A 144,179-nucleotide genomic window follows, 5' to 3' on the forward strand; every position below is an offset into this window, starting at 1 on the left:
ACAAAACATTCCACCCTTGTTTTTTTCTCAACGATAGCCGGCAGACTTAAATCAAACGAAGAGGTGGTACTCGAAAGTAGATATATAATAAATTCAGTTTGTAAATTAATCGTACATATAAAACAATTCCTCGTGGTGAAACAAATCGCCTGCCGCCCGAGAGAAAGAAAAAAACCCATTTTCCTATTCTCTACGCCACATGATCGCCGAGGTATGGAAAATGTACAAGAATGGGTCTCTTTTTTTATTGGCTGCCGGAAAACTTCTATCGAATACAAGCTGCATGCTGTTCCCTTTTATCTCAACGTGAGCCGAATCAAAGCGGGGTATTATTTTGTGTAAGCGAACCCAAACAAGCTATCGAACGCATTCCATAGTGCGTACCAATGAATATCAAAAAAGATTGATCTAGCTATGCTTCTATTCTTGCTTAGGGGGAAAAGTTATCGCTTTATCAAAAACCCCCCATTCGGCTGACAAGAAACAAACATTGATCTTCGTTCACCTGTCCAGGTAATCGAATGAAGAAAAAAAAACCGGCCGGCGAATGACAAGGCAACTATTTGCCAAAGCAAAGTGAACAAGTAAACATTAGGAAAACGAAGAGGCGAGGGGAAACGAGAGAAACGCACATAAATTCCATCGCACGCATGATCACGGCTAATTTCCGCGATCCGCTTTCTTTGATAACGCCACATCACATCGCCATTGCGGGGAAGGAGAAAAAGGCATCGTTGTTTTTTTCTTCCAACTCATTTCCATACAAGACCATCCCGAACAGGCGACCAGTTTTCACTCTCCCGGTCACTTGACCCATCGGTGTAGGTTTCGTTCGCTGATGAGCCATGAAATTGACAGCTGATGGACAAGTTGCGTACGATCAGATGGGTCGAGGAGTCGAGTTCCGTTACGAGGACGATATAAAGGGAGGCATTATTTACACTTCACTTAGGCCTTGAAGGTGACTTCCGAGCGGGAAAGGAAAGCTTGGGCCGGGTTATCAACGGCATCTCGAAGAAAGTTGTCCGTTGCCTTCGAACGGGTTCTTGAACCAGTCACCTCTCCTCTGCTTGGACGGCGCCGGATGAGCTATCAGAATGTGTGCGCTTACGATGCTGTTACATCATCCGAACGTTGTGTATTGTGTTCGGTGGAATGTAACGTTAATAACCACTCCAAAAATGGGAGCCTAATTAAGTACCGATTAGGGGCAATGGTCAATGTTTGACCTGCAGTGTAATGAGTGTGTGAATTGTAACGGAAAATATCCCGTAACGAATCTTTCCTCGATCAATCCTCCACATTAAGCTTATAACCTTCCAGCGAGTGCCTTCTGTTACCAACACCATAAGGTTTTTGTATGCCATGCGAAAAATTTACAAGAATTCGAAGATCGTTTGTGTTTCGATACCTTTTGATGTCCGTAAGATTAAGTCATTAAAATATAATTAGGACACTGCATGTAATTGAGCAATCAAGACAGTGTTTTTCGAATAAAATTTCAAACAAAAATGAAAACCACGAAAAACCAAAGAAATAAAAAGAAAATCGACGGCAAAAATTTCAAACGTGTTTGATTAGAATTGATATAAGGAAATACTTTTCTAATCGTTTTAAAGCTTTTCAGGGCACCGGTTAAAATTTGAAGTCACTTCCAAGATTACATTATTACAAGAATATTTTTTACAATTATACTAAAGTATTGCATTTTATAAATCAGCATTTGAATCCACTAATTTTTTTCTTCTATTAAACGATCCTTGGGGTCAATAAATAAAATGAAGATGAATTCTAATCTGTTTTTCGCAACGCAGTATCTCGGTTTCGACGACATTTCCAAACAAGAAACATATTTATATGAACACTGTAAAACCCAAAAAGTGGGCTCTAAAGAGAAAAACGTAATGAAATTTTAATGAAAATTTCTCAAAATAATAGACCAACAGTAAAATGCCGGAGCAAAGAAATCCCTTAACTTGCTTGACTTATGTTATAAACTAGTGCCCCGGACTTAAATAAAGGATCATTATTTTTCAACACTTGTTCGCCAAGCAGGACGCCTGTGTCAACGTACACCTTCTTTTCCGTGGAGAGAAAACTCAACTTCTCGCATTGCTTATCAACTTTTCCATCTTGCGTTGAAGTGTGGAAAGAAAAATTGCCCCTAAATAAACACAAGCGAATCGTGCACGTGAAGCTGGCAGTGCACTATTTGTTTTGCTCTCGCCGTGTCGTGTGACCAAAAGGGATTAGGGCGAAGTGGGAAAGGGGTGGGGTGAGGGGGGGTTGGGGGTCTTAGGGAAGGCTCAAAAACACTCCAAAGTCGGAGTGGACCAGGCAAGCGATCAAACAACACGATGGTGGTTCCTTTCGCGCGCACACACCAGGCAAGTACCAGACTTCCCGAACAGTGCCGCTCCACACGTGCACCACCACCACCGGGGCAACACACAATAGCGGTAAATGCATAATTTGTCCATCATTTATGAATTCATCTCGGGTCCCACCTCTCCCAGCCCTTTGAGGGCACCCTCCGTTAGGTTTCCTCTTTTTTCCAAGCCGCCCCGAAAAGAAGTCGACTCAGTATCTTTCTTTCTTTCTTTTCGTCTTAAACGATATGAAATGGGATTTCATAAAACGTTCACTTCAATCACACACACCTCTCCCGTGGTACAGTTTGTTTGCCCCCCTTTCTTTCCCCGCAGTTATGGTTTAATGTTTCTTTTCTTTTTCGTTAAAAAGTGTCTGCTAGAAAACTCATCTCGTTTCACCGCCATTGGCCTTGAGTTAAACCGGGAAGACATGCGATGAAAATCGTCACCATTATGGCACACCATTGGGCCAGATTTGGTCGCGTGCGCCCGTGAGACACCGACTCAGCCAAGAATCGTGTGGCCAACGTACGGAGGAGGCCCAGTTTTTGCCGGTGCAAATCGACCCCGTTTACTTGGCGCATTCCGACGAGGCAAAATCGAGTGTCGAACACGACTTGCAACATAATACAAACTCCCACCGCTCTTTCGCTCTCTCTCTCCCTTCTCAAACGGAAGATTAAGGAGCGAACGGCGCATAATCCATGGTTGGGTTGAAAACTGAAATCCGAGTCTCGGAACGTCCCGGAACATGGGAGACCGTGTGGAGCCGGCCGGGATACGGAGCGCCGGGTGTCAATTCTGCTGCAATGCAACTGGTTTTCCCTTCGTCCACCCTTATCCTCTTCACAGTCTCCAACTAATCTGTACAATTCGATGCACCAGAAAGCTAGCGATGCGATCCGTTAGACCGATTTCACGTCATGTATGACGTTCTTCCACCAACTCACACACAAGTTGATGCACATCTTCGGCCCGGTGGCGGATTATGATTACGAAAACGTCTTTGAAACGGATGGAACGCAACGCATAACGGCGGGAGTAGAATTGTGACCGTTCGACAAAAGGGTGTAAAAAATGTGCTGGAAAATTACACCGATGCTGATGAGCTTGTTTCATCAATTCCAGAAGCGAATTGGGCTGAGTTAAATAATCTTCGGTTGTTTATTCGCTATTATCCGTGGATGGTTAACGGCGTGTAACATTAGAAGCAATAAATTTGAATCACCATTATCAATTTTCTATCCTTAATCAAATCTTGGGTTCGAAGGGTTCAAAGAGAAGAAGAATTACCATTAAATGAAGGGATTAAATTAAGCAGAATCGAAACCATTTCTTGAACGAGCAAAAGATATTTAATATTCATGGCCACAAGCAGTAGTGGTGGGACTTTACTGCAACGCACTACAATTAATGAAATTACTGTCAAATTTATGTTCTTTCGTCAGACGGCCCCTCGTTTGTGTACGTGAGGCCAATGCATTTTTTCATGCAGTAGAGTCAGAATTAAAAATATTGATATTACCGAAGCACCGACACGCAACGAAAAAGAAGGAACGTGTGTAGAATTTAAACGAAAGGAATTTCCCCCTGCCGGCGTTCGAATGACGCTGACCTAAAAATACAAACATACACAAATCCGTTACAGTCACCCTCTGTTCGGTTCTCCTTACCTCCCACCTCAAGGCATCAAAAGGCCAGTATCCCCAGTGGTATTACTGTGCAGAAGTGGTAGTATTACGGCATTACCGTATTACCGCGCACCCGAAGAAAAACAAGTCCGCACCGCAAGGTCAAGGCGAGAAGGATGGGCGAAAGAAATGCGGGAGCAAAAACAAAAGTAGACCGCGACATGGGATTATTGCAGGACGCGAAACGCAACCAACAGAAAAGCTAAGAAATATCGATTCGAAGGGATCTTAGGAAATGGTAGACTAATGTGGTAGCTGTCAAGCATCGGTTCCTCCGCTCATGTATCTTTTTCCGGTTTTTGGCCTGTTGAAAAACTGGATCCCCCACCGCACGGGAACCTGAGAACAAGCCGGCCCGGACCGGTTTCGAGATGGTTGCATGTACCGGGCGTTGCCACACCGGCCTTTGGCTTGGTTCTTGAATTTCAAAGAAAGCAGACATACGTCAATTTTAAATAACACTAGCAATGAGCAAAGCAACCCAACCCCGCGCGTTGAGTTGGAACGTTTTGGAATATCCCGTGTGTCAATTCATTTCGAATATTGGAGCCTTTTGCGGGACCGATTTGACATTCAAAACACATTTCGTTTGTGGCTCGCGGAATAACAATGCGTTGCCAACGACCGATCGAACACGGAAGAAAGTTTCACCAAATCGAATGAAACTGTCGAAGAAAGGCGAAGACGATTTCCATTATCTTTGCACCACCACCCCGATTACTCCAACCTACCTTTTTCTTCCCGGAGCTCCTGGAGTGACTGCGAGAGCTAGAAGCGAATCCGATTACGTCGTCCTATTGTTTCCGGTGATCGATTTGCTCGAAGATGAACAGCTGACAGACGATGGTTACTGGATTAGAAACACTTTTCACGCACAGACACACACACACTGTCGATGACTACTTTGCATTGGAAATTTGCAAACTCTGTGCAAGTTAGAAAACCGGTCAACACTTCTTTTTTAGGTTTTTTAACATGAAATCATTTCTCTTTGCACGATGAAGATACAAAAAAAGGGAAAGCAATTAGATGCAACGCAGCAAGTAAGGGCGAAAAGGAAGAAAAACGACCCTCGATCAGCAGCCGGCAATCGTTTATCCATCGATAATTATCTTCGGAAGGTGTGGTGTGGGTAATGAAAGGAAAAATAGGGAAAAGGGGAAAAGTGAGCTGATTTTGTTATTGCAGCGGTTGTCTCGAGCCCCAGAAAACGAAACAGTTAGAGAAGGGGATGACGAGGGGTGAAGAAACAACACACTCGCGAATGCATCAAATTTGCATACGATTTACGAAATCAGCTCCACCGCCACTCTGCTGCCGGCCTGAGACGATCTGCGAATCGTTTTCCCTTTTTCCTCCGTTTTCTGCCACACAAAACGTGTTGCAGATGAATGGATTTCATTCGATTGGAGCTGTTATGTTTTCTTCTCTTAGCGCCGCACCTTATGCTGTCCAAAGTTGGGGTTTTATTCTTGAAGGAAAGTAAACGTATTTTAGCTAAAAGAAGAAAAAAAACCTTGCAATCAGTAACATTTTCCTCAGTTTGTAAATGACATCACCACACGTTTGGGAATGGATGCCGATTTTCTATCCGTTTTTCAGTGACATTTATCTCGCCCACTTGGATTGCAACAGCTGCAGTGGAAATGAGCGATGATTCGATATGGCTTATCGAAAACGATGGCCATCGCATGAATCATGCCTGGAAATCTCTGGAATACCCAGGAGGGAAGGACACGGAAACACTTTCTTTCCACATTTTTCGTTTCGGTTCTTCCACAGGATACCGGCGCACGCATGACACTAGCACGAAACCGTGGATTGCCCTTCGTTTTATATTGTATCGTCACAACAAAGAACAAGCACCACTATTGCACCGCACTAGAAGGGTCACACTCCATGACCAGATACAATTTTCTTTACGACAAACTCTCCCGATAAAGCAGACTACACGCCTCTAACTTTCTACTAAGGGGTTTTCCGTAGTAGGAATTTTCTTGCTGGAAAAATGTGATCACACCCAAAACAACCACACAGCTCTAAACAATATGGACATGCCGGTTTTCCAAAGGTAAAACACCAGGTTTTCTTCTTTTTGTTGCGTGTTCGTTCAACATTTACTTGTCGCCTTGGTGTCCATTGTTTTATGCAAGGACCTTTATGATAGCACACTTGTTTTTTTTTTTGCTTTATGCTTAATTGCGTGGGGAGCGACTCCCTTTCTTTTCTCGCCATCGATAAACGGGGTAAACCAAACAAATTGCGCACCTTGGAGAAATACTCCCGACATTCACATAAACACGGACACGGGTAAATATTTTATCGAGAGGCTTTGGAAGGGTTGCAATCTTTTTATCGATTACGCGCCCTTGTGCGTATGCACTTGGGAATGCAGAAAGAATCAATGTTCCACCCGAATGACAGCTGGAAGCTGGAACAAACGATCCTCCTTCTTCGAGCTGCAGTTTGTGACTAAATGAACTGGCTGTCGAATGAAGCACTGCGAGGTACGAGCTGTCATTTGTGCTGACAACAAAATATTTACCCTTTGACCAAGGTTATTAACAAAACGCCTCAAATACCTTGGAGATAAATTCAAATTTTTGTTGATTTTACTAGTTTGTTGAAAAGTTTTAGGTGACTGAATCGAATTTTACAAGTCAACCCACACATAAACAGTTCTTTGAATTCAAAGAATATTGTACGGATGAGATTTCTTCACTCCTCTTATTTTTTGAACAAAATGGTAGTGTGGGAAAGATGTAAAGTAAAACCCCAAAAAAATAGGTTTAAACACCATTTCGTAAATTAATTCGCTACCATATTGAACCGTCGTCCGTGCTATGATTTCCGTCGTTTGCTACGGAGAACCGCATTCGATTCACCATAGCAAACAACGGATGTCATGGCACAGACGACGTTACAAGGTGGTAGCGGCTGTATTTATAAAATTCTTATTACACCGATATTTGGTTCTTGAAACTGATTTGCAGAATTAACCTCTTGCTTTGGAAAAAAAGGTTACTTGAACAAAGCTAATTCGAGCCAATTTTAAACTTGATAATTTTGACCGATTGAGGGAACCGTACCTATCCATTGTCCCAATTGTCAAATGGTAAATAAACACAAACAACAACAAACTGGAAAAAGTCGTAACAAATAAAGGAACATAATTTGCGGTGTTAGATTCAAAATGTTAACAAGTCTTTTGCAAGGAAGATGTGTGCGATTGAACTGGAAGTCGGTCGTGTTTTTGATGATGTCGCTCATATTATCGCATATACGAATTACACAATCATGTAAGTTTGGTAACCTTTGTAAGCGAGGAGTAGTCGTCGAATTCGGCTAATGATTACACATTTTACTTTTCCAGCCGTAAATTCCAATAATCCAGAAGTAACTGTAAGCAGAAAGAAACACCCTATACTGTGCAATGCGTTCTAGTCTCACATGTTATGCTCTTTCTTTTAGCCTACAAAACTGGAGAAAATAAGTTCCGACATTGACCGGTCGGCTGTCACCATCAATTCGAATGTAACGAACCGTAACCTTTCTGCTCGTAGAAACCACTACTTAATCACATCAATTTACCATCATCCACCTTTTCCAGACCAAATCATCTTCTGATACAAGCCACTGCCCCAACGAAACTCTCTGCACGGACCTGCCGAACTCCTGCCTACAGTGTACCTACATTCCCCAGTGCAGATACGGGGCCGAAATCAACGTTTCCTGCCTCCCGAAAACGAATGTTGTCTGCCACGGAGATATGCTAAAGACGACGGCTAACCCAACCGAAGTCAAGCGACCCATGATCTGTCGTTACTGCTATCAGACCGAACGATGGGAACACAACTGCGAGCAGAAGGGTGGATGCAATTCGATCGACTCGCAGTACAAGACCAACTGCACCGTGCACCCGGAAATACTGTGCATGGGCAATCGGACGTTCATGAAAAAGATCCCGTGCAATTGGACGCAGGGCTACCGTTGGTCGACGACGCTTATTGTGAGCATTACCCTCGGCGGGTTTGGGGCCGATCGGTTTTTCTTGGGCCACTGGCAGGAAGGCATCGGCAAGCTGTTCAGTTTCGGTGGATTGGGCGTATGGACGTTGATCGATGTACTGCTCATCTCGCTGCACTATCTGGGACCGGCGGATGGGTCGCTGTACATCTAAGGTACACATTTTCTGAAAACATCTTACTAGTAAGGCTAAATTGTGATACGACGTGTTAGTAGAAATAAACTCAACCATACACATTGTCATTCAGGAATAGTCATCACCCCTGCATTTACGAAAAGGCTTGAAAGAATTTAACCATTGGAAAATTATCGCTCATAGAAAATGAAAACTCAATTTAAATTTTGCTATTTTTTTATTGGTTTTCTTTTTTTTATATGTTTCACAAGTGTCGACATTAAACCGTTTTAGATTTGTCATTTTCTTGCGGATAGAAATCGCACTTCGGTGCCTCCGTCTACTTGGATATTAGTTTAAGACGAAAACCCGAAATACGCCCTCTTCCGAAGAAAGATGAAAACGTCATCTTGCCTCTGTTGTATTCAGCCGGTTGTTGTTGCTGGGTACTCTTGATGTTGATGTTGCTAAATTTCCCATCGCCTACTTTCGCGTTTCCTTGATGTTGGTTTTTCATCTCTCGAATCAACTCGAATCTCTCGAACTGGTGAAGTTGTTCCTTGTTTGTGTCCACGTTTTTCACGATGGGCTGCTTCCCATTCACTCCGGCACGATCGAACGCTGTCCACCACCGCGTGTTGCGTTTTGTTCTTACTTAAACATTAATAAATGGGTCTCCTTCGATGGTTCCCTTTTCTTCCCTATGTGTGTTTTACTTCCCTTTGCTTATTGGATATTCTTTTTTTGTTTATGCTTCTTAGAACCACTGCATTTATTTGTGGTAATTGCTGTTACTAGGTGGCGTTCACACTACATTGCATATTATTGTTATTACATTTATTCATAGTATGTTTTGCATCCTCTTCCGCTCTACCCACTGCCTCACACCTCTCACACGTTCTTCGCACAGGCAAACTGTCCCCATTTCTAAGTGCTCCACACTGTTTTGCTTGGCGTCTCCTCTTTCTCTCATCTTCTTGTTGCATTCTCACGCATCTTTATTACTAGTACATAGTGTGTGTTTGCTTTTTTTTGTTGTTGCATGGTTTCCTTATTTAAGATGATTTTTACGATAGTAGTTTTGCTTACCTTTGCTTTGCTCTTAAAATTTTCCACCTTTGTTTGCTATTGTTATGTTCGTTAATCTTTAATTGATCCTTCTTCTGCAGCAACTTAATTTCCGCACCTTCTGCGTATTTAATCGTTTTAAACTATGGAGTTGCATTCTTAGTTTTTCTTTTTTAATGTTAATCATGCGATCTATATTAACCGGGAATAAAGGATTAATTGTTATTTCATTTCAATGTTTCTCATGCTGTTACTATGGTTGTATGTTTTTTTAAATGTATTTTGTTTTTTTTTTGTAGCTCCTCTTCTCCGGATATTGACGGTGGAGAATTGCGTTTTCTACTGTTGCCTTCCAACCAGACATTCCCTTCTTTTTGTAGCTTACCGGCAACTATCGTGTATCGTATCGTGTATTAATAAATTTCAAATTTTATTACTTAATTTCATTGTATCTTGTTAATTATACCGCGAGAGTTTGTATCTCCACTTTCAACAAACAAAGGAAAAAAGCTGGACGTGTGTAATAAAATAAAAACAAGGAACACAAAGCCTTACAAGAATCTAAAACAACGCCTAAACCTTCTGCTAGATACTGTGGATATATCGGCGAATTTCGGACCGTCCGAGCATACACTGCCGGCTTCTGCACAAGATTTACCTCCTTCTTCCTCATCTATTCATGGTGGTTCTCCTTCGATGACGGTGGATTCGGTTCAGTGATTCTCAAGGCAACCAAACACTCCAAACACACACACACACACACAAGCGGCAACTAACGGTGCTGGGCCGGTTTCAAATTTGAGCGCTTCCACAGAGAAATTGCTAAAAATATAATTCTTGTGCCTTCACACCGGTGCGTTCGCCGTTCGTGCACGGCCAGTGTTGTTGTCTATTTTGAAACGCGTTTTCCTTCACGTTAATGGAGCACACCGCAACACCATTAGACAAAAATGCATGATGAGAAAAATGCCCACCCGGGGGGTGGTGGTTTGCCGGCAGAAAGTGGTAGTTTCGGCTTCCCGAAAACGCTCTCACACGAATATCTACCGATGGATTCTTTTGGCGAGAGAACAACATAAAAACGTTGTCTTTTTAATAAAAGCACAAAACAAAACCAATCATTTGTACGCTGTTCTTATGCTAAGGACTTGCTTTGTAAAGGTAAGGTAGCGCAGGTTTAAATTATACAAGCCAAGGGGTGTTTAAAAGACAGAAAAAAAATAAAATAAAATACAATGGACCACAAATCGTTACACAAACGGTCGTCGTGGTCGTGTGCTGTGTTCCAATCGGAGGATTAAAAAACTAAAACGAGACACTAAAACAAAAGGTAAAATGAAATCATCAAAGGGTGTGTTTTATCAGATAAAATCAAAATGCGACAACGCAACTACACACACACACACACATTTTAAAAGGGGATTAAAAGGAAAAGAAAGCATGAACGTGACTCATCTTCGATAGAGTAAATTAGCAGCAGTCAACTAAACTTCGATCCTAAGAATAGGCCGAAAAATTAGGGGACAATGGCGATCATCACGTGGTGCATGTGATCGAAATCGCTCGCTGCCGACCACGTGATCTGCGAGGTGTGTAAGGTTAGAAAGATGGAGAGAACCTAACCACAAATCGCGAGCGATCCCTTTCCCAATAGTTTCACGCTTTTGCAGCAATTTTTCAATTGCAATTATCGTTCTCTTTTCTTTTCCCTTTGCACCGCCGGTGTTGTTGATAAGATGCTCGCTAACCTTCCCCAGCATATGTCCGCTCTGTCTCTCACTCGCACTCGGTTTGCCTTCTAAATCAACTACAGTAATTATAGACACGGAAAATCTTGGGGACTGCGCGACTGACTTCATCCACAACTTGACCCCTGGGGCTCTGGTAGCTTATTTCGTTTAAACTTTTCGCGTGTTAATTTCTAGTAAAAACCTTCACGAGGCTGCAAGTCCGCGCGGAACCACTCCTACTGGCCTAACGTTCCTTTCGCTTCCGACACCAAGACCAACGGGGGAGGGTAGTACAGCCTCGTTCCGGTTGATAAGACTGTTAGAGCTTATTGTTGCTGGTTGCAAGTAGTGTATAATAATTCCTTTTACATTCGCTACTCTTAGCGTTGCTTGTCTCTTGTTGCACGTAACTCCAAAAAACTTGCGGTTATATTACTCAATGAAACTCAAACGCACACTCAAATATTCTCCCGGGTTCCTTTTTGCTTAGTTTATTTCATGTTTTGTGTGGTTTTGCTTTCCATCTTGATCGTAAAATTCCAACATCATTGTTTTGTATTGTGTTCTCCCTGGATAAAAGTTCAAGATTTTACATTGGACATCTTGCTCCTGTGGCAACATGCGAACAGCCACTTAGAAGTCATGTATTCTTTTACGTAAATGTTTGCAAGATGGTGTAAAACGTCTCCAACGGAAGCCATCGTAAATGATTAAAGAAAAAGTTAAACCTGCTAAACTATTGTTGAAAGGTTAAAAAATGGGTTTTCCCACAACGGCCCAACCTTTCGTGTGACATTCGATCATCCCTTCTCGGTTTCAAGGGGAGAAATGATTTACATTTCAAAGTTACGAACGCGTTACGAAAGAAATAACTAATTTTGTTTGATAGTAGTGTAATGTCGTAGTTGCAGAAGTACTAGCATCATTTTATGGGGTTGATTTTCTCTTTGTTCATTTCCACCACTAAGTTCTTCTTTGTAGTGGTTTCTATCCGAAACCTTCAAACCGAGCGTCTCGGCCACACACATCGGCTCTAGACAGTTCTCCCTTTTCTAACAGGGGGAGGAGGAACACCCTGCGGTTTCATAATACCAACCGATCAAAACACCATCGGAGCACTTCAGTTCCTTTGGTCCTGTCGAATGCATCTTTGCATGGTTTCAGCAGGTGCATCATTGTTCGTCCTTTCCACAAACACAAATGGGGTCCTGTTTCTTGTTGCTGTGTTGTTTGATGCAAGCGATGTTAGCATACCCATACGCCTGGCCTGTGCGCTACTGGACTGACACTGCTGTGTCCCCTGGTGTTACTATACTTGCATTCCCTTTGGCGACTCTTTGCCCTCCAAACCCTTCACAACCCAACCTCTGCTTCTGTGTCTCTTCCCTTTCTTTGGCGTCCCCTTTTCGGGCGCGTCGAATGGCGAGATCTTTCAGGGACGCGCGCCAGCGGCAGCAGCGGCAAATCAAGTTCTTGGGGATCTCGTGCGTTCTTGATGGATGTTTACTCTCGAAATTTCAACACATGATATAGTTGTTTTCCATCTTTTCGCGTTCGCGCAAGGATTCATCATTTGCTTTCCATATAGCTATATATCTGTGTGCTGTTCCCTTTCCTACGAGTTTCTACGAATTTTTAATATTTTGTTTTCTGATCTTTACCCATACTTCTTCATAACGCCCGTTTTCACACGCTTGTTTCATTTCATTTTGTTTTATTTAATATATGAAAATGCTTCACACTTCTTCCGTTTTCCTGCATGATAGGTTTTTTTTTATAAAGGATATCGGTTCATTTCATCATATTCTTGTCGTAATCAATGCAATGTGTATTATGCTTTTGTTTTGTTTTAATCATTAGTAAATGGTATACTATCTTTCTTTTGCTATCGGTCTTCTTCTTCTTTACGCTCTCCGGGTATTCGGGTATTGATCCCGTATCCGATTTCTGTTGTTCGAGGCCTTTTGAACACACGCACCGAGCAAGGACGAACGTCGAAAACGGACGGCGTCGATATAGGATCGTTCTTAGAGCAATTGATGATGACAACGGGATCGCGATTGTGTTCCTCACTCTTTCTCTGTATCTCTAATCTAGGACACCTCTTCCTTTATCGCGCCTTTTTGACGATCTTTTCGTACGTTTAAATCTTTTAGCTGTATGTTATATGTTTCTGTCAACCACGCGGTAGTGGATCAGCTGGAAATCAACTCATTCGGAAAGAAGGATATAGTAGGCTGTACTTACACACTTCGTTTCCTCGACTTTCGCAGGGTTGAAAGGGGAACCCAATGGTGTTGAGCGGTTCCGTTGGCGCCAGTTCGATGTGCCTTGCATTCCTCGGAGTGACGGTCAGCCTGCTTTTCTTGATGTTTCCATTGTGGGAGTTCCGATTCGAGAGGGCTCGGTGCATGTTGTGCCGCGCGAAGATGATGCTGTTAGCGCGCGCTCGTTTTTCTTCTATGATGATCTTCTTCCGGTCGTGGTGATGATGATGGTGGTGGTGGTGGTCAAGAACCCACCATCTCGTGGTCGTCGTCGTCGGAACCGTTGACTTACGCCGAGCTCTCAGTGGTTGTGTTCTGGACGGCATTGTTGTTGCCGCCAACACCACCGTCGTTACGCTGGCGCGGAGCGTTGCGACCACGGCGTGGGAAGCGACCACGACCACCGACACCACGTCCCTGCATGCCACCGCCGCGACGCGGAACCATCTGCTCCTGTCCACCGCCGTTCTGCTGGTAGTCGTTCTGATAGTCCGGTCGGTATCCGCCACGGCGTGGTCCCGGTGGGCCTCCCATGCCACCACCGCGTCCTCCGCTGCGGTAGTTGCGACGGAAGAACCGGCGCGGACCGCCACCGCCACGTCCACCCTGACCACGCATGCCACCGTTGTCGTCCATCATCTGGCCCTGGTCCATGGGGCCATTATCGTTCATCACCATGTCGCGACGAGGACCGCGTGGTGGAGGGCGCGAGTAGTACGACGAGTAACCACCGCGGCCACGGGGGCGATAGCGGCGGGGTGGTTGCTGCTGCTGCTGCTGCTGTTGATGTTGCTGCTGTTGCTGCTTGACGGACTGCTGCTGATGCTGCGGTTGCTGCTGATGTTGTTGCTGCACCTGCCCATCCTGGTGCTGCTGCTGCTGCTGCTGTCCATCACCCTGACCACCGTCCTGCTGCTGGCCGTCTTTCGGAGGGCGCGATTGTCCAGGGCGGCGACCGCCGCGCTTCTGCCACCAGTGCCGGTAGCCGCGACGCTTTTCCGCTGCGTACTGGCTGCCCTTCACCGGTTCACCCTGCGGGCCAGTAACGTTGGCTGCTTCGTTGCCCTTCTCGCCGATTACCACATCAAACTCCACCTGCTCGCCGTCGCCCACCGATCGGACCGCCTTCTTCGGGTTGTTCTTCGCGATCGCCGACTGGTGGACGAAGACGTCCTCCTGCGTGTCGCCGCGGTTGATGAAGCCATATCCGCTCTTTACGTTGAACCATTTTACCACTCCCGTCACCTTGATGGCAATGATTTCTTTTTGGGGTTGGGCAGGTTGGGCGGCAGCGGCCGGTTTCTGGGATGCATCCGGGGCTGGTGGTTGTTGCACTTGCTGCTGCTGTTGGGGTGGTTGCTGCTGCTGCTGCTGCTCCGAAGTTTCCGTCTGCTGCGGCTGTTGCTGTTGTTGTTGTTGCGGAGCCGGGGCCGGAACTTGCTGTTGCTGCTGCTGTTGCGGTTGTTCGACAGCGCTCGCTGCTTGTTGGTCAGCCATTTTGCAATGTACTGTTTGCTACGCGATGCACCAACAATTAACCAACTGCGGCTGTGCTGGAGAAATCAGGGAGGGTTGGTTTTTCTTTGGCTCTGGATTTTCTGAGCGGTACACACCCGGTGGACAGTTAGAGCCCGTGCGCTCGTCGCTGGTTTGTCGAGTTTCTAGCGAACGATGGTTGCTGCGATCTGCGGTGCGGTGTGGTTAGGTTTTCCTTGCTGCTCCGGTGGTTTACTCTTTTAATGCGGAAGGTGTGTAGTAAAGGCAGACACACACGCACACAGCACCCCGTGCCTAGCTCGCGATGGACTTTTGCAGAAAGAAAAACTCGGATGTTCGTGCGCGTTTCGCGGGCCGATTTTTAAGGCTTTTGCTTACTGCTGCTGCTGCTACGATGTAGCGTTGAACGCGATAGTCATACTATTCGGGAGCGTATATTGATGGTGAAATTTTCAACGTTTTATCAGATCGCCATCTAAGAAGCACACATCACATTTTTCTCTTTTCACACCGGGTACCGCATGTCGGAAAATGTCATGATGGGGTTGCGATGAAAGTTCCGATCCGCACCCCCTTGTCGGTGGGTTCGTTCCTGACAGCGGAACGGTGGACCCATTTCCGAGAAGCCGCAATTGCCTTCCGGTTATATTCAAAAATTAATCGAATCGCGGCGCCGTTGTAAAGCATTTGATGTAGATTTAGTAAAGATTATGTACAAAATGATATCAGACGAATCAGAGGTTAGTTTTGAGGTTAAAAAACGGACTGGGGAAATATTTTGCATGTTCAATTGAAACACCACGCTTGAGCCGCCATTAGTTGCTACGCCCGACGAAGCTGTGGTTACAATCACCCCTTTTTATTTTTGTTTGGAAATACTCAACACAGATTTAAATTGATATCCGTGTTGTTAAATTATCCTTTTCTCTGAAACATCAAAGTCAAATAACTTCATTCCTTTTTTTTTGTTTATTGCCACTTGAGGTTGCACAAGTTTCCTTTATGTTGTAACAAAAAGTTAATGATTGTCCTTTCCAAACAAATTTCTAAACGATTCAAAGTAATAAGCGATAAAAAAAGGAAAATGTATAATTATAAAGTTTATGCAAATATTTTAACCATTTTATTTTAATTAAAAATTTCGGAGTGAATCAGTTTCGGACAAATCAAAAATAATTCAGATAGCGTATTTTTTATTTATCGCACAGCTTATGTATCTTCCATGCTTTGCGGGTAGTTTCAGCTTTTATTCATATTATTTTCCCGTATCATTATATCATCGTTCTCCCACTCTGTTCATCCATGTCACATTTTTTGTTTTGCTATCTCCTCTGGATTTTTCAATCTCATTTTTTCCTGTGAGCTGTGAGGATCAGTAATTACTTCTAGTCGATTTGTTGTGTATTGTTTTTCTTTTCTTCAACTTTTGCTGCTGTTATTTTGATTTGAACGCAATATACAACGATTACAAGTGCATTTATTCTCACTTTTTGATCGATTTTCCTCCTTCTTCCCGTTCCTCTCTTTATTGTGATGCAGTATAGTTATCCTATTCAATAATGCTGCCATCGATCACCGACAGTGTGTGGTCGCACTCTTTTCTAGCGCACGTGTCCTTTGAGCGCGTGTTATTTTTACATGACATACTTCTATCCATTTTCATTTGACTCCAGGGGGATCATCTCTGCTAAGGAGAGATCGAGCTCTGGTCAATCGATAGAACAGAAGGAAACAAACGAAAAAAAAAAACAACAATGCCAGCAGCAGCAAGTGTTGGAACTTTTCTTACGCCATTAAATTTAGGGTACGGTTATAAATTAAACATTATAACATATTACTATTATGTATTATCACACAAATGTTTGCTTATCCATTCTTAATTCTTGCTCGCTGCTAAAGTTGCCTACCGCGCACACACACACGGGCGCTTTCGTTTTCCTTTCATATATTTAGTTTTGATTTCGAATCGTATCGAACGTTTTGTGTGTCCGGCCATACTAGCACGGTAGTATTTGCGTACCCCAGAACTATGACACATTCTGTCCTTAGTGTGTTGCGGGCCATTTAGAATTTCAATAACATAACCACATTAAATCCGTAAAGCTGGAACGAATGCACAAGTCACGCTTCGCGTTCGGTTTCTCGTCATGAATAGCAATTGAGGGGAAAAAGGGAGATATCCCGCCGAACATATGAATACGTTCAATCTCTGGAGTCAAAGATCAAGTATAGTAGCGTGCGTACGAAACGTACGCACCAATTCGATCAGATGGCCGGATAAATGGCCGTTTAAAAGCTTAAGCACTCGCACAAAGACCGGCGTGTTAAAAATGGTTGATTGCAAACAACATCCAATGGTGGGATACATTTTTGTATGTTGGTTTAAGTATTTCCTGCACTACATGTGCGTGGATTTTGAATGTTTTCTTAGAAGAAGATACTGGACTCTCTGCTGTGCCTACCGAACGGGAGCATTACATTAAGATGTGTGCAAAATAGAAGCTAAACTAACGACCATTTATCCATAATGATAATGGAAATATTATTATGTTTTTACAACGGTAAACCTAGATAAAAAAGAAGCCGTATTCATTTTAAAACATAGAGCATAGTGATGCTAGTCGTTTCCCTTACGTTAACACGGTTAAAAGCATTGAAAATAAAGCTCGAGTTTTTTTTCTATACATAACCTACAGTCATAAAGTTAAGAGGAACCGAATCGCAAAATATTTGTTTCTTTCCCGTCCTGCTGTAATCGACCGGTTGTGTGTGGGCTATCAGCGGATTTCCTGCTTGTGGTGTTTGCTTATTCCTGATTCCAGGTTATCTTGGTTAGGCTTTGTCGATAAGAACGATTCAATTGCTCTAACTAGCTGCACTTAGGAAAGGGGACACACGGGAAGCGAAGGAACGAAAGCTTGTACTCGTTTCGTCTAGTAGAAGAAAATATCGAATTCGACAAAAGTTCGTCACTTCGATCTTGATTTGCCAATACGTCAGACACGAAAAAAAAACTATTTGTATACAAAAGCAAATGCCCACTCCCTTTCTAAAGGAGTGTCTTTTCAAGAATGCTAGCAAAACTATTCGAACTCTACCACCCGATTATGGTGCAAGATAAATCGCACGATCGATCAGGGTTGTTTTCACAATAATACGTGAATTTCTTTTCTTTGCGTACGAAACCTGAGGTGCACCAAGCCAATAATGCTGCCCCCTTCCCTGTCCCTGCCCCTGTTGTGTCGGCATCAAATTTGAGCTACTCGTGCGAATGTATACGTGCACATGTCCTGCGCTCCTACTACTGCTGTGCAATTACTAAGGGGGGGTGGAGGTGGAGAAAAAACTTCAAAATATCAAAAATATTTTGCGGTCTGCACATCTTGTTTACTTGTGTTTGTTTGTGTCTCTCAGTTCTCGTGTGACTCTTGGCTTTTGTTACGCAATTTGTCTAAGTTTTTAATTTTTCCATTATTCATCCGTGTTTCCGTTTCACTGCAACCCTAGCCGGCCTTTGAGATGGTCGATGGGCCAATGTGACGTGGCGGGGTGTTTTTTTGTATCTACTACACCGACTGGCGTCTCACTACTTCTTATGTTATAGCTGTTTTCACTTGATATCCGTCTTGTTAATAATCATATTAATAAAATATATACTTTGTTTTGTTTTGTTTTGTTTGTTTGTTTCGCTTGCTTGTTATTCGCAATCTATTCTAATATTACTGTTTGCTGTTCACCACCATCTTTCGCCCTCTCTTTCAAAAAACGTCCTGTCCTGGTTGATTCATGAGTTACGTTTCTTTGATCGTTTTAAGTAGTGTTAGTTTGTCGAAGGACGATCACTGCTTCCCGCCAGTCACTTTTGTGTTGTTGTGCGTCCCTACCCAATATTATCTACGTTTTATCGAATCTTTGCTCAAGTAGATTCTAAAGAGTAAGTTTGGTATGGTTTACTTATATCTTGTTGTTCGTTAACATAGCATATTAGCTGTCCTCTCTGCGACCGATGCTGTGTGTGTGTTTTTTGTGTTAGCAAGCGTGAAAGATGAACGTGCACGTCTTACAACTATGTGTGCTGCATTATTATTCATCCTCCTTACGCCTGGATGCTGAGTTGCCCCTCCCGGCTGATCTGATCACATTCGTCTGTATCGTGATTTGCCATAGGGTTTTCCGACCGCTGTTCATCGTCATGGACTTTATTTTGTTTATCCTTCCAATAGTTTGTGAACCGCCCGTCGTGCTCTGTTGGAGAAAGTACGCAACCACTTTCGGCTATTGGAAACAACTACGGCGAAAGGATCGTGAAGTCATATTCAACACTACTAAGGAAAGTTTCAATTTGTCGGATTGAGCCCCTCAACCCTCCTCCATCATCATCTGCTTGACTAACTGGTTTGACTATGTTATCTGCTGCATCCTTTGAATAGCTTTTGTGAATAGCTGCGCCACCTTTTCCGTTGAGGTGTAATGTTTGACACCGTTGTCTTTGTGAAGTGGATGAATGGTTGAAAACCAACCGGGTGGATTTCCAGTAAAATAAATAATACTAGTTCAACCGATAGTTCAATGGTTGGGGAAAGAGAAACAAACAAACTCCCGATTGTGTACACACCACACACACACACATTACGAATCCTTCGTTAGCTCCTTTTGATAGGCGATCGGACTGACGAGGGCCTTGAGGAAGTCGTTCTGCGTCTTCAGTATTTCGTGTATCGTGTTGAGCCAATCGTTGTGCAGCTCGACGGTCGGAGCGGTGCAAACGAAGCTCAGACTGGAACGTTGCGGATCGATTGAGCAAAGTGAGAACCGGTGGCTGGCCTGATCGGATAGATCCTGCAGCGTCATTTTGTTCACCTGAAGGACAAACGTTGTAGAGAAGGAAAGTAAATTAGGTTAAAAAAACGAACAAACGCACACAGCTAAACAGAGTCAATGTCTTTTAACCGACTCACCTGAATATGTGCCTTGTAGATGTAGTTTGGACTGGTGAACTGCGTTTTCTTTCCTACTATCTCCGCAAAGATGATGTTCTGCTCGAAGAGAAACACGTGCAGCTCCTTAGGTTTTTGTGAGTTGTACGAGTTTTTATCACTACTAGAGGCACCTTCCACACAGTACAGTGGACCGTGCAGCAGTAGCTTGCCTTGTGCTGTTATTTTACCCTGAAATAAAACAAAAAATAAGATTTCGTACTCTTGATGGGTGGTAACAGTGGAATTAAAATATTATACAAGCTATTGAAGCTTTTCACATGGCTACTATGACCATTTATAATGGCTGCTTTGACCAGTTCAATATCTTTACAATTTATCGACCACATACAATGCAGAAATGCCCTGTTCCATTTGAACCTACCTCAAACTTCTGTAACCGACCGACGTCCATCATGTCGTTGGCAGCCTTAGGAACTACTTGCATTATATGCATCGCTTCCTTCAATACTGGTAGTTCCTTGGTGAGACCGGCCCGCTGAGTATGCTTCAGGATATCTTTCAACAGCAACTCGTACTTCATTATTCTTTGGACTGGTTTGATGAGCATATCTCCTAACTGTGAGACAATATAAAATATGGAAATTGGTGATTAACTAGTACTTCCTCAAACCGCCTTATCGATGTTAATACTTACACATAGTTTATACTTTAATTTTAAGCGTAATTCATCGAAGTAACTCATATGCTCCTGCACGATGTGCTCCGAGACCGGCTTGTTCTGACAGTAGACGACGTACAAGTGGAGCTTCCGTTCGCTTCGTTTTATCAGCTCTCCGAGCTCTAATGGGTCGTGTTGACACTTTTGTAGCGACTTGAGGAAGTAACTGTTGTAGGGAAAGTTTATGCATAAGGGTTAGTAACCAAACGCGAGTTGATCCAAGTGGAAGGGAGTGCTTGGTACTTACTCTCGGTGCCACTCGTATATTGCTTCAACGTTACCGAATACCATCCGTTCCTTGCCCCCCTTGAGATCCTCCGGGATCGGTACCGTACTGGCGGGGTTGCGAATTTCCGCAATGTACCTACAATCGAGCGGGAAAGTGAAGATCAGTTGTTGATCTCTCTCTATCTGCTTTGTCCCATCACATCATGCACTCACCCGTTCACTATTTGCGAGAGATCGTTCACATACGCTTCTTCCGTCGTGATCAGTTCACGCAGTGCGTACGTTCGCTTTCGCAGAATATCCTCGATGCCCTGCTCCTCGGGTTGATTCTCGTCCGTAGCTTCCGTCTCGGAGAACTGCGGCGAAATGGCAGGTTTGGCGATCGTATGCCCACCAGCTCTACCGTTCATGGCCGACGTGCCAACCGAGATGTTGCTGCTGGTTCCATCACCCACACTCAGGCCCGCGGCCGTCATGGCACCACTTCCATTGCTTCCATCATTATCGAGATACTTAAGGCTTTCCACCTTTTGCTTGACAAACTGCTCGATCTCGGCCAGATCCGCCGTCGGCTGTGCGCCGGCTGGTTCCTCGAGTGACTTCAGCGAGAGCGCTTTCGTGATCTTATTTGCCGCACCGGTGGCATCCTCGGAGGACGACGGTACGACGGTAGCAGCGGCGGTGAGCGCGGTGGCCGTGTCCTGTATCGGTTTCATCGGTGGCGGAAGTTCGATTGCGGTCGCCTCCTCGTCCTCCGCTTCTTGCTGTACGGCGGCAGCAGCAGCGGCGGCGGCGGCAGCGGCCGCTGCAGTGGCATTCGATTGTTCCAGCTCGCTCGAAGATTTTTCCTGCTGATTGGACTGTGGTGAGAGAAAAAAAACCGGTACTTGTAAAATCTCCCCTTGACGTCAGGTTCAATGTCACACCCCTTACCTTAACCTTCTTATCGGAGCCCTTCTTGTTGACGAGTGATTTCTCCACCGGGGGTAGCTTATCCGATTTGCCGTGCGACAGTTTCCGGAACTGCGTCGGAAGCCATTTTTTCCTGCAAGAACACGAGGAAAATCGGTTAACGGTTAACCGTTTTGTTGGGAATACTTTTCAAACATATTATTTTCAAAAATTAACTTCAGACGTATGTCAAAGATCACTGGCTTTTGTTTCGTTCCATAGATTTCATTAAACAAGTCATCGATGCATATGTCACTTAATCAACTGCTAGAAGATTTTCTCCTTTTTGCTTCGTTTTTCTGTGTTCTATATGTATACATTACTATCATCGATGATAATATTAATTGTTTTATCAACCACACTGTTTCGGCAACACTTATCAAACCAATCTTTCGCTTGGAACTGCGGTTTACCCCCATGAAGCGATTATCTGACGACACAATAAATTGTTTAGTGTGGATGATTTCAAACCCACCGCGAGTTGCGCAAACGTTTGTATCTTGTTTATCTTGTTTATATGTTAATCGTATTTTTTCATAGCCTCTAACCGGTGTTATGTTTTGCAGGAAAGTTAGAAGCCCCACGTTTGTCACCCTAAGGACTTGTTTGACTGGTTGAAAGGAATGTTCGAGAAATGAAAATGAGCATTGTCCGGTTGTTTCCCATTCATCACATCATCCCCAAGCCCCGGTTATTGGCGTATTGACACGCTCGATAACACTGATAACACGTCTAGTACACAGCAATACTATATGGTCCAACCTGCGGAGTATTCCATGCATTACGAACGGGACCAATCTCCATCGGGACGTCTTCGGACGAAGTTCACTTGAACTTGGCATGACTCACGCTCACCGGATGCTTTACTTCAACGCGACCGAACGATGCCACAAAACTTACTGAAGCAAGTTCACCAAAAAATTTCCCAATAGGTTACGCGCCCAACAAACTTGCCGGCCCGTGATCACCAACACCACAAGGTTGCTTATCTTTACAAAAATTCTTCTAAATCAAATTGCTTATCAGCTTATCCACCAGCAGCAGCACTCGTGTGTTTGTGGCTCACAATCGTTCCCCGTTAAAACTTCCTTGCGCGCGAAGGAAATGACCACACTGCGTTCCTACCTGCCACCACCATCGGCAAGGTCCAGCGACCCGGGTTGGTGTAGGATTGGTTTTTCCTCCACTTCATGGTACTCCACCGAGGCGTAACTTAGCCGCTGGTCAGCACTTCCGGCGGCGCAACAGTTGAGGCAGCACGCCCGGACCTCATTCCACCACTGTAGGCAAAGCGCGGGACACGACATGACACGCTAAAGGCAACGGTATAATACCGGTCGCATGCACCAAGAGGAGTTCTCCAAGCGAGATGTCTGGCGATTCACTAACTCTTCCACCTCGCGCGTATCAGTTGAAAGATTGATACCGGAGTGGTTTGGAGATTCGATGCAACAACCACACGGTCCACGATTTGTCTCAACCACCACAAAACACCCTTCTGTCTCCTCGACGCCCCTGGGAGGGAACGGGGGGAGGGGGAAGGCGCGAAGATTCCACCCCGAATTCACACGCCAAATGATTTATTTTATTTGACGTTTGGTGAGCCGTTTGGTGTCTACCTTCGCGGAACGCACCTTAATTACTGGAGGAAGAATAAATACAGAAGAAAAAAGCAGCCCCACAAGCCTCTTCACACCGAACTGATAAAAAGCACGTAACCTTCCTTTGCCGGTGGCAAGCGGAGCGCGCTGGTCGGGTTGTGTGCGTGCCGGGTGCCAACGTCAGGGCACCTCAAACGGCGGCGATGTTTTGCTGGCGCGACTCATTCTAGTTTTCGGTAGGTTCGCGGCGCGTTCCGTCCGTCATCGATATAGGTTTTTCTAACGACGATGACGACGCCGACTAACTATTCCATTCCCACCCTCTCTTGGCAAGGGGTGCGCCTACGTCTGTCGATGCCTTGGCCAAGGCACACACTCACAAACACCGAGGGAACGGTGTGACCGCTACGGTGGCGTGCATGTTGCGGCTGTTATCTGTACGTTCGGTCGTTCGGGTCGCGCCGTATATGGAAGCGGGATAGGGTTTCTCTTGGCCGTCCGTGCGGGAGGGTGGTGGTGGTTTTGGTATGGTCGCATATTTTTCCCCTTCAATGCACGCGAAACGGCCACCCTTTTGCGCTCTGTCCTGTCCGTTCAGGACTTCAAGCAACAGCAGGGACTGTCACTCTCTCTCTCCCTCTCTCTCTTCCCTTTTTCCTAGCTGGGAACAAGCACACTTTGTTGGGTGAGGTTCATCAGAGGAAGTTTATTTTGGAGAACGTGTCTTATCAGGGTGCGTCTTGGGGTAGGAGAAGAAAAAAAACCCACCCGACACCCCTTCTTGTCGTGACAAAAAAGCGGTTCCAGTCGCTTCGTAGTTAGCGGTCGCGCGCACGCAACGCGTATTATTACTATTATTTCGCGAACATCGTTTTCTTTTCACCACCCGGGCACCACCCCCACCTACGCAAGAGCTAACAACGGATTGGCGAGGAAAATGCCATCCAGAAAGAGGACACAGTGTGGTCGTGGAAATGGTGTGTCGTGGTTGCCGTTTGCTGGCTGCTATCAAACACTCAACATCGCGTGCGGCGTCATATTGATTTGGCCACGCCATGCTGACCAACTTCTTTCTAAGCTCGGTCCGTCGTCGTCGTCGTGTATGGTTGGTGGTTCCATCCGCGTGTATACCATCCAACCCGCCCCCCATGTCATCCGCCGCATAAAGTGTGTGTGTAAATATTTATAAAATCAAAATATTTACCACAACGGTACAATCTATCCCTTCTTTCCATACCTATGCTCTTCGCGGCACGCGTACGCGTTTCCGTACGGTGAAAGCGAAATACAAAAGCGATCGTACCCGCTTCCATTCTTGAGAGCACACAACCGCATCATCCTCCGGACCGGGATGGAAAAATGGCAATGGGCGCTCGATTCCACTCCCGGATGCCAGCTGCTCGGTGCTGGTAGCTAGACGTTCCCGGTGGACCGTCGATTTGAGCCTGATGGAAACTTCCCCATTCTTCTTCTAGCTTCATTTTCCGATGGAATTCTTGTGTGTTTGTGTGTATTTTTTTTTTCGCGTCGACGTTGGAGTGGCGTCGATGGTTTGTTTACCGGTTACCACTTTATCACCGAGTGTTGACATGTGTACGTCGAACTTCGATCAACAGTTGGAGGACGCAACGTTCATGAAGAAGTTGAAGATGGTGGTGAGCGGCCAGGTGGTTTCGTCGTTCAAGGGAAAAGATTCTCTACTCTACTGCTTGGTGGTAAGATAGCAAATGCGAAAAAAAAGCTGTTAGAAGATATGTAGCACTGACACGTTTGTGCAGCTGGTGGACTCTTTTAGCCGATGCGCAAGACGACTGATAAGGATTCTCCCAGAGCATTTTGCAACTTTGTGATGGAGTGTACTTTTTTATTTCTTGCTGTTTTAGATTGCAATTTGCCAATGTTTTCTCCGTGCTATACCGGAAGTAGCGACTTATACATATTTCAGTGATCGTGTGTTTGTGCAACACTCAATTCTTTGCATATTGACCTGAAAATACACCTAAAAAGAATCATACCAAAGTAGGAAACAGTTTTTTAAATTTCAAAACATATTTACCAGTACCAGTAATGAACAGTTTTGGAAAAAAGGAAATAAAAAAGGAAAGAATATGCATTTTTTCAGTTTTACTGCAAAAGCAAAAACAAGTAAAACGATAAAGAAAACTAAACTTGCTATCAAATAACGAGAGAATCCTTATTTATACAAGAAATGATAATTTATTTTTAAAGTTTCAAAACTGGTTTATTAATTATTTGACATTTCGTTTACGAAATTCATCGATTTCATTAAACTTAATAAGAAGGATGCTGTCTTTAATTACTATTGAAGATGCTTGTTTTAAATTTTTTATATTTTTCAGAAATTTTTTCGAAATTCACATTCAATAATATTCAAAATGTTGAACGTGGCATTTCAAACTTGTCGTTATACAAGGTCAACGTATCACATTTCTCCCTTAAAATAAGCTTGCTAATTACAACTTGAAGTCTGCAGTAACACTTTTCATTGCAACTTGTTTACATCTCTTGGAATGGTTTTAATTATTTATGCTATTTTATACGGGCGTCCTTCTAAGGTTCTTCTAGGTTAATAAATCACGCGACAGAACATCCAGATTGGCTCGTCCTTCGTAGGCCACTTGGAAATCGGGGACGATTTCCACCGATAATTAAATGCGTTCTGCGCAGCAGAATGGTTTAAATATACGCGCCTTCAGCTAGAATTCATCGGAATGCTCGTTCGCTCCTATTTACCATACGGAGAAAGGTCGTGCGTAGGCGCATTCATAAGTAAATCATAAGAGACATTGGATGGAAAAATGAATCCTAAACGTTTCATCGTTGCATAAAGTTGTGCAATAGATTACCCCCGCTTTACTTGGTTCGCGCCCCATTCGGAGATTGGAAGAATTGGAAACCGGTTGCTTAAGAAGTTTTTAATTTCCTCACTCCTTTCCGCCGAGGGTATATTAAGTTGCAATATTTCATCTGCCAATGGACGGTATTAGATTCAACACGTCCGTTTCGAGGTCGTGGCCGCGTACGTCATCGTATCTGGGTGTGGATAGCAAATGAAAAATTGCTCTATTGGCATTCCAACGCAATTCCGCACTACAACTCTCATTCAACAAGTGTAATCAATTTTGTCACCATTCATTTTAAATTGGGTTAACATTTCGATGAGCTTCAGTAGCAAAAACCAAAACAAAAAAAAAAGGCTAGCAAGATATATGAGAGCGCTTACCCGGACCCAAACATTCGGGGACATTTTAGTCGGGGTGAAACTAAACACGCCATCAGACGACGTCCGTAAATAATACACCAGAGAAGCAGTACAACATTAGCTATCCTTGGCCGGTGGCCAAGGCAGTTTTGTCACCAAAAAATGATTTTTTCCGTTCTGCCTTGGGATGAGTCGCAGCAGCAATATTGGCATCGAATGTATGCGACTTGTCCTTTTTGTTGTTGCTGCTGTGCGTCCTGGTGATCATTCGAGCAAATTATTCGGACGGTTACCCATCCTCGTGACCGGGGTGGGAGGGGGACATCCATCTCTTAATTAACGTAAATCGACAAGGTTGTCGTTCGAAAGTGCATCTGACATTGCGCTGAAAGTGCAGTTGAAAGAACGCCCAAGCGGAAAAACGGCCAGTATTTTGAGCGGTTGCAACATGAGGGGGGGATGGTTGCCGATCGAACGGTTACATCGGTCGATGGTAACCACCATAGGAGGACACAGATGATGCCTTCGGAGCCACCGTATGGAAAGTGATAATTGGCAGCTTACGTTACGTAAGGAAATCTAGCTGAAATCACACTGTTATGTCAATTATTTTTATCTTCAATTGTTGAGTACTTCCCGTCCCGACCGGGTGGTGGGGTTTCCCCGACACCGTCCAGCTGCATGGAGATAAAACTATCGTTAGAACGGTTTAGAACCTACGGTCGGGGGATTTACTTCCATCCCGGATAGGACAATTACTCTATCAATTGGGAGTACACGGCGGATAAACCCGGTTTGGATATGATCGTGTTTATGCAACAAACAAACGAACGCAGAGGGCATATCAATTCGATCTCACGTGTTTCACCACCCCACCTTTCACGTGTACTCACTCCCTCTTGTGGTTTGACTTCCAACCGACCTGATCCGGAGGAATTGATAAGTCGATGATGATTTACATAAAAGCGGGATACAATACTTTTGTTTCACTCTCTCCATGTGTTCTTATGCCCCGGGGGGTGGGGAGGGGAAAAACGATCACGCTGTAACCTACCTGACGCACACGTTTCCCGCGCACAGTTTATCTTTGTACTGATAAAGTAACGCCATTTTCACCGCTGCACCACCCCACATGGCGAATGTCGTCACACCGCAGGCTTGTGTCACCGAAAAAAGGGGCGATAAAAACGCGTCGAGAGTTTGGAGGCTTTGGCTGTTTTCCCTCCGCGGGATTAACGGGCACGAATATCACAACACCGTAACACGCTGGGTGACCGCAATAATCCGTAGTCGACGTTCGGCGCAGTTTGGAGTACACGTAACCAACTTAGTCAAGGGCAGCAAGCGTCACTGGCAGGAAAACGGGTTTGGTGTAATAAACCACAAACACACAATCACCGCCCTCGCTTGAGGACAAAATAAATGTCACTTTTTTTTTTTTTGTGTGTCTCCCAAAGTCCCTCTATCACTCGAAGTGCACGTCGCGAATGTTTATTAAATTGTCTGCGGGTTTATCAGGCCTGTGTTCGGTCGGGTCCCGATTGGTGACCTCAGCTTATCGGACATGACTGGCGCGCGCTTCACTGCTGGTGTTTGATGATGAACCAACCAATTATGGCACTCATTAATGCGCGCCCGATCACTGAATGCTTTTATTTTGAGGGGGGGCGAATCAAGAAAAATAACACAATAACAGTTTTCCGAAAGTAATTTTTAAATCATCGAATCACGAGTAGAAACGGTGAAAAACGCCCGATGCACTTGCGATCAAAACTACCCCCAAAGAGGAAACAATGTGACGATACTCTTCCTGGCGAGCGGTAGAACAGGCGTGTGTGTTTGCACTCGTTCGAATCCGTGCCCGAACTGAACCGTGCTGGTGGCCGAACGGTCGCGCCAACCCGACCCCGGACACGTTCGGAGAGAAGATCTGTGCTATACACATCCGACACCGCCGACGATCGAGCGGGTGGTAGGCGACTTTTGAGGTGTGAGACACAGACATAGCGCGGCCGCGGACCTTTACGAGCTTGTTTCCGTGCCGGTGCTTGTTGTTGTTGTTGTTTTAGTTGCGCGCGAGAGACCGCGATCCCAAAGGATCGTGTGTGAGTGTGTAAGTGGGGGGGAGTGGGGATTGCCAAGTCAATCCACCCAACACAGGGTGTTTCAATCCATGTGTTGTTTCCAAGTGATGGTAGATTTGTTTCTACCAACCGGGTGGAAAGTCAATCAAAGACAGGACAAAGTTTTCTTTGGAGGAAAAATGCACCGACCCGGAAGTAGGAGGGCGACAAAGAAAATTAAAAATTACCCTCATAAAGGAGCGCGGTATGCAAAGTAAAAAAAAGCAAGCGAAACATATCTCGCTGTTCATTTTTATAACCTACAAATGCGAAGAGAAAAACCAACGACAAATCTCTGTTTCGCCCTATAAATAGTGGATTAAAAATTTAAATTAGAACGCTCGGCAAATACTAAATACGTACGCGATGGCATCCGACGAACAGATGGGAGGAAAATAGAAATACAAAAAAAAAACAATATTGTATCATTTTTCCCAACCTCCCCCCCCCCTTCCGAAGCAACGTGGCCTTTTCTCGCACTCTTTTCGATTAACGCTTCCTTCCACCACAATTAACCCCAAAAAGGGGGTGATATAACGGTGGGAGGAGGACACTCTCAACGAGCGATTTAATTACCCTACCACCTCGGGTTGGCAGTGGCGTCTATGCTAATGGGCCTCTCGAAAGACCGTCCCGGTTAATATGGTGCTGATAAGGCGAGCAAGCCAATTTGCTATCGCACGTTCAGCAACGTGGAAAACTGGGTTTAAACCACGTGATTCACTTTATTGAATGGCAAAGGGGTACCGAAGAAAACTTCCAGCTCAGAGACGGTGAACTCATCTCGCGCCTGAAAACTCACTCCGTTCCACTCGAAATGGACAGTGTTAATGTTGACCGCTTCGGGGGAAAATGATTTTAACAAACAACCAATCTTCGGGGTTCTGTTTTCCGGGAAACAAACAAAAACTATGCCGATGGCGACCGTATTTTCCCCACCACCTCCCTCCGACGACGACGCACGGAGACCGATGATGATAATTGAATGCTAATTGTTGTGCTTCGGGGAGGTTGGCCGTCACTTCCACACCCCCGAAGTACTCCCCCCCCCCCCCCCCCCCCCACACCAAAGCGCCGAAAGGACTCCGTACCGTTCCATTGATGATGCAGCTTTCGATATGCTAATAGCAACACGCTGTTTCGCAAAATAATGCCAACGTCGGTTCCATGACGCACGCTTTTGCAGGAATCGTCGAAGTGGTGGTGTCTCGCGGTGTGTTTTTTCCTGCCCTCTCCGCCGCTTATTAGCGGCGGGAAAAACGGAAGGTTTTTGAATGGGGTGCTATAATTAGGCCCACCTTGACACCGAGCTGCCGTTGCCCGTTTGGTGCATCGAGATGCAGGAGGAGAGAGCGTAGACACTGCGACAGTGAGGGAGCAATCGGCCGGTTTTTCAGTGCAAAGGTTGGCAAAGGGAATCGGTAAGTGAGTAAATAGCAACGGTTTAACGAGAATTTCGTTTGCAGTTTTCCCGATGCAATAATGGCATTACTCAGCGAAGGTAAGCGTACGCACCTTGCCCACCTTTCGTAGAGGGGGGGGATGTGTTTTCATCCAGGGGAAAATGGGGCAATACGCGCATCAGTAATGGAGGGTAATTTATTTCTTTATGATATAAATTTAACTAATGGATTTTCCGTAATGAAGAATTAAAATTTTTCCTATGAAATAATATGACAACACCAGAAAGACACAGTAGAATACATGCTTGATAATGTATTTAATGTAGCAAATGTATTGGGTAATTTAAGGCTGCTCATCGAATATGAATTGCGTTTGATTTTTGGAACATTTGTGTTTTGAAAAAAAAATAAGTATTGACATTTAAATTGTTCAACGTTAACTGGAGATCATTTTACAAAATACGCCGATACGATATTAGTGTTCTTTCTAAATCAACAAAACGATTAAACCTTTATTTGAATTGTCTGATCATTTTAACTTCAACAGATTTGTAACACATCATTATGAAACGACCAACATGCTAACAGTAATTGATATTTAACCCTTTCAGGACCATAAGCTATTCAAGACTAAAATTGGCAATACAACACAATATTTTGGCTATTTGTGGTGTAAAATAAAAGAATATCACCAGAAAAACCTAGCAGCCAGTGTAGGTTTTTTTTTATAATTTCACGGGAAATATTTTTCCCTATGGACCATAACAGTAAATAAAAGACGAGTATAGTTAAGATCAGAATTTATTTTATTTGCTTTCCAATACAAATTGAATATTAAAAGTTCTCAAAAAAAAAAAATCTTAGCCATTTCTGTAAAAAAAATAATAAATTCATCAAGTCTAATAAACTTTCCAAATATTGTTAGTTGAACGAATGGTTTGGTTTTGGAGCAATTAATTTTGACAGTTCTTTTTTGTTTATTCTTTATACTTTTGTTTTGTTATTTTGTATTTGACAAAATGTTTTCATTGATGTTTCGTTTCAAAAATATCGTTTTGATAATAGTTGAACAAACAGTAACGAGTTTTGTAGGTGGGAAAAAAATTTCCCTTGGTCGTGAAAGGGTTAAAGCATCAATAGACGAATACGACAACTCTTATTGCAGCAATTTTGGTGGGTTTTTGTATTTATCTATTTTAGTAAAAGGATTTTTTCAAAACAGCAGCTAGACAGTTAGTGCTTTGACTTTCGAAAAATTTGTCACCCTTCATATAACTAGCACATTTATAAATGTTTCCATTTCTCCACACTCTCTCTTACGTTGCTCTAAGCAAACGTGTAGAAAACGGCACATGCCAGCAAAGAGAGAGCATGCCCTTTCGCATAACGGTCACACATAGGGCGACGATGGACGTTAGGTTAGAGCAACCCTGATCGGGTCAGAAGGCTACATCCGGTCGGAAAATTATCCCGCCTCATTTACCACCCCTCCTCTTCCCCCCGGACACCAGAGCTTGTCGTCGTGTGTAATTGTGGGATAAAGAGAAAATTCCCGGCATCAGTTTCCTCTACCGAGAGACACGACGAGCTCGTGGTTCATCAGGCAAGAATTCCCCGTTTGCCTTGCCTGAGAAGGTAATCGGTCGCTACCATGGTCAGATGATGTAGTGGAAAATTGCTGATTTATTAGTGTGTACACACCAGCGCACCTACCACCACCGGTCGGTGATGAGGGGTTTTTTTTTCACGTGACGAGCCGACACAGATTAACGTCGGTCAATATGGAAAGCCACAGATTTTTATAAATTAAACCTTCAAGGAGGCTTTTACACAACGCGTTCAACTGGAGGAAGGACTGGGAACTGGTTCACTTACCATGGTCTCATATCGGTCGTTTCCGGTGAGGATAACAGGTTTAATATTTGCATCTCAAAAATGAATGAGAACAACAAAGGACTTTCATCCTCCCCTGTGCTGCGGAAGCCACAAAAGGCCAACGACCTTAGTGCTTGTGGGGGTTGTGGGGAGTTTTGCCAAATTCTAATTATCCTTTTTTATATTTCGTCTGGCAGCCTTTCGTTGGGTCTACCGGTCAGTTTTTACACCCGAGCACACAAACAGAATGAAGAAACTTTCGGTAGAAAATATTACCGGCGTTCAAAAGCGGTCCATCACCGCCCTTTCTCTCTCTCTCTCTGTTTTTCCTGCTGGTCCCCGTACGTGGAAATGTGAAATCTCATCTCACCCGACATTATATGCCTACGACCCGGGGAGGAAGAGCTTCTACTTCTCTGCACGAAAGGTTAAACGTCTACTGCTACTTAAGAGAACCTATCCCAACCATGAAATCTCTTCCTTTTAGGCATCCGTTAATTCTACCCCGGGCGCTGGTTTATTAAATTTTATCGAATAGGGCCTGGTTTCCCTTTTTTTCCCACCGTTTCCTCCCCACCGTTTGTTAGGATGCTACTCTTGACCTTTGGGCAGGCACTGGGCCGCCTTCGGGGTGAGATATGAAAAACACTGGAGCATCATAACGATCACCATCACCATCATCACCGTCATCAGGTTCACGTTTCCAGGCCGGCCATCGTAAGCCATCGGAAGAGCTGGTTCGTCGTCATTAGCACCATTCGAAAAGGGTGGCAACAATAAGAGGGTTTTTGGTGCCCATGAGGCTGTGGCCTCGTAATAAATAGGATTGCCCCGCGGGATGGACCGATGTTGTCGACACATATTGCTTCCGGAATTCATTTGGTTTTTTCCCCTTTTCCCTCTCTTTTGTAAACGAGAGAGGATAAAAAAAAACCCCGTTCGCAGGCTTCAGCAAAACGTTGATTTCCAGTCCAGTTCGGATGGTTTGTTGTCCTGGTTGTTGGCTCCACCAGGATGGAATTTGAAATCAGCAGGGAGTGTGAGTGTGTATTTGCAGCAGGAAGAAAAAAAACAAGCAGATTATGAGCCGCCTCTTTTCCCGAACCGGACGACTACCAAAGGCCGCACGGTGGGATGCTGGACAAGTGGACAAATCATGCTCATTCCTTGGATGGTTCCATAAAGTGTCCCCCAATGGTGTGACGATGCCGATGCCGACCACCAGCGAAAGATCGCTTGCTTTTGGTGGCACGAGTACGGACGACCACGCAAAAGGTGTCAATGGCGAGCTGGGCTTTCATCACATTTTTATGACACACTCAACGCTTAGCAAATGGGCCACAAAGGAGCTGCCCTTCGGCCGGCCGAGTCCGTGGGACCCTCCGGCTGTGGAGTGGCGGCAGGGGATTTGTGTACGGGGAAGGGGAATATATAGAATGTTTGCACCTCCCGGGCTAATGGTGCGCGCGCGCCTTGCTTCGGTATCCACCGGTGGAAGGTGGAAAAAGGAAAAACAAACCCCATCCGGTCGGGCTTGTCTTCTGAGAACACCTTGCCCAGGAACGGGCAACCCGAGGTGGATGGATTGCGGCGAGGGGAAAGTGAAGACGAAAACTACGGAGCCGCACTTAACCGTTCGTCATAAACAAGGACATCGGCAATTGTGGTTTGACTATTACGAGCGATGTTATTCCTTCCCAGAAGAAGGAGGACAGCTTTCTGACAAGCTTCTGAGCCTCTGCTGTACGTACGGGCGCGTACATGTTTACATCAATATTCCGGCAGCGTTTTGGGCGACTTTTTCCTGCTGTTCCGAAGGAATGTTTTGATGGCGAGCCAGAGCGGCCGGCGTTACTGCCATCGAGGGAGCTTTGGAGGTGGCGCCATGCACGCTCAACATAAACTATTCATAAGGAATGTTTGTCTATGTGTGTGTATGTGTGTTGTGTTATGGGCCTTCGTCACTCTTCAAAAGGGGGAAAAAAGGCAAGCCAGGCTGCCATTAATTTCTATCACGCTTGCCCGAGGCGCCTTGACAATGTCGTTGCTGTCGTACCGACGGGACCATCAAACGAGTGAAAGGAGAAACTGGGAAAACGCTACGGAACCGGAACGGTCGTCGGTTGCGGTTTTTGGAATCTATCATAATGGTGATCCGTCTCGCACCATATGAATTGGTGGATGCTCGAAATAAACCACTCACAATATGCTATTAACGTGTGCCGAAATGAGAGAAGTTCAAATTGGTTTATTATTGAACACCAAATCAACTCAAGTTTGAGAAATTTTGGCTTCAAAAGGTTAGTCTAATGGAAAAGTTAGAGAATAATAATATAATAAATCTCTACCGTAAACAAGCTAAGGAAAAATAGGTGGAGTAACTTCGTGTTTATAGAAAAAAAATTGAAAATTATGTTCTGCATTTCTTGGTATAACACGTTGACTACCAACCGTTTTTGGCACACTTTTTTAGTTCATTCTATTTTCATAAAAAAAATTTAACACGTTGAGTACCACGTCGCCCAAAAGTGGGTGACAGCAGCAGCTAGTTCTAAAAAGTTTGTGACCCATAAATAAATGAAAATCCAACATAAAAACGGTAGTAATATTAAAAATAATTTATTTGGGAAGCTAAGTTTTTGCTTGGCCTTGGAAAACTATCGGTTTGACAAATGTTATAAACAAATTCTAATTAAAAAGATTGAGCTAAAAACGCTTGGTACTCAACGCGTAAAACATTTATCAAACCGACGGTTTTCGAAGGCAAAGCAAAGACTTAGCTTCCCAAAGAATTAGTTTTTAATATTACTACAATTTTTATGTTGCATTTTTATTTCAAACTTTTTAGTACTAATGACAGCTGGCTATCAAAAATGATATCCATGGCAGTCAACGTGATATTTTGAACTTGATGCAAACAATTCACAAACTGCATGAGATATCTTTTGTTTGCCTAGAAAGAAAGCTTGTTTGCCTTTATAAGAAAGCACACAAACAAAGCAACTTTGGTCAACATTTTTGGCAAACAGGACGACAAAAACGGGAACAATCCTTCCGTTTATACTTTATCCTTACCCTAGGACCTTATGCCGAGACTCTGCGTTTGACTTGGAGGTACAGGGACGAATTAGTCAACCAAGTGCAAACCTTTGCTATTTAAGAACCCTTTTCTGTAACCCATCTCACTTACCCGCTGAAGCCTTTCCGTTTGTTGACGGGCGATGTGTGCTGGTTCGGTAGTATGCAATCATTTTCCTGCGGTACTTCTGCAAATAAACGCGAGAAAAAAGCAATGAGAGTGTGTTAGGATTAATAAAAAGGGGGGAGAAAAACGAACACGGTGGATGGTTAAATGATACGGAAGTTAGAAGGGTCTGTCGGAGGCAATAAAGGAGAAACATCCTCCCCAACAAGTATCTACTGTAGAGCAGGTTGAAACAATTCACTTTGCAACCTGCAAAACTCGCATCCTATATCTCGTTTGCCTACCATACATATTGCTTCTCCGGTGCCAACAGGTTCCGCGAAATAAGGATCTCATCGCTAGCACGAACGGTTGGATTCTGCCCAAAATATCAACCCTTAAATAGCACAATTTCCTTCACGTTACTCCCAAGCAGAGGGCGAGCCGTTCAACAAATATTCACTTTACGGCCGGAAGAATAAAACTGTTCCTTGGAACTTCACTGTACAATCTTTCCTGATCGAGCCTACGATTTACACTGATGTCTTTCTTCGCAGAGCGGGTTCCTTTACCATACCTTGCAGCTATGGCGTAGGTAAAAGATACCCGGAAAGGTATACCCTATGATCTTCAGCTAATTGCTTACGACCGATTGCTATCCACTACCCGTTTTGTGACCTCCTATAAATAAACCGTTTTGGTTAGACTAATCATAATGTGTCCTATGTCTATTTTTTGAACATAAGGTAAAGGACCCTACCTATATTCACTGCGACCGTTCGAATGTCTACTATGAGGGCTAGAGAAACATTACAATTAATATCGCACGGTAGCACGTGGCAAGTGCTGATAATACTTTGGATTGACAGTCTCTATTATTTTTTCTTGGTTACTAACATCTACTTATCACATTCTATACTACAAGAAGTCTTATGCCGGCTTGAGTGGAGAACTCGCCGTACTACATCTCATGTACCAAGGTACCGTCGTCATGGTTTACCTTTATTAAAATTCATACTTTGGCATGGATTGACACTGGTTTGCATCGAAAAGCTGCACGAGATCAGGTTGATTTAAGTGGCGTGAGGGTTACCCCCGAGCAAGCAGACCTTGAGCAGATGTAGGTGTTTCTTCGCTTACAGATCGAACATCCATGTGCACGGTTGGTTTCAATAATAACTCTTGTTTGTGTTTACCTTAGCAGTTAACTGCGTGTGACAAAAGATTACCTTTGTTCCTCCAACTGATGTGTATGGTTAATTGATTGAATAAGGAAACCTACGCGTAGTGCTGCTTGTTGCTCTATTAAATAATTTGCTAGATAATTATTTTTTTATCTTTGCGACGTTGTTGTTCAGGCAACATATTTTAATCTTTTTTATTGAGTGAACTCGATAAGCTCGGTAAGTTCGTTGAAAACCAGTTTCTTGTTCACAGTAGAACCTACTGCAATGTAGTGCTCTGTATCACATTCCGCTCGTGGTCGGCTGGCTTTAGTTTCTTTGAACCTGACCCTGGTTTACCAATTCAATGACAAATGCCTCGTTCTGATGAATTCATATTACATAGCATAACTATTACGAAAACATATATGACACGCGTCGTCTGTGTTTCGCACCGTGATAGCGTGGTGGTCAAGGCTCTGTCATGATGATGATTATTTCATCTGTACGTTCGCTTCCAACTTTCTCCGTAGGAGCTCTTATCGCAGGCCAACAATTGTGCCGCCGGTGGTGGGATTTTAAGCAAAATTTTTGTTCGTGTAGTAGTTCAACGTTGCTCCAACCAAAAACACAGTAGCGTTCTACAAGCTAGTGCGTGTGATATCCTGGATACTTCAAAATAAATCCCTATCTGCTGGTTCTAATCGCATACATCCGCCAACCACTTGATGGTTAATGCTATAAAGTGGAAAATTGTTTATCGTACGTACATTCTGACCATGAATCATCTTCTTCTATACATATAAAATTCTTGTGTTACGGTGTTAGTAGTTAAACTCCTCCTAAACAGCTGAACCATTTTAAATCAAACTTTGCACACATGTTTCTTAGGCTTGAGAATAGGGTTTTAACTATATCTCACGTCTGGAAACTACATACTTTTTTAATTAATTACGATTTTCTATCGTCATATATTTTTTTTGTTTGTTTACATTCAGTAATGACATAAGCATAAAAACAGTATGCCTTTTCATACAGCGTGGTGAGTTGATTTCGAACAAATCGTTTCTTGTCAATAACCAGAAAAATAAACTTTTTTATTGGTCGGTGATGATAACAAATTTTGTCTAGTTTTGGTATCTATGACATATGAGTGAATGTAAACGTCGATCGAAAAACATGCAAACGGCGAAGAGTTAAATTTAAACAACAAAACTTAGGCTAGATTTGATATCATATATTTTCATCGATCCAGTTTGCAATTCCTACGAAGCTGTAAGTTATCCGCCATAATTTTTGAACTCTTTTTATAGAACATGGCAGCTATAGAGTGAACAATCAAAATGTGTAGTAATAAATAAAATATTTTCAACAGCTGTATGTCGTTTAAATGTTTTACCAAGCCAGCTAGTACAGCTATATCATGCTAAGCTAATTACGTTTTGGATTTGCTTTTTGTCCTAGAACTCATCGAAATGATAGCTTCACTGACATTGACAATGTTATTGGCACTGGTCACTATTTCATAATGATTTATGCCATCATTTGAATGGCAAATGCACCAGCAACCAATAAAAAAATGTCTATATTTCACACACCCTCTATTCGCTTCCATTTCCAGCGGAGAAGTGCATCAGAAATGAGAAACAGGCGTTTGCTGGCAGCTCTATTTTTAAAAAAGTCATTAAATATTTATTGCCTCACCATCGAGGGCTTCCCTAGGACACGCAATGCGGCCGAGTGAACAAAATTAAAGCCTCCACATCGGGCCCACTTCAGCCAAAGCGAACTGTCACGACGACGCTCATCGGTTGCGGGTGCATTTCGCTAGGCCAGGCCCCACTCGGCCAATTCGCTGTCATTCGGAATTATTACAAGGCTAAAGCTGGCCGTTCACACAGGCCACAACTGAGGCGAGGGAGGAAGGGGACCGTTTGAAATCAAATGCAATTTATCATTTCTATTCCGGGCGGGAAAGTGGAGAAGAAGCTGGAGCAGATTGTTTAGTCTGCCCTTTCCCCCCCTTTTTTCCGGCGCCTTTGAAACCGCATAAACACAACACACCACCGATTGCGCCGGCGACGTCGTCGTCGTCATCGTCGTCGTCGTCGTCGACAATCTCTAGCGCCGGCTCTGTTGACTCGGGTTGCTCTGGGATTAGAGCATTGCAGCCCGCCGGGGGAATATCACGAGGGCACTGGAGCACTGTTTAATGGCCGGTAGTCACTATCCGGGGATAGCTCCCGGTCCACACCAGTCACACACACACATATAGCGTGTTGTTTTCTTCTCCTCTTTCGCATGACTCCAAAGCTGCATTTTATGACTGGACCACCTTGGTCAATTGCCTGGTATAATAGCAACTGACACCTATTGGAAACCGCACACACCGGTCGGCGGTTTGGCTCGCCGTGGTGCGGGCCATGTATGGAGAAGATTCAATTTAGAATGCCTATTTTTGGATTAAATCTGCCAAGTGGCCCGCTTGACGCCTAACGCGATGCGAATGAGCAGGAAGATCGAGGGTAAATGGATGAAGTATGTAGTCATGTCGGTTGGAGCGATTTTTATGTGCCTTTCGTAAGGAGTTAGTCGGGAAAAAGTGATGCAGAAAGCTTTTCGATTAATTAGCTTATTTAACAAAATGGAAAACATGATTGGTCATGAGGCAAAATAAACTAAAACATTAGAACATTTTAAAAGCACATTCTCAAAATGGTTTGTAAATCAGAAAAATTAACTAATTTCAGTAACTTTGAGATTGTTTTTCCTGTTCCGTCTCTTTGGACAACGTTGCTTACATTGAATTGTCAACTCGTCGGAGCTACTCAAAGCCTACTTTCAAAGGTGAAAACAAATAAAGGAGCGTTTTTTCAAGCTTCTTTTTTGATTGAAAACTTCTGTCAAACAAACCGAATAAACGATTACCACAGCAACGAGGAAACAGATTACAAATTTAAGTAAAAAGTGTCTAAACATTGAATTGACTTCAAACACACAAAAAAAGCATTTCCCGCATCATCTGGCGTTTTAAAATCCGTCCATGAGTCAACCATGTGCCGACGTGAGCTCATCTATAAAGTGCTTCTGGGCCACCGGGAGAACCATCGACTTCGAACTTGGTCCACACATGCTGAAACCATTCGGCTGAGGATAATTAGAATTAATCACAACTGACCTAGTTAATACGCCTCCGCTTGTGTTTTAAAGTATAAAGCATCGGTTACAGCGCAAATAAAAAAGAAAATAATGCCATAACACTGAACGACGGGAACGAACAGATCAATATCTGTTCTCCGTGACGTCCCTTTTGGTCGGTCGAACTGCTGAAGTGTATTCTAGAGCAAACCGAAGTATGAAATTGACTTTCGAGAAACGGTTGGAATTTATCGCCAACATGCGCTGGGGGCGCATCATGATGATGGCATCAAAGTGTTGTAGAGATGTTCACAGCCGTGATCGGTATCTTCTCCAACACGACAAACCCCTTTGTGTTCTACAAAGATGGTGACGATAGTGTCCACCTTAAGCAGTAAAAAAAAACAAGCAAAATGAGAAAGAAGAATTTATTTTTGGAAATAAAGATCATTCTACGTTTCATTTTTGCATGCGCCCCGCACGGGACGGGTTGTTATGGTCTTTGGTTTCGCGTTGTTTTCATGGCGTGACTCAAGTAGCAGAGAAGATGCGTACGTCCCACCGACTGCTGCTGACCACGTGCAGAAGTATGCAAGATGTCAAACTATCGATGATTTATTCTCCTCCGGTGGCAAGAGAAGCTAAAATAAAATAAAGCGACCAGTTGAGAACGAGTTACACAAATACTGTGCTAGCCGTTTTTTTTGGAGTGCAATGAAATATTTTCCTCGACAGAACTTCTATCCCGCAACCCCGTGCGGTGGGCCAAGGTTACTAGTCTCTGGTGATTTTCCTTTGAAAGCGACTGGATTTGACATCGAAAACATGTTGTTTTCCCTCCCAACAAATGGGTCGTGCTGAATGACGTCGTCTGTCTCGAAGAAGACCGCGTGTCGAGTATTGATATTGCACAATGTGATGCATTCATGGAGCCGAACCTTCGGGCAGGGCTTGCCCTCGCACTCCGTCGTGAACGAGCGGCATTGTAGTGTTTAATCTTTTGCGTGGTTTTTTGTTTTCCAGCATCGCAGGGTTGCATGGTGCAGTCTCAAACGTAAAAAAAACTAAAGTACTAACGACCTGAAGTGGCCTAGTGCGAGATAGAAAACGGAATTCAATAGAACGCGGTTTTTGCCGTTTAAATTGCGTGGATACTGGAGGCAAGATTAGCAACAGTGTCCTCCCAAAGGGGTGTCCTTCGTTTGCGTCGCACCGGTTTCATATCGCTTGCTTCGGGGGGGATGCGAATGTTGCCTTTTTTAGACACAATCTCCAGCCGGCTTGGGGGCGCTGTAATGGCACAGACTTGTAGATATAAAGTGGTAAATTAAATTGACAAAAAAAAAAGAAAACAAACAAACTCGCCTCGTGGCGCGGCACCTTTGACAAACGGCGAACGGCAAAACGCGGTGCTCGTCGAGCAAGCGAAACATAACCTCCAAACAATCAACCCCATGGCCCGGCCACTAACGACCTTTTGCCCGGGGGTCGCTCCGAACGAGTATTGTGGCGCCACTCAAAGAGAGATAGAGACCGCCTCGTGCCCAGCGGCCAATTGCAAATTGGCATGTAATCGCGTTAATAAAGACCCGGGGCCTAAGGAGCGACGACGCCAGATTCAATGCCCACGTTTAACTCGATTTGCGTCGGGTCTTGTCTTGCGGCGGCGAGGAGAGTCCGATCTTCGATCAATCAGCCAACCAAGAACTCCCACATTCTGGAGTTTTCCGACAAGTGACTTCAACTCGCAATGCGGTTCGTTTGCTTTCGACAATTAACGCAACGAACGCCAATTGGTTGGGGCATGGTTCGGCGTGTGATTGAATGCGAAATAAATTATAGTTGTGTAATTCAGATTCAGATTCAGGAATCTGAATGACTCTTTGCGTTTTAGAGATTCATGAATCTCAAAGATTTAGCAACCGATGAAAAGTGATGAGCCAAACATGGGTAGACAGACCCAATTTTTTTGGTCGCATGATCCACGCTAATGAAAGAATCTTGGATTGGAGATTCGTGAAAGATCCATGAAAGATTCATGAAGATTCATTAGGTTTCGAAAGATTAATCAATATTTGATGATTCGAATTCCAAAAGATTAATTGATGTATGTGAATGAATCTTAGGTAAAAAATTCATATGATTGAATCCTGCCAAAAGATTCATATGAATGAATCCCGCCAAAAGATTCATAAGACACATCACTAAAATAAATGGTTCAAGGGACTTCCATGACGTACCCTTCGGAAAATGGTTTATTTTAACAGCGGATGGAGGTGGATAAAAACTAACCACAATCCCGTAAAGCCTGGTAATCTTATGCGTGCCCGGTCGATTCGTTTCGATTGAAGGTAATTCAATTAAGGCAAAACCACCACCAGCCGTTTCGGGTAACCCCCTTTCGCCCGCCATCCATTTCCCCTCCACCCCCGTACTGGTGGGTGGATGGGAATAAATATTCACCAGCCGAGAAGGGGAAAGCAAAAGTAAAAAACCACCCCGAAGGAAAACTAAATGCCGCGGGTTGGATGGATTGAAGTGTAACAAATTTGCGGCCCAGAACTATAACATCCTACCCCGGCCCGGCAGGCATTCATTGCGGGCAGGTTTTTTTTTTCGTTGCGACTCTCGGAAAAGCCATTTATCCATCAACCCCACGCAAGGATTGCTCTTGTTTTCTTTTTTTTCTGACGCGAGGAGTAAATTGCGCCCGATCCGGCCACCAGGGAGCACGGATCCGGGAGCGGCCACGGTCATCAATCTCTCTTTGGCTGGGCCATGCAAGAGGTAATTTGCACCGCTCTGGTGGCGGGGGGGTTTGGCGCGGAGATCGATCCCAAAACGTTTTCCCTCATCGTATACGTGCGTGGGTGTGTGGGTGTGTGTGTGTGTGTGTGTTTGTGTGGGAGGACGCAATATGAGCAAAGTGTTGATTCAACGTCGACCACAAACGTCATCCTTCTTCGTTGCGCTTTCAGGCGCTTCGGGCGGAACTCCTCCCCATGGTGGAGTCAATTTCCGGTTGATCCGGGGGTTCTCCACAATCCATTGCACACACACGCACACACATGATGCTCCGGGGAGACCGGGCTGCGATCGCGATAGGAGGTGGATGAAAGCGAATGGATTGATTGCACGCTCTCCAGGCACGAGAATCGATGACGTCGAATGTCCGGGCAAATAGAAAGCCAAACAAAATGGGCAATGAAAGCGAACGAAAAAGGACGAAAATGAACAAACACGTATCATAATGGGAAGAAGGGGAGGGAAAGGGGGGAAAAGGAAACCCCGAGCGTAATGAAATTGTGGTTCCAACGTGGTAAAACATTAACCATTATGGGCACCGTTTGGTATCGGGATCAATTAATCGTAAGTGTGCTTCCGATAGAAATAGATTGTGGGCCTCTGTCTATGTGTGTGTGTGTGTGTGAATTTGTGGGAAATGGAGAGGCATACTAGTCAAACGGGGCTGAAGGTTGACGTTCCCGGAAGAGCGGAGCAATGGAGCGTGAAATGCTACCGGAAGTTCGTACTCCGGCGTAATCGGTTCAGGATGCGCCCATCGGGGGGAGAGGAACGGAACGAGGGGATGGGCTGCAACGGGGGGAGGTCAGAGGTAGACACTTACCTCCCAGGGTGTCCGTGTCGCGCTGTTTGTTGTTCAATTTGCTGTGGGAGGACGGTAGCGGTTTCAGGACGGCGACGGGTACCAACCCTTCCTGCGCGTCCGACGCGTTGACCGCCAGCCGGACGAGGCAGAAGTCGGGCGCACCGGAGCAGTTCATGTCCACCACCTCCACCTGCTGGCCCTTGCTGACGCTCAGCTCCGACGAGCCCGGGGCCGCCGTATGGTCCGCGATGACCCATGTCATCTCCGACAGACCGCCCTGCGAATGAAAAGAGGAAAAAACCGAACGCTTTTAGTACTACACTTATCGACAGCGGTTACACGAGGAAGCGCCAGTGGCAGATGGCTACGCCGAGGTCCTGCGAGGACCCTTTTTTCAGGCTCGTGACACGAACCGGGTGGCAAACGCTGCCATCGAAATAATCGATAACTGATGCCGTGGAGTTATCGATTTGCCTGGTTAAATTATGCGAGTGTTGCGAGCACCAGGTACGCGGTTACTGGCCCTCTTTCGGGTGAGCACACAAGCCTTCAGGTCGTTGGCATTTCCAGGGAAGGCCATTCTGAGCGGATCGCAGTTACAAGCATCAAATTAAATGAGCATCATACATAGAACCTGTTTGTTGGAACGGTTAGAGCGCAGAATATTGATTTACAATTCTTTTTATAAATAATTCCAATCTTACGCAAGCAAAGCATTAGGAATTGTATTTATTAGGCATAGAAAAACCCAAAAAATTGAAAATATCGGTGATAAAACAACAGGAATCGTGATTTACTTTTATCACGTTTATTTATGTATTAAGGTATCATTCTTAGACATGCTTCAAACACTCGCAGATTCGACGAACTAAATATAAATAAGCATCGAGATATTAGTTCACGAAACACGGGTTTGCGTTGAGGAGATCTTATTTTAGAAATTCTATCAATGAATATAATAACTAAATATAGATTGTAATAAACATGGTGTCGTAATAATACAGTAAGGCAGATCAGGACATTCGTCATTACATAGCCTGTGACATTGATGCCTTCCTTTTCTCAGAATTATGAGGGGCGTTTCTCCTACTTCCCGATACTGTTGATAAGGTTTCAGGTGAAAGTTATAATTCTATCAATAACTTAAAAGGACTCCCCCAACACTCGCTCGACTAGTCCCGCTCTCCCGCCCCCTCCAATGTTCTTCCATTGCCGGATGTCAGCCATTAAAGACACAATCTTTATCACACATTTACATATACATGCATACTAACATTCGTACATTTGCGTGTCATGTTCCGGCCGGCGCGGTGTTGCCGGCCTCCATGGAAAGGCGTTGTTTATTTTTGGAACTTTATTAATTCGATTAAACAACGATTGTTCTGGCCGGTGGCCGTTTAAAGAGCGTAATGATGCCAACCAATTGCCCCTCGGGGTCACCGGGTGGCGGCTTGTGTGTGTTTTTGTTCGGAGGTTCCCAGAAATCGATGGAGGATCGTAACGAGAGGAACAGGGCGCGTGAAGGATTAATCCGATGTGAAATATTAAGTGGAAGATCGTCCTTTACACCTCTATGCAATCAATCAATTTAATGATGAAATAGTAATAAACGCGTGGTAATTCACTTTGGTTACACGAACCAAGTGCGACATGAAAAGACCGATTTGGTTCAGGTAACAAATGAACAAATAGTTTACAGGATATTTGGTAAAGAAATGCAAAAAAACTTTCGTACCCAAAACAACAAAAAATAAATTAAATCATGCATACCCAAAAGCGAACAGCGCAAGGGAGGCATGTTTCAAGGAAAGCAGCTTACAACGTGGTGTGCAGTAAAGAATGCCGCATGAATTCACCAGCAATGCACGAAAAGAACTCGTGCACGGAACGGATGCCAGATTGCAAGACAAGACGGCGGACAGGTGGGCTGGCGCACATACGACTTCGTGTACAGGCACAAAAAGTTGCCCACGGCAGTTGCCCATGCTTGGATAACGGAGCGAAAGGATAAATCTTGCACGAGCATTACACCGGCGGAACGCTGGAAGCCGCCCATCGCACGGCGCGAGCAGGAAACGAACGAAATTGAGGTCCTTGGGTCGGCGTCGCCGTCGTTTCATCTCGAAAGAATCCGATGGAAAGCCGTAGGCAGCAGCAGGTATAGGAAGAAGCGAAAGAAAATCACCATTTCTCGTAAGAGAAGTTGCCCCCATTCGAGCATCTGCCTGCTTTTCACGAACAACACACACACACACACCGAAGTTCCGGAGCCCGGAGAGCTGCGTTGCGAGGAAGGCGGCGGCGTTCGGGTGGGATGGAATAACATGAGAGATTAGAGGGTTTTGGATGCATCGTACAGATTGCACAGCTTTTTTGCACACAAACATTACGTAAGCGAGCATTACAAGGCACGGGCGTACGTCGGGAGCCAAATGAAGGCCGAAAAGGCTCCGAACCCAGGGAAACCAGACCCTTCCGGGGACGCTTGGGACAGGCGGGACGACGCAGAACACACAATCTGCGCTCATCCAAAACGTCAGAATGCTGATAACGTGATTTCTGCTGCAATGCAGCATGTTGTGAGAGGCAAGTTTGTAGTCGAGTCGAGCTCATCTCCCAAAGTTAGGCGGAGACTTTGACACACACACACACACACATACAAATACGAGGTAAACACAGTACTCCCTTGACTGCCTTCTAAGAGGCTGTACTGCAATTACCGGTCGATTAGGGCGAGAAGTTGTACCGAACGGCAAATGAAATTCCCATCGCAGAATCTCCGAGCTAAACGAAGCAGCAAGGAAAATGCAATTTTGCACAAAAATCGAAATAAAAACCGCCTGCTTTTTAAACTTTTAAAGGTATGATAAAACATTTGTATAGTTAGCTACATGTTTCAACTAGTGTTGTGCCTTATGAATCTTTTGGCGCGAATCTTTCTCCTAAGATTCATTTAGATGGATTCACGAATCCTTTGGGATTCGAATTCTCAAACGTTTGTGAATCTTTCGATAACTTAATGAATCTTCACGAATCTTTCATAATTCTTGCACGAATCTCCATGATTCTTGCGTGAATATTGCGACCAAAGGGTGAATCTTTACCCATTTTTTGTAGAGTTGTGTAATTCAGATTCAGATTCATTCTTTGTGTTTTAGAGATTTTTGAATCTGAGGATGAGAGATTCATAAATCCCAATGATACATCAAGTGATGAAAAATGATGGCCCAAAAGTGGGTAGAGGAACCCCCTCTCCCTTTTTTTTTCGCATGATCCACGCCAATGAAAGAACCGTGGAGATTCGTGACAGATCCATTAAAAATTCTTGAAGATTCATCATGGTTTCGAAAGATTCATTCAGGTTTGAAGATTTGATTACCAAAAGATTCGTGAATAATTTTAAATCAATCTTAGATGACAGATTTATATGAATGAATCTCGCCAAAAGATTTACTAAGCACAACACTAAGTTTTTGGTCTTTTCTTTTCTGTTCTTTTAGCATAAATGAATCTTTGGGATTCATGAATCTCTCATTAAAAGATCCATTATTCTCTAAAATGATGCAAAGAATCATTTAGATTCATGAATCTGAATTTGAACTATACAACTCTAGTTTCAACCCAAATTATCTTACTCAACACTAAAATAAAAGTGAAAGCATTATTTAAGTATTGGAGATTTTGGAAAAAACATCTTCTCTGTTTCTTCGCTTCACAAGTCTGGCGGAACGCAAATTATAGAATTTTTGATTGTTTTGTTCTTGTTGATAAATATTGCTTCGAAGCAACGATTCTTTTACGAAAAACAAAAATTGGTGAATGAAATGATAATGAATTTTTTTTCAGCAAACGGTTGGTTTTTTTAAAGGGGCGGGAAAATTTTGATATTCTACTTCGTGCTGTCGGCATTTCATTTCTAATAACACTCAAACGATAGACATAGTGATGTGCGTATTGAGTAAGAAGGAATGATTGAGCTGAATCTTACTAATGAAAGATTGATTTAAATCTCAACGGATAGTTTTGTTACTCCTTTTTTATTTGAATCCTTAACAGGGATTTTAAACCCAAAAGAGTAAATGCGTGAGTAAAAGAGTTGCTAGTCGTCATAAAGATTAGAATCCCAAGTGAAGAATCAAACCCCAAGTAGAGATTCGAATCCCGAATAAGGAGTGGATGGCTGGACGCCGTAGAGTCGAATCTCAGACTGGCCCTTAATATACGAATTATATATGAATACACATACAATATGAGATTCGAATCCCAAATTGGGATTCGGCTCCCTGTGGCGACAAGTAACTCTTTTACTCACTTTTAGGATTCGAATCCTTATTTTGGATTTGAATCGCTACTTGGGATTCGAATCTCTATGGCGACTAGCAACTCTTTTGCTAACTCATTAACTCTTACGGGATTCGAATCCCTGTTAAGAAATCAAATCTTCTCGACCACTAATAAATCATTTTACACGTTTTAAATCACAAAAGAACTGTACGTTTCCAATCATCGTGATGATTGTTCACTCTGATTCAAATCTTTCGAAATAGTTGTTATTCTCATCACTAGTAACAATCATAATTGCCATAAGTGTTTTATAGATAAAATTAGAAGAAAACCAACAATTCCACAAAATAACACACGGGATAAGAAGAATTCAAACAATGACAGGACAATGAGGAGAGCTGTTGTCACAATAAAACAACCGAGCACACGCTTCCACACGTCCCACCAAAGCTAAGCGCAAACCAGCTTGTATAACTCTGCCTTACGCGATGATAACTTTCACGTGTTAATCCTGCTGCTGCAATTGATAACGGTTTGTCCGTAATCTACCAACCAGTCTGGATCGTCCCCATCGCCATCGTCAGTTTCAGTCATTTTATCCACCAGTTGTTTCGCTCGGCGCCGGTGGGATTTTACCCGCTTTGGGCCTACAAACTCCTCCCCACATTCCCTCCCCACACGATGTGAGAGAGTGGTGGGTCGCGATTACGTGCTATTGTTCGAATGGGATTCAATTTGCATTTGCATCCAACTTTCGCGAGGATTTTGCGGAAGTGTGAGATGATCCCGCGGCAAGTGCAAGTGCAAAGTTTAATCAATTGTCAACACGCTTTCCATCTACACATAATGCAATTATTAGATGCACGGTGGGGCGATAAGTAGAGAATGGGCATATGTCATTGCCTAGTAGGGTAGGATATAATTTGATTGTAATAATTATCAGCCACACATACACCCACACCCACATACAGACGGGCGCAACGGAAACACAAATGCGCGCTAATTGGGGCTTCTCTGAGGGGCAAAGGCAAAACGACCGTCAACATCATACACAGGGACGTCGCTAAAGGTTATGTGGTTTCACTTATCGCATAAAAAGGTGCCAAATAAACAAGGTGAAAACGTATTCCACACACTCTTGCTAAAATGTCGATGAGTGGGTTTAATTTCAAAACAATACAAAATGAATACATCAATATTCTTTCAACGTACAGTTTTCGACGGGTCCACAGCACAGAAAGGCGTGAATTTTTCCCTTCTTTCAGAGTTTATTATGGGCGCGAAACTGTATACCTACATATTTACCAAACATAAGCGAGCGATATTTATCAGCAAAAGCCAATAGGAGAAAAAATAAGGTTCGATAGGTTAGAGCGTGGTGACGACGAAAACGGCAAAGAAACCCACAATAATGACGCAAACGTATCCGAAAAAAGGGCAAAACAATATGATGGAACGTTTTGGTGACATTATTGATAGATGGGCGCTACTCGTTACGTTGTATTGTTCCACAACACACACACACACCTTCGGTAAATATTACGACCAAGATCAATTCAAAGACTGGTCGGGTCAAAGCTGTTTTCTGCTCCTCCATTGTTATGACAGTTGGTTTAAAAAGTGTTTACAAACATTCTTGCATATTCGTGGGAGATCTTCGCAAAAATCTTCGCGAAATAAGTAATTGGAAATTCTGGATCACAGTGTCCATGATTTTGCGGATATAAAAGGCTCTTTTGTGTGACGTCATGGGATATGAATCCTGATGATTGGTAAAATTAAGTGTGATGGTCGTCCTCGCGCGCAGTCTTTCTCCAGAACATATTCCTAAAGTCTCAATGCTTTGCTCTGTTGATCAAACATACTAAATTTGCAATTTTACCCACTTTCCTGGCTGCTCGTAAGAAGTAAACAAAATTCCAACCAACTGTCAAAAATATTCTCACGATTTTTGGCTCGCGACATGGTTTGCTGCAACCTCCTTTCCATTGATCTTGATTACGACCCACCCAAAAAAAAATCATCTCGTTTCATAATTGATACTAGATGATGGTAAATGTTTAGGTGATTTTTTTCAAAAGCTTCGCATTGGTAAACCTGAAAATTTCGATATAAAGCAAACATGTGGTTTCAATGGTGAACATCTTACTTTGCGAAAGAACTGAAACGATCCCGGCGAGTCGATCGTGTGCTGGCGGGAAAGGGCCGCATGCGACGGGACGCTGCTCTGCCGGAACCAGGGCAGCGAAATTTTCCGACCACTTTTCTTCGTCGAGCCGGTCGACGACAGCCCCTTCGGTTGGCTTTGGCCATCGCCCTCGATTGCGCCGCCGCCGCCGCCCTTGTCGACGTTGTTGGACGCGGCCTTCGACATTTTCAGCGCACCGTAATGCTAATTGTTGGTTGATAATTTCTACTTGCGTCGGTGGTCCGTCGACTGATCGTATCGAGGAGGAACCGGATAACTTCCATCCACCCGAAGCATAGCTAGCGGAGAAGGGCGAAGCCCTGTTCCACACCCATGCTGCTGCACATCACTTTCATATCACATTGGGGGGTCATTGGGTAATTCTACTGGTAACAATTTTCTCACTTCGGCCGTCTGTTGCCGCACGTAGAAAAAAGGGTCGGCTTGTGTGTTTTGTTTCTTAGTTCCACGGTAAAGCTTTCGCGATTGTACAATATATTTTTAACACACGCCTGCCGGCTGGCGTCACAGTTAACACTTATCACTAGGTTTGGCGAATACAAATATATGTAGCTGGCAAAAAATCACTGCTAGCATATCAACATAAAAAATGAGCACGTTTTTCCCTCCGCTGTGCCGTACAACCATCCTCCTTTTGGCGACGTCGTTTTCAATGCTTTCAAGGTAGGACACACACACACATCGCAGGATAATTATGAGATATTGTGTTCCGGAATTCACTCACGCAACTACGTACGTTACGCAAACCAACTGACCACACGAAAGGGAAGCACACATACAGGACACCCCAAGAAAGGAGGGAAAACGACCTTGAATAGCACCAGCATTCCCGATTTTCGGCTGCTTTCGGTAGGAGTATTTGTTTTTCGTAGTCGAGAAAAACATAACCCCGAAATCATGCCGGCCTGGTGGTATCGCGAATTTTCCAAGTCCAAAATTTTCCCACAAAAAAAAATTGACCCATCAGGAAATCGGACTGAGCGCGAGTGGGTGTGTGTTTGTCGGTGTGAAAGCGAGAAAGAAACAATTCCCGCACGAGACTGGAATCGGAATCGCGAAGATGATCGAACGTGCGAGAAAAGGAAGGAAACTCTGGGGGGAAAAACGGATCAACTACAAACAGAAAAAGGGAGGAGGAAGAAAAGGGTAAGGGAAAAGAAATCTTCATGTGAACGCGTGTGTGGCTCTGTACATGGCGCAGGTTTACGCCTATGCGATACGGCACATTAATTCCATGAAACTCCGGAAAATTCATACCAACCAGCTCCTAGGCGTAAAAAGGTGTAGGGAATGCTCGGAGGCGAGTTTTTCAAGGATTGCAATGGGTGTTTTTTTTTGTGCGTGCTCGTGTGACGAGCCAAGGGCCAAGCGGAGGGCGGACTGGGTGAGCGACGACCGAGGGAAACATTTCAATGATTCGTAGCTTTTCCCAGTGACGACGATTGTGGATGGAATTTCTTTGTGACGAAAATAAAACGAACATCCGCTTTCGCACACATACACACAGCAATGGGGAACGTGGCCACCAATGTCACCCGGGAGAACCGGTGGGTGGACTTTATTTTCCCTGGAGGGCAAAGGAAAAAAGAAAAAAGGAGGAGGTCCGCGGTCGACCGGTCTCGGCATCCCGACGCCAAACCGGATCATCATCCGTTCAGGTCTTTCCATCCATTGTATCATGGAACGATTTTGCTGGCAATTTTCTCTCCCGTAGCCGGACGATTACGACTCTCAACCACCTACTGTGTGTATGCTAATGTGCCCGTTTATGGGTGCGCTCCCTGACGTATCGTTTGTGTTCGTGTTTCAACCGTTTTTCCTCCACAGCGCAGTGGAGCATCCTCTTTAAAACTATTTATTTCCATTCTTATGTATCCTTTTTAGGACGTGCAGTGCAGTGCGGCTGTCTGGAGCGGGATCCCTGGAGCTTACATAACCCACGATTAGCAGCATGAAGCGGTATAACCAACCATACAGCCCGCCACAACGGACGGGACATCGTCAAAAGGCTCAACAGTCAGGTGCCAATCACGCACCCCGGCACGTCACGCGTTCCGAACGGACACACGCCAAAGTGACGGTTGCGATCACTTTCCTTCATCCTAGAGACCGTCAAACACTCACGTATTTCTCACTGTACTTCTAAAAAGAAAAAATCAAGAGTAAAAATGACAAACTTTTTCCCATACACCTTTTTCTCGCGCAATTTACGCCACAAGTAAACCGAACCGGGAACCAGATGGATTGACTTTGGTTTACTGACCTACACACAGAGTGTGTGTACTACATATACATACTCCTCCTCACTGCGGGAGGAAAAAAAACCCCCCGTTTATGCTTCTTGACCGACCCGGGACCGAACCATGACCCATGTTTGAGTTTTATTTCTCCTCCAGCAAATGATTTTATGACCCCACGGGGAGGAACGGAGTTGGCGTCGTTTTTTTTTTCTTCACCGTGCGGCGGCATCCCGCGGCAAGCTGATGCTTCCGCCCTGGGGGCAGCATACGCTGGGCGTACACTGGAAGCGGCAGTAATAAAATTTGAAACCATTTCAAACCGGCCGTGGTCCGGCGGAACAATACCGAGGAGCACGACGGTCTGGCACGACGAGCCCAGGGCACGTTCTTTCCAGGGTGCGAGCATCTTGGCCGGAGCGTTCTACGCGAATCTGTGTTTATTTTTTGGCTTGGTAATTTTTCCTCCCCTTCCTCACCCGCTACTCCCCTCTGCTCCTCGTTTGCCTTTACGGGGTGATTGGGCTTCGTCACTGTCCTCCTGTCCTGTGCTTCGTTTTCCCTTTTCGCTCGCCCATCTTTCGCCGACAGCGTTGTTCCTTTCGGAGCTAGGCCTGGGGTGTAATCACAACAGATCTAATTTATGGCCAACTCAACTCAAGGGTAATGTTTTCACTTTTCGCCCCGACTAACGGCTGCACTGCTGTTGGTGTGGTCTGACCTGGCCGCGGAAAATCGGCACGCAAAGCGCCGCGACCGTAACCGCAACAACGTGTGCCCGGTCGTCCCCCCGGGGGGAGGGTGGAGGAATTCGCTTTTATTAGATTTTTAATTTTTATCTCGCCACTGTTATTGCGTTTTCATCGATGTTCTTTTTTTTTTTTTTTGTTGTATGCATCCCGATTTTTATTCTTCCCGCGAACAGAAAGAAGCGAACGTATGGGTGGTCGATTGCATACATACAAGCCGAGCACGCGCAAGCAGCGGTTGCAAATTGTAAACACTGCGAATCGTCGGCTGAGAGTCCATTTTTGCAAAGTGATTTGAGATGCGCAAATCAAGACAACAGACGTTGGCTGGAGATGCCAGCAAACAGTATTTTTATTCTTTTTTTAATATTTATTCTACAAAGCGCAGATCCATTCTTGTGTAATGCTTGAATATCTATTATTTTTCGATTATTTTTGTTCTGTTGCATTTGTTTTCGACAATTTGCTCTTTAATTGTTGAATCTGCGTTTCATAAATAGTTCTGTGCCTAATGAATCTTAAGATGAGATTCATTCATATGAATCTTTCGCCTAAGATTCGTTCAGATTGATTCATGAATCTTTTGGCATTCGAATCTTCGAACGTTGATGAATGTTACGAAATCCTAATGAATCTTTCATGGATCTTTTACAAATCTTGATGACTCTTTCATTGGCGTGGATCATGCGACCAAAAAAAAAAGGATTCTCTCTACCCTTTTTTTGTCTTTTGTTTTCTGTTCTTTTAGCATTCTTGAATCATGAAAAAGATTAAAAGATTCATAAATTTCTAAAATAATACAAAGAATCATTCAGATTCATGAATCTGAATCAGAATTACACTACTCCATTTACGTACGTACGTAATTACGTAGTCCATTATGTATGTTTTTTTTTATGAAAAGCAATATTTGTGTTTCTCATTTTCATTTCCAACCACGAAACATTATTCTAATTACAGCAATATGTTTTAGATAACACTTTGGGGTTTCATTTAAAAAAAAACTATACTCCGCTTGGTTTGTTTTTAGCAAGGAATATGGTAGCCATTTCAAATATAAATTGTTCAGCTGCAAAAATGCCATCAGCAACCATCTGTACCTTTTCCTTCCGTGGCTCAAATTCCACCACTTCGCCAACGCAAATAACATTTTCTTTTGGGGGTAAAAAAAACCGGGCGGCATGCAAAATGTAAATCCCCCCCCCCCCCCCCCCCCCCCTCGACGGTCGGACGGTAGAAGCGCAAGCCAGTGAATGAGATCGAAACTACGTAAATAAATAAGTATGACAGACGCACTACACCCCCACACGAGACCGGTGGGGCGGCCCTCGAACGGTCGTGGGAATATTTCATTCATTCCGTTGCGCGCCGCCACCGCGCACTGCACACAGAAATTTCAATAATTCAATTTGTCATTCGGTCGAAAAGAACATGCAAACAAATGTTCGCTCGATGGCCCGAGTGTTACACTTTTATATGTTTACGCCGATAGTGTAGGATGGGTGGTGGCGTTACGGTTTGCGAGGAGCCTGAACACTGCTTGCTCGAGGCTGGAGCTAGAGAGCGACTAGTGGGTGGTCCAGGGGAGGGATGCGGGTGGTGTGTAGACTTCTAGAGGTTGTTGATTTGTCAGGAGAGGTCGGAAAAATTCGAACAACCCACGCCAGATCAAACAAACACCCTCCCAAAGGTGTGGACCTCAGTAGAAGAAGGGAGTTCCGTGACGTGTGTGTGTTTGACCGGCCGGGCTCATGACACCTACAGCTCTCCTTCGTGGAAATGGCCGGCCACATTCCAGTGCAGTGGTCGGTATAAGTCCCGCAGTGGGAAAAGATCAACACAAACACAGACACACGGGGTGACATTTTGGGGGGCAACTTTACACCACGAATGCTGCGTATCCAGCTGCCATAAAAAATTAATGGCACAAACCGCACACAAGCTGGCCGTTTTTTCCTCAGGACTCACCGATAGTGCGACGACTTAGACGGCCGTTCGTATCGGTCGCAAGACGCAAGAAAACGAAAGTAACCCACCCGGTCGGTCGGTCGCGCGGATTGATTGCCGGATTGACGTGTCGTATCGCGTTTCCCTATTAGGAAGTTTTGAGATTTTGACCGATTCAACCGAGGAGCCGTTCATCCAGCTCAGCGCTTTGTGGTCCACTTTGCGGACCAGAAAGAGGCAAGTAAAGGGAACGTTAAAAACGAAACCTGCCACCTGCACGAGGCAACCCGGTTTCCGAGCCCCTGGTCGTCCAAAAGTGCTCCGGCTATCATTATCTTCTGCCATCTGTGCAAACAACGCCAGTTTTCGGGCGTGGGGTGTTCGGGAGGAGTTGGAAAAAAGAGGAAAATCACACGACTTCCCCTGCGAAACGGCACGAACTCCTAACTAACCAGCGATTTTTGAAGCTGGATCGAAAGTTGCGTGGGAGTCCCTGGGAATAGAAGTCCCAGAAAAGCAGCCTCCAGCATGGAAAGGCTTTGGTAGCACATCTCCTCTCCAACGCGGTGACCTTTTTCCAACCCCTTTCCCCCTAACTCACTCACACACATACACAGAATCATCACATTTCGTATCGCTGGACTCTCACCGCGGGTCTAAAGCGGGTCGATTAATATCCACCGCTTGTCAAACGCGACATAGCGATGGATGATCAAGATGGATTATGCAAACGCGTCGTTGGGGGAAACAGAAACACATCGGGAGGGGTGGGGGCGGAGGGAGTTTGAAACCTATACACCAGGGTCATGTCAAGTGGCCAAGATGGTTTGGGACCAACGATACGAAGGTTGTATTCCGGGCGGGGGGGATGCTTTGAAAGCGAGAGAAAGAGAGCGCGAAGGTGTGAGAGAGCTAAGCACCAGCGGGAGCATAAGATGAGGTGGAAATCTCGCACGTGAAATTGAGAGTTTAATTATGATTTCTATGCGGCGCGTGAACGAGTTTAGAGAAGGGCATCCCACGGTGACAGTGTGCCCCGCGAGGTCAAGGTAAGGTGTGCCGCGAGCGAGCAGCTCTCCGCCCGCGTCTTGCAATTTAACAGAAGAAAGGAGCCTTGGAAGGGCTCTGCCGTTTTTTTTTTTGGGAGGCCATTACTTAGATAACAGTCCTTTGCTCGATCGGACCGCAAAGTGGAAGGCGGTGTAAGATGTATCTCGCTGGTTCCAACGCCACGAACAAGATAAAATAAATGGACGCAAGCTAGGGCACACACACACACACACGACACGCGTTACTGATATAACCACTTTTTTGTCGCTTATTTGTGTATCATTTTTGGGCCTTGCTTTTTTGTGGGGTTGGCTTGTTTCGCATGCTGGTGTACACTTCTCGACACACTTGGTTATCTGGCCAGTTTACCCACTGCTGGCGGGTTCGCACACTTTACTCATCCGCAAACATACACACACACACATTCCCATACACACCCATCGCCAATCGGTTCGCTTGTAATTTTCACAAATTGCGTTCAGCCCGACCATCTTGCCGCCGCCAACATCGACACTCCGCTTGCTCCGCTGGTGGTGTGAACCGAGGGTGCGTTTTAATTTTAATTGCTCTTCCTCTGCTTGGTCCACCGAAAAATGCAACGCACACCACACACCGAGATTCGTGTTGCAAGAGGCCGAAAATTGCGATCGCACACTGTTTTTCAATCACCGCACGCAATGGCACACGGGGTAACTGATTTTTTATTTTGTCGTGGGAGGACTTTCTTCAACATGAGATGGGACGATGAGGTTGGTGTGTATGTCCATTTTTGGTGAGGAGGAATGCGAGGGGTTCCAGTTATCGGTAGATGAGACAGAGGGACACACACACACTCACACATAAAATTAAGGACGCTCAAACGCGATTCTCTACCGCACAAAACAAAAGGACATAAATAATTCGCGTTCGCAAAAAGGGCTACACACGGCATAAAATGTCGTTCCCGGACGTACAGAAGTTGGTAAGGTCGTGTCTCTAATCACCAGCACCACCACCACCGCTGCCACTACCATCCACTACGGTAGGGGTGTTCCGGTGTTCGTACGTCGCGATCCTTCGTTCCCTCTCGTCTGCGACAGAAAACGGCAACGGACACGACACACGGCAACCGTTCGAACATAGCTCTGCGGGCGCACTGATTAATGACGGTGCTGTCGAACCGCCACGGACCGTGTCACAGCCGACGACGCCAAGGAGGAGACACACCGAGACCGTGAGCAAAGCGCGAAAAAGTCGGCCCTTGTTTCTTCGCCACCGCAGAAGAGAACGCACACTCTCCCTCTATCGCGGGGATTCGTGTGTGTGTGTGTGTGCAAGTGTCATTGTAGTATGTTTTACTAAGTAGTTTGCTCTCCGTTGGCTCCAATGAAAGATAAATTCACTCCACTCTCTGCGCTCCGAAACAAAACCAGAAAAAACATTTTACACGATCCGCAGATAAACCGCGGGTTACATCCCGGAGCCGAGGCAGAGGAATGGGCGGGGGGATGATCCGTTTTTTACTCACTCAAGGATCCAAAACAACCCCCACGACGGTGCTGACTGGCCTACCGTATCCTTCGCTCTTTCTCTCAACGAACCTGTCTCTACAAGCGATGATAAGAAAATTCTCGGGAAAATCCAACCAACAAAAGAGAGTGTGGAGAGTAACCGCGTGAGTACTAGAGAGCGAAGCCGTAGTACACGCGCGGGGCGGGAAATATACATTCCCAATTTTCCGGTGCGTGTGCTGGCCACTGACGCAAAATGATAACCCTCTGCCGATGTCGGCGCTGGTTCGAGATAAATCGAATCGCTCGCGGCTCGCTTCAATTGAGAGCGAGTCACTTCCATGTAGTGTTTGTAGTCGGGTGACACTCCCCCCCCCCCCCTCCACCTCCTCACGGCGAGAGCAGAAGCAACAAGCCGCCGGTGGAGGCGAAAGATCGTTCACGGATACTCAGGGGGGGCGATATGTGACGGGGTGGCCATGTTCATTCGCCATGAGTGTGAGCTCCACATGTTCCCCTTCCGATGGGGAATGATGCAAAGGTGGAGAAAAATAGTGAACACTCGTATCCACAGCGTTTCACAGTGCGGTGCTACTCCGTTCATTCGAATTCAGCAAAGCGCAACGGATCCACTACACCAGTAGTACATATAGGAGTCACGCTAAGTAACCATGGTGCAAAGCGGAGATCTCTCGCATGTACACGAATCATTTTGCGTGCAGCACAGAGGAAACATTAAAAATACAATATGATACAAGGAACAAGGGTTGAGATTGTGTGCTAACATATTAGATCTTTGCTAGCAATTAACCACAGACTAAACACTTAAAGAACTTTTTCTTCCGCTTATGTTTTTATGTAACGAAAGCCAACGTGTTTAAAGTCGGTATTAGTCCTTAGTTTAGTACGTACAGCGAAAATGTACATCGAGAGCAAATTTGAATGATGTAAACACGTAGCAAAATATATTTTTTTCTTTTCAACGGATCGAGAATAAAAAAGGAAAACCTGAAAAGCAAAGGAAAAAGACATACAAAAAAAATACTTTCATCGTTGTTGCCAGTTCGAAACCTCTACGAAAGATTGATTGTATTTACTTAAAAATATGACACTTTGACTTACGATTTAATCATTATGACATATTTAAGTAATTGTATCATCTATAAGCTTTCTTGAAACCGGAGTAACTTTCTGCTAATTATATGTCTAAATTAAAATGAATTCGGAAGCCAAGAAGATTCTACAACGAATTGTATCACAGTATCCCGAGGGTGCGGAAGAACAAGAAATTTCAGATAACTCATTCTATGCATGCGTCTTCTTTTTTTATTAACAACACTTTAGCCTGAGCTGACAAACCAGATGATAATGTATGATACGAGGGGTCGTTAAGAACTGGAAAACGCTGATGCGACAAATTACCCGCTACATTCCATAACATAGATGGTTTATAGGCAGCCGGCTATACATTTGAAAAAAAAACAACGCATCCTTCAACCACAGTACTGTTAGTTCTGCACCATTCTAATCATCTGATTATCTTGGGAGAGGACCTTCACCATCTTCTCACACGCGTTGCCGCTACACGTTTTATCTCATCTAGGCATGGTTACATCATTATGCCACCCGGCGTTATCGTGCCCGATGCAATCAGAGCCGCATGTTTGAGATGTAGATGAGCTATAAAATTTCGATTCCTTGTAGAAATCGTAACTAAAGGGAGAAACCTGTCACTCACCATCGGAAATCAAAGACCGTATGAAACAAAACTCCTTTCACTTTTTAATTTACGTATGGGAGCAAATGTATGGTCACGCCTACCGGAAGGTAAAATTAAGACAAAAAAAAACATTGAAACACAAACCACTTGACCGGAGAACACTCCGGAGAGCGGGCCCTGCAAACAAAACAAAAACAAAGAGAGCTCCCAACCGGATGCAAACACGCGAGAGAAAGCGGTGAAGATAACGCGTGTGCCGGGAACTGGTGATAAAAAAGAGAGACAGAGAAGGAAAGAGAAAGAGATCATGAGGGAGACACAAGCTGAAGCATGAACCAATGGCAGGAAGCAAGGATCGGAAAAGTGTCCTTGGATCAATCTGAGGAGATAAAATTATTATGTAACCGGGAAGCGAAGCGCTTGGCGTTCAGTTTCAGCAGAACCGGCCGTGTGGCTGCCTATGGAAGGGGAATTCTTTCGGAATTTGCTTTCCTTTTTCCTGTTTAAGGGTATGCAGACAGACTGTTCAATCATACTCAGATGGAGAAGATACGATGTAGGTGTTTGAGCTAGCGAATTTGTATCCAAATTCCCAAATTCTTGCAGCATCATATTTCATACCTCATGGAGGCGCCTGGTAGTTTGTAGATTCTTATCGTTAATTTATTTGCGAATCATTAAAATGCAGCTTACAGATGCGAAATTCGGATCCATTGTCTTAGCAAATGGTTTGCGGTATGATTCATTATAATTTCTCCGTTATAGCAAACAGTAATTCCCTCGTTAATTTGGTGAAAAGAAAAACGTTCACCTTCAGTAGGTATGAAATTTTTGTCAGAATCGTCAAAACCATGGACTCGGGTAGCAATTAGGTAAAAAATTATAATTAATTGCAACACAACACTGGTAGGAAGTCGCTGAAAAGAATCCCCATCCCTCGGGCGTCGTCTTTCTGCCTTAATTCGCCAGACGAACGTTTGTTTTGGCTTCGTACTACCGCTCCAGCTCTCTCTTTCTCTCTCTATCTCGCTTGCCGTCCGTCGAGTTCGACGCATGCTCATCAATTCGAGTCAGCATTACAGACATACCGCATTTTCCAAGCATCCACACCCCATCCCACCACCTGTGGTACTTGTGTGTTTGCCTTCCATATGCTCGAGTTTGCGTCCGCCCCTCCACTGGCCATACCCGCGGCGTTCCACACTCCGAATTCCGCATGCAACTGTGGTGTTGCTGTAAACCAAAGTCCTTTCAAATGATCCTCCCGTTACACGCCAAACAGTAGCGCCAACACAGATTCGCCAAGGGTGGTTACACGAACTGCTATCCACTATCTGCGTTGAGTCAAACAAACTCCCTACTGGGGCGCTCTCGAGCAAGACCAGGATTCATTATAACACCCTTGAAACTCATTATGGCATCGTGCTGCCGACGGTCGCCTTTGTGTACTGGTTTCTTTTTCTCATTTTGTTTTGGATTTTTCCGTCCGCGACTCATTCCGATTCAGCGCAGCGCTAATGTGGTGGCTGCTGTCGTTTTGTCCGAATGCGGTTGTGGAATCGCGAATGTTGACGCTCGACGAGGGAGAACCAGAATGATAATACTTAGGGAAAACATTTGTCAAGTTCAAAACATGCTCAAGAGTGTGACTGTTGGCTGTGTGGTTTGTGCAGCGGTCAGGAATAATGAGCGAGTGGACCACAAATGCATGTTGCATGAGTAGGACGCACACATTTTTGTAAGAATGTAGTTAGATTTGAATACGCTTTGAAATATTGATAGTTTAGAACAGGTAGCAACAAGAAAACAAGTTTTACGTTATCGCTAAAAAAGAAAAGTTTGGGAAATTATAGATGTCCTTACAAATATTTTGCCTTTTTGGCAAACTAATGTTTGCATTACGTTTTGTTTGATTATTTTTTCGTACTGCCATCTTTATCTTGGCCAACGAACATAGCTGATAAGGATTTTTAAATATTCTGTAGCTTGTGGAGAAAGGTTTAAAATTCATTTGGATCCATGGTTCCGGTCACGGTCCGTGCCAGCATGGCGTCCGACGAATGGACATGATTGAAGTTTCGGTTAAATACCCTAGAGCCACCTAACTGGCCATCGAAATATTTTTTAAAAGTGCTAAATTGATATATCATTACAACCAAATTTTACTTCGTTCAATTATCTCACGTAGTTTTCTTTTCAATCATCGATGAAAGTTTGAGCATTTTTTAATGCAAACGTTAGCACAAAGACTTGGATGGGACGGGTTCGTTTAGAAATTGATTTAATAAATGGAATGAAAATGTGCAGTAGAATCTTGCTTGCAAAGTAACAATTTAAGGTTAATCAGAAACCAATGCGTAATCTTGGCAGAACGTAAACAAACGAATCAATAGATCATTCGATCGCGAATATTTATCGAAATTCAGTGATTATTTAGTGAAGTTTTTGTATCTTCAACAATGTACAACAAAAAAAGAAAAGCTGTAGTTTCAAGAAATGTTGCAACTTTTATCAAATTGCAAAACATAAACAAATCACAGATGACGCTTGACCCGAATATCGACGATATACGCGAGACCAGCGATTACGCTTCATTTACCGTGCCCTTAACACCTACCTTCTCACTGTCGGTCGTATTTCCTGAGCCAAAGCTTGCCAGCGAGCTGCCGTCCTGATCGTTGTCGTTCAGCGTGTCGTCAATGTCCTTGGAGAGCCGCTGGCCAAGATTCTTGCCGCTCACCTTGGCCGGCGATTTCAGCAGCGAGAACGACGAGCTGGTGAAGTACGTCTCCTGCATGACCTCGCGCATTCGCTTCACCCACGTCTGCTTCGTCTCGAGGCTGTTCGCTTTCAGCACTATCCGGTAGTCGGAGAGGATCGGCGCCCGGCCGGTCCAGATGGCAAACTTACATTCGTCCCCTTCGATGTGTTCCGTCACACCCAAATCTGAAAACAAAGGGTGGATCGTTTAGCAAGTGGACAGCGCGTATGTAGAAATCTTCCAGCACCAACTTACCGGACGTTAGGAGCTTATTTTTGTAAATGTACTTCACGGTACCGTTGGTGTCTTTAACCTCCTTCGAGAAGAGGATGTACAGCTCGAACAGAAACACGTGCCGCTCGCGGCCCTTCTTGATCAGTATCTGCTTGTTGTCCCACACCAGGAACGAGTCCTGCAGCACCACATCGCCCAGGTTCTCGATCGCGATGTCACACTGCTCGAGCAGCGACAGATGCATCACATCGTTCGCCTTCTTCGGTACGTTCAGCATCACCTCCAGCCCGTCCTTTATCTCGCCCTGCCCTTCGTCGCAGCACGATTGGAGATCCTTCAGCAGCAGCTGATACTTGGTGATGCGCTGCACCGGCTTGATCAGGTACGCCGGCAGCGAGTGTTCGAGCTTATGCTTCCGCTGCACCTCCTCAAAGTACGTACCGCCGTGCTGCACCATGTAGTCCATCGATTGCGGTTTGTTCTGGCAGTAGTGCACGTACATGTCGAATTTGGTCGCCCACGTTACGAAGCAGTGCCCGACGTCCTCCGGCATGGTTTCGTATTTTTCCAGCTCGCGCAAGAATATCTTCTCGTGAAACTGGAATATGTCCTCGATGTTCGCGAACAGGATGTGCTCCTTGCCGAGCAGGTTCGTCGGGACGTTCTGGCCGCTTTTCAGCTCGCGCAAGAACACACCAATGCACGTTTCGAGATCCTTCACGTACGTACGCTCCGTTTGCAGCAGCTCGGCCATGATGAACTCCTTCTTGCGTGCCGACTTTCGCTTCTCCTCGTTGATTTCCTTTTGGACGGCGCCGACCGCCCCGGGGCCGGCTGCGGCCGCATTTAGTTTGGTTTCGAGCGATGGATCCGAATGGCGGTACTCGAGCACCGATGAAGCGGAGGATCCCGTCGACGGTGGGCCCGACGACGAGGTGGAGGAACAGTGCGGAGTGCCGCTGGTGATGCTGCTAGCATCCGCTCCCGCCATCCGGTCGCCACCCGGTGCGGGATGATAGGAAACGGTGACCAGACTCGAGTTGGAACCCGCGGACGAAATGCCGGAGCTCGAGTTGACCGAAGTTGAGGAAATGGATTTGCTGTTGTTAAGACTATGACTGCTACTACTATTAGTGTTATTACTACTGCTAAGGTTATTGTCATCCGGTTGCTGTATGATACCAGGTAGGCCAAGCGTTTTCTCCAGGTTCGATCGGTACAGTTCCATCCGCAGGCTGAAGTCCTTGTAGCGCGAATCGACCGTTGCGACCCACTGCTTAATGGAGCTGGCGTGCGCGTGCCCCTTCTCGACCAGCGTGTCCGCCAGCTGGATCAGCAGCTTCACCCGTTCGCGTGTCTCCTTGGCCGTGCTTTTGAACTCGTTGTGCTCGCGCAACAGCAGCTCCGAGTCTTCCCGCGTCGAGCAAAGTTTGTTTTTGCGCGACGATAGGTACGCCTCACCCGTGTCATGGATCCACTCGATGGCCTGCTTGGCCGAGCGCTCGAACAGCACAAATTGCTGGCACTGATCGAGCCGTTTCTTGCGCTGCGTCCAATACTCGAGCACTTGCGTTTCCTGTGTGAGTAGTTTGTCCAGGATGGCCTTCACCCGCGACTCGCTGTTCACCGCGGTCGATTTCACGTGGTAGAACTGCAGCGAACGGGCCGCATACTTGAGAAAAGTCTCCGCGGTCCGGCGTGCCAACGTGCACGCTTTCAGGAACGCCTCCTTCTGCTCCTGATGCTTTGTGATAAGCTGCACGATCTGTTGACCCTTATCGGTAGAGCCACCGCCACCGCACCAGTCTTCCTCCCGGCGGTACTCTTTCTCGAGACTGTCCAGTACGCTGCACACCTGCTCGGCCGTTTTGAAAAAGTTCTGCGACGCCGTCACGAGCTTGTGGCGCTCTTCGGCGCACGTCAACAACTTTTGCCACTTCTTCGTCACCTCGTCCGCAATGTCCTTGATGCTCTGCGGATCGTAGTGGTGCGCGTTGATGAGCGCATCCGCTCGATACTTCACCTGCACGGCCGAGGTGTGCGTACGCTCGATCGCCACCTGAAACTGTTCGTGATCCTTGCGCAGCTGCTCCGCCTCGGCGAAGCTGTTCGGGATGGAGAAGTTCGCCATCAGCATCGCCTCACCGTTGCGGATCCACGAGATCACCTGGTTGGCGTCGTTCTGAAAGTGGCACAGCTGCATCGATTGCTCCAGCTTGATGCGCTTCGTCTCCGCCAAGTCCTCCAGGTCGAGTTCGCGGTCGTGTAAAAATTCTAGCAAATATTGCACCCTCGTCTGGGCCGTATGGTTGGCGTCCGCCATGATCAGCAGCCCGGACGACTCGAACAGCTGCATCAGCTCTTGGCCCTGGTTGATCACCTGATACGTGGTGGTCTGCATCTGGTTCACCGACTCGTTGTGCAGCCGTAGAAACTGTTCCGTCTTTTGGAAATCGCGCGATACTTCCGTGTGCTGCAGCTCTTCGGCCCACATCTCCAGCTGGGAGGACACTTCCAGCGCGTCCCGCTCGAAAATGCGCAACCGAAGGTACATGTCGATCTTCATCCGACGCGTCTGCCACAAGCCCTCCAAATCCAACCGGTTCTTTTGGATCCGATCGAGAGCATTCTGTACGGCCGTTAACGATCCGGAACTGTCTTCCTCCTCGATCGCCCGCAACTCTTGCAGCAACGCCTCGCCCTGTGCGATCGCTTGCATGCACGTCTTCAGCGTGCTCTCTTCCTGCTCCTTACACTGTTCCAGCATTCGCTCCGTACCTTCGAGATGCTCGTTGGCCAACTCCAGCGACTCTTCGTTCGTTACCTCCGCATGGAGCTGCTCCTGCCAGGCGGCTATATCTTTTTCGTTCGAATAGAACACCACGGCCAGATCCAACCGTCTTCGACGCTTCTCCACTCGTTCCGCAAACGATGCCACGTTCGTCTCCAGCTCGTGCACGACGGAAAAGATCTCCTGCGGGGACACTTCGCCCGAGCGGGCCAACTCTTCCGCCGCCGACAGTAACTTTTCCGCGTTGCGGTACGTGTTTTGAGCAACGTTTTCAAAGTGCTCGTGACTCGTCTGGTAGATGCGGGCCTTTTGGAGGCTCTTCCCGATACCCTTGTTCTTTCGCAGGAACACGTCGCCATGGTTCTGCAGCCAGTCGAGCACCTGCTTCACATCCTCCTGGAAGAGGCGCAGGGCTAGCTTCTGATGCAGCCTCAGTTTGCCCGCATGCCACTTGCTCTCGAGCGCACGGTGATGGCCGAGAATCTGATGTATCACCGCAAGGACGTGCGAGGCACCTTCACTGTAATCGGCCGCCGGGTTTCCACCGTTGAACAGGGAATTATCCTACAAAACAACATGAACATATTTGTTACACGCGGACTGCCCTTCACACGGACTGCCTTTCACGGTTTACTTACATTCTTCCTCGTGTTCACTATCGGTGGCTTGTTGCAAACCTGCACCAAATGGTCGAGCTGGTACAACAGCTTCTTGCTCGTCGAGTGTACCTCCGTGTATGCCTGGCACATGGCCTCGTACAGCGACTGGTGCGTCCCGATGGCCGTCTCGAGGCTTTCCACATTCGTCGGCGTTGGAATCGTGGCCTCGCAGGCCGCCGCCCAGCTACTAACACTCTCCGTGTACTGCTCCGCCTTATGGTGAAACACGACGGACAGCGTCAGCACGGCCGTCCGCTCGTCCAGCGTCGTCACAAAATCTTTCCACGTCTTTTCCAACCGCGCCGCCAGCGTGCGAATGTGTGTGGCCGCATAATGGTTCCCCTCGTAGAGCCGCGCGGCCACCGCTAGGATTCGGTTGATGTTAACGCACACGTTGCGGGACGTTATGGCAAAGCGCTGGTGTTCCTCCTGCAGGTTCTTAGCCATCGCGTAGTTGTGGCCGATCTCGACGTACGTCTCCTGGAACACGTCCCGATTGTGCAGGATCCAGTCGAACATCTTTTCGCAGTCCTGCTCGAACAGGCGCAGCTGGAAACATTGATCGAGCTTCGTCTTGCGGTGCTGCCATAGGTTCAGCAGTTGTTGTTGGGCATTTCGTACCGTTTCCAGTTGCTGCAGCACCTAAAAATGACAGAAAGAGATAAATAAACACATTAGCACAAATTGTGACAAATAACCAATCCTCGCGCGAACCGAACTACCAATTAGCAACAAATTTTCCCAGTTGTCTCGCCTAGGGTGCCCATCTAAATACGATTAACCTAAAAGACACAACCAATCTCGACGGCAGATTATATATTTCAGGCAGGTAGAAGGACCGTCCTAACGACTACGAGGGGGTTTCCGCTACCCGAAACTTTTTCAACTTTTATTATAGATGAACAGTGAATGGTAATAACCAAGCAAAACTTTCAATGACTTGTGCAGACATATGAATTGTAGCGCCTCCACTACGGTTCGATGAAAAAAGTGTATGGAGTTATATTGATATAAACATATATGTTTATGGTTGTTTAATCATAACCAGCATGAAAGGCAAACATTGTGTTGATAGGGAGTTATGATTCCCGGACGATGGTACGATAAAAAACTTTGTCACAAATCGGTTGCCCCAAGTTTATCTTTTTTCAGACCAAAATTAGTGTAGACCACAATTCAATACACGAAAAGCATCTGACATGGTGTACACGATTGATATTCATTGGGATTTTTTTGTAAGACTCAAATATTTTACATTAATTTGTCGTTTTGACATTGAATGATTGCTATTACAGGGTTTCGTTCTAATTAATGGAATATTTCAATAGATAGAGGGAACATTTCAAAAGCATAGGGGATATTTTCAATCGGAAGAGAGAACATTGCAATCATAAGGGGAATGTGTCAGACAGCATACCAAACGGGTAGTTTTGCAACCGTTTAAGGGAACAAGCTGTCAATCCTCGTTTGCTGTAATTTCTTTGTTTACTTTGATCCACGTCGGAATCATTTCATGTTTACCACGAAGGATCTATTGGTTGAACAACTAGCATAACAACTCGAAATAAAAAAGGTGAAAAACGGGAGAATGTTTTTCTATTTTAGTTGAAAACAATTTTCTTGATTGAAAATACGGCTTTTCAAACGTTTTTTTGTCGATAGGAACATCATTGACTTACAATTACGTTGAGCTTAGCGAAGGTGATCGATTTCAAAGTTCCCTAATTGTGTTTGCACGATTCTCCTTGTGCTATTTGTAATATTCCGGTGTATGGTTGCAAAGTTCCCCGATGTGTATGTAAACATCCCCTGTGTCGATGAAACTCTTCCTCTACCACTTGAAACATCCTTTTTATGGACCTAAAACCCTGTAGTGTCCATCCAAGTATATGGGTAGTTTGAAGGTGTGCTCTGTCATAGGTAACATTGCGGTAAACCGCTGGGGTATTGTTTCCACCGGAGGCATTTTGTCAATGTTTCGAGCCGAATAAGCAAAATACTTGACTTTTCGAGACGGAGATAAATAGAAATGGACACCTTTTTCTCGCCGGAAGGCGGACAAACAACTTTCGACAAAGTGCAAAACAATACCATCTCTTGTCATCTCAGCGGTGTCCACAAAAAAGGAATTGTTTGCTTTTCCATTGCACTTTGCAGCATTTGTGTTTTGTTTTCACGATATATTTTTCTCATCTCCACGCAAAGTTGCTACAGCCCGGCGCTAGGTAAGGGAAGGTTTTCTTCCTGTGTCAACATTTCGACAAGTCTGCACAAATCTAGGACAAAACCTCCGCACACGGCACGGCCGCTGCAACCGGTGTCGCTCTTTCTCTGCAAGAAACGGGGCTTTTGGCCTGGTCGAAACGGGAGGGAAAGGGCGACAAAAATACAGAAAAGGCACACTTCAGAATGGTTGGCCTGGTTTGAAAAATAATTCCTACCACACCGTTTACGTTTCAACACAGAGTCGTTCCCTCGAGAGACTATCAATTAGTTGGACCGTTTTTTCCCCCCTCAACAATAACAACAACCATCGGTGCCCGGGTCGGGCGCGTATCGTTTTCGAGCATGCAGCACAAGAAAAGAAAACCGAACGAAGATAGCCCTAGCATCTTAAGACAGGCTGGCGATAGAATTTCAGATAAACATCATTCATGAAAATCAAAACAACACCGGAATAAAAATTAAGCGACGATTAATGTGGCCATTTTTTCTGCCGGTGCCGATGGTTTCTACTCGGCCGAGCGAGTTTTCCGCACGTTGGAAAAGGAGGAAAAGGGCCGGGCGACGGGGATGAGGCCGGAAAAAACCGTTCATTATTACTTAGGCTTTTTTTTGGCGCAGCGCAATATCGGGGCGCGCACCCGCAAGCACCGAGCTCGTCGGCCGAAGTGGAGACATTTTAATTATACTGCCAGCAAATTTGCTGCCTGTCCGCCGCCTCGAACGGACACTTACGTTACGCCGGAAAAATGGGCTGTAAAAGTGGAAAACGTACACTCTCCGTCGTGTGAAAGCGCGGTTCACCCGGCCGGTTCCGAAATTGATTAGATAATTTCCACGGCCAGGGTTTCGTTCGGTGTCGGTGGCGACCGTGACGGCTGACGCACATGCAGTGGAACGAGAAAGGGATACAGGGAGGGGGAGAGAAAGAGAGACAATCACTCCGAGAGCCATTATAATCATCATCATCACCATCGACATCCGCGATTCCGGGCTTCGTCGGAGGAACCGGAGCAACGACGACGACGCCGACGACAACAACATAGCACAACACACCTCGAGGGATTGTTTCACCTCGAAGCATCTGCGATGCCACCTCGCGCGTAGGGTTTTGCTCCGGAATCGGTATGATCTCTAACGATGGACTGCACTCACTTGCCTGCGTTTAACGCGATCGCGACGGTATGATTAAAACCGAATTAATTACCATCGTTTTTGATGAATAAACAACGAAAAAGTGAAACTCTTTCACTGGGCGCGTAAGAGATGCAGCAGCAACGTTGTTCGGACGCAGATCGTTACTTTCGGTCTTTAAAGGAGGAAACGGATGGCGGAACACCGCAGTTAGCAAAAGCTTATGGCAGCAATTCCCTTGCAGCACACCAACAGTTGGCACTTTGGTTCGGGGAGAAAATCGAACCCATTTGGTTCGGGGCTCTCTAGCCGAGATTTTCTGCCGACGATTTGTTTTCAAGGGTAACCGTTTTGGAAGGCAAACGGGGGAAGTAAAAGTTGCAATTACAGAATAATTGCACCCGTTTTTACGGACTCGCGAACTGATCGGGCGAAGTAAGTCAAACAGTAATTACCACAAACAAATGTTTGGTGAAAATACGTCTTCGTCTGGTGGTGCGTACCGTACTTGCTTCCATTTAAAATTAGGACAAAGACTGACCACGTTGAATGCCGTGTTCCTTAAAACAAAAGACTAGGTAAATGATCAATTTTTATCTACTTTTATTAAAACTATTCTCAAAACAGGATTTTCAAGATATAAGTAACAAAAATCCGAGGATAAATACTCAAGAAGAAAGAGATATTAACCATGTCAATACTATATTTAGATGAGCGACACAAAAATCTGAAAAAAAATATTCTTGTAAAAGCCTTTTCAATCAAGATTGTTGTTTTCAACTAAAATACAAAAACAGTCTCCTATTTTTCACCTTTTTTATTTAAAGTTGTTATGCTAGTTGTTCAAACAACAGATCCGTCGTGGTAAATATGAAATGATGCCGCCGCGTATCAAAGTAAACAAAGAAATTACAGCAAACGAGGACTTTTATGGGATTGACAGCTAGCTCACCTTTGTTATGAAAAAAGTTATGAACCATGTCAATATTTTATCTGTTTTTCATGGCTTTACGAACTATGTCAATATTTTATCTGTTTTCTGTACAAGTATTGACACGTGATTTAAATGAAACATACCTTGTACACATTTTTATTTTAACCATATCTTATACAGAAAAAAGTTATGGAGCATTAAAAACTCTATGTTTAACATGAATAATAGTGTCACGTTGATTGGGTTGCATGAAAGAGCTGAGTAAACTCATCTGATCGGATGGCTTAGTAAACACAATTGTTCAGGTGGTTCTTCACCTCAGTGACTAGCTTAGCTGATCCCTAAGCTCATCAATCTCGGTTGCTCCGCCACCCATATATGACCTGCCATAAAAAGCAGAGTAAACTGAATTGCTCAGGTGGTTCTTCATCAAGCCTAGCTGATCTGTAGGCTCAACAATCTCGGTTGCTCAGTAAGCGTCTCAAACAACAAACAGGAGCCACCAGTTGGTAGCCGGGCAAGACCGTTGTGGAGCTACCAATTGTGTGTTCTAGGCAGGTGGCACAAATCTGTGATATGAGCAGGTTACCCACGACCCAACATCAGTTAAAGTTGGTGTTCAATGTGTCCACTAAGGTTGTGTGAGAGGTTGCGATTCAGAATAATGAATTTGGACGATTCTTCGCATCGTTTTAGAGATCCATAAATCTTGTAATGAGTGATTCATGAATCCCAAATATCTCCCAGAGAACTAAAGACCAAAAAATTGATAGAGAGACCCCCTTTTTTTGGTCGCATACTCCACGCCAATGAAAGAATCATTAAGATTCATGAAAGAGCCAAGAATGATTCATGAAGACTCATGAGGGTTTTGTAAGATTCATCAAAGTTTGAAGATCCGAATCCCCGAAGATTTATGAATCAATCGGAATGAGTCTAAGATGAAAGATACATGGATGAATTTCGTCTAAAGATTCATTATGCATAACATTTTAAAAGAAACGTAGATTTAAAAAAATACATACGTGCTAACTGAAGATGTTTGAAAAAATGGTAACAAACATAGTGAAACACTTAATGACAAAAAAAGTTAATAAACGTCTATACTAAAAAAAAGGTATACGACCGATAAGACAACCGTCAATCAAATAAACATTAAGCGAAGTAATTAAATTTCCCCTTTGTATGGTAAATGCAAAGCAATCCAAATAGGCCGATTGATTTACGTAAATAGTAGCCTTTCCAGCCTATTGTTGTTAAAAGAGGATCACTGTCGAACGATAAGATGATTTCACTGTTTAAAATTCCGCTACAAAAGCGAACGCACTGTACGTTCTCCTTCCGACCCCATACCCCCCCTCTCCGGGTTTTAACGAATCGCCTCCGGAAAGCCGGATATTGCATATCATTGCAACCGCAACCGATCCGATCGACGGCTACCGCGATCACATGATGTTTCCGTTTAATGATCCGGGGGAGCCGCGTTCGGGTTTCCGAACCCGGTGGCACAGACACAAACGAGAGTGGAGTGATTAGTGCCGCTTCATGGGGCCACGGAAAATCACGTAAACGGATAGAAAATAGAAACATTGCACACCGGTTCCGCGCGCACAACCCAAATGCCGGAGCTGCAGATGCGGAGACGCCGAGAAGAAAATCCTCTGGACGCAGAAAACTTCGGTATGGGCGATGTTTATGATGCTGGGTATGATATGTTCAAGCGCCCATTGTTTACACGTCGCCTTGTGGGCCACCGATGGTCGCCGGCTGCCAAGTGTTCTCCCCGGGGGATCAGCTGGGTCGGATGGATTTTTCCGATTCGGCGCACGGTTCAAACGGACAATATGGCGTCGTCGGATGGAGATGGAGAGCACGTCGACCGCAAACCACCTTCCCCCGGAGACCGGATGGTAATGACGGCTCACGATCCGCGGCGACGATGAAATGCGGCTTCCTGAGGAGTAACTGATCTTCGACGAAACAAACGATACAGCACCCAAGCACCAAGGGAGGAGAGAAGAAAAAAACCACCGCCCTTGCGGCATCGCTCGAGAACTTCATTACGTAAATTCGATGCGCTTTGTTGGGAAATTTGATGATCCCTCGCCACAGCACCGAGAGCCTGAGGTGCGTCTGACTCTTGCTCTGAACTTTCCAAACACAACGGTTCGTGAAAGTGAAATTATTTTCGTACACCTCCACCCCCAACAAACACACACACTTTGTATCAGTGCACTCGGTTTGCGTAACCGCTTGTAGAGTTCGATCCACCCCACGACGGCAGGAGAAAAGGGACACAAACCACGGCACAAACTTACATACATTTCCATTCATTCATAATAATAACCGCGTCCGCCGCAGCAAAGCAACCGTCTGCGGAGGAAGGCTAAATTTTCCCTCCCAACCCCTCGCAATACTCCTCCCCCGGTGGGCGGGGGCAGAACGAACGCGGAAAGTGAACTTTGTGAATGAAAATTACAACGAAACGAAATCCATGTTTTCGACCATTCCGCCGGTTGACGAGCCGGTGTTGTGTGGTGCTTCACCGCTGTAAAGTAATTCACTGCAACAAATGTCGACAACACGCCGGCCTTTATATCGACCCCTCGGCAAAAAACATAAAGCTGATCAACAGACTGTGTTTTGAAAAAAAAGTACAACCAAGTACTAGGGGCACTTTTCGGCCGGTCGATTATTGCTGCGTTTTGCTGCCACCAGTTCACCATGGCTGAGCAGATACTTAGATGAACTATCTCTAAACCGAGGCTCCGAAGCGTGTCCGCTGGCAGACATGTTACGCCAGGCACGTTTTTGGTATGTAATAAATAAAACATTGACCTAATTATTTAAGGCTTCTCCTGACAATACTTTCGATTGCGCCAGGCTGTTGGGTGTCCAGTGGGTGGAAACATTTATACAAATTCTTGAACCGGGGTCAGTGAACTACGGCCCGTCAAAGCATTGAGGTATTCGGAGCGTTGATGTAGGTGTTAACTGAAATTGCTCAATCACGAGTTCAGCTGAAGTATTCGTGTTAGAAAGAGGCGTTATTTAAATTTTGTTGCACGCGCGAATCTGACAAATATCCCAAAGTGCATCTTTTGGAATATTTTACCATTAGTTTTTCTACCAAGAGCTAGAAAAATATAAATTTTTATTATAATGCACTCTTACTGTACAGAATGCACGTAATCCGACATTACGACCGACCATGATCAGAGTTGCATCTTATCTATCTTTTGCCGAGATTTATTTCTTTGGACTTTTCAACCGGGTTCATGTTAATTTCGAATCATTCTCCTAAAATAAATGAAATTCCGATTCTTTATGATGCGCCAAATATTCCTGAACCCCCAAAAATGCATGGATCGCTTTAATTTTGTACATTATTCATAATCCTACAAACCCCTCCTAAACACATTAATCGACGCGTGGAGATACCGGGATTTTCAGATGATGTCATAACAGTAGCAGCATTATTTCTAACTACAGCACATGATACTCCAACAGCATCAGTTGATTTTATAACGCGATCATCTGACAGCTCACAAAAAAAAAAAAATTAAAAAACGACATGCAGTTAACATGAACATCAGCACTGTTTGTTTAAAAATTCCTTTAGTTTTCTAATTAAATTAAAGTGATTCATGCGAGATGAAAACACCTACTATGTAGATCAAGCTTGGAGTCTCATTCGTGCGATATACGTTTATTTCGTGCTAGTTACGTACATCGCTCGACCTGCCATACCAACTTTATAACATCAATGGCAACGGTTATAATTTCTACTGACAACGCTATGATAAACATGATCGCGTAACAAAATCAACTGGTACTGTTGGAATATTATGTGCTGCAGTAAGAATGAATATTGCTGCTGTTATGATATCATCTGAAAACCCCTGTAAATAATTGATTGATTCATTTTAACATTCAAAACAAAATTATTTTCATAGATGGCTTAGTATATCGGCTTTCTAGTGCACACTTTTTATTTGAAATTTAAATTTTTAATTAAAAAAAATTGAAAGGAATTTAAACTCCATTCAATTCTGTTTTTTGTTTTGTTTTACATCAAGCTAGCGGAATGATGAAGAGGAGTATCAAAAAGTTAAAAACGGTCAAAATGACCCCTAAAACGCATTCAGACAAGATTCCAAAGCAATGTATCCTAATGTTAAAAATTGACCCCTAATAAACAATAATATCGCAAGATTTCAAAGGAATGTATTCTAATGTCGGATTAGTGAATCTGATCCCGCATTATCGAACTCCAGACTCTTTCGGTGACCCATTCCAAAGGGACTCACCTGATTCAACGCGGACGCAATGTCCGGATTGTGGCACTTTGCCGGGGACGAAGTCGAGTGGCAGCCGTCGTCGTTCCGGTTCGAGTAGGTTGTGAGCTTGCCGAGCAGCTTCTGGCCCTGCAGGTCGAGGTCCTCGATCGGCAGCTTCAGGATCTTGCGCTTCATCTCGTTGTGCGCGTCGATGCTGTGCTTGACGCCGTTCACGTCCTCCGGGCACTCCGAGTGCGTGAGGTCCTCCTGCAGGTCGTCGATCCGGTCGAGGATGTCGCTCGCCTGCCACAGGAAGTCCTCGAACGCGACGCGCAGATCGATCCACAGCGTGTGGTCGTAGTGCAGGAAGCCCTCGAAGTCGGACGTCAGCTGCGACGGCTCGACCAGCTTGCCGAGCGACTGGATCGAGATGGTGGTCGTCTCGAACTTGTACTTGGAGCTCGCGATCGACGAGCGCTGCTTGTGCCAGAAGTTGTCCGGCTTGATGATGACCGCCTGGTGGATGACGTCGGTGCCGAAGTTCTCCTGCAGCACCTTCAGGATCATCTTGGCGCTGGCGGCCGTGTTGCCGTTGCCCCGCATATCCACGATGATGGTGAAGCCGAGACTCTTGCTTTCATCGCTGCCGGTTAGAAAGAGAACAACGAAACCGTTTTAATAACGCAACGAACCTGGACGGGCGTAATTAGTATGCAACGGTTGCTGGGGCTCACAGTCAGTCTACGGGAATGATGGTAGTGGCATTCTGGACGGGTTTTTTGGCACGCCGAGAAGCCGGGGGGTTTGCAAAAGCGCGTTGGAAGCGCGGTGCTGCTAAGAATTTTTAACACCCGCCAGGGTCTCCGCCTACGACGCCTCCCTCGGGGGAACCGGTGGGAAGTGAGCGGCGAGGCAGGTGAGAAGGAAATCAATTTTATATCGTTACGCTTCAAGTGGACGCAACGCATGCAAACCAAGTCGGCCACGATCCGCGGTGAAGATGGAGGCCGCTGTGGATTCGAGGGGATTTAAATCCAGCAGCAAAAATAAAAAGACCATCAAGCTGGTGTGTGGATATAAACGGATCTTTCGTCTTGGCGTGGTTTTTCTCTCTTTCGCTTCTCTACCCCCTCCCCGGTTAGGTATTCACACCACAATCCGTATCACATCCGATTTCGCGGATCGAACGGACGTCGTAAAGTAGCACAGCGCAGCGAAACGTGTCCAAAATTGGCGCTCGCGGGTTGAGCGAGTGGGTTGTGTGAGTGGGTGGGAAGGTGGGTGGGCAGGCTGGGGCTAATTTACAAGTCTACTCCGGTCGCCGGTGCAAACGGAAGATTGCTCGGCATGGAAAAACGAAAACAAAAAAAAAGGGGGATGCATAGTACAAAACACTTGACCAAGGGTCGCTTGCTCCCGAGGCACGGGGATGGTGGAGTAGTAGTGGTGCTAGTGATGCTAGTGGCCACTTCAGTATTGAATCGTGGGCCCCCCTTCCCAGGGGCTTGTATCGTCGGTTGTGATTTTAAATAGATTCGATCGATACTCATTTTATTTTGCAGGTAGTTTTGCTCGCACTAGAACATTATAGGATTGAAATTGGCTTTGGTGTTGGAAAATGTGGAATTGTAATCATCTTGCATCAGAACAATTGTCCAGCTTTCCGTTCAATTTTAGAGTACTTAGAATTGATAACAATGAATTTCGCTCATAACATCTTTGTCCATCTTTCTAACAAGCATGAGCATAAAAAGGAACTTTAAAATCGGTCTCTTTTTTTTTAAATTTATGAAATACTTATTCTTTGCACTAGAGATGAATTTTGACCAATTGTTAACATTTTATGATTAAAATATGTCACACTACTAAACGAAACGAAATGTTATCTTTCGTGCATAAATCGAAAAAAGCATATAAAATTGGTCGAAAATTACCTAGTTTTATCAATTCGACCAAAATCACTGTTCATGGTGCAAACTGGGTCAGAGATGTGCAAAAAAGTTAGTTAAAACTGTTGCCAGGCATCAACGAACCGCCATAGAACCTAACAGAATCAACATTAAATATAGAAAACTTCTAAAAATAGTCCAAAAATCAATTAAACTTGAATAGAAGTGTCCAACTTTACGTTTGACTAACCAATTTATGGCTTTTGCAGTTTTTCGAACATTGCGCCGCTTGGTGACCGGTTTTTAAGCTTCTTGTTTGCACATGTTTCGTAGAAAGACGGACAAATAAGATGAGATGAGTGAAATTCATTGTTCTAAGTACTTTAAAATTAGAAGGCAAAGCCAGACAATTGTACTTTTTTCAGGTGAATTTTCTTTACATTGGCTTCTTGAATGCAGGATTACATTCTACTTTTCTTCGAATAGTTAGAAAACAAAAATCCATTCAACACACATAATCACAAAAAAAACAAAACTTCAGGTCACATCTTCCTGAGCTTTACTTGAAGCAAGCTTCGTTCTAGTAACCTTGCTCGGACAGTATAGATATCCATGGTTATAAAAAGCAATATTTTCTATCCAACTGGGCTTGGAACAAATGGTTATGGAATTTTATATTTGTCTAATTTTTCATACTTTAACTACCAGAAGCTTAAAAGATATAAAACATAGATAATTTTTAAGCTATTTAAGTTGCTGCCAACATGTTGACAGACAAACTCTGCATTCGTAACATTTTCAAAACAGTTTGAGCATCTTTTGTAGAATTCAGGAATCGAAAACACACAGTGGGAAGAATTCCTGGTCTTCATGGAGTCGCAGAAAACGAGGAAAACATGCTGCTCGAGGACCAACATCGTCATCATTCGCTAAAGAATGGAAACGAGATAATTTAGCGTCATCATTGCCATCGAATAACCATCTGACCGACCAGTGGGTTCCGTTCAAGTGGATCTCGATTATTAGAGCAACCTGAATCGAACCGGCGAATTCCCGGTGCGGTCTTCGGAGCAGCGGATCGTGCGCAACCCGGAAGCGGTCTAGTAAACGTCTCGGCTCTTTTCTACCCCTCTCCGGGGGGTCGAGAGATGTTGTGGAAAGTGAAGTGAAGGCTCGCGAATGATTGAAGACCCGCGCGCCGTTGAACCCGACGGCCTGGAGAGAAAGAGGAAGGAGCGTGCGCGGCGCAAGATGGGGTGAGAGTGCTTTGCATCCGTCCGCACCAAAACACGGGTCCGCCGATCGTCGGTGTTGTTGTTTTGTTATTGGCGCTATTTTTGGAAATGGACCAATCGAGGTTGTTAGTTTCAAGAACTTGCTCTCCTCCCAAGAAAAAAACATCAACATTGTTGGTGTGCGCAGGGGTGGGGAAACTCTCACGGGATTATCGGGTCAGGACAATAAAAAAACAAGTAACAGAATCCCCCTCGCCCGCCAGTGTCTCCTTCGCTTTTCCGTGTGTCGGAATGCTCCAATTGTTGTAACGGGCGGGTGCCGCAACAAACCGACCGAACGTCCGGTCAAAAGAAGGTTGTGTATCTGTCCGGCTGCGAGACACTGTGGCAGTATAACCCCCCTCACCCGGTCTGCAACATGGCCCACCAGCAGCAGCATGCCCTCGGATTGCCTCCTCCGTTCGGGTGCAATAAATAATTCAAATTCGTTCGACGGAACGAACGGACGGACGGAAGCATTGACGAGAGTGACCTTACAGCATACGTGTATGTTTCTGTGTGTATGTGAAGGATGCGGGTGGTTCTCTTCGATGACGATCTGCTTTAGAGACCGGAAAATACAGCATCGCGTTCCGCCCGGACGGGGAAAAAAGGTACGTCGCTTTCGGGGACGCAAATCCATCCCGAAACCGGCGATCGGGGGGGACAGGACCGGTAGGAAGAGGGCTGGGTTGCAAAGGTCGGCCGCCACGCTACGGATGACGCAAAGGCCGAAAAGAAGCTTACCAAATAAACCGACGGTCTCGCTAGAAATGGGGACGGGAACGAATGGTGGCGATGGGGCCTTTGCCATCATATTTTTCCCACATAAACCGCCGGCTTGCCGATCCTCAAGGGAGGAAAACCAAGCCAAACACCCAACAGCGTCAAGCGCCAAGTGTTGCAAGAAAATGCTGGTCGTTTTCGGCAGAGTTTATGAACATTATATTATGGGCAGGTCATTCCGGTCAAATATCAAATATGCGCGACTACACGCATTACGCATAGGGAAATCTAACCATTTCCATGTGTGTGGGTTGAAAAACCCGCTCGTGTGCATTATTGGGACATTTCACAGCTGCAAATTCGATCCCCTTAATGGTCTTACACACACCCGACCGAGTGTGCTAATTAACAACGATTCGCAAACACATCTCCCAAGCAAGGGCGTAATGATAGCAGTATTATAAATGATGCACATTTCAATTTATGAACTTCCCTGCAAGTTCGGGCGTCGCATAGGCTTCACCGACCACGATTGATCAAAACCGAACCGTGACAAGGGAGTGTGTGTGGGTACATTTTAACTACCATCCGTACCACGCGGGACAACCCTGTTACAGATGGCGAACTACTATTTGAATGGCCAAATTGCCCATTAGCGAGCGCAGGTGATCCAAGCTGCATAATTTACCGGGGCGCACTTTCGATGCATTCGATCGATCCTGCACGTGCTGTTGCGGCCATATGGTTGGGGGGAAAGGGGAGTTTGTGTGGCATGTGAGATGCATAAAACATTAAAAACAACAGTTCACTAATCAGCAAGGCGAATCGTCAAACATGCTAAATCACGGCGTGTTGCAGCGCATCCACAATAAGTGCATATATTTTTGACTACAATGAATTGTGATGGTTTATGTTACACGCAACCCGACTGGAGGGAGAGCTTTGACGATATCTATCTCCGGTGAAACAAGGACAAGTTCAACAGAATCAATGTGGAAACTATGGAAAACTAACCTTGCGTAAACAGTGGGAAACAATGGGGTGATGAATATTTTAATACACATTATGCGAAAATTCATTGAGTACTTCATGGCACAATATTGCGTTTGTAAATAACATGTAGGTCGATTAATACTGTAACTTTTTGCATGTTTTCTTTTTTGTGCTAAGTTAGCTTCGGAATTGATTGTTAGAACTATATTGGTTTAAATGAAAAAAAAACATAGTGTGAAAAGTGAAATTCAGCAGCATTTGCAAGAGTCTAGACCAGGGTTCGGTATACAATTACTTAAAAGGGTCGCATGATTAAGAGGAAACCGAAAGCGCGGGCCGGATACCTTAAACGATGATTTAATTTTAAGGTATCCGGCCCGCGCTTTCGGTTGCCTTTATAATAGTAGTTATATAAAAAGGGGGAAAAAGATAAAATATTATAAATTATATCGTACAACTTTTTTAAACCTTTTCATACTTATTCTCGATGAATTTCGATTTTTTTTTCTACATGAAATAGGAACACCTCATTCAACAACTTTAATCTTCTTGTATGGCTAGAAAACAAACTAAACACTTTTTGTATAAACCACTAAACCATTCTTATGGGCCGTATAAAATCAGTTTGCGAGCCGGACTTTGCCGACCCCTGGTCTAGATTATTTGAAAGAAAAGTAGACTGCTTAATTGAATAACATTAAACTAGTACATTAATGCAGCTTGACCCAGAATTATTTATTATGCGTATAATTTATTCACACCAGGTCAAGCGGGCTTTTTGTAATTTGTCCGTGTAAAGATTTAAACTAAAAAGGCATGGGAGATGGTAGAGCAGATCGTATTTGTTTAATGTTACTAATAAATTTGAACATGATTATGAAAAAAAACTTTGTATGAACAATGGATCATGAACAGAATAGCTCTTTTTACTTGTAGGTTGCAAGATTTCTTTTAAAACAAATACATTTCAGGGTGCATGACAAATTTGAGCGGTAAATTTATGAAAATATAGAAATTTATGAAAAATAGAAAACGTAACAACGTTGACCTAAACGAGCGTTCGGTCGGCTACCAATCTCTTATTTCACGCCATACATGAAAGATATAATACGATCGATAAATGTGTAGAAATGGAAGTTTTTTAGTCATGAAAGTAATGAAAGTCATGAAACCCCATGTACGGTTAAATTTATCAGGGTATATTGTCAAATTTCGATAAAAAATCAATAACATCGATAGGGTTTATTTAAACGGTATGAAGCTCAAAAATAATCTTATCGGTGTTTATCGACTCGGTATCTAAGTTTCATGATGCCTTGATGGGCTAGACAGTGCTCCAGTCAGAAATAATTATGATATATATCATATATATTTATTTTATGAATTAACTAAATATAAATAATACAATATAAGCCTTTCATACCCAGAGAAGTGGACTGCTAGTGATGTTGGAAAAACATATATTGTTTAATTTCCCTGCTTATAAAAATGGATTTTAAAGTACGGAGCTTATCATGAATGCTTGTTTTGATTACGACTAAAAAGTAACCAACCTTTACGGCGTTCTAACGAGCGCACCCAGGATGAGCAGATAAACCCCCCTTGTAAACGCATCTTTACATCCACCACTTGTGCGGTTTGCAAGAAGCTTTGGGTTTGAATGTCCCTAATGAACAACATTGTCGCGCTCGGGATTTTTATTGTTTGTGGGCCATTCTTTCAACTCGCATCTAAATGAAACCATGCTTGCGTAGTTGACTTGCGGACTACCACCGGCAGCCATCGTCATCGTCATCATCATCATCATCCCCATCATCGTCGTTGCAAAGATGTCGTAATTGTCGTGAAAAACCTTCTCACCACCATTACGCTGACGATGGTGGCGTAGTTGTGCGCTCCATAAATAGAGTCATAGTACCGGGGGTTTGGTGGCATTAACTTTTTGCTCAGCGAGTTACCTGCCGCGGGCTGTGGAAAATAAGGAACGCATTGCTCCGTCGCTGTCTCTGTCTCCGCGACATCCTGCCCACACCCTTCTGTGGTGGACTTTCTTCTTGTCGCCCCAGGTGCACTAAGTACCTTTTCCCACTTCAATCCAATTAGACAAACCCGGCATCCTGGCGCATAGAATTGCGGAGGTGTACGGCGAAAGGACGAAAGTGAAAGAGTTTCAGTGGAAAACGCGTAGGCGTTCGTCCATAGGGTCGTTTTGGTGTGTATGTTTCGTGTCTCGCGCAAAAAAAAGCCGCCATCCATCCGTTTGTCTATTTTCAACCGACGTGTGGGATGGGGTGAAGGGAGTTTTCAAAGGCGGGTTTTGTTCGCCACCCTCTCGGGCAAAAGGTTTTATACCGAACGGCAGGTTTGCGGAAGTGGACCCTTAAAAAAAAAAGCGACAGAAGAAGTTTCTTTGCAAATTGACGGGTGCATTGACATGACGAGCGCCAGGTTCAATTGTCAACTGCAGGCGAATTTCCAGGGATTAAATATAAATTTTAATCCGTCTCCTATTTCCAGCCATGGCTCCCAAAGCGCCCCCAGCGCGAAAAGGGGTTGTTCTAAGTAGGAAACTTTTATGTTATTCCACTGGGAATTACATTTCTACGGCACGGAAGCAAAAGCGAAACGACTCTCGAGGACCTTCCGGGAAATAACATTGCACACACTTTTATGAACCTCAATATTTTTGTTTCATTACAAATTTCTCGAGAACCAAACTCGTACCAAAATGGCTGGTTTTCACCGGTTGCATTACGTTAACGTTGGATAAGTAAACCCGGCCCCAACCTGCAGGACATGAAGCACAGCTACTCAACGGCCACCACTCCCAGGACTCTCCAGGATCTTTATTAACCTGCATTCCCTGCACATATGCTCGACTTGCTGCAGTCGTGTGGTGAAATATGAAAACATGAAACGAAACCGTTGCGCTAACCGAAGCAGACCAACATCTAATATGGCCTCTGCAGGCCATAACAACAGCTGGAAGGAAAGAGGGAAGGAAAAAAAACATAGAAGAGGGCAGAGGGGTCGTAGAATTTGCGCCACCACGGTATGCTCATTACGGACGCAGGTCAGTTGCCAGCCATTTTTTCATGGCCGTTTATGAGGCCGCCCTTTGGCGGGTTTCCGAAAAACGAAGCGGAGCACCAACAACAAACTCGGCACCCTTGGCTAACTGTTTTTCCCAGTTGAAATGGGAACCGTTTTGGTGGAACGGGGCTTTCTCTAAATGGTTGTCACCAAAATATTTAACGTCGCGTTGGAAGCATCAAGTCTGCTAAATTTTTCGTAATCATTCAAAGAAAACTAAAAAAGAAAAAAGCAAACAAGTAAAAGAAACCCCAAAAACATAAAAATTTAAACCATTAAAGATCGAAATGTGACTGGTTGAAACATAAACGTGCAAAAGTACGGTATTTAAGCAATTGATGTTGCTTTCTTTTTCAGTTGAATTGCATGTGTAAGAAAGATAGCGGTAAATTGTAATATTTATGTTCATTGAGTTGTACTGTATTGTATTGAAATTGTAGTTTTTAAACCATAAAATTACCTCGGTATGTTGATGAAGTAGCTCATGATGCGCTTGATGTCTTCCGGCTTGATCCGCTCGCGCTTGGTCGTGGCCGGGAAGCAGATGATGGGACCGCCCCGATTGTCCCGACCACCGGATAGCAGCGCCACGCGCTCGTTCAGCAGCGGCAAAATGTCCAACGCCCGGTGTCCGTCCATCGTGGGATTCCGCTGACGATTCGCGCTTCCGGAATTCTACGCTTCCTTCGTATTGGGTCACTAATTGATTGGGATTGATATATACGGGACGCTCGGAACAAACCCGATTGCGTTATCAAGCGGCGTTGCTGTTTACAACCAAGCTTACACTGATTTATTGCATCGCGTCGTGATAAGAATCGCTGGTTTTGCTCGGTTTGGGGCAGTTATAAAAATAAAAATCTCCGTACAACAAGTACGGACACAATCGTGCCGATGATCGGGAGGAAAGTTGTTTGGGGGTTTTTGTTGTTATTTACTCTTGGTGTTTCGTTGCTTTTGCTTCTGTTTATCACTTGTTTGCGTTTTGGGGTTTACGGAGTAGCTTTCCTACACACTTTCTTCTTCATAGGACACTGGTTTCCATGGATTGCTTTGATCCCTTCGGTGATGTTTCCGGTTCTTTCACGATTGATAACGCGGATCGCCGGGGTGGCGTTTTGCTACCGGAGTTCGACTTCCGGTGGCGCAATCCCGCGCTGCCGTTGGACGTTCCCTTCCGAGGCGCTTCGCTGCGCATGCTTCCGACCGCTGCGGAGGACTCCAATCTAGCGACCGGAGCGGAAGGCGGCACTGGCACCAGCATTGCCGGCGCCCGGCGATGACAGCTCACAACAACAGCGTCGGTGCCGTTGGTTGTCGAAATTCGTGTCGGGCACCGACCATCACTACGAAACAGTTGCGACCGCACCGGGACGACGATGGCGGTGGCACATAATGATGCCCGATCCGGTTTCCGGTTACCCGCGGGATCCGGTTGCGCAACCGTCAGTGCGGCGGGGGCCTTTCGCTCAGCAGCCGATCAACAACTTGCACGCGCACATTTAAACCACACACCGGAACGAACGATCCGCACGATCCATCGGCGATATTTTTAACTTTCTTCTATCGTAGCTGCTATGCACTATTTCATCCAATTATCACTAATGCACAAAGGCGCACACCAAAACCCCCAGCGAGCCCTTAGGGGATGGAATTTATCGCTTCTTTCGCCGTCATCGCGCAAGATCGCACCATAATCCACCAACACAGACGGTAATCACACACACATACACACACGGACACACAAATACACTCGCTATAAACACCGGTGCGGTGTACAAAAATGCTTAAAAAACATCAAAGCCTACTAGCTGCAGCATACACTAAACGGAAAGCACTTTAGCCATTGCACATTTTGCACACCTTTTACTACGAATGTCGCATACAAACTTTCTCTAAAGCATATCGAAGGTATAGTATGGGTTATTTCGATGTGGTTCTATAGAGACTTGGAAAAGGAAGGAAATTATACTGTTAGTATTTCTTGTGCCATAATAAACTCCAACTGAAACGTTATTAAATATTGAAGTTAAACTTGGTTAAGGCTTATCGTCGTGATTGGTCCTATCGATTATGATACACGCACTCGTTTAACTGCCACGATCCATTTTATCAAACCAGAAAGGTGGAAAGGTATAACCTTTTTTTGGCAGAATCTTAAATTCATGCCAGTACGTGCGTTATCGTACCGGAAGATCAAATATTTGCGCTCATTCCATCGTAAGCGTGACACGTTCAGGAAGAAAAATGTGACATCGAGGGTGATTTTTCTTCCGTCTTGAACGTTCTTTTTCCCTCGTATTCAGCATCCGAATACCGATCGGGTTGGGGCATCCAGTGCCGTGTGAACAAAGACGCGTACATCCGCTCAACGGTGCCATGTTATCCTTCAAGTGTTTGTCGGTTCTGTTGCACCAGCAAATGCACCGGGCAGGTTCTAAAATGAACAAAAGACTGAGTATGGTTGTACGTTGAATTGAGAAAAAAATGCTTCAAATTCACACATCAGCCGTGGGCTCATAAATCAAACCCCAAGCGGTTCTGGACCGTGGAGCAGGAACATACATGGGCCTCGCGTAACGCGTCTTCCATTTTTCAGTCTTTCCCTTCTGGACTCTTCCGGTGGTCGGTAAACGAACGTGTATGGCTGTTGTATCCTTCCCTTTTTTTACTTGCCCATGTTTAATAGCATTATTGGATCTGGACTAAACGCATTATTACCCTGCAAACACTCTACAGACACAACAAGACCAACCAATTATACTCCGGACCGCGGTTTCTTCGTCCACAGAGATGATGCTTATTTGTATTTAGTCCGGTTTGCGGATGGTCTTCCGCACGAAAAGTTTACATATTTTTACGCACGGTTGACTGATTAGCGCTTTAGCGGTGTTCGGCGTTGCTAGCCATACATCCGGAAGTTGTGTACAGGTCCGCACGAAAGCCACGTCCATCTTGATACAAATTCCCGACCGGGGAAATCTCTCCGGTACAACAAAGCAGCTTGTTTTAAAACAAAGGTTTTTTAATGCCACCTCGTATCTCGCCGTCTACAGATGATTTCTGCGGTTTCGTACACTCGTTATTTTCACGGCCAAACTACGACCCATTTGCGTTTTCAGCGCAACAGCAGGTTCGACACATTTGTGCTTTTGGAAGGTTGCGCCTTTTGTTGCTTGGAGCAACCAAAACAAAAAGCCTCTGCTTTCGGCGACGCGCACGCACGCCAACTGCGATGATTTTCCGATTTTTCGATGGAGTCGCGGGCCGAGAGCGAGAGGGAGAGAAAGAGAGAGAGCTGAACGGTTGGTCTTTGAATAAAACGGAGCAAGTGCGAGATGAGCGATGGAAAGATGAAGCATGGACATTAAAAACAAAAAAAAAACAAAGAATGTTGCTGCTTTCCTGGCAACTGTCATCTTGGTCGATTTCATTTCGAGCGAATCCGTGTTTCCGTTTGTTTGCTCCCGGTCGTTGGTTCGGGTGGGATGGAATCTCCGACGTCTTCCGACGAGGTGCCAATTTCCGGAATGTCTTCTCCATCCGACCCGCCATTGTTCGAATCGGCCTCCCTCCCCGTGCAACGATGCGTGCACCACCGCCCGCGGGGATCGATGACTGGAACGAAGGCGATGCGCTGCAACTACTGCTGCTGCTGCTGCTGCTTTACATCCTGCCAGCAGACGTTCGCAGTAGCCGCAGAATGGGGTTTCATTCATTTTCCACCATTCCCTGGCAGAGTGGATTGCCAGTATTGACGGAAGTTAGTGGAGCGAATACAGCGACCACCCTATAGGCCAGTAGCAATATGCACCAATCCCTTGGCGGAAAACACAACACAACACAACATAACAAGAAAACATACTGCTCCATATTGATGCTCCAGCGTAAAAGCGCTCCAGCACACCTTCACATAAAACATCGTCGCACACTAAACACAACCGTATTGCGGGATCCGAGGAAGAAAGAACTCCCAGCCCGCGGAAGAAAACAAGAAAGAACACACTAAACAACTTATCTTCGCCCTTTTTTCCCTTGCGTTCTTCGCCAACAACTTTTACCCTGCGGTTCTTCTTCTCTTTCGCTCATCTCCCGTTTTCACGCACGCATACAGCAGAGCCCTTTTGCTAGGCGTTCTTGCTGAATGCCTTTTTCCGAGGTTTCTTTTCGTTTTTCCGTTTGCCGCAGAACCAATCTTCCAATCTTCAGCGATGACGACGACGGCGACGACCACCGACAAAGGATTTTTGGCTACACCGTGTTTTCTTTTTGTTTCACAAATGCGGTCTCGCATTTGACCCCTTCTTCCTGGTGCCCTGCGGCGGGGCGACGTCGGTCGGAATAATGGTCATTACGATCGATCGAAGCAAACTTACGACGGGCCTATGTTGCCAGATGCAATTTGTACGCAGTTATGCGGAGATTCATGCAATAGAGAGCACATGCGAGCGAAACGCAAATCACTAATTTCGGGGGAAAATCACTGCCATCGGGTGTTCGGGAAGAAAATTTCAGTTGTTTCGCGACGGGACGCTTTTTCGCTACTGAGTAAAGTAGAGATGGCAGAATCGGGATTTGGAAAACTCGATCAGGGGTGGGATCCCTTTGGACGGATTCGAATCAGATTTGATTCGTTTGGGAGTCTATTTGATCCGATTTGATTCAGACTTGATCCGCATCTATTTGTGTTTAATGTGACTCGATTGAGTCTTTCTTTTTGGTGTCTGTACAGTCAGTATCCGACTTACGCGGATAATGGGGACCAGAGAAAACCGCGTATCTCGAATTTCCGCGTATCTCGAATATTGCTTGACACATAGTTTATACTAGGAGGTAAGAGATCGAGCTCTTGTGTATATGTATCATAGGATATTCAATTTTTTTCTTTGTCCATTAATATGAATGCAATGCAAGCGTATTCAAACAACATAAATTGCAACAAACGAAATAAACAGCGTAAGTTATGCAAATGCGTAATTTACATATTTATTCGTGTGGTTGTACATCTCAGGAATTAAAATCGATGTAATAAACCCATTCTACTGTCAAATTTTGAAAACCGCGTATCTCCGAATCCGCGTAAGTCGAGAACCGCGTAACTCGAGAACAGACTGTATATCTTTGATATATTTTTGGTAAAAGTGTAAATGAGACCCCGGGCTTCGTTTTTACGGTCGTGCCCTCACCTCTTGTGCTACAATATACCTAAACGTATGCAATTGGTGATACATAAATTCGTTAAATCAGACCTACGAGTATTTGAACCGTAGTGTGTACCGTTAATTTCGGCTATGGAAATCAACCTAGGCGTGGGGACTTATTTCTCCAAATTATAACAAACTCTCTTTTTCAATAGTCCTAGCGCAGTCCGCTCGCTGCGCTTGCTGCGGGCGCGCCGCCGTTTCCAAATAATTTCTTCGGCTTAACTCATTGCTGCATGCTGTCCATCATGTGTGGTATGATTTAAAAGGTAACTTAACATGTAAAAGTAGGGGGTTCGCGACAGCCGTGTGGGCTACCACCGGGGCCGGTTAGAAAATCGGTCCATGAGCGCTGGGGCTCACCACCTCGACGGCGTGGGTTCGAATCCCAACCGAGACCGGACCCTCCCCCTGTACGAGAGGACTGACTATCCACGTACAACAGGGAAACAAGTCTCGTAGGCCCTTGAAGGGCAGGCATGATCAACAAGGTCGTTACGCCAAGAAGAAGAAGAAGAACATGTAAAAGTATATTAACCTACATTCAACCTCCACTGCGTGATTAGCTTAAACCGTTATGTTCTTTTAAGCGAAAAAAAAATTAAGCAATTAAATATTCGAAAAGAATGCATGCGTCGCGCTTTGCATAGCTTCAGGCGCTCAATGTAAACCAGTAGGAAGAGGAGAATCTAGCCCGGGGCCTCATTTGCTCTTTTACCTATTTTTTTTTACAAAAAAAAGCGAGTTATCAATTTTTTGGTTTGAGGGGGATCGGATGTGGAGATACGGATCTTCGACCGGATTTGAATCGAAAGAATCGAGTCCCTGAAGCGACTTGGGTTTCCCATCACTAAAACAAGGAATTCAAAAAACGAAACTCAGAGCAGTGTTGCCGGTATGTTCAAAACATTTACCATTTTACGAAGATTATTTCAACAATTTTCAAACAAGGAGTCACGATTTGATAAATAACTTTTTAGACCCTAGACCTTCAAGAATAGACTCTTCTTAGTTTCTACGAAAAATCATTGTATGAGAAAGAAACAGTCGTTTGCAATTCCAAAGTAAAGATTCTTTGTTTCACAATTTATGCAAGTTCTCAGCGGTTTGCATATGGTTCAGCTCGAGGTGTGTTACTTAAAATAGTGTCAAATGTATTCATGTTTTCCCAGTGTTGAAACATATCAAATGTTAAGCACTTTGTTAAATTACTTCTTCTAATTTCAAATCAAATCTAATATCAAATCAAACTTGCTTCAAAAATACGTTTAGTGACAACACCTTGTACTGTAGCCCTTTGGGCAGTTGGAGTAATGTCATTTTTTTAAATTCGTATGTTTGTTTTTTAATTGTTTTGAAACGTAACGCGTCGTTTTGGCGTCCGTGCCCAACGAATTTGCCATTAAAAAGATCTCTGTTTCGCTCCAAAATGGATATGGATCCGGAAAAGGAAGAATATGAATTGCAGCATTTCAACTTTTCATCGGAGGAGATTGTGGCACAGAGTGAGTAAGCGTTCGCTAATTGTTTCATCATTGTTTGCATGGTTTACCAACTGTCTCGACCATCTCTAAACCTACAGATACACAAATGGTTCAAACACTGCTCCGGTCATCGTTCTCCGAGTTTACCGAACAGTTTATACAGAAACAAAAAATCCCACCAGCCGCCGCCGATCAGCTTCGAGCGAATTGTACCAAAACAAGCATCGACATGTACAACGATTGTCTTCCGGCAATCAACGCGCTGAGTGCGCTGTATCGTGAAACGTTTACCATTCCCGATAACGTGCTGCTACCGACGGACCTACTGCAAACCCGTGGCCAAACGGAGCAACTCGTCAACGAGCTAGCGAAGGAGGTACGCAATGCGAAGGAGGCCGTAATGCAGGGTGCTGTGTTTCTTGCCTCGTTAGACGCGGAGGTTGAATTGCACCAGGCGCTCGAGCAGTGTCACGAAGCGGAAGATGCCGTTGTGGAACTGCTGAAGGATTTCCAGGAGGAGGATGTCGATTCTGATGAGGTGTCGGATTTGGTGAAGCGATTGGAAATCGCCGGCATTATCAAGAACGATTGGGAGCGAGAAAGTGTCGAGTTTGATAATTTTTTATTACAAAAATAACAAACAGCCGGTGATTGTGCCCTTATTAAACAACAAAATCTGTCCCGCAGCCCCGCAAATACCTGTGTTAGCTGTATCTTGTTTCAACTATAGCTTCGAGAGGTCACGATGTTGGAAATATTCTAAAACTGGATGAAAATACGCAGTCGGTAACGAAAGATAACAAAAACCAAGCACTAAAAGAGAGCCCCCATCCGCGATTGGGGAAGCGATCCGTCTCTACAGTCCCGGTGCAACGATGTTGAGGAATTTCATGAAAATCTCCACACCGATGAAGCAGGCCGCATTGGCCGGGAACGCTCGCAGCATAACCGGCGTGACGCCCTTGTACAGGGCCAACGGTCCTTCCCGGCGCATCAGCTCCCGAAACACGTCCCGGATGCCGTTCGGGTACGTTCCCTCCGGTGCAGTCTGCAGTCGCGATTTCAGCACATCCGCAGGCATACCGATGGCCCAGTTCGCTATGCCGGCCATACCACCGGCAAAGATTGTCCCCAGCAGGCCAATGGAAGTGTCCTTCTTCTCGCCCTCCTTCGGTGCCAGCGCCCGCTGGATGTACTCGTACGTGAGGAAGTACATTCCGGACGCCGGAACGTCACGGAGCAACGTGGCAAAGGCACCCTTGTAGATGCTACGCATGCCACCCTCCGCGTACAGCTGCTTGGCACAATCGACCATTCCGCTGTACTTTTGCGGTGAGTTACCACCCTGCTGGATCTGCAGCAAACACTTGATCCGTTCACCCGGTGCCATCACGGTGGTCGTAAAGATGCCCGAAAACGCTCCGGCGGCAAACAGCTGCGTGTAGTTCAGCTCCTCATCGGGCGTTTTCTGCTGTAACCGCTTGCCCACACCGAACCCGAAGAAGCTGACGGCAAAGATCGGCGCCACACCGGTTATGGGGGCCGACATGCCCTTGTACAGTCCCCGGAAGCCCTCGCGGGCGATCGTCTTTTTGGCGCAGTCCAGTGTTCCGGCGTACAAGGGCGCTTGGCCAGCGGCTGGCAGTGGCATGGTTTGCAATCGCACCTTGATCGTGTCAAGGGGATGACCGGCCAGCACTGTGCACACACCACCAAACCCGCCAGAAAGGAAGTACTTGATCGGGCTCTTATTTTCCGACATCGTGGCGTTCGTTGATCCTTTCTCTTTTATTGTTGTGTGTGATGTAAACACCGATCGATTGCGGGTGCAGAAACTAAAACGATCAACTCAAAACCGAAACTAATGTGAACCAAACCGGCTACACTACTCGGCAGGCACTCTTTTAGGCAGGAACTAGCGAGCGGGGCAACCTGCAGATAACAAACAGTTTAACTAAATACCACCGTGATGGGACAGGATTTGTTGGCAGTTCAAAGTACACGGAATAGATAACCAAAATACTACAGTCTTTTTCACAACAATTCATTCGCGAATCATTTTTCCTAAACCGTGTAAATTATATTTAGGTAATTGTGTGTATAAAACATCGAAATGTTGTAAAGTATAACAGATTTAACGTTAAATCAAGGGTTAAACTTTTAATTATAGTGTAAAGAAAACTTGTGGAAAACGAAATTATACTGATAAACACCGTTGACAGTAAATTCGTGACGTATCCGATATCTGGTATTGAAATATTTCATCGAATTATTTCAAAGTTAACTCTTGCATACGTAGCACATGGATGATTGAGTAAATAAAATGTTATAAAAGCTATCAATTTATAATTTAAAGAAATTCGTTTATTATTTCATCTGTTCGTCAGAAAACCTTGGTTCATCTTATCTTTAGCGAACAATCAGTCTATAACGTTATTTATGTAATAGATGAATACATCATTCTTGAGTATCACGGCACGGCAGGAAAAAGGCTCGAGCTTTCAAAACTTTTTAAATTTATTGTTGTTCCAGCATCATAACTCAGAAATGATAGATTTGTAACATATTATTTTGATGAAATATTCGAGGATTCGCGATCGGTAAGAGGTTACGCAGGTTATATGTACAACAGGCTCAAGAACGCCGAGGCTCTTCCTAGATGGCGTGGGTTCGAATCCTAACCAAAACAATACCCTTCCCGTTACGAGAGAATTGACCAAGGATATGATCGAAAACGACAGTTAAGCTAAAGAAACGGATAAAAAATCATTGCAACTGAAAGAATTCATTGGGAATATTTTTTTGTAAACCAACTGAGTGCATATATGCAGGGTTCACCCTGCAATATACTGCCTCGCGTTATTTTAATTATGCATGATTGTTTGAGTCAAATCGGATCTAGAACGAAAAGAAAAAAAATTGAAAAAAAACAACAAATAATTGAATTGTCAGGGTCATCTAGCAAATGTTTTACATTAGTATTGAGTTCAAACTCAGGTAGATTGCAAGATGGACCATGTGATGTTCATCTAAAATATTCACTCAGTTTTCCAGCAGCATGGATGTGCACTATCGATGTTAAAAAAAAAAAAATTAATTGGAATTGAGATTCAAAGGCATCCACAAGCCAGACGAACACATTACTTTGGGCAAAAAGGTTGTCCAACGTCGACCATCCTTCCAGAATTTCTTGCAACGCAACGAATCTGTTTGAACTGCACTGTGTTTAAATGCTTATAAGCTATAGCCTCGCCTAACCTGGACAAGTTTACTGCAACATCACTAGCCGGCTTCGTTACCCCATGGGTTGTAATTTGCAAATTAGCAGCAAAATTTGAGGTTACATTAAGATAAATCGATTCGCAAAGGTAAACCCGACTGAATCCAGAACCGTATCTGCTCATCTATTTCTGGACCGGCACGGGCCCAAAAGGGGCTGGGCCTTGGAAGGGGTGTGTGTGGGTGTATGTGGTTTCTTCCTCGTTTTGGGTCGGTACAAATTGGGCCTTTGATTGATCATCTTCGCTCCCGGTGGAGCCTTTTGCTCAGCCCCAGCGCCACCTGCCCTCCATCGTCATCCCCGCCTTGTCCAGCGAGGGAATGTGTGTCTGTAATTCCGATCCGGTGCTAGCAGCGAAGGGAAAGCATCGTTCCTAGCACGTTCCAACGTACGCACAAGTGAAGGCATGTTACGCATTCCGCTTCGTTGGGGGAATGAAACACTACCCCTAGCATAGCAGAAGCGGCATTTTTCTCTATCACGGCACCAGCTACGAGGAGGCAGATCCAGTGCGCCAGCCAGCCTTTTACTTGATTATTTATTTACGGATCTTCACACATGCTTAACGGGTTCATCAAAAATTCAGGTGAGATCGGTATGAATTCTTTCCGGTACGCCATCTGCTCGGTACGCCGGCATATTTCCGACACCAGACAGGTGCGCCTATCCCCGTATGCTTCCGAGGCCGGTAGGAATTTGTGCTCGGCGTGGGGTTTTTGCATGTGAAGAAGAAGCTGCCCGTTCTTGGTGGAAGGATACTAGGTTAGACAAAGGAAATATGTCGGAACTTTTTAGCAATTAGTATCGGATGAGTTCGGAGCACGAATCTTCCATATATATGACTATGTTGCTGGATATTTTGACAAACTTCTAGTTAGATACATAAGGCCAAATAGTCTACTCCTTAGCTTTGTGAAAAAAGTTCAAATTTATACATGGCAAAACAGTAAGCCAGCGAATATGTATCTAAAAAAAGCGAAATTGTTTGGTATTGAGGTCAATTTTAAGACTACTTCGATAAAAACATAATGAATTGCTCTCATAGGTATAAGTTACGCCATCGATGTATACTAAGGGAACAATAGTAGTAAGCCCTTACTAGAATACATTGCTTTGGAACCGAACCGTAATGCTTTTTGGCGGTCTTTTTGACTACTATTTTTACCTTCGCTATAACTTCATCATTTATGAAGATTTTTCAAATCTCTCAACGGCTTCTTTTTAGTATATTTGTTGACTTACTTTTTGCGTATTTTGTTAAATTATGTTAACCCTCTACACAGGTACAAAGCAAAAAAGGTTGGGTTTGAATTCTTTTCAACATTTACAAATAACGCTTCCCGTTTGTGCATAATCCATGGTCATGCGTGTAAAATAGCGCGGTCGTAAGGACTGCGAAGAAGCATTTGGTTTTGGTCAACTTGGTTTTCGGAACAGAAAAATCTGCAATTGTTTTAGATAAAACTTTGGATTAAAAAAAAAGCTTTTTGAAAAAAAGCTATTGAAAAATATTCAGTCGTTTTTGAGATATTAAAATCGAAAAATGTGTAGCGGCCAAAATGACCGCTATTTCGATTCTAGTGGTAATGGGGCAGGTATAACCGATAATGCTGTTTTAGTTTCAACGTCACAGGAGTTTTTTTTTCTTTCAGGATAACAACCCAGAGAGTTTCAAATAGCATAAAATTAGATACTGCTAAAACCTACCCCTTTCTGAACACTTTTTCACTATTCGCATTGAAACGAATAGGCCAATGACAAAACAAGATGTGTAATTATACAAGGTTTGAAGCATATCAAAGCAAGAACAAATAATAAAACAGCAGCAGGAAGAAATTGCGCCAACAATAATAAGTACCGCACGATATTTGCTAACAGTCTAAGAACCTGAAGATAAAAAAAAAATAACATACTTAAACAACGACTTAAACCTGGAAACGAAGAACACAAATTGGATTGAGGATGTCGTTTTGATGATATTTCGTAAATAGGTCCACAAACAAGTTTTGATATATTGTTTTAAGAATCTCTGAAATTGACCTGAAAACCAGATAATTATTCTGTTTTCAGCTGTGCCATTTATCGGTTTAAATAGTGTAACTAAAAGGTTGCTCTAGATTTGATCGAATCATCTGTTCAAGATCATATCGAAAAGAATCGAAAACATAAGCCAACACCCAAAGTTGCCTAAGTTTTGTTGCAGACTTCGTGGAAGGAACTTCTTGTGAATTTTCACCTGTAAGCAATCCCACTAGTCCGCCTTGAAGGTTAAGAGTTATGGAAATGGTAAACGAACGTGCTAACAATCTTTGTGCCATTTCACTCTCGGAACTGCGCAGTGGTCGAACAGGTATTCCTATTCCGTTTTCCTGCCTACATTGCCTCTGTTTGATGGTGGAAAACCGAGCGTCCCTACACTCTTCGTTCGTCGTTGACACACCTCCAAGCACGCCTTTTTCCTCTGGAGTGAGGTGGATGAGAGGAATGTCGAACACGCGCGATTTCCGGAACAACTGACCGAAGTGACCTTGGGTTTTTTGTTCCGCTTGTATTTGGCATCCCGTGTACCAACAGGTGACCAACGTATCGTAGACAACATTGTAAGTAACACCAACAGGAACCTCCAAAAAGCCAGGCCATGTACAATGTCCGGAAAAGGATCGGGGAGTGAAGGACTAACATGCTCGACCACTCCGAAAAGGCTTCATATGATGTGGCTTAGTGTCGTATGTGCGAATCGTCGAATGTCCCCGTAACCTAGCCCGACACTGGCAGGTGAAGAATCGCGGAAGTAGACCCAACAACGCCACAAACGGGCGAAACACAAAAATCTCTTTTCGTTAGGGTCGGTACTTACGTCGCCGGTCCGTGCTTCAACCACCGGCCCCGTTACCTCCGCCGACGCCACCGTCACCATTCGATGACAATGAAAGGACGTTGGGTCGACCGCAGAGGAAAAAGTTTTTATTTCAACCGCAGCAATTAGCTTCCGTTTCGGTTTTGTTCGGACGGCGTCGTAACGAGCGGTGGTGAAGAAAAGGACCAGTTCCGGACCAACCTTCCCAGCCATGTCCCCCTCGCTTTCTCCCTCGCTTCTAGCGCCTTTCTGGTCGACCCGGTGTGGCTCGAACAGAATAGCCTTCAGCCCTCCGGCAAAAGCGGAAGTTCACCGACGGTGAATTAATTTGGATAATGAGTGACACATCCTTCGGCTAACGCATCGCCGTACGGTGATGTGAACCGTAAGGTTGGTGCCCTAGGCCCCCGGTACGACCCGGAGCAATGTTGGACGGAAAATGTGAGAGCGAAGGAAGGCTCGGATAAAAGGACAGCCTGGGTTTGTAAGGTGATGGTTTTGGGTTCGGAAAATGAGCTCTTTGGGCCGATGGGTTTGTGGATTGTACACAACTACACTGAACGAATGCAAAAATAGAACCAACCTGTGATTATACTAAATTTTTTGTTATTTCCATAGAATTTTAGCTTTTCATTGCATATTCTCACAAACGTTAAACGATATGCACATTACCAAACTTTTTGAGCTTATTCCTAGATGTGGACTGAAAATATAATAAACAGTGCGGTTTTTATTTAAAAAATCATGAAGGAAAACAACTATATTGTTTTTGGAATAACAAAAACAGCTTTTAAACAATGTCAGTGTTTTTAATTATGATCTATGTGTTTGTATCTCTATTTTTATCTATTTATGATATGATGAATGTAAGAGATTAAAAGAGCTTTAAAAAAAGTACATTTTGCCATTTCAATACAGATCCATCAGCAAACATCTCGTCAAAAGTTCAAGCATAAGAGAATGAGCGTTCAAAAAGAAAGGAGTTTAAGTGCGTAATAAAAACTGTTGTTTGTAAAAAAAAGCTTAAACAAGCTCCAATAACGTTTCTGTTTGATCTAATTTAGCTGTTTCCGGGGAGTTTAATTTTGATTAACCAGAAAAAATACTGACGGTTAATATGCTTGGAAAAATGGTTATAAAGCCAAACAAAAAATCAACTGTTCACGCAAACGATCGTTTTGTTTCATACCACTGGTTTTGCAAATAACTTTTAACTGATAGGTTTTCCAAGTCAGTCTCTCATGCCTCAGTAACAGCTTTCTAAGGCAAGAACAAACCCTCGATTTTTACATCGTTCTATTCGGGAAATTTCCCGTTTCTGTTTACTTTCCTTTCCTCATAGAAACGGCTTACCAGAGGCGGCTTGTTAATCCCATCCTGGGATGGTTCAGTCATAAACACTATCCCGATGGAATTTTGGAGTTGAGATAAAACGCATCTGAAAGGTGAGTGTCTAGTGAAGTGGAAACAAACCTGTTGTTGTTTGTGCAGTTTTCTCCTCACAAGTGGATTCATCCAGTGGTCAACTTTCCGGTTGGAGACTAGAAACTGTGGCAGCCAATAGGAATACTTGTGTGGCAAGGACTGAAGATTATTATTGTTTTTTTTTTAAACGTTTTCATTAAGGAGAGTTATCACACCACACTTTCCAGCAGCTCCGTTCCTGACTGGACATTAGGTGACTCATTTATTAACATTTAAGTGCTAAATCTGGAGCAGCTTGGAATAGAGACGATCGAGACAAACGCTCTGGCAAAAGGACGAAACATCAAGATCCTTCACCTCAGTTGCAACAACATCGCTTCGCTTGAGTCGGGAGAATTTGATAATCTTATTTCACTTGTCCTTCTTGAACTGGACAGGAATAACCTTTCTATCATCCCTCCATTACAAACTAAAAATATTCAGAAAATAGCGTTTATAATACAAAAACAAAACAAAAAATTATACTCGTGGCCTACAGAATATGATCTTCAATGCAGAATTGGTAGAATCCCATAAAATTAGTTGGTCCCAATTGGTAGAATCCCATAAGATCAGTTTGGCGGTAATACCATGCCGTTTAGAGCGTTTAATTACATTTAAGCTGTCAGAAATCCTTACATATTGATACTTTTTTTTGAAGATAATCACCAAGCTTAATCATATCAGCTTGTAGTACCTAAACTCTAGCGCTATCTATACTAGTAATTATGTAGAAGAATTTTTACATTAACACAGAGGCGTTAAATCCCATTTTATTGCCAAAAGTCTTAATGGAGTACACAAAGGCAATTTTCGTTCGATGCGAGTATGAATATCTTCGTCCAAAAATGATTAAAATTATAAATAAATAATCCTAGCTCTTTATGATGGGAGAAATAGTTAGACAAACCCTCTATGCTGGCATCTTGTCTAAGTAATTCGAAAATCAAACAATCTCTTTGAAAGTTCCTCCTCTGGTTTCCGTTTGTATGTGATTAGATTGTTAATATCGTGTGGTATTTCCTTCCAATATCATGCCACGAAATAAAAATGGCTAAACTCTAGCAAAACGCCCAGACTAATGTCGGCAATTATTTCATCTCCAACCTAATCTAGTCGGACAGGATATGTATCAAACAATTTCACACAAAAAAAAGACAGTCAGCCAAAAAACAGCGCGTGCAAATTCCACACGCAACGAAACTCTAAGCCCGATCAATGTCGGCCTACGTTTGCGTTGAGTTTTTGTCCCCTGTGGGATGGTCAGTTGATTGTTTTCTTGTTTTTCGTTGGCGGATTCCATCGTTGCCGAAGATGGCCCGTCCGAGAGCAGAACACATCACCGTCGCCCGGTTCGAGAAAGCAATACCAGGGATCCGGCCGGACCGGAGGTTCTTTATCAAAAAGCAATCAAGAACCATTTTATCCTCGTCCCGCACCCCGGTCGTGGCTTGCCCGGGGTTTTGTCTTCCCAAAATCCTTGCCTCCAAAACTCCCCTTCCCTTTTCTCCCATCCTCTTTGCCAGTACTTTCCCCAATGCAAGTGCTAACGGAACGGAACGGGAGCGCACCAAATCCAGCGGAATCGGACGGGTGTAATTAAATTAAACGTTAAAGTTTCGGCGTCTCTATTAGTGGTTTTGCCCAATTAGGGATAATATTGATTTTCTGTTGATCGCTGTTGCCCTGGCCCTTGGTGGCCGCATGTACGTATGTATGTATGTATGTACGTGTATGCATCGTACGGTGTGTCTCGTGGTTGCTTTTGTCGTTCGCAGAAGCAGCGGGAGTGAGTGTGCGGGCTTTTTCCGGGAAACGTTGTCCGGCATCGGGTGAAGGAAGCTTCCGTGTTCCGTGTCCCGATTCCGAAATGAAACCGAGCTTGAAGAGCGGTCGGGGTTCCGGGTTTGGCGAGTGTTGTCTAGTCTCGAATTTGATCGTTATTGTTTGTTTAGTGCCCACCACGAGCTGCTAATGATGATTCCGGTTCGAGAACTTCGCCGCTTGTTTGGCGGTGCGCGGGGCCGGGGCTGTTGGTGGGATTTTGTGTTATTAAAGTACTATCAGGTTCGCTTGCGCTGCCTTCCCGGTTTTGGACAGATCCGAGTGGTTCTACCGCTCTGAAAGACATTATTACTCCAGCGGGTATTGAAGTGCTCCTAGAGGTATGAAATTAGTCTCTCTTTCTCTCCTTTTTTCCATCTCTCTCACTCATGTCCACTTTGGAATGGTCTTGCTTTAACGGTTCGCGTTATTTTCCACTCTTTAATCTACACAGACGATCACCCTGCCCACCCGATGATTCTTACCTTACGCCCTACGCACTTAATAAAAGTCCTTGAGTGTTGCTTTGCGTTGAAATTACGTAGTGTTTGCGATAGGTTTTTCCTGGGAGGCTTTGCGGGAGGCATTCTACTAATGGCACTTTCTTGTTTTCCCGTCCATTCCGAGCTTGGACGCGTTCCGCAGGGAAATTATTGATTCAGGTTCGTCAGCGGGCGAAGTTCCGAAAAACAGTCTTCCAACAGTCTTCTACTAGAAATAATAGTGCACGATGATTTGATTCAATGGAATCGGATCAATGTTGGATGGGATCTCGACGATTTTGGGCCACGAGGAAAATCATCATCCCAAACCGGCAATTTACTGTTAGTAAGCCCACGACCCGGCAAATGGGCGAATGGCGGGGGTCGTGTTCTGGGAACTTTTCAACCCGAAACTATCTAAGGAAAATTCTCCAGCACCGTCCGACTAAAGGCAGCGAGTTCGTTCTACGAAAAACTCTTCTTTCAATGGCATCATTTGAAGTGCGTTATATATCCTTTTACGATTGATTAGTGCAGGGGCTGGCAAAAGAGGTTCAATGGGGCTCAATGATTTATTTTTAGTGAAAGGGATTTCTGAGGAAGCATCTTTCTATTACTTTTAATTGTAAATAATTAAATTTGTGTTTCAAACTTGACTCCATATAATGTGATGTATGGTTTTTGGCAAGTAAAATAAATTTAGTGTTTAATAAAAACTTCATTAAAATTTATTCAACTGATTTTCCAAACAATTGGCTACGCATGTTTTGTGAAGTAATAGCTTCTGTGAAAGAAAACAAATTATTTATTAAACAAGTTAAATAAAAGCAGCCAAAATTTCCAGTCCTATGTTCTAAAACCATAATTTAACAATTTTAATTTATAGCATTTTTTCGCCTCAACAATAATGCAAGAATGACTAGAAAATGCATGCTTTATTGTGTTTGTCAATTTAATGCTTTTACTTGTAGATTGGTGTTCAACTTCTAAACGTTGTCAATGTTCAATTATAGCCAGAAAATATATTTACAGTTCAACTAGAGAAATACGCGATAAGTTGAATTGTTGAAACTTTACCTTTTCTGTATTACACAGAAATTTATGTTTATGAACCACAAAAACATGTGTTACGAGCCGTACCTTGCGTATCGGGAAATCCTCAAACATCAAAAGATACACACGCGAAGTTTAAAATTGAGCAGCAAGTAAATCAGTAGTTCCCAAAAATGGATTCGTTTCGGGGAGTTTCGTAGGAATGTTCGTTCAATGTATACCATGCTGACTAGCAGTAATAAATAATTTCCTCAATTTCGTGGTAGAAATGCTAACATGACTCACGGTAAATCCACATCCTACTGAAAACGCGAGCATCAACTGTCGGATTAACCCAAGCGATTACGCTCGGGAACAGACTGCTTTAGACTATTCGCTTTGCGCTTTAACGCTGGCTACGGGCCTACAATTGTTTATAGCTCGAGCAACAAGCACAAATCACCGAAAAAATCCCCAACGGTGAATGGCCGCGCCATTCGTGTCGTCTTATCGGTGGCCTCGACTTCGACCTTCCAGCCCTCACCAGCGGTAAGCGGTTTCGCTCGGACGGCAATGACGTTAACTAACCGCAACTGATTGTCAACACGAGATCGCAACCGGCAACAGAGTGTCCATAAATTGCCGGTTACCGTAAATTAATGCGTAGATAAATTCACCTCTCTAGCGCAACATTGTTTCCCCCTCAAACCGCGCTCTATTGATAAAACAGGAAATCCCCGTTGAGAAAAACGCGCAAAGGAATTGGCGAAAATTTCCGTCGGAAACCGTCGGGTTAGCCGTTACGCTGGATAAAAGACAAGCTTAGCTGTGGTAAAGGGTTTGCATTGGACGAACGAAATAAAACCATGGCAAAGGGCAAACATAAATGGAAAAAACATAATAGGAACACGTTGGGTGGCGCGCATCAGCGCATAAATAAACATAAACAATGGTTTCGGGTTGTTTTTTTTTATTCTGCTGAATCCATCTGATTCTAGGATAGCAATGGGCTTTTGATTTAGATGCACGACGGCCGTAACATGGGCCAGCTGGTTCGGGTAAAAAACGATCGCGTCGAAACAAGCTCCGGAAAATTCCATATTAATCCTCCTATGGAGTTTGAGGTAGGTTATGGTGGTGCGTCCTGTTTCAACGGATGGGTGTGTATGTTCCAAAGCTATACTTTAGTGAATAAATTAACTAACTCAACGCACAATTGGTTGTATGTGTGAGTGCGTTTTGGCTATAATGCGACCTAATACAACCACGAGTGGCAACAATGTTGCCATTCGATAGCGAGCCTCCACGCACGTCGGTGGAAACTTTTCTTCCGCAGTAATCCGACAGCGACCGAACCGAGTCTGGCTCAAGTTTATCCATATCCCTCCTTCCACTCTCCCTCCCACACCACCGCCACCCACGTCAATGTTTCACGAATGTGTGGTTTGCGGATGGTCTTTGTGGAAATTAATTACCTGCGCGGGAAGAGATTAAATTACTCGATGCCTTTTGCAATAAAACACGCTATTGAATTTACCGCAACCGAGGGAATGAAGGTGGTGGTTGCTTTAGGAAGGTGACAGAAAGCGGAAGTGGTGGTGGTGGTGGTGGTGGTGGTGCTATGGCGAAAAGGTGATAGAGTTGAATCAACCGTACGAGTTTGATGCAGGTTGCGCTTTTGGTTGGCTTGTGGTGGCTTGGGAAGGCATTGTGTTGGTTGCCATTTTGAAGTTGAACTAGAGCAAGTGGAACTGTTTGATAGCGGGAAATTTTCCACGAGGTTTCATCAATATCATATTTAAGCACAGAGTTAGGTTTGTTAGGAATGTGAGGCGAGAATGCCGATGTTCGTACGGAGTTAGGTTTCTTGCATGGGCCAAAAGTAATGGAAGTGTAAGTAAAATGAAAGGCATAAGAATAATGTGTGAAAACATGTTTCAATATATTAAGCTTATAAAAAGCTACTTTAATCGCACACAACTTTCTGTATTTATGAACTGAGCTATTCCGAACTCAAATTAACTATAACTAACAACTATGCGTTTTCCACTTCATCTTTACTTCTGATTACAAATATCTCTATTCTGATTACTTTAATCAGTCGTCTGGCAAGGGATAAGCAAATATTACTTTTATCACTTATTTAGCCGGAATTCTAAATAAGCTCATAGTTTCATACAGTTTTACCCTATGCAATGCTATCGTATGCACCTTTCAAGTCAATGAAGAGATAGAATCTGTCATCTTCTTCAGGACTTGCTGCTTGGTGAAGATTTAATCAGGGGTTGATCTCCCTCTTCGGAATCATATCTGAGAGTTTCCTACTATCTCTCTTCAGTGCATGGGTCAAGCCGTTCTTTGAAAACGAGGGAGAATATTTTGTAGGCGGTATTCAACATTGTAAAACTCTTGTAATTACTGTAATCTAAGCTATCGCCTTTTTTTGTTTAGAATCAATAATATCCTTGAAAACCCTATCTAAGTTATCCCGTTTTTTGTTCAGAATCAATAACATTTTATCCTTGAAAACCCTATTAGTGCTATCACAAACTAGATTTATGTATAATAAAAGATCGTCGAAAGATTTATGCATAATAAAAGAATATTATTTTGCTAAATTTTTCGAATTCATTGCTGCGTAACATTAACGTATTTGGTGAGGTAAATAAACACGGCATAATGCTGAGCTAAAAGCGAAAAGTGTTAAACACGGATGGACGATCCCAACACTGGCAAATGCAGTATTTCAACATGTCGAAATGAAACGAATCAATGATTTCCGTACACATTCTGTCGCCCGATAAAACCCACCCCCTATTCAAACGTCCAAACAAAGGTTCCTAACCAAATGTGTGGGTGTTTTCCCCTGCCCGGCACTTTTCGTTCCCATTTATTGTCAATTTGGGTCGCACGAAAATTGTACACCCTTCTCCCCTCCCCCTTGGTGCAAATGAAGACATTTGTGAATTCATAATACATTTTTATGTACTAACATCTCGTAAAAGAAACCCACTGGCTCCAGGGGCAGGTGATACGGTTTCGTGCCCCACGGCGGCGAAGGGGATGTGTATTCAAAAGGATACTGAAGGAGCCAAAGAATGTGGGCCGGGAGCGAAGAACGAGATTTTTTCACCCGAAGGAAAAACGGGTGGTTTCTCGTGGAAACGCATTTGAAATGTGTTGGCGCGCCTCGGGAAGCAATGGATGGTATGCTAAACGGAGAATTCGAGTATCCAAATCCCGCTCAGTTCAAAGGAGCGAGTGAGGGGTGAATCCGCTGGCAAGGAGTGTTCCGTATCTAGTGGCCTCGTTCTCGAGAATGTATTCCATGCTTTTTCTTATTCAACGTGTGTGCGTGTTTCTTCCACTGTTCGCCACTAGAGAAACGCCAGCTTTAGGCCGTTCCGACGCAAGGCGAGCGCACCTTGCTGGGATGGAATAACCAAAAAAGAAATAACCATTATCCGGTGGAATCCGTAAAATGGAACCGAATCCCAGAAAGAGACCCCGTAACGGCACACCGCAAACAAAGTGTGCACGCGCGTGTGTAGGGACACATTTGGGCGAAAAGCAAATTATAGCGCGAACGCTTTAAAATACAGGCAAAACTGTGGCAGCAAATGAATAAAAGACGAGGTGGGTATTCGTTTCCTGTGCGTTTCTTTTTGTCTGCTCCCTTTTGTGGTTCGACGCCCCCGATCCCCCCCGGGGGTTGTTTTTTTATTTCCTCCTGTAGGCCTTTCTCTTGCCGCGAAAGCTAGAGAGCATGTGTGGGTGGGTGGGTAACGTTTGGATTGAATTTCCCGTGTTTCGTTTTATTCCTCGGTCTCGGCTCAACCGGCCGCTAGTTCTGTTCGGGGAGTTGGGCTGAATGTTTGAGCGTCTTGTTTGCGTGCCTCCGGGGAGTTTCTGCGTCGCCGGCGGCCGGGCACCGAGAGCCCGGGAAAACAGAATACACACGAGCCTGAAACTCGAACTGTCTCGAAAAAGCATTTAATTTTCATGAACCATGCGGTTGCGTCGGTTGCGAAAAGCTCCACTTCCATCGGTCCAAACCGCTCGTATGGGGCGGATAAAAGTAAAATAAAAACTTAAAAGAAGAGGAAAACCCACCCGCACGGACCGACGGGGGCCGCTTGCAGATGGGGGAAAATATCGGTAGCATGCCGGGAGCAAAGGAAAACCATTTCTTAGGATTCCGAATGTGCAGACACGTCGCCGCACCCAACCCTGGGATACGCTTCACCCCTCGCGTGGGTGGAAAGGGAGGGTTCATTCTTATCAAATTAAATGAGCTTAGCTTTCTGCTTAAGCGCCCGTTACACTAACTTGCCTGTTAAATGATGTCTTCCAAGTAAACTGCCTCGAACGATGGCAATCACCAGCCCGTTGGGGGCGGGGAGAGATGTTTGCGTGTAAAACTTTGATCGGGGATGCGATTTTTGGTGTTCTGCTTCATGTCCCGAAAATGTTATGAAAGGGTTTTTCTAGAGTGTTTTTTTTTCTTTATGAGTCTAGGTCAACAATTGTCGCAAAGTCCCCTTTCCCGGATTTGATCTGAGTAACTCGTACTCGCATTGTACGCTCGATGAATTATTTATTCATTCGTCAACATCTGCCTTGGTTTTTATTGTTCGAAGAACCTACTTTCGGACGTAGGCAGATATTTTTGAAGAGCTTGAAAAATTACGGGAAAATGGGTAATGTTGAACAGAAACTTCCAATAAATGGCATTCTCTAGAAAATTGAATCATTTTGAATTGTTTGATATTTTGCAATCCAAATAATTCCATTCGGTAACAGTTTTAACATTAAATACATGAAAAATATTCCAAACGTCCCACGATTATAGTCGCTACCATTCCCTTTCCTCGGAAACTCTATGAGCCTCTCTCGTTTATTATTATTCTGAGAATCATGGTTTTAAACCACCCAAGATTTCATGAAAGCGCTTGGAAAATCGTTTTCGATAAAAGAGTTTCGAAAAAACAGGTCCGAACAAATACTTTGTTGAGCAAGATAAATTAAGTTCCATCTGGATAAACAAACTATCTGTTGATTTATCTTAAATAGATAAATTTTCAATGATATATTTACAATAATATGTAAAAAAAGCTTGTTAGGTTTTCCAAAGTTAACATATTTTAACTGACACTGAGAAATATTTTCAAGATTTTTGCTCATCTTACTGGTTCAACTCGGTTTCTGGTGATTGTTCGTAAATAAAAATAATAATAGTTTGTGCTTCGGATTAATGATTTCAATGAAAAAGCACCAAAACGAGCATTTAAAACCGATTACTTTCAAAATGATGCACAATGATTTCGTACAACCTTCGCCACGTCATCCACGGGTGGTGTGCCTTTTTTCAATAAAAGAATTTTTCTGTCCCCTCTGTTCGGCCGGAAACTACGATGGGGATGAAAAATGATAAAGTAACCCCTTGCCGGACTGCAACCAGGTTGCGGTAGTGTCTTTGTCCGAGGATTTTAACTTCGTTTTTTCTCTCTCTTGGTAGCATTTTGGTTCGTTAATTACAGTTTGCAGAACCATGCAGCGAGTAGAAGCAAGTTTTGTCCCTGAGCGATGATTAAAATGGTCTTGATGGGGGCGCCTGGTCTTTTGTAGAAAATTACAGTGTTTTTGTGTTTACTTGTTGTTTCTGCCTTTTGTATTGTTGCCAACTTTTTGTGTTAGCCTATTTTTGTTGCCAACTTTTTGGCTTTCGGCGGGGGGAGGTCTTCATTCGGGTTTTCACCGCTTCATTAGAAATCACTTGCCGGGTATTAAAATGGAAGACGTCGTTGAAAAGATCAATCGCTTGGACGGTTATTAAGGTTCATTAACTATGCATAGTCTACGTCTAGCTGCCAAAATGTGGTATTGGGTACTTGACTTTCCTACAATTGCTTACTAGCATTGGTTGGTTCACTTGCACATCCGAATAACGAACCGACATATTCCACAACAACAATAGCGAATTTATCGTGAATAAAGGGATGAAAGTAGACGAAGGCATTACCCGGCCCTTCCATCGATCACAAAAGGAATAATTCACTCGTACGAGACATTTCTACCTATAATTCCTGCAATTTCTCGCTGAGTTGGTTGACGTGCATCTTCCCGTGCTCTGGATGATGGATGGATGATGCGATGGACGAGATCGATGGATGTTCTACCATCCCTGCACAGGGGATCCGATAAGCCAACGTCCTGCGACGTACGCCAGCAGCCAAAATGGCTACGTGCATAAGTAATGATGTTCGTCAACAATCCCGTTTCCTGATCCCCGGGATCCGCCGTTTGTTGTGACGACGATAAGCTCATGGACGATGGCAGCGTCAGCACAATGTGCTCGCACGATGCGCTCAGCTACGGTATCGTACGCTAATCCGCTTGATCGAAATGCAATTTTTATCATCCATAATATGTATCGGGGACGAAAGTGGGGCAACGCTTTAACGTTACGACGGGAACAATTTAACAACTGGTTGATGGGTTTGGTCGAAATCAATTGCTATTAATGAAATAAATAATGAAATGTGCAAAAACCATACCGCGTGAAGCGTCGATTGTCGAAGCAGAGTTTTCTACCAAATATCATAAACGGAAGTTCTTCCATCGCATCGATGAACGAAATCACTGAAAGGCAAATTTCAGTGCACAATTTTTCCATGATTGAATAGCATTAAAAATCTTTGCTGAAATAATCTAATCAACGTTTGATTGTGTTTTTGTTTCGATCAATTTCGTATTCAAATCAATATTTTTTCCCCCCGCCGTTCTACCCTGCCACATGTCCCCGTAACAGAGGGTGGCCTATTTTCCAGGCATGGAATCGTTTCTTCCGCTTCCGGACTTAGATGCGGAAGAAAAGCAAACGGAAAGCCTAGAACAAAACCGGAACAGCACCTGTCGGCGAATGAAATACTTTCTCGATTTTTGGTGGACTTTTCGCTTCGGGGTGGATTTTTTGTTCCCCCGGTTGATGTTTATGTGTGGGTAACTTCCCGAGTCCGACCACGACGATGATGATGGCTCTTAAATTAGATTGAGTGGGACGATGGAAAGGGGGGAGAGAGAAAGAGAAAGAGAACAAATGTCTACGATGGTGAAAGACGATAAAGTGTCACCTTTTGTGAAATGTGTTACTTTGTGTTCCTTTCGTTGCTCTGTTTTACCTTCGCCATTTTGCTATCTCCGTAAACTTCTCCGGAAAAGTGAAATTCAAGGGGGCATAAGTTTTTACATTTTTGCGCTTGTTTTTTTTGTTCATTTTGCAACAAGAGGAAACGATTGTAGAGTACGAATCGATTGCACTTTTCGTTTTGTTTTTTGGGTGCGCCATCTTTTCGTACCATTTACGTCTAGCGGGCACAAATCCGGCAATCACTACTCTCGGGCAGAGTAAATATGCTTCGAAAAATTGAGCAAACGGAAGATAAAATAGAGCAATAGACAAATTTAACGAAGAATTTGCTTCCAGCCAACATTGAAACAACGTTGCTCCGGGTGTGTTTTGTTTTCCACACGTTTCAGTTGCGAGCGGAAACTAAACCGGGTTGAAAATGGGATACGAACCAGCGCCCCGCAAACAATAGAGGAGCCGGGAAAATGGGGTAACACGGGAATAAATCACACGGAAGCAACCTGGGCCGTCGAAGTAGCAACAGTTCCGTCCGGGTGCAAAGATTGCTTTAAATGACTTTACTTTAGTTACAACTTCTTCGCCGGTGGAAAATCTTTTCCTTGTCACAAATCTTTCCCTACTGCTTCGCACACCTGCCACAACCCGGGTGCGGTTCCCGGTCCCGTAGTGGAGTGCAAAGTTTTCGCAGCGCTCGGAACCGGGAGCGTTCCGTGCCAGCTTTTGGAATGCCATGCCGGAGTTTCTGAAACCATTTTCCGGATTCCAAGAGTGCAGCGTGCAGTACTACTTTCTAATGGAAACGGGGGCTTCCCTCTACCGCCGGTGTTCGGTGCCAGGTATGCGATTGCCATATCGGTATCCGGTCGAGATTCTCGAGATATTCGACCGACTTCCCTTCGGTTCGGTTCGTGGGTTCGAGTAATCGAACCGATGGCAGTTTGTGCAGGCAGGCCATGATTTTCATCAGCCCACTCGTTCAGCATACCATAGCATCGCGTTGCCCTAGCGATGGAAGGGGAGCGATTGTTTACATTAACGCCTTCAGTTCTCCATGGGTCGATTCGAGAGGAGGAGGAGAACGGAAGAACTTTTGCGATGAAACAACAGAAAACGCACCTGGTCGGTCCCGGTTTCATCAAACTCATAGACGCTAGTCAAACCGTCCGAGTTTTCCCTTGCTATTACTGGGAAAAAGCTGATATCTTCTCGTGCCAAGTGGATGCTAAAACTGCCATAAAATCTTCCCCGAACGCAATGCAAGCCATGAGTTTATTCGGCGCAACGAGCTTGCAGTGCATCTACACACGATTTCACCGGTGAGTATTAGTGTGTGTGTCGGTAAGAGAGAGAGAAAGTGTGTGTGTTTGTCTATGTGGCCGTACCAATGAACCAGATAAGACAGGTTCCGTTCGGCGGCAAGAACCTGTGTGCACCTTATCGATCACAGCGGGTGAAAGTTAAAAGCCGATTGTGGTAGTCAATCAAATGCATCGTCGGAAAATTTTCCACCCGCTAAAGAAACGAACTGCGGATCGGTTCACCTGTCTAGGGAAATCGATCGGGAAAATGGTAAAGAAACCGTTTAGCAGGAAAGCTTAACGCTAATGACGGTTTGATAGTCACGACCTTAATTAGCATCTTCGCAGCGGGGCGCACCGCATCGGATGCAGTTTTCCACCGTACGGTCGCTGAATGCACCGGCTGCTGGTGCAATATTATCGGTGTAATTATCACCATCAAGCTAACTTTCCGACGTGGTGGTGGAGATGGTGATGTGGTGGAGGAGATTACGGGATGAAGCTGTTTAACAGGATTTCTAAATGAGCCATTACCAAGGTTCGGCCTGAAGGCGTGATAATTGCAGCAATAAAAATTGTGATAAAATAGATAAACTTTAATACGCTTTAGTGAACAATGTACTGTATCTTGTGAAAGCAGTTTTAAATCAATAAAAACTTCGTTTCTAGCTGTTATGATGAATTCCAATTGTGTCAGCCTTTTTCTTTCAACTTCATGCTACAAGGTGTGTGGAAACATGCAAAGAAACTTTGAAAGAAGAAAAACCGAGGTATAAATCGAGGTACTGCAGGAAAAATCTGTCGCTCGGCCATGTTTCAACGTTTTCACCCCCCGAAGCGTAACGACGAAAAAGCCATCAACCGGGTGGAGTGATGTTTTGCCGTACGCCACAAACTTCGACAGGCACATTGTCCGCCCCGCAGCCGTATTTTTGAGCTTTGTTTTCACCGGACACTTTTCCACGGTCGGACGGTGACAGATAGAAGTGCCTTCGGTTGGCTTTCGGTCGGGGTTTCTTATTTTGCATTTATGGTGCGCATTAGTGTTTCGCCCAAAACGAAGAAGAACTCTCGCCCGAAAGAAAGTTTTCCATGGCATCGGAGTGCATCGGGAAATGCGCGGTGAAACTGTCGCGCAACTTAAGATAATACGTTCCTCGCATCGAAGCAGCGCTCTTCGCCGGCGCCCATTGTCGCCATTGCACCATTTAACTGTCGGGAATATGAAAAGTTTCACCGAAAGCACTCCCGAGGGGAAGCGAACAGAAAAAAGGGGGAGAAGGGGAGGAGAAAAAAAGAAAAACATTCATCATCATGTCAGCTCTCATTGACGTGGGAAAGCGGACATTATGTTTGTGTCCGTATGGCGGGAGGGCGCGCCGTTGTTGCAGTCGTTTTCTAATGTTTTTCCCCCCCTGGCGTCGGCATTTTCCGACCGAAGCACCCGAACGACGACGGCACTGAAAACTCAATTTGCTGGAAAAATCAACCATCGTGCGACCAAGTTTTTGCCGAGTGTTTTTTGTTTTACTCCCGTACGTATTATGGTATTCGCTTTCGATTCCTTTTTCTTTCGAAAGACGCGCTGGGAAGATCTGCGGAAGCGGCTCTTGGTAAGTTGTTTCTGTTGTTGATCGAAGAAGGAATTTATTTTCCAGGTGTAGTGTTTTATTTTTTTCTCTCTATTTAATGTTCTTCATGTTGCAAAGTTTCACAATTCAAACTCGAAAACAGATTCAGTTGGTATACGTTTTTTTTGTTTTGTTTCCTCTTCACCAACTACCAAACTTTAATGGAGTTGATAATTAAAACGGTGGAGTTCTTAAGTGTAAATAAAGTGCTTCCAACTAAGCAACGGAACATACCTTTCTTCAATTCAACGTGTTTTGCTGGATGGAATGCTTCCAAATAATTTATATTTTCCTTTTAATGCAGATACAAGATACACGACCACGATGAAACCCTTCGAACTGGCGGAGTTGTTTCGGATCACCTGGTTTTATGTTAGAACAGAAAAACTTTCTTGTGGTGCGATCTACGGACGGGGGAGGTGCTGAAGCATCTATTTCGGGAGCACAATCGGGTGACATACTATTTGATGTTCCCTTTTCGGATGCCACAATATGCGCTCCTTTATGGGGCACGAGCACATCCTTTCAACGCAGCAGTAAAAAGCGGAATAATGAACCGAGCTGCCAGATTAATCCTGTGGCATCGTTGCGCATTCAATTTCCAGACCAAGCTGTAACATTTCTTATCTTTGTTTCGGTCGTGCTGCTTTCTCTCTGGAGGTAACGAATCGTACCGTGGGTCGCGTCACCGAAGCGCACTCCGAACTCGAAAAAAAAAGAAACCAACGATAATGAAACCGGGGAGCGCTTGGAACATGGAAGATGTGCTACACCGTTGACAAGAAACCATTAGAGTATCCGAACAAAAAGTGTTGTATTTTTGACTTCTTCGACCTGCACTCGAGATGAGGACACGGGCAGCATAATTGAGCTCTGTATGCGCTTCGGTTGTTTCATCTGGCCCTCTGTTTCCTCCTATCCTTTGCCGAGTCCCTAATTCTGGAGTTGGGACAAGGTTGACATGATACTACTTTATGGTGCGCTCTTGTGCTGATGGAACGGATCAAACTGTCTGCTTACTTCGCCCCGGTCCTATCGGATCGGGGAATGTTTCGTTTTTTCCCAGTCGTCCCAATTCTTTGCTCACATTTTTATGGGTGACTCCATTTTCGGGCGACTTCCAACTATGCATATTACTCGAAACGGGTGGAAAACTGTAGCACAGTTCCTTCGCCGCACGTTGAATGGAGTTTTCTTCTACAATGGTTTCATTTCGTCGTGACGTCGAACATGCTGCCGAAGTTACGCTCGTTAACGTTAATCATGTTTCATTTCCCACCGGCCGAGTGGAGCACTTTTCTTGGCATGTCTGCCCGAGAACTACGCTTCCGTTTGAGGAATGCGCTTGGCGAACTTCACTAATGATACCGAAACTAACAAACGTTATAACGCTCTTGGCGATGGTTTGTTGTTTAGGAATCCGTTTGTCGTGGGGCCCTTAGCTAGCTGCGCAGGATTTCTTGGAAGAGCTGTCACCCGTCAGTAAGCCGGAAGGAAGAACTTTTCCGTTCGGGGGTCATCGTTACGATTTTCGGACGGTTTGGTCCGTAGGGCAAAATTGAAATGAAATCTTTACGCTTTTGCCCGTAGGGAATTCAGTCCTCTCCCCTCCCCCCTCCTTCCTCGTCCCGGTCAGCACTGGCAACGAGGGGAAGAGGTCGGGTAGATCCGATTCCCTGTCCGATTTCCCGCCTAAACGAACAATTTTCCGGACGTTTGATCCCGGCAGCTCGCAATCACCGTCGCCGGCGGTTCGATCTTTTTCCAAGTCAATCGCTTAATCGGTCGTGATTGACTTGTTGGCTTTCGGCTTCCGTTGGCGCACGGAAGGCAAGGAATGCACGCCCTACTTTCCCGGTGGCTCCCGCACTTTTCCTTCCCGGCCCGATTCTTTACGCCCATCCGTCAGGCTCGTCCAAACGCATAAATGTTTTTCCTTCTCGTAGATGCGGACCGGAGTTTTCTTTTTTATTTGTTCTTTCCGTGTAAAGCACACATCAAAAGAAGCTGTGCTGCCGCTTTGCCCGGGTACCCCGGAGTGGACACGTTCCGGATCGGACGATAAATTATCGATTCGCCGGATTGATGTCGTTCGAGCGATCGACGCTCTCGGGCCGTATCACGATTGGGCCCATTTTGTGCCTCGATGCGTCCCAAAGTCCGATTCGATTAGGCAACAAATTGCACGGAACACGACGGACGGCCGGACGGTCCGGTTTACTGGACAGCGTCTTTTTAGTGCCATGTTGCCGTGCCGTGTATATACTTATCGGAAGGATGTATGGATACTGTGTACCCCGAAAGCGAAACGGGATTGTTCGTTACGGTACGCCAGGCTCGCATAACTGAAGCTAATGGTGTCTCTATCAGGTCCACATTCTTCGGAGTTGAACGGTCGGGAGAAAATATTGAGATAATAAAGTGTGCTGTTTATCATTTCGCCGTAAATAATAGTCACGTTTTTAGCGAAATAAGATTCACCGCCACCCGAAAAATTGTAAATAAGAGTCGGTATACAGTTGACAAAGCAAGAGTGGCTTCGACCAATATTACGGATCTTGACGAGCTTTGGCCATCGATTTCAAGCATTTTCATTTGCGCGAGTCAAGGGCATTGACGTAAATTTGTAGTATATTTTCCTTTGTCCTTTGTAGATTCAAATGAAAACTAAATTTATAACGATTTTTGTTCTGTATTTATTTATTTTAAATGGACTAAGTTATTGTTGATAATGGTGTTTGAAAAAGAAGAATACTGTATTTTCACGAACATATCATCAAGTTTGTTTCACTTGAAATTTTTGCAATCAATACTTACGTGTTATTATGTTCATCATCGCTTTCACAAAATTGAATAATTAACTTTTGATCGGCAGAGCTTCTGTCACTCTTTTTTTATTTTCTTGCCAATTCTTTTAAATAGTTTGTAACTCTTTCGTGTCTCGTCAGTGATGGACAACGTTTTTTCAATCTTCAAAAATATAATAAAGATAAGCGTGTGGAATACCGAAATTAGTAAAAATTAACAGGTACACTTATTTTGTTTTAACCCCACTTCTAGTTTTTGAAGTACAAATAGTGGATGGGAACGTTTTTCTAATACACGCAAAAATACCGTAATCTAGCTCTTCTTTCGATCATAGTTGGATTTATTACAATACGCTTATTCAAATGACCATCTTATAATCTTACATTGAAATAAATCTTGATCTGTTCTGCTAAGAAATGGTGTGTTTTTGTCGTATTTCTACAATCAATCTCCCACCGCAAGTCGGCACAGACCGGGGGCCCATCGCTACGGACAAACATCAGTGTCGTTGATAATTAAACGTTCATTTATCACAAGTTTTCTGCGCCAGAGTTGGATGCATGTTTTGTGTCACAAGTCGACGCGACTCGGGCAGGGGGAAAGAAAATGTTTCACCATATACCAGAAAAAAACAACAACATGAAAATGTCCGAAACATCGCCCGGTCTTGTTAGGGACGGCTTGGGAAAGTTGGTGGAATAGTTTGAAACATTCAAGAATACGGCAAGGTACACTGTTTCTTGTTACGCATTGGAGTGAAGAAGAGAAGGAGGAAGAGGAGGAAGAGAGGGTGGAAATGCAGCATGCCAAACACGCAAGAAAAAGGGCAGTCCGAGGACTTTCCATGAATATATCGTGTGTATCGTAGATGTCGGTGGATAAATAATAACAATAATGCGAAGAAGATAGAGCGCACGGAAAAAGTGTTTGGGGAAATTTATTGCGGTCAAGAAGCCACATTCATCATTCGCCACCGGGAAAACGGGTCTCCAATGGACTGGGCGTGTCCTCCTACCCTGGCCCCCTGCGCGGCCCGGACGTGGTGAAAGTTGTGCTTTTCTTCGCCCGAAAACTTTGCATCCTTCTTGTGTCGTCTGGTTCGGGCGATGGCGCCGTTATAGTCTACTGTTGATTACGTGTGCGTGTGTGTGTGTGCGGTTGGCTTCTCGAGTGATAAAGACTTTTGAGATATGTTCGAAGTTGTCTAAGGCACTGCGGACTTCTTGCCGTGGACTGTGGGAGGGTGGTTTTAGCTTGCCATTGCTTCAACATGTTTAACATTTTGCCAACACTTGATATTTTCAGGTCAGGCGTTTGAATTCGTTTTCTCGGAAAGGAAGGACAATGGTGAAAGTTTTTAAAATTGAATAATTGTATTCAAAAACACTTGTGAAGTAGATCGATGGGTTTTTTATCTCAATGACTGTATGTAGTATTGAATGGGTAAATAAAATGAATTGAGCAAAAAGCAAACGCACTTAATTAATATTTTCCCTCGCGTCGATTCTACATGATGAATGCAACTGATTCTCCGAATCTACGATTTATTAATGATTGACGAACGAACCTGTAAAAGGGCGTGATTTTTTATACCGTGATTGGTATTGGTTGAAGGAAAAAAAAAATTACCGGAAATAAATCTCAAAAGAAATAATTGGCCCGTTACAAGCCGCAAAACCAATTTTGATTACCGAACGCTTCATAGCAATAAGCATTCGGGTACGAATGGGCCGAAGGCTGATGGGAGCCATGTAATCATATAATTAATTTAATGAAACTTGTTTCAGGATTCGGTTGAGCGATGAAGGTGGCCCTCCCCTGGGTATCGATGGTGGGCGTGGTATTGCCAGAGCAAATACTTATCCGTCGGACTCTCGTCGGTGCAATTGTTAATATTGACTCGACGCTCGCCCGTGACCGGATGCTGCATGCAGCAAAGGGGGTGGGTGAGGGCCGTGCGTACGGTCTGGTGGGTTGGATACTTTTCCCGACCCCGTTCCCTTGCCCTGCGAGTCATTTCGTTGCACTGTTTAACACTTCCAACCACGGGAGTTCGGTGCTTTAGTTTTGCATTTCAACGGACCACGCCGGACGGAAGTTTGTATTTACGGAGTAGTACAATGTGGTGCGTGTGGTTTGAATGTTGTTTAACTGTTTTTTTATTGGTTCCCATCCCGTTGACATTGTTCGAGAGTAAGCATGTATTGTATCAGTGCTTAACCAAACCCGTTACGTGCCGTATGGAGTGTTTAATGTAATTAGCGAATGTAATAGTTAATTTTAAAATCTATTGTTTTATCAATTTCAATTCGAATGATTTATACAAACTATAGAGATAATGAATGTCGTGTGTAGAGTCAATAACAGTAACAGACTAAACCGAGGGTAAGTTAAAAGGGATTTGAACTAAAGGAACAGTATGCTAAGATTTTAGAAAGAGAATTAAACCAGCTATTTTTGAAATAATTATAACAATCCAGCTGTTTTTAAAATATTCACAATAAAAATATATACTATTCATAACGCATGTACTGTCTACAAAGTCAAATGGCAGCTAGTAGTGTTTAAAGTTCACACCATGAATTGAAATATAAATCGGGATTTTAAACAGAGGCAGGTTAAAGTGTAAGTAAACTAAGCAGTTGCTTAGGACCCCATGTTTCGAGGTCCATTTATTCTTGATCCATTTTAGTTTTATGTTTAATAGTGGAATTATTTTTAATATTTTGCAACAACGTTGATTCTTTTTATTAAATGCGTGATTTGTTCAAATGTGAGGTTTTGGGTTAAAACATGCGATTGATGCACTAGCGTAAATTAAAGAGATCAGTGTAACGATTCAAGGATAAATAGTTTAAGGATAATGAGCATGGATTAGCAAAAGTAATGTCCTGCACATTTTCAAACATAGTAGTTTTGCTTGCAAACATTTCACGATTGTCAATTGTAAATAGCATAAAAAAATATTCAATTAAAAAGTAATAAAATAAATCACTTGTCAATTTCTCTCTGGGAAAGTTGTTGATGGTTTCGCATGAAAGAAGGCTTTGGAAATCAAGCTTTTGACAATTAAAGCTTTTCAATTAAATAACGTTACGGAAAATTGTACTTCAATTTAAATTCGATCCTTTATTAAAAATATGTGGTTCTATCAAAATTGAAATTTCATAAATTTTAAAGTAAAACATTGAATGGTGAATGTATTGAACGTTTCTGGACCTGTCAACTTACAGCTGCTTGGGGCCCCTAGGACGCTTAATCCGGCTCTAATTTTAAGTGTTGTCATAAGATGATGTTGAGGTATTATTATCTACTACATATTTTAGCTTTTTTTTATGTATGGAGTTCTATGTACACTAAAAACTCAACCAATATTGACCCGTCGCTTCTGAAACTTTTCACACATTAAGTTTAAGTACTGCAGATGTTGCTGAAGGTTTGTTTGATCACAATTTTGTAATAAAATCATCTAAATTTTACAATTGAAACTCAGTTTTACTAACACAGACAAAACAAGCATGTAAACAAATGTCAAGGTGTATCCAACATAGTTACCCTAAGGTTTATACATCAAGTGGAAATTGATGAAATATCAAACATTTTAAATATGTCGTTATTGTAACTATTAAATTCAAACATATCTTTCAAGTATTAGTCAAAACCATAATAATTTTCACAATCCCTTCGTCACCGAGCAACGCCGGGGCGTCAAGCTAGTTTACCCTATTTTTACTTTCCGGTCGTATTGTCAATTGTATGGTTTTTAGTCATTTGGCCACAAACAAGGCACCGTCGATTTATTCAACGACTGTTCCTTGTTCAATAGTTCAGCTGTACTAACGTCTCATGTAGTTGCTACTCGTCGACTCGAATCGAGCACGAATCGTTTCCAGGACCTTGAGTACACCGCGCACTGGCTTCAGCGAGTCAACGACGCCATTTACGACAATCATCGTGGACGACGGGGAACCATTCAAGATGGAGTTCGCGAACGGGACCAAAGCAAAAAGGGTGCCGGTGTGGAACGGGTGCGTTATCGGTGGCTTTTCGAGACTGAATACTGTCGCGCTTCGGTGCCGGCAGCATGATGCCTTCTGCTGGCCGCACGGATCGGTCACGGCCATTAAAAAGCATCCCCGTTGCCATTCGGACGGGGGAGGCTCAAGCGCCCACGCTAATGACCGGAAAGCGGGTCGCTGCGCCGGTGCCGGGGCGGCCGTGGGCAGGATGTGTAAACTAATGGTGACTGGTTCCGTGACCTGTTTGCCGGACGGTTTCCGGCACCATCCGGGGTTTCATCGTGGGAGGGTGCGAGGGCGAGACCGTTTGAATAAATTAGACGGTAATGGCTGCCAAGCTGCTCCGGGTGCCATTAAGCTGTTACCTGTACGTCATAATGAAGGATGGCGTCCATTGCAGTGGAGCTGATGAACGTGCCTGCCGGGCTGGCCGACGGGTGGCGGAGGTCCTGCGAGGAGAAAAGCTCCCGAAAATGACATCAATATTTGTGTAGGTAGCCTTTTCCCGATGCAATTATACTGTGGTGATGATTTAATTCTCTCCACTGGGAAGAGACGTTAAAATATACATTCCGTGGCCGGACAACTGCGGGTGTTTAGTACGGAAAAGTGTCCTTTTTTCGGCTCGTTTTGTGTCGCATTGAAACGCTAATTGAAACTCGACCAAAATGCTACTAATTAATTATAACTTACGGTAATCCGGTCGGCTTGCCAAAGCTGGTGGAATCTAAACTAAAGGACTAATTTTAAGCGCTGAAGACAAATGAGAATAGATCCATCATTATACTAGAAGATCTTCTTCTGTGCTCTCCACTTCAAACCTATTTTAACCTGTACAAGGTAAATTAAAGCTACAGATCGCGTGTTCATCAGATGAGCCCCGATAGATGTAAACTTCTTACGAAAACCAATTAAATTTTCCTCGAATGAACAATGCGATGCAATCTTATGATTAAGACGGAATCGTACCTTTCCATGACGTACTCGATTTGTTTGTAGAATGTACGTGAGTCTGTGTGTGTTTGTGTGTCTATAGGAGGACCATGCTCGACAAACGACAACTGAAATACTTACCAAAATCCCTCTTTTCGCACTTCAAGAATCATCGTCACCCGGATAGATGGTGTCTGGGATAAAAATCGATAACGATTCTCTCTCATTGTCCTATCCCTGGGTCCGTTGGCTGCCCGTCAACCCAACAAGGAGGAGGTCTATCATGACATGGAGATAAATCTAATCAAAGGATAAAATATCTACGTGGGGGGAAGTAGACGACTGGCGGTGGCGATGCTCTGTGTGATTTATATGCGCCTAAGTGCTCCAAAGTGGTACCTGTAACGCACACCATTGAAACCTGCTACAAGAGGCAGCATGCAGCGTGTTTCTTGTCGGTTCCAGCTGCTTGAGTTACTCGCAACAAATTACCAACACTACCATCTGTCGTAGGTAATCAGTAGAATTGCGACCTCTGACCCAACAGGCAAACGGACCTTAAAGCAATTCCACTAGGTACCAGAGGTTTGCTAGACAAACGTATTCGATGTAATTTCTATTACTAAATTCAGTATTAGAGTAAAATTTTCAACAGCTTGAATCCATGAACAACCAACGTACCATTTGCACCAGAAAGCATGCATAGTTTTTCTTATTTTAAATTATGTGTGGATCTAATTTTCGTAAATTGCATTATTTTATTAAATTTTATTCAATTGAACAAATCTTTTCGTTGATGTTGCATTAAATATTTTTATAGTCATGCCTGCGTTTTACTTTTATTAATTTCACATTCTCATCCCACTTGCTGTTTGTTTAGTTATTGAATGGGTCAGACATTTCATTTCTCTTATTGTTAATCCTCTCCTCGAGAGCCTCTATCACGCGGTCTGTATTTGCGAGTACTTCTTTTAGCTCTCTGACTTCCTTTTCCATCACATCGTGAACTTTGCGCGTTTGTTCCAGTCTTTTTGTTGCTCGTAGATGTTGCGAATCCAGCACTAGGAACACATGCTTTAAATGTTCAACATTACTTTCTTTTGGTATCGGTGCTACATGATACTCATTCGCCTTGCGACTTATGTATGTTGAAATCTGCTTATCATAGGAAGTATGATTCATTACAGTATCCGCTAATTTTTGTTGTACCGCATTGAAGACGCCGTATGCATGTTCATTTTCACTTGAATATGGAATTTTGAGTCTCCCTGCCGCGGTTTGAAGTTGATTTTGCACTACTTCAAATATATCTGCGTGCGGCTCGCACTTCGTTAAGCACTGTGCAGATGCACATAAACCCAGAGTAAGAAAGAGTCGAAACGTTTTCGATTCCATGATCAGCAAGCACAACAATCACCGTTGAAAGATGAAGCACGACTAGCTCGAGAAAGTAATGGCCCTGATAGGAACATCCGTGATCGCTATTCATTCAGGCTACCCTATCAACATAATCAATGTTGAAAAGTAGATTCACATTTGAGCGAATATGTTTTATTGGATTAACACCTATCCAACTTAATCAATAGCTCATAAACCGACTTAAAAACAAAATGAAGAATCGGCTTTTGAAAATAAAAAAAAAATGAATTTGAGATCAATGAGAGATCAATGTAATTGTTTTTAGTAACATAGTAATTCATGTTTATTGTGTACGTTAAATATTATTTTTGCACAAATAAATGACTATATTTTGATAAGCACTACATCTTGAAAATCTTCTAGAATAAAAACAAATATGTTTATGTTATGTTCAAAGATTCATTTTTCCATTTTTGTATCATCCATTGTTTGTCATTTTGTTCATTTCCTCTAATTGAATTTGTAATTCACGCTTTCGTTTAATTTTTGCATCCAAAAAATGTTTCTGCTTTTTTATTTCCATTTCCAAATTGGTTAATTTGGTTTGCTCGTTGCCTAAATCGAGTTCCGATTCTTGGTTTCGTTCGTCAATGTGCTGGAAGATTTTCTCCAGCATCGAAACGTCATCTTGCAGGCCCACCACTGATATTCTGAGCTCCTTTAGTTTTGCATGCACGAAGGTATGCATTTCAGCTTTGTTTTGTCTCCCACTCTCAATTGGTTGGTCGTAGCTGCCAAGAAAAAGTTTTAAGCGCGTGTACGTTGAATACATGGTCGTTTGGTTGGTTTCCATTTCGGTTATTTTAGAATTGATTCCTTGAAGCTGATCTTTAATAGTATCACAAGTTGCATCCCTCATCAAACCGAACCAACCATTACCAAGAGCATCACCAAATGAGAAAAGCCACGTTGAAACAACAAACAGCATGATAGGCCTCATTTTTCCTGGAAAAAAGATAACCAAATAAATGTTTGGAAATGAGGAAGAAGTGTGAATGTGGCTTGAAGTATAAGAATGCTTCAACCTGCTTCCTTAGCTGGTAGAACGTTAATCCAGGGAGCGTTTCAGTTGCGGACTGAAGTAGCGATTGCCAGTGATAAGGGTTTCCATGCACAGTGTCATGTGTTGGTAAGGACATGCGATTTGAAAGCGAACTCATACAAACACATTCTGCGATAAGTGGTGCACAGGCAGTATAACGCGTGAGTTTAATGGGTTTGTTGTGTTGCTACTATTTTTATAGTTACTATGAAATAAACAGATACATGTAAGGACAAAAGAAATTGACTTCTCGAGAGAAAATTATCTGGAAATTTCGATCACTCATGAAAATGTGAAACAGAAAATCAGTCAATGTGATATTAAAAAAACAACATAAAAGTAAATGTTTCACTTGATGGTAAAAAAAATTAGTTTTTTAAATTTTTATTGAAAGTTGGATACAGTAACCATCAGAACCAGTTTAGCTTTTCCCCTAACTTCATTATTTGCCATGCTAAGATTCTATTCACAAATCATTTCACAGTCATCAGTAAGAATAGATTTTATTTTGGTTGATCCTTTATTATTTTTTTATACTCCCTTCGGCATCAATTTTTTGTTGGCAATTATTGTCAGATTTGCATTCAAACTTTTTGCCTCAACGTAGGTTTGATTGAGTTGTTGAAATTTTCCTTCAAGCGTCGCATGAGTTTCCGTAAGCTGATGCATTTTCCGTTGTAGTTCATCAACTTCACTGGTCAGCGTATCGTATTTTTTGTGCTGTTCCTTCAGGTTTTTTGTGGTGATGTTATATTCACCGTTAAATTTCTCTAATTCAAGTCCCAGCTTTTCAACATCGCTTCGACTAGAATCAGCATCGTATCGTATTTTGGTCCTTGTGTACGATGACATTTCGCCAGTGTAGGAGCTAAGATCTGAATGGATTTCTTGAAGTTTTTGTAGTATCGCAGTGAAGATGCGGTATGCATGTTCATTTTCACTTGAATATGTAATTTTGAGTCTTCCTGCCGCGGTTTGAAGTTGATTTTGCACTGCTTCAAATATATCTGCGTGCGGCTCGCACTTCGTTAAGCACTGGACAGATGCACAAAAACCCAGTATGAGAAATAGCCGGCATAGTTTCTTCTCCATGATCACCAAGCACACCAATCTCCGTTGAAAGATGAACCACAACTGCCTGGACGAAGCCAAACACTGGTAGAATCATCCATGATCGCGTTTCTTTTGACCCACGATTACTTGGTATACTCTTGTTTACTTAATCAAACGCAAACTTGAAAATAATAAAAAAACGAAACGTGTGTGAATCCCGAGCGAGGAATTCCCCTGCGACGGTGATAATGGATGTTTTATTATGCAAATTGACGCGGCAACATTGCAATGTCATGACACGTTGTACATCAATACGCCGTTGAATGGAGGTTCGGTCATTTAACGATAACCTCTCGGAATGAGATCACTTAGACAAGAACTCTTTGGAATTCGTTCGTTTTGTACAATGTTCAATATTTTATTGCCTTACTTAAGCGTTTGTAATGTAGTTCCACGTTGTAGGTTATTGAGCTAGCAGAATGAGCTTCGGAAGCATCTATTAACCTTGAATAGCTGGAGGGTTGCCATTGATCGTAGCTTCGAGCTGTTGCTTCTTCTGTTGTTCCTGGTTTATCTTACCCTCCATATCTTTAATATAGCCCTTCGATGCGTTTATATTTCTCTCTTTCTCGATTATGGCTTTTTCAAGATTCACTTTTTCTTCCTGCAAATCCTTGTACTCCTCCGTTTGTTGCGCAAGCAGCTTTTCGTAGAAATCTTTTCGATCCGCAACGTGTAGGAATACTTTCTCCAGCTGTGATGCGTCATCCTGCAGACCAACCACCGGTATACTGAATTCGTTGAGTTTTGCATGTACGAAGTTACGCATTTCAGTTTTGTAGTTTTTACCACTGTCGATTAATTGGTTGTAGTGCCGAAGAAAAATATCTAAGCGGTTGGACGTTGAATACATGGTTGTTTGGGTGGCTTCCATTTCGGTTATTTTGGAATCGATTCGTCTAAGCTGAGCTACAATGTTATCACAAGTTGAAGGCCACATATAACCCAACAATCCACCAAGGGCTCCACCAAATGAGAAAAGCCACGTCAAAACAACAAACAGCGTACTAGGCTTCATTTTTTTCTGAAAAAAAGACAGCCAAATACCAATTTGGGAAACGTGAAAAGTTGATGAGATGAAAGAATGGAACACTGCAACCTACTTCCTTGGCTGGCGCAACGACAATCCAGGGAACGTTTCAGATGCCGACTGAAGCAATCGGTGGCGATAAGGGTGTTCGTTCCAATCTCGATTTGATGTGTTCGTACAAGGTTGCCCTCTGGACGCGATCAAACAAACACATTCAATTGCGTGTGTCATGAACATCGTTTAAAAACAACTATTTTTTAGATCTTGCTCAACGTTACATGAAATGCTTGGGTTTCAATTGAATAATAGTTATGGTTGATCAGTGAGATATTTGCCTATCGTTTATTGAGGATCAGTTGATAACCCTTTCCATGCTCATCAATAAATTACTATTAAATTTAAATATTATTATACTTAAAATCGAAATTGAAGCGCCGTTATCACTCATGAAATGTACAGTAAATTTACGAACAATAGAATTCAATCGCCCTAAGATTTCAGTACGGTGATTTATTTTTCGTATTTGTGCAGTCTCCAGACTTACTTGTCCGAGTGCCCCAGGCACGACAGGAAATGAACGAGCAAAACAAGTAACTAGAGAATTTCCAACGGTCCATAGCACGAACGGTATGCGAAAGGATTGTTTTAACTTTTCATTTGCCGGCTTTATTTCTTTTTCAGGAATCTTCAATATCGAATTCTGCGGAAACATTGGTTTCTTTGATGCGGGCGAGGAACGCGCAGCTCGTTAAAAAATGGCAAGCGGAATACACTTCTACCGTTCCAGCAAAGGACGTTCACGGTGCTAATGGATAGAGGAAGGAGTTCAAATTAAATGAAACGACTGTTCCCTCATTCGAGCCGGGAACGGGAACATGAAGGAGTCGGTCGAAGGGAACTTTAATTGTTTGCGGCATATTTCTTGGCATTAGCGAAACATTGCATTTCTCAAGCTCATTCACCCTGGTGGGCACTGATAGGCTTGGAATGGTTTCATTCGTTAACATTGTACTCCATTTGCATTTCCTTCCGTTGCGCTTTGGACCAGAGAAGCCTATGTAAAGCCACCGGGTCTTTCGGTCTAGTAATTTGTGCGTTCCGTAAGCGCCTTCATTAATTAGATGTGTGAAAATTGAATTAAACCCGGTACGGTATTTTCACACCACCATCAAGGCTCGTTTTGTCGCATCCGTGCCGTGCAGAAGACGCTACACAGATACTCAAGGATTCAGGGTGGCTTCTTATGAGTAATTTCATTACGTTATTCTGAGAGTTATCGAGCCAACCACGGTTTCGGGGTCGGTTAACATAACAAAGCAGAGGCCAGTGACTTGACGTAAGTCTGGTTATTTTTATGCCGCTATGATAACCTTTCGGCTCATCAAAAATCATGAAAGAAAGCGAACGTTTGCTCGTTTTGTTTCAATTTGTGTGCGTTGTTTATGGGCAACTGAATGGGAAATTCCATAAAGTTTGGTAATATATTGACTACAAATAAACGAAGTTTGTGCACTTATTTTTTGACGACTTTGTTTGAGTTTTCTTCTGAATTTGTCTGTTAAATCGTATTCAGTTAAGATTGAAAATGTCAACGTCCATTTGATCTTTGCAGTTCTTTTCTTCTTCTACTTTTCCTACTATAAATTACTCCAAGCATAACCGTTGTTAGCGTAAATGAATCGATTTTATTTCCCAATCAACAAACGGTCTCAACCGGGTTGTCCTGCTGACGAGTTTGATGTCAAATAATGGAGAAAACATAAATATATTCCATTGATCTCGAAATATGGAAGGAAATCATTAGGCAAGGATCCTGAGTTTTATTCGCTTCCAACATGATCCGAGGAAAATTATAGGTGAAATAGTTTTGCTAGCTATAGTTTAAATTTTCCAAGAGTAATTTTTTACCTTCACACGGATATTCAAAATAACTTCGTTGGAAAATCGCACATTCCATAGCCAACCGTTCCAAACAGACCCCAGACAGAAGGAATTTCTACCGTCACTGTCGCCGTAACCACCTTCCATGACGGGAGAAAGTGTCGTGCCGGTGCGTCTGGCCGCGACGGGGTGGAAAATAACATGAAATTTAACTAAAAACTTTATCCCTTTTCCGGGAGCACTCGTCGGCGACCATCAAAGTTCCGGCAAAACAGCACCTCCGACCCGCCGAACCGGTCTTGTGGTCCATGGCAGCAACGGGCAGCGCAAAATTTATTGCGGCCAAAGTGACACATTCATCATAGTTCCGCCCGGCCTCGGCCATACTGCCGGAAGCACGGTGCGAAAGTTTTGGCCCGGTAATCTTGTGCGCCTTTCAACAAGTTTTGTTTCGGGCTGCTGATAAAACACTTCGATGGCGTTTTCGACAAGCGGAACCTCGCACGGCAGTCCCTTCCAGGGCCTGGCGTGGGTGGTTGGGGTTGGAGTGGGCCTAAGTTTGGTGAGATATCCATAGGTAGCACCCGGAAGCTCGCCATTGTTCGTGCGGGTGAGTACATTCCAATGTCCAGGACATCCGATACCGGCCACATGGCCAGGCTGTATCGTATCCTAGCGCAGCAGGGACGAGAGCTTGGTGGGTGACGGAAATGGAGAGTTATTTTGGGAACAGGCTGGATTCCTGGTTGTTGAAACTATTTCAAATTCGTTGGTTGGTGGCTATTTTACCGCAGCCATAACGAAAGGTTCTGATAACAAACTCTTCACGGCGATGAAATGTGTTTGCGAATAAAATAGCTACTCTTTGGGAAATCTTGAAATGGCTGACATTTTCTATCAACTTTAACTGGGCCAATATCAACGTATTTTGATTCGTAGAAGGCCTTGTACCAAGACCGTTAAATAGATAGATCGCAGCATTGAGCCAAAAAGCGTGGAAATATTTTTGGCAGTATCTTTAAATTTTTTCTCACCTTTCATAAGAGACATGAAAAGTTTGTGAAAAACAGAAATTTTGGTATATTTCACAAGTCAACTGAACAAGTAATTGGGGAGTTTGTTATAATTTTCCGACGATCCAAATCCCATGATTTTGACGCGAGGAGGACTTTCGACTACTCGGGACATTATTTTGAGACACTAGTATGTTCGCAAACACTTTCTGAACTAACTGTCATAACAATGGCTTTATACATACTTCTCTTTTTACCGATTTTAATTGAACAGTGCCCCAGTTGTGCGCTATAACTGCAAATGTAAACAAAAATGTGCCTTTCCGTCTAGTTTCTGAAACCATAATAGAGAAGATTATATCTGGTTTGGTGATAGCTTCGTAAGGAAGATTTTTACTGATAAAAATCTCAAATCCATAATATCTATATATTCTCTTCGTTTTGTATACTCAAGTTTAAAAATATCATTTGAATTTGATCGTCTCCGCGGTTGGTATCTTACTAAATGTAAGCTGGTCAAATTTATAAAATACTTTTTCACTGTGTATCAAAATTCTAATCACTAATTTAAAAAAAAAGAAAAAACACGCCCGTCTTGTCGGTCACTGTACATTTGGAACAAAATTAGCTGATGAATAAATGAAAAATCTTAATTCAACGATGCGACGAACATAATGTTTATTTTTGAAAATCATACACATTTGTACAAGCACGCACAAACCTATAAACTATTCCATTACAGAGAACGTTATTAATTCTTTAGTATTCTAAAAGATTAATCAGGAATGAACAAACCGCATAAAAAGTAAATAAAAACAGACGTTTTATTCTTTTTTGGATCAAGTTGGACCCATTCCATGCATGGCTGGGTGCCATTTTACGTCGAGATTGTGGCCCCGATTTCCTGCGGGCGAACTAAGGATTGTTGAAAATAAGCAAAAAAAAAAAAACAGAAAGCACCAAGCCGAACCGACCGTCTCGTGGATGTAGCATTTTGACGAAAAACCACAAACAAATAAGGGTAAACTTTGTGCATGTGTCGGTATGTGTGAGTTTATGCTCCGGAATGGTGAAAGCGATATCCTTAGCTTTAGAATCGTGCAACACAAAGGCGACCCCTACGACGAACCTTTTGGCCGTTGACCGGTGGTTGACCGGTGTGGACTTTTGGTTTTGCCGGTGTGTGGTTGTTGGACACCAAGTCGGTACAAACAACGGGCTGCCTTTCGGGGCCGGTATTGATACATAATTCGTGAAAAGTGTAATACCACTTCATGTTGACAATTGTGGGCACACTTGAGTTCATTCATACAAAAACGCTTTACAGCGAGCGGCGATAACTGTTTACCGAGTGAAACGATGAAGAAAAGGTCAATCCTACGGTGGAACGTTTGATTTTCTTTTCCCGGGCACAGAAATGGAGCACAATGTGGAGGGTTCCTCCACGACCAAGCCATCAAAACCGCCTAGAAAGGCGCTTGTTAGGCTTTGTAGCACATCGTGCGCCATAATTCTGCCTGGCATAATTTGATTTCTACATTCGTTGACACATTTCCAGCCCGGTCCAATGGAGCACCAAAGGGGATCGTAAATCTTCACAGGAAAACGTTCACTGGAACTCACGCTTACCCGGCGGGCTTTGTCCTAAGCACCGGCGTCAATCATTGGGGATTTTCATCAGTAGTTTTGTGCAGCGAGCGATAAATTTCCCCTCCCCACGCCAACGGCTAACGCGCACCGGTGCGATGTTGACGTTAGTGCAAATCATGTTCCGCTTCGAACTTACCTCACCTTCACTAATCAAAACGCTGTAAAAGTGTACGGTACGGGCGACACAAATCATTGCCACGTGGAGACGGATTAATTTGCCCGAGAAATATCGCCCGTCATTCGTCATTTCGTCGCAAGAAATTGACACCCCCAGCCCGCGGGGCTAATGCCTCCTCAATGAGGGCTTTGTGACGGGCTTTGGGGTGGAAAATTATTAACGGGCAAATTTTCAAAGGTGATCTTTGAAGTCTTTCGGTTTTGTTACCACGAAAAGACCGGAAGCAAAAGCTGGCGAAGAAAATTGACTAGAGAATAACGTCGTGCAGGATGTGAAGTTTCTACGCCCCAACATTGAGAGATCCTCGGACTTTTTATTCCTTTGGAAAGTAAGTTAGTATCGGTATGATTGATCAAGTGCATAGCGTTTTACACATCATCTAGTAAAACGAGCAGTCTACGTAGAATGTCAAACGATGCAAGCATACTGTAAAGCAAGATCGGTGAAAAAAAGGGTCGTGGCATGTCATGTAAAGGGCCAAAAACCGTGGGAATAATTTTGACAGTTGGTTAGAATTTTGTTTACGTTTCATGAGCGGCTTGAAATGTTTGTGTAATACAGAAAATTTAGTATATTTCCATAATTGGACAAGTAGTTGAGGGGTTGGATAGATGGTTGCACGTGAGAAAGGCCTGCACACTTGAATGCGGTCATATCAGGGCGCCCAACTAAATCCATATTCTATGTCTTCGCTTCGAGGAGCACTTCCGGAATCTCGGGATATTATTTTACGGCACTATCTGAAAGGCCATGTGTAGCGGCTGAAACACTGTGATCTAGAATTTCCGGTTACCTATTCCGTGTAGAAGATTCTTGCGAAGATCTCCAACATAATGTATGAATATTTGTAAACACTGTTCAAACTTACTCTCAAAATAATGGCGGTGTGGAAAATAGCTGTCCACGACCTCTCGTTTCACAGATCTTACTGTAAACCTTCCAATGACGAATAGCTGGACTTATAACTTCAAACGGATCAAGTAAACAATTCGTCGCATTCTAGGATTTACCACCATGATAGCTATCGCATGGATGTTTACTATAAAACTTTGTTGACGGGAAACAGACATGTCCGTGCTCGCTCCGATTAACTTTGTTGACATGTCTGTCATGGATAGACGGAGAAAAGTTGCATCATTTCAATTGAATGTGGTTGTTTCGCATGACCTAACAGATCTAGTTTTAAGATTGATTTAAAAATACACATCCAAGACACAATGAAATACGGGGTAGGCAAGATGGTCTGGGGTGTTTGTGTAGCTTTAAGTGGAATATTGACGGCAGATTTCAATGTCATCATCATCAGGACAAGCCAAGGTTTTGTATCTCAGCACCACAACGACTAGGAGTATTCTGCCAAGTAGAATAAATCTTTTGTCCTCTCTGGCCTCCTTAAACTACTGTAATAGCCATCAAGAAACAAAAATTGGTGTAATCAATACAAACAGCATGTGCCGAAACATTGCGTGTAATTCAAGAGGTGGACACTGTATTTAAGGACTCGGTTTAGAAAAGTAGATTGCACACTTGCTCAAATTGAAATAATAATCAAAACATTTTTAATCGATGGTTTTAACTGAGAAAACTTAATTTATTTTCTCATCAATGCTAACAGCAATTCCCAAAATTGTTCTATAAAATTTTTCGGGTGCTTGGAAAACCAACTGTGAGGAAGAAAACTGTATATGTTGAGCAAACGTACATCGCAACATGCACAATTCACAGCTTCTTCAGCAAGATGCACTCCATCATTTTCTCTTCCTAGAAGAATATGGTGAATGCTCAGCAAGACTCCACCATTCTTGTTGCGACAAGGAGCTTGTACCGGGTCGGAAAATTGGCCCACTTTCTCGTATCGCTGTTTTAATTTTGTTTGCTCTGGAGTGTACGCTGGTAGCTGCCGTGGGTGCCGAAAACAGTAGCATGTGTAGTTGGTTTCCGCCCCGGGAGCGAGAATGTTAGAAGTCATGATGAGTTAATTAAAATGCAAACAGTTTAGTGTTCGGCTGCGGGTGTTTGCGGCGTTGACAGGGCTCCGTGTGTTCGCCCAAGTTCGCACACGCGAATAAACGGGATTCGCGCAGCGATTCTGCCGCTTGCTCAATATGGAAATACGGGCCAAAGCCAGCCATTGCTTCAACCCCGTGAGGTTGATCGAACCCCCTCGGATAAACCAAACTTGGCGTCGTGGAAAATTTCCCAGCCTCGAGTGCATGGTGGCGTTGGGACGGGACTCGCGGTTTATTTTGGAGAAGCCCAAGAAACAACCACCAACGTGCGCCCGACGCTGACGTTGTGGATCTTGCCACTTGCCAAGGTGTAAGCGGTGAGAATAAGGTTATGTCAGACTGGGTCGCTGGGTCGCAATTGAAGGAGCCTCCCCGTTTGTAGTGGTATCCATGTTGTGTCGGGGGGGTCGCCCAACGATCGGCTTTAAGTGATCCTTTGTTTTGGAGATGTAGACAGGTTAGGGCGGACCTCGCTGCGAACTACAGAGCGAAAGGATTGGCCTCTCATAATGTAGTGTAACAAAAAAAGAGTGCCATGCGAAAGGGATTATGTGGTAGATAAAGTTTTCGGTCGTGTTGTACGAGCGGATTAAGTGCGAGATAGAAAGATTGTCCGCGCCAAAGGACACATACCTGCCGTTGGTGTGTGTTTATGTATGTGTGGCTGTTCTGGAAGCTTATCTGCAGTCGGGACGGAAGGATTTTTATTGTTGCAGGTGCTCTCCATTTGGCGCCCAGGTTGGCCATGTTCCTTACGCTTCCCTCACGGTAATGTAAATCGTATTAGTATGCGCTTTTCTTTCACCCACCGTTCGGCTGTGGGGGCTTACGGGAAAGCTCCGCACGGATTATACCGAGGTCGGCAGCCGCAATGTGTGCGACACCCCTTAACGAAGCTTTAGAACGGCTTAATTGAAAGTGTTGTTGGCACTTGATTAGCTTGTGGTATTGGACAGTCAAATTAGGTGGGGTTGGTTTTATTGCTTATCCCTCGAAAGCGTTACACTATGGTGAACCGTGTTTGAAACAAATTTCAAAATAAAAAATAAATTCGAAATTATTTAGACCAATTCCATTATGTTGTCGCTAGCATAAAAAAGAATAACAATAAGAACCAGTGGATACCGTTTTTGAAAGAGTTCCCGTGGGTTTGGATCTTAACCAATCTCTATATGTTTACTTTATTTATTGTATAACTATAGGCTTACTCTGACTCTTATGAATTTTAACCTAAATTATGAACATCATTTTATCGACATGAATGCTCAAGTTTTATTAAAATTTAGTTCTAGCAGCTTTTTATTAATATGTAGTAGAGCTTATAACATCATTTATGTTATATGCAAGAAGCGTTAATGTAGCATACAATCCTGCTAAAGCTTAAATGAAAAATAAAAAATAGCTTGTGATAGAGTAAAAGTACACATGATAAAATTATAAAAATAAATCGATATGTCTTAAAGGGAAAAATGGTTATCTCACATTTTTCAGATTTTCTCACATTATCACACATTCGCAAGGATGTATAAATGTGGAAAAGCACAATAAACTGGACAACATGAATAAACAACTAACTAAATTAGTGATGGTATAAAAATCCAGAAACTTTCTATTCACATTTTGCCCGTTGGGGTTTTAAAAGTACACCGAACTTGTTTTCTCTTATCCAACATCGACCGAATATCAACACGAATATCTAAAGGTAAGCGTAAAAAACCTTAATTTTAAACTTTCGAGCACTCTTTTCCGATCAATATGGCCGTTGTTGCCAGGTTTTCCTTCACGTTCGACAGGTTTTCTTTTTCGCGACAGCGTCGACTTCCACTTGTAAAATTAATATCTTACTAGACTGCCACTAGCCAGCCTGCCGGTTAGTCGGTTGTTCCCACTGCAGAAACGTGAGTGCAACGCGTTTCGAACCACGGGACCATATTTTGAAATACCGAACAATGCCGTGGCAAACTTGATCACCACCCGTAAGGCAGGTGGGGCAAAGAAAGGGACGATAACTTTGCGGTTCGGAGACGACACGAGTGGGAACTACTTTGCGGTAAATTCGCGTTCGCGGTGCGGTAAACGGTAGAGGATAGGGGAAATGGAAAATATGGCACGAAATAGGAAATTTAATAACAATTCCTATCCCAATCATCCTCAGCGACACTGACTCTCGTGCACGACACCGCTCGAGGTTGGGGCTGGCTTTTTTCCCGGAAAATGACTTTTCCAAGTGGGTGGAAAGCACGTGCTGGGTTCTCGATGGGTTAACAATGGAAGGAAAAATTGAAAACTAGAAACCCAATCAGATGGCCTGGGGGTGAACCGTTCACAGCTGCCGGCGGTGCCCGGTGTAAGATGTCTATCGGCAATAGTTGCTGCGAATATTTCACCCGCCCTCCTCTGCACCGTTGCACTACGCCATTTCGGTGAAGACAGAGAAGCGCAAAACCGCAGCGACAAAACACTCGACCGGTTAAGTAGAGGAGCCCGACTGGAGGCTATCAGATCGAAGATAAAGGATAAGGTTATGAACGATTATGTGCAAAGTCAAAGAGGGAAAAGAAAGTGAGTTGAATCATCGAAAATTCTATCGTTGCTGCCAAGAGAAAAAGTAGCCGAAAGGAAAAATAAGCAGTGGAAAATAATTAAATACCTTCATATAAAGGCATGATTGTTTTCAGTGGGAGACAACGCTTGTACTTTGTGTGCAATTCTCTCGAGGCGAAAATTCCTTGGTTTGTGTATTCATTCTCCTCTAGCGTTGGGTATTTATTTCTAGTCTATTTTTATCTGCCCGGTGTCTCTTCCTTCACTCTCCCAGGCTCCTCAGCATCGGTAAAAAGTTGCTCGAGCAAAGCCTCAAAGAGTGCTCGTAGTCAATTATGCTAGGATGGTGCAAAATTGAGCATTTTTATGCCATCTCGTCCGGTGTCCGGTGTCAAAAGTAATCTCCTCTGAGTCCTTTGCCAATAAGCAGTAATCAAAACGGAAATGTTGCCAGCAACAAAGCGTCCGGAAAGTCGGTAACCGTCCGATGGAAGGCATAAGGCATAAGTGGGTTTACTCCAAGGGGCACGACGCTCCGGGCAAACCGAATACCCGGTGACGTTGCGGTGAGTGCACCAGTCGAAGGCTGTACCACAACACTTCACTGTCTTATCATTTATGCAGCGAACGGCTTCGGGCTTCGAGGAGTGCACCGAGAGTGCACATTCCTATGCACATTCCGATGAGGACCCCCGCCTGAGGAGCGTGCGGGACGATGGCCGGTCGGGCTGACACATATGACGCACATCCAGCCGGCAGCCGACAACCGCACCATTCATCATTCCGATGTGGTAACGATTTTCTCGGACAGATTTTCACATCCATTGCACTAATCTCGAACCGGGCGGAGTGTCGAAGCGGAGTACCGAAAGTGCATCCAGCACTGGGATGTTCTCGTACGTGCAAGGTGTGCGCCCCGGAAGTGTCATAGTCCTAAAAGTCTCCACCGAAATGAAGTGTATCCGGAGTGGAGCGGGTCCTTTGTCCGGGGTCCTTTGCAATCTGCACCACCCGGCACGAGGATAAGGAGTCAACCGTTACGGTGGAAGCTATAAATAAAATATAAACAGTATCGCACGGGATGCACCGAGGAAAAGGAACTGTGCACTCTTTGCGTCACTAATGTCACGAGCGTCACCCTTCGAGGGCGGTCCGTTGTGATCGAACGTCGCCAAGAAGCACTTTTCGTCAGACTCCACCGGGCACCGGTGTTGTTCGTTGTGTCGACCCCTTGATTGATGGCGCTGACAGCGATGTGGATCTGTCGCCCCGTTGCCGGAAACTGTTGCCATATTTTGAGCGACTCATCTTCGTTCACTCTTCGGCTTTCGTTGAGAATATATTTCAAACGAGGAAGAGCTCCGTGCCACCAGGAGCAATGGCAGCTGCACTTTTGAAGACATTTTTCAGCCCGTTCTACAAACACTGTCAGCACGTTTGCACCCGGGATAACAACTGTCCGTCCGTCCGTCCGTCCGGGGGAAACGTGAATAATGCACATGGAGTGTGCATTTCGTCGGGATTGCTTCCAGAAACTGTCCGTACCGGTGTTGCATTCATCATTCCCAGTGCGCGCGCGGGGAAGTTGTTTGCCGAAAAACAAGACTATATCCGTTCCCAGCTGGAGGGAAACGTTTCTGCCCAACCGCAACGACCATCCTCGTTCGCCTCGGTTCCATTTCCCAGGGGGAAAGGGAGGGATTTTTCCAACGGACATGCAAAGTAATGAGCTGAGAAAATAACTAGAAACACTCCGGCGGGGCTCCAGTGGTGGCTAGAGTGTGTTCTACATGACGTACGGATTATGAGATAAGTGGGCAACGGTCTGGGCGCAGCAGGTACGGAAGGTGGCCGCGGCGGTGTGCTAGCGACGGCGTGTTTATGACTGCTATCGCAATTTAATATAAATGAACTTACTCAGCAATGGAATGAAATGCAACCGGAAGGAGCAGTCTTTTTCGGAAGCGGAAAAACGAACATAAGGGAACGCCTTTTTCGGAAGCAACAGATGGAAACTGAGCGGTCTTAAGCCTCTCTGAGACTTGTGTGTTTTTCGTTTTGTACACGACTGTCCCTAATCCATGACATAAAACTGTTAGCCATGTTGTTTTCTTTCCTGCAGTAATATTCTAGTATGCGGTCAATATTGTTCTGTTCGAGAATGTTTTACACAGTTTTTCAACATAAATAAACCTTGTTAATGAAAACATGTTTCCATGGTTTAGCAATAATCCATCGATGACACTGGTAGGGGTGGCTGGGGTTATATGCACCCCAGAAGAAAAACGAGCCTTTTCCAAGTTCTCATGAAAAACGCGTTTTGGTCGCGAAAGAAAATGTAGTCTCCCTGCAAGAATGAACTAAAATATTGTCACCCTGTGACTACATCAACAGATTCGAGAAATAAAGGGAAAATAAGCAAATCACCGGCTAGGACATGTTCTGATGTAATTATGTTGACCAGAATCATTAGAATCCAATAAACATGTTTATTAAACACAAAATAAACATGTTTATTGATAAAGGCATTGTTTATTTGAATTCAATTTACTTATTTAATTTACTAATCACAGGAACATTTTGAACTTTTTCATTGATCTACATTTGGTTTTTTGAGGTAGAGTACATTTTGCCCCACGGTTTTGAAGTGTATTGTAACTTTGTTGTGGTGTGTATTGCCCCAAGAACCCCTATACCCAATTATTAAAGAAACCCTGAAACCGAAAGGAAAGGTTTGCTAGGATTTTTATTTCTTTTCCCTATTCTTCTAAGTAAAAACACAATCTTCTATCAATTATCTTCTCTTCCAACGATAACAAATCAACGTTAGAAATTGTTGCTTAAAGATTTCGAAAATTTCCCCGCGCGAAAAGGAAATTAGATTCCCATCCCGGCACAAATTTGAACAAATCCAAAAAGAGGCAAAGCTTTCCAAATTAGGGCCACAAAGGTGGTCATTTTGGCCGAGCGAAATCGGACCGGCCGCCCAAAAGAGGACAAACGAAAGGGACGATCGTTCGGGGAGGAAAAAAGAAGCTTAGCAAAAGTTTCGTCAAACAGCGAGATGTGCAGTTTTGGGGCCAAAAAATCAAAAAGAGACCACATCAAGGTGGGGTAAAACTTGCCTAATTCAGTTATCATTGGAATCCAAATCCACCCGGAAAACCCGCGCTATGCCGAGGAATCTGACCAGGGCTCGAAAGGCAAACGAACGCCAAATATCCTGCCGTTGTTCGTTATTGCCTTCTCTTAAAAAAAGAAAAATGTTCGAAATGAAAATTAAAGTTCATTTTCCGACTCGCACCGTTAGCCGATGGGATCGGTGAGATAAGATTTTCGTCCAAAAATTGCATTGGTTCTTCTTTACGGAAGAAGTTTGGAGCGCGAGAAAAATGTGACATTTGTGGACCGGTGGAGGTTCAAGCGGGGGGAATTATTTCGTTTGGTCTTTTATTTTAACTCTCTAGCTCCTTTTGTCAATGAACTGGTGGATAGGAAAAATCAAACAACACTCAAAAAGATTCCCAATTTAACTCATCAACGTCTCCATCGTTGGTCTTTTATCTCTTCACCAGGCCCACCCTTTCTCCGCTTGGCTTCATTTATCTGTGTGTATTCTTTCTCCTGGACAGAAACTTTTGATTAATGTCACTTCAGTTTCGCCCAAGGTTTTTTTTTGTATTTTGCATTTGCCAAAACGACAGGGGCGTGTTTGCGCATCAGCTGAAGGTGTCCGCGTGGAAGGCAAAATTTACATCCGCAAATTGAAGCGAACCGGACCAACCTGGAGGGCCGTCGGTGCGTGTCAGCCCGGCACAAACAGCCATTAATATTGTGCGAAAGTTGCCGACTCCGAACGCCTGGCTGGTCGTTCGTCGGGTTGGCCCCTCGAAAGACACTGCTGGACGGCGAGCTGGACGAAACTTTTCCTATTTTCGTTCGCCTTTGCTATAGCGCGCGAAACCGGTAACGGTTCACTCTTTTGCCTCCCCCCTCGGCACCGTTACGCCCGTTCCCGTTTCGTTTCGGGGCAGGAGAAAATGAGGTTCCGGCTGCTTGGCACCAGCCTTGCCGATCAATTCCGGACGGGCATCATCGTTGCCGTCGTCGAGCCGGTTGAAAATTTCCACGTCCTGATGAATGTTGACTCGAGAGTGGAGTTTTTGAAAAATGATGGCCCATCCTAACTCCGGCTCCGAGGATGGCCGGGCGGGGGCAGCCGGTTGTGAGGGAGGACGAAAAATTGATGGCACCAAAGAACGCCCTCCGTTCGCCATCGCAAACTGTCACTTTCGGGCAAACTGTTTATCGGAGTTATTTAAAATTGATTCACGTCCAACGACCGTTGGATGTGTAGTTTTGCTTTCCCTCTTGCCGATGAAGGCGGGATCGGGGTGCGGGGCGTAGCCAGGCGAGGACGTGCCGTGCAGGTGATGATTGGGATTAGGCGGAGCCGACAAACGCGAGAAGAACGTGCGGGGCCGAAAAGTTTGCCGTTCTGTCGCGTAGATCGTTGCAAACGACAGTGGACAGGTTTTGGTAAAAGTTTTACCCCGCCAAGCCGCCGAGTGTCCTGCTGCGTATTTCTTTCCTACTTCCAATGCAACAAGCTGTGAGATGCTCCAATGCTGAGAGGTTTACACCGCTTGAAGGGTTAGCAGACGGTTGGAGGAGAATGGCGAAAGTATTTCCAACTGAACGAAACCGGTGTTTGTTTGAAGGAACTGAAAACAATCTCATTTGCGCAGCGATTTTTGTAGTCCATTCATAAAGTCTCTTTAATTACTGCCCTTTTCAGAACGATGTGCTGTTAACGTTGGTAAAAGTAACGAATTCTCAGCTTGTTGGAGATCGCGAAATGTGGAGCAATTTATTGTGGAGCTAGGAAACTGGACAGCCACACTAAATTTTCATCCCCGCCTGGATGGATCCAAGTGGGAGAATTAAATTTCTTCCAGCTCGCCCAGCGTAACCACGGCTATCTAGGTCGCATCCCCTCACGCCCCCTTCAATAACCTTCCTCTGGCGTCTCTTCCACTGGCATTACCACAGCAATAACCGATGCGAACTAGAAAATTAATGGTCGCACATAAATAAATCCGAGGCAAGTATTTTTCATTTGCCGACGCATAAACACTCCACAGCCCCGGTTTGGATCGGCGGTGGAATGCTCGGTTACGATTGACGTAACCATCCAGAAGGCCGAAGGCTGCCGGCCGCTCGGATTCCGGTGTTCCATTCCATCGGCCCCGCGTTCTCGAAGCTGATGAATGATTCAATTTGGGTCTGATTTTTGGTGAAATGTCGAATTTCTGACGAACGATGCGTATGATTGGGAGCTGGGCCAGTGAAATTTGCAATTCACCACCACTGCAGGCCACATCCACTGAAGTGTCCCAACTAGAATCGGTGTGAAACATCATGCTCATGCCCTGACTTTGGCAACTGCACCGTAGAATAGCGCTGAAGGGGGCTAGTTCGTTCTGTACTGTGTCAATTTGCTTCCAAAGAGACTAATCCACTGTAACTTAGCAATTGAACGAGTCAAGAGATACACTGCGCCCCAAGATGAGAGCCTCACCTAGTTTTTTTTCATATATTTGTTTATTTAAATGATCGTAAGGGAAAACTATACAAATTTAATCCATTTCTTAAGAGAATAGAAATGTGTTTCAGCTCTGGTTTTTCAGAAAAATAATTTATAGTATTATAAGCTCGAAAATAAAAAAAAACCATCCTGAGTGTCCCATTATGATAGGCTCAGTTAACAAAAAAACATTTAAATAAACAAAGCAACCCAGTTTGATGCTTATCGTTTTAATGGGAAGTCGCATCGTGAGCTTGGTGTGTTATCAAATAAATCCGCCAAAGGCCATAATAACTAGGTGAAAAATTCGAGTTCAAATAGGCTTCTGAAGTCTACCGGTCTTTCTCAAAAACTCGGATATACGGAGATCTTTTAGAGTTGATTCCAATTTAACCAAAGCAAAACACTGTGTTAAGATCGCTGAATTCTTCACCTGTTTTCTAACAATAGAACCCTGTTCACAAAGTCGCTAAACGTAAGTTATCAGCTTGCAGTATTGTCCAGGATTTAAACTATTAATTTATTTTAGGTGGTTTGAAGCACGATCGAGTATCAAAACAATATCTTAGCCAGCCGTTACCCCAGATCTTAAATGGATAGACCATGTTTGGGGAATGTTAGTTCGAGAGGATTATGATAGGATACATTACGAGACCATACAGGTGCTTGAAATTGCTTGAAAACCAAAATGTTTGACGTTCTTTATCAGTTATTACGTTGGAAAAATAATAGAATAGAATGCCATCAACAATTTTCTAAGTAATAAACTGTAATGGAGGACCCTCTTCTATATCTATCTATATCTATTCTACATGTATACATCTTATCTATCTATCTATCTATCTATAAATTATAAAATTTAGCAAAGCGCGCTTACAAGTTGTACAATCTCATGTTGCACGCAATCTCAAGTTGCATGCAAGTGTGCTATGCAACCAGTAACGTGCTGCTGGAATAGGGAAAACTATCCAAACCAACAATCCCGCAACAGAATAACTGAATTAGCGTCTTCATGATCGGTCCTGATGCGCTTGGTTCTCGGTTTGAAGTCACTAACTTGCCACGAATGATTAGTATGTTTAGTTTGTCCACAAAAATGAAACATGAACAAAAATATCGAAGCCTATTTACTTTTGACAAAAAGTACCGACAGTTACATAGCATTGATTGCTATAGCAACCAGCTTGATTTGGGAAAGAGTAAAGATACTTGGATTAACAAAAAACGTTAAGTGAAATGAAACATGTTAGATATTGAATGTGGCTTTGTAGAACGGTAATGTTACCATGCCATAGATGATGCGTTGTTGCCATTGTGGAGATGGTGGAGGTGGTGGACTTGCTGCGTCGCGGACTTTAAACGTTTAGAACTTTTTCGCGCACATGAGTCGCGGGCGGACTCTGCTGACCGGACAACATGGAAACACTTAAGGTGTTTCCCAAAAACACGGTACGGAACGTTGGGAAGCGTCGGGCCTTACCTCGGGTAGGGGGACTTCGACGTTCCGGGAGAAATCAATAAATAGACTCGAGGTTTAATTTATCATTATCTCTGATGAACTGGCTCTCTTGTCCAACAATTGGTTCTTTATTTATACCATCTTTTTGAACGATTTTACACGGTTTTTAGGAAAGTGTTTGTGACGGTTGCCGAAATAGCTGACTCGGCTAGATGATGTCAACTTGTGTTATAATTGGTCAAAGTGGTAAAGGGTGGCTTTCCGGTGCGAGCTAGTACATAGCCAACGCTGCACTTTGAGTGCGTTTACCTCTTGTTTACCAGCTAGCTTGTTGTTTATGCAATAATATGTATAGGTGAGGTGATTCTATCACACCATTATAGAGCGCAACTTGTCAGATAAAACCTGGCACTTGTTGGTGTTTTGGTGGTACTTTGGAATAAAAAGCCGGGAAACGCTGTAATTGATCCACATTTCTTAGCAATACATATTTCAAAGCTTCCTAAGATTAATATGAAGTCGTACAATACCGATTTAAATGGTTCGACAAGTGACTTGGACGACAAGTGAACAAGTGATAACTGAACTTGGAATAAAACATTGAATGTTATATTTGACTAAAATTTCATATTCCACCTCCTAGAAGATATTTTTTAGATAAAAAAAATTTATAGTGCCCGTGTAACCGGGCAAATAAGCTAGTATTACCCAATTATGACTGTTTGATTCATTTACGCTATTTCCTTTAGTTATTTAATCAAAATCCTCAATGAGGCTATCATTTTAGGACACCACTGTTTTCAGTTGCTTGCTGGAAAAGGGATTGTTTTTTTCGTTTTTTCCAAAAAAACTATTAATTGAAAGTATTCATTGTATTCTCCCAAATATTCTTGTTTTAAATCCCCTTCTTGGTAGAAGCCCTGCACATAAACTCCCAAAAACAAACCCTATGGCCCATTACTGAGCTGTAGGCGCTTATATGGTTGTAATTTGCTGCCATTTTGTTAGGCATCGTATTTGTGAACTGTTTCAATGCACGTTCCTTGCAAAAATGTCGTTTAAACATTCGAGGACAACCATCGGGATGGTGATTTCGCCGTAAGGATTATGGAAAACACTTGACGAACATGGTGACCAGATCGATTCCTGAGGTAAATCCACACTACACTACCGGGAGATAAGAGCATTAGCATAGCAGCCCTAAAATAACATCGGAAGCACCGCACAAGATGCTGACTCGTACCGGAAAGAGATTCGCAAGTTTTCGACATCGTCAGACACCAGGCGCCTCCATGGCCTTCGATAATTTCCCAACCAAACTGCATCCATTGTCGGTATCTCCGCCCTACCCAAGATCGGACTCAGGATTAAATCTGGGGAATTGAAATTGAATAAATCTACATCCTTGCATTGTAATACGCAAATACGCACGCACTTCACACCTGCACGCCTCGATGCGGGCGAACAAACACACACACACAGATACATACACAGACACTCAAGTACACATTCGGGTTCGTCTGCAATCCGTTGGGAATGCTCCCATTCCTGCGGGACGATTTCCAATTGCATCCCAATGCGTTGGCGTGTGAGAACAACCAACCTACACGACTCCGCCGGGGAGCCCGAGCAGAATGTGATATGCAAATAAATTGTCACATGCTCCGTCGCAACGGGTTGCAACAACTACCGGGCAGGTACACATTTCGGAAGAGAATTTACATGCGCACACCGGAAGTGATGAAGATGGATGGGGTATTACGGCATTATTTCCATTCGTGTTATAATTTCCGGCCCTCACCCCCTCTTACAGACAGCTGTTCCGCCAGGTGATCGTGTTCTCTTGATTGAACGCATCAATCGGAGGGTTGAGTGAAACGTGTGGGGGGTTTCTTAAAGGTTCCAAATTCTGGAAATGAAAATTGAACAGCCCACGACCCCTTTTTTCGACCGAATTTCAAAGATTCAATTCTTCTTGCACTATCAACTAATAGTTTCAACGTTAACGACGACGACGACGTTATAACATCATCCGACAAAGCGCCAACCCACCCCTTTGGAAACGATGAGTGCGCACAACATTTGCCATCGAACGGCGGGATTACAGTGAAGGTTAAACACTCGATCCCAACGACACACTCGAACACAAGAAAGACATGATTAACGATCTATTTGCATATCCGCTGCATCAGCATGTTCATTCTTTTTGCATCTACAAGGAGCGCTTTCAAGAAGTGCACTCGTGCCCGCCGAAATAGCTTTTTCCAACGTTGCGTACCGCTCACAAGTTTGGTCAATGTACCGGATGTTATAGGAGAAAAATTGATGACTGTTTTTCTACTACTCCGTTTCCGAGATCGCATCGCTCCGCAGCCGGTAGATCGATCCGTGGATGGCAGAAATTGTGCCGAATCGGTGTCTGGATGGCTGTTTCATTCGTTTTATCGACTTTGCTAACGGGGCGTGTGTAAGAATATATTATCATATGTTCTGGTTACCGAGCCACGGAAAAGTTCTAGTGAACATCTCGTACATGTAACTAGATAATTGGGGTTAAGCAAATGACGCTGAAATTTCTGAAATTTCATTTTGGCAAAAAGATAATACGATTTTGTCTTTGGCACATTTCGCAAGATTTGAAAGTGATTCATGTTTCCTGATTTGATCAGCCATCAATTACATCGACCGTTTATTCATAATATTTCGGTAGTTTGAACTAAGCTCGTGAAACCCGTATGAACCTGACATCAAAGACACAGTTGACGATACGGTCGGATCCTTAGCCACCGAGTGGAACTGTTGACACTTAACTACCACGCGCATACTAGGCTGCCTCATTCACGCATAATTTACCACACAATGTTTGTCTGTGTTGTCCTCTCTGTATACGGGGGAGCAACTCACTGTGCTTCCCTTTCATTCCTTTCAACTCGCTACTCCTAGAAAGTTGAAGATGACGCGAGATTCTCAATTAGCCCATTCTTATCTGCGTTCTTTTGCGCTTCGCAGCGTCGTACGTACGCCTTCTTTGAACGCCGTGCTGTTTCAATAAAGTAAGTTTCGGCGCGAAACGAACGTAAATAAACATCGCCTGAAGACAACGTTACCACGCCGTTGACGGTGGATTCAAGCTTCAAATCTTAGATACTGCAGATTATTCGACATTGATTGTCAGTTATCTCATGTCATTCAATGTTAACTAATTTTAAAATTAAATTTCTTTCGTATTAGTCAAGAGTAGCAGTTGTGACAAAACTAAAAAGTTCGCCTCTAGACTTGAAAAACAATCGAGAAAATGAAAATTATTGGGTCTGCCACTAGGTTCTCGCTGTTTATCAAAAAATATTGCTTGTAATGACAGTTGGCCTATTTGGACGTATCTGAATCGTCATAATTTTAGCTTAAACATATAGTAAACAAGCTGTATCTTCAGATTGGTGATTTTACTGTTACATAATATTACATAATATAGTTATATTTTCTGGAAAATGTTGAATTTCGAGCCGAATTATCACCATTTGCGGGAAGTGCTACTTTTCTTCCTCAGTTCAAAGAAAACAGCTGCTGCAACGTTTCGGGAGCTTCAACATGCTTACGGAGACGATACTACTTACTAAAACTACGTACCGTGGTTGGTGCGCGTCAAGGAAGATTGCATTTTTAACAGAAATACACGGAGATGCACGACAAACTCATGCTCCTGAACGACAACGCTCGGCCTCACATCAGTGTTATACCTCACCCACTGTATTCACTAGACCATGCCCCATTATATTTTCACCGGTTCCGGTCCATGGTACATGATCTGAGAGAACAATAATTCAGAACTCGCGAGGAAACTCAAAAATGACTCGATACGCGGATAGTGTCCAAAGAGTAACAATTCTTTTGGGACGGCATTCAAGCTCTGCCCAAAAGATGGGCCAAAGATGTGGCAAGCGATGGTCAATACGGTGAACGAGTTATCTTTAACCATTACTTTAAAAATAAACAAAAATGTTCATAAAAAAACAGCGAGAACTTAGTTGCACACCTAATAGAAAACGAAGACATAAAAAAAAGAAAATAAAAAAAACATATTTTTCAGTTACATTCTTATATCCATTTAATTTTTGGAATGAAATTAAATGAAAAAACAAAAAATTGATAACTAATTGAACACTAATTTATCAATCTTACTGTATGCTTCCCGGTGCTCTAAAGAACTGGTCCATCGAAACACAATCAACAATGCTGGCGAGAATGGCAATGCTTCTGTAACTGTAACACCAAGGCCAATCCCGGCAGATTTTTTTGTGGAACCAACCGTAAAAAAAGCATGCCTCTCTTTTTGTTATAAAAATGCATACTTGTTGCATAACAAAGTACTGGCTGTTAAATTTAAGTCGGAAAACGAAAACAAACAACCAAATGCTGACGAAAATTGTATCATATCGTCTATTTGTTCGATGTTCGAAGTTTCGATACTTTATGCTATTCGGCATTAATTTCAGGTACCATATAAAATGAACAACGGCGATTACACAACCTCAACCTGATCTATGTTAACTGATGTAAAAAGAGAAATTTTAATCTTATTTTATAGAAGTAACTGTTCCATCTGTTCGTTAGAGGCAGCGGTTGTCTCATATTGAATTTATCATACGGTTGGCTTTAGTTTTCGCCTGCGTCAATCTTATCTGCGTATTTGTTAAATATTTGATCGTACTTTAGTATGAGCGTGTGGATGTATGTTGGAAGAGGAATGTAAAGCATTTTTGTCAGTGCACGTTTAGATGACAGTTAGTGAATAGTTGAGTTGTTGCACCATATTTTGGACCTTCTACCCGAACCACGCATACAATTGAGCTAACGAATGTTCATCGATATGTCGATGCTTTTTCAACGGTAAGGCACAACACATTTTTTTTATTACGGAGTACCTGATACTATATACGTACCTGATACTATATTCTTTTTTGAAGAGTATTGTTCTTTTTCAATTCATGAAATACCGTATATTCTAACTATTGTTCAATCCTCAAAAATTCGACAGGAATACAAAACAAAAAGACAATCAACGCTGCAGAGAAAATTACTGCTGCTATGTCGCAAAAAGTGTCCCTTTTACGTCGTTTTGTATCAATATTTGCTCCTGCATGGCGTGTCTTAACATCTGTTTGCAGAACTCATACTTTATCACCAAGATCAATCCACGCAGCAGTTTTCATCTGACCCAAGCATTTCATAGCATGCATTTTGCTTCTTGGAAATCCATCCGATTACAATGTATACTACTGAAGTATACTACTATAACAAAATACTTTTGCAGCTTATCAAACGGACAAACCTGCCAGGTAAGTCCGAAACCCTCTACAATTCACTATGGAGCAAAAAGAGCAAATTGCCGGGATAAAATTCGGAATGAAATGTTTTTCAATTTTTTCATTGTAATATCGTGTAATACTATTATATTACACGAAATTATGATGTTTCTGGACAATCCCGCCAGGTGGCGCTCCAAAAACCACATATTTTTGGAATTTTCTATGGGTGCATTATTTTTTCAATCTTTCTTTTTATATTAACTTAAAGTTTTTTTTTTTAGTTTAATATAAAACAAACTAGATTTACTACAAACTATCATTCAAAACATTGTCATCTAGAAAATAATTGATATTCAAAGCATCTAACGCGGACATAACGTCGTCGCCTAACGAAGAGCTACTATCTGAATATTCTGAACTTGTACCATCATCTTCTTGGTTTTGAATTGGCAAGGGATTGTTACTATTTAAGGAGCTGTAATCTACGAAAAATGTTTTTACTGCGTCTGGGTATGGGATTTTTTTATTTTTCAACGATTTAGCCAGAGATATTGTTGAAATGTATGGATCGCATGATTGTAATGCTCTCATAAAAATGTCTTTAATATTGAATTCTCGTAACATTTTACGGGCATGTTCTCTTCTATCCCTTCTTTATATTTTATTTCTACCTTCTGCTGCTTCCTCTCCTAAGGATCCCAATGGTGCTGGGACATTTACATGCGCAAGAACTTTGTGAACAGTAGAAGGCATTTTGTACCAATTGTAATGATGTATGTAAAACATGTATGTGTCATGGCAATATAGACTCATAGTTTATGGATTTAAAGGCTGTGAACAGTTGATGGCTATTAAAATATTTTGAAACCTTTCTATAAGTTCTGT

At 43.9% G+C, this 144,179-nt stretch overlaps 6 protein-coding genes across 6 annotated transcripts; 2 read left to right on the plus strand and 4 right to left on the minus strand.

Annotated features, from left to right (window-relative positions):
* Window positions 1-7,214: 7,214 nt before the first annotated feature.
* LOC131280973 (TM2 domain-containing protein almondex) lies at window positions 7,215-8,327 on the plus strand. The gene is made up of 4 exons (XM_058310224.1): window positions 7,215-7,362; window positions 7,437-7,465; window positions 7,535-7,597; window positions 7,674-8,327. Exons 1-4 carry the CDS (start codon window positions 7,257-7,259, stop codon window positions 8,241-8,243), a joined length of 768 nt encoding a protein of 255 aa, XP_058166207.1. The 5' UTR covers window positions 7,215-7,256; the 3' UTR covers window positions 8,244-8,327.
* Window positions 8,328-13,557: 5,230 nt separating this feature from the next.
* LOC131281213 (Y-box factor homolog) lies at window positions 13,558-14,766 on the minus strand. Its single transcript, XM_058310477.1, has one exon. It carries the CDS (start codon window positions 14,764-14,766, stop codon window positions 13,558-13,560), a length of 1,209 nt encoding a protein of 402 aa, XP_058166460.1.
* Window positions 14,767-19,237: 4,471 nt separating this feature from the next.
* On the minus strand, window positions 19,238-82,239 carry LOC131282654 (triple functional domain protein). Its single transcript, XM_058312177.1, has 14 exons — window positions 82,061-82,239; window positions 73,656-74,268; window positions 65,034-65,696; window positions 61,626-64,959; window positions 61,227-61,555; window positions 42,942-43,200; window positions 35,019-35,094; window positions 21,586-21,697; window positions 20,866-21,512; window positions 20,672-20,788; window positions 20,401-20,590; window positions 20,128-20,322; window positions 19,725-19,934; window positions 19,238-19,626 (listed from the first exon to the last, which is right to left on the minus strand). The coding sequence occupies exons 1-14, from the start codon at window positions 82,237-82,239 to the stop codon at window positions 19,396-19,398; spliced, it is 7,155 nt and encodes a 2,384-aa protein (XP_058168160.1). The 3' UTR covers window positions 19,238-19,395.
* A 5,945-nt stretch (window positions 82,240-88,184) lies between these two features.
* Window positions 88,185-90,338, plus strand: LOC131282968 (uncharacterized). The gene is made up of 2 exons (XM_058312523.1): window positions 88,185-88,306; window positions 88,384-90,338. The coding sequence occupies exons 1-2, from the start codon at window positions 88,231-88,233 to the stop codon at window positions 88,920-88,922; spliced, it is 615 nt and encodes a 204-aa protein (XP_058168506.1). The 5' UTR covers window positions 88,185-88,230; the 3' UTR covers window positions 88,923-90,338.
* LOC131282967 (congested-like trachea protein) lies at window positions 88,896-90,277 on the minus strand. The gene has a single exon (XM_058312521.1). It carries the CDS (start codon window positions 90,045-90,047, stop codon window positions 89,142-89,144), a length of 906 nt encoding a protein of 301 aa, XP_058168504.1. The 5' UTR covers window positions 90,048-90,277; the 3' UTR covers window positions 88,896-89,141.
* Window positions 90,339-121,076: 30,738 nt separating the features above from the next.
* On the minus strand, window positions 121,077-121,490 carry LOC131294201 (uncharacterized). The gene has a single exon (XM_058322247.1). The coding sequence runs from the start codon at window positions 121,488-121,490 to the stop codon at window positions 121,077-121,079; it is 414 nt and encodes a 137-aa protein (XP_058178230.1).
* Window positions 121,491-144,179: the final 22,689 nt, after the last annotated feature.

The sequence above is a fragment of the Anopheles ziemanni genome, chromosome 2, assembly GCF_943734765.1.
Source record: "Anopheles ziemanni chromosome 2, idAnoZiCoDA_A2_x.2, whole genome shotgun sequence".
NCBI classification, from domain to species: Eukaryota; Metazoa; Arthropoda; class Insecta; order Diptera; family Culicidae; genus Anopheles; species Anopheles ziemanni.

Bases quoted from the DNA above. Each gene is read 5' to 3' on its own strand.
- LOC131280973 (XM_058310224.1), top strand. From the start codon at position 7,257: ATGTTAACAAGTCTTTTGCAAGGAAGATGTGTGCGATTGAACTGGAAG. The intron at 7,363-7,436 runs GTAAGTTTGGTA...TTACTTTTCCAG, and splicing joins TATACGAATTACACAATCAT to CCGTAAATTCCAATAATCCA. The intron at 7,466-7,534 runs GTAAGCAGAAAG...TCTTTCTTTTAG, and splicing joins CCAATAATCCAGAAGTAACT to CCTACAAAACTGGAGAAAAT.
- LOC131281213 (XM_058310477.1), bottom strand. From the start codon at position 14,766: ATGGCTGACCAACAAGCAGCGAGCGCTGTCGAACAACCGCAACAGCAG.
- LOC131282654 (XM_058312177.1), bottom strand. From the start codon at position 82,239: ATGGACGGACACCGGGCGTTGGACATTTTGCCGCTGCTGAACGAGCGC. The intron at 74,269-82,060 runs GTAATTTTATGG...TCTAACCGGCAG, and splicing joins TACTTCATCAACATACCGAG to CGATGAAAGCAAGAGTCTCG. The intron at 65,697-73,655 runs GTGAGTCCCTTT...TGTCATTTTTAG, and splicing joins TTGCGTCCGCGTTGAATCAG to GTGCTGCAGCAACTGGAAAC.
- LOC131282968 (XM_058312523.1), top strand. From the start codon at position 88,231: ATGGATATGGATCCGGAAAAGGAAGAATATGAATTGCAGCATTTCAAC. The intron at 88,307-88,383 runs GTGAGTAAGCGT...CTAAACCTACAG, and splicing joins GGAGGAGATTGTGGCACAGA to ATACACAAATGGTTCAAACA.
- LOC131282967 (XM_058312521.1), bottom strand. From the start codon at position 90,047: ATGTCGGAAAATAAGAGCCCGATCAAGTACTTCCTTTCTGGCGGGTTT.
- LOC131294201 (XM_058322247.1), bottom strand. From the start codon at position 121,490: ATGTATTCAACGTCCAACCGCTTAGATATTTTTCTTCGGCACTACAAC.